The 137,358-nt window shown below is 58.6% G+C and overlaps 5 protein-coding genes across 9 annotated transcripts; 3 read left to right on the plus strand and 2 right to left on the minus strand.

Moving 5' to 3' along the window:
• The first annotated feature begins 14,102 nt into the window (after positions 1–14,102).
• Positions 14,103–27,586, plus strand: NGFR (nerve growth factor receptor). Of its 2 annotated transcripts, none has more exons than XM_077190889.1 (6): positions 14,103–14,235; positions 18,467–18,611; positions 21,864–22,223; positions 24,237–24,480; positions 25,106–25,266; positions 26,343–27,586. In XM_077190889.1, the coding sequence occupies exons 1-6, from the start codon at positions 14,194–14,196 to the stop codon at positions 26,645–26,647; spliced, it is 1,257 nt and encodes a 418-aa protein (XP_077047004.1). In that variant the 5' UTR covers positions 14,103–14,193; the 3' UTR covers positions 26,648–27,586. The 2 variants fall into 2 exon arrangements, with proteins under 2 accessions (XP_077047004.1, XP_054509172.1); XM_054653197.2 differs by having other exon boundaries at positions 26,346–27,585.
• Positions 27,587–44,669: 17,083 nt separating this feature from the next.
• NXPH3 (neurexophilin 3) lies at positions 44,670–47,920 on the plus strand. Its single transcript, XM_077190883.1, has 2 exons — positions 44,670–45,023; positions 45,991–47,920. Exons 1-2 carry the CDS (start codon positions 44,964–44,966, stop codon positions 46,786–46,788), a joined length of 858 nt encoding a protein of 285 aa, XP_077046998.1. The 5' UTR covers positions 44,670–44,963; the 3' UTR covers positions 46,789–47,920.
• Positions 47,921–51,104: 3,184 nt separating this feature from the next.
• SPOP (speckle type BTB/POZ protein) lies at positions 51,105–74,979 on the minus strand. 4 transcript variants are annotated; one of them, XR_013185268.1, is made up of 11 exons: positions 74,678–74,975; positions 68,618–68,749; positions 67,287–67,408; positions 65,961–66,112; positions 65,727–65,854; positions 62,361–62,538; positions 61,058–61,113; positions 60,297–60,419; positions 57,252–57,394; positions 53,914–53,996; positions 51,105–51,611 (listed from the first exon to the last, which is right to left on the minus strand). XR_013185268.1 is itself a non-coding variant. In XM_077190800.1 (10 exons), exons 2-10 carry the CDS (start codon positions 68,693–68,695, stop codon positions 55,141–55,143), a joined length of 1,125 nt encoding a protein of 374 aa, XP_077046915.1. In that variant the 5' UTR covers positions 68,696–68,749; positions 74,678–74,973; the 3' UTR covers positions 54,181–55,140. The 4 variants fall into 4 exon arrangements, 2 of the variants coding, with proteins under 2 accessions (XP_077046915.1, XP_077046916.1); XR_013185269.1 differs by having other exon boundaries at positions 51,105–51,614; XM_077190800.1 differs by lacking the exons at positions 51,105–51,611; positions 53,914–53,996 and adding an exon at positions 54,181–55,285 and having other exon boundaries at positions 74,678–74,973.
• Positions 74,980–82,181: 7,202 nt separating this feature from the next.
• SLC35B1 (solute carrier family 35 member B1) lies at positions 82,182–87,863 on the minus strand. Its single transcript, XM_054649472.2, has 9 exons — positions 87,525–87,863; positions 87,119–87,222; positions 86,897–87,027; positions 86,006–86,036; positions 84,678–84,835; positions 83,745–83,871; positions 83,191–83,297; positions 82,764–82,917; positions 82,182–82,545 (listed from the first exon to the last, which is right to left on the minus strand). Exons 1-9 carry the CDS (start codon positions 87,701–87,703, stop codon positions 82,493–82,495), a joined length of 1,044 nt encoding a protein of 347 aa, XP_054505447.2. The 5' UTR covers positions 87,704–87,863; the 3' UTR covers positions 82,182–82,492.
• Positions 87,864–88,614: 751 nt separating this feature from the next.
• Positions 88,615–104,825, plus strand: KAT7 (lysine acetyltransferase 7). The gene is made up of 15 exons (XM_054649471.2): positions 88,615–88,863; positions 90,174–90,321; positions 91,976–92,152; positions 93,172–93,411; positions 94,080–94,162; positions 94,373–94,462; positions 94,986–95,084; positions 95,201–95,311; positions 96,912–97,103; positions 98,334–98,423; positions 99,066–99,206; positions 100,113–100,206; positions 100,349–100,495; positions 100,974–101,080; positions 102,805–104,825. The coding sequence occupies exons 1-15, from the start codon at positions 88,849–88,851 to the stop codon at positions 102,904–102,906; spliced, it is 1,836 nt and encodes a 611-aa protein (XP_054505446.2). The 5' UTR covers positions 88,615–88,848; the 3' UTR covers positions 102,907–104,825.
• The last annotated feature ends 32,533 nt before the right edge of the window (positions 104,826–137,358 follow it).

Genomic DNA, 137,358 nt, shown 5'->3' on the forward strand with positions numbered 1-137,358 from the left:
CGCCTCCCGGGGCTCTCTGGGATATGTAGTTCCCAACGCCCGTGCCCTCTGCCTGCCCGCCTATAGGTTCCGGTGTGCCCCGCGGCGCCCCGCTGGCTGAGCAAGGCCGCGCGCTATTGGCTGGGGCGGCGGCCTGCGCGCACGGGCTCTTGGGAGATGTAGTCCTGTTGGGGGAAGGCCCCGAGGGTGGGCGTGCGGGGACAAGGGACATGCGGGGGACACGGGCACCATTCTGGGGCCAGCGCTGCCCGCTCCCAGAATTCCAGGATAGGCTGGGACCTCTGAAGGCCACACAGTCCAACCCCCTGGCCAGGCAGCGTCACCTGGAGCAGGTGACACGGGTGGGGTTGGAATGTCCGAGGGACACCTCAGACCCGTCCCGGCCACCCTCCATGGACGGATCTTTCTCCTGCCGAAGTGGGAGTCGTGGTTAATTTCTGGCCATTGCTCCTCGTCCTGAGGAGCAGAGTCTGGCACCACCTGGAGCTATTTCCGTGCATTGGTGGGATCCCTTCTCCAAAATGAGAGATTTCCATGGATATCTGAGCTATTTCCGTGCATTGGTGGGATCCCTTCTCCGAAATGAGAGATTCCCATGGATATCTGAGCTATTTCCGTGCATTGGTGGGATCCCTTCCCCAAAATGAGAGATTCCCATGGATATCTGAGCTATTTCCGTGCATTGGTGGGATCCCTTCTCCGAAATGAGAGATTCCCATGGATATCTGAGCTATTTCCACGCATTGGTGGGAATCTCTCCAGTGACAGATTTCCATGGATATCCGAGACATTTCCATGGATATTTGAGATTATTTCCATGCATTGACGGGATCCCCTCTCCAGTGACAGATTCCCATGGATATTTCAGATATTTCCACAGGAATGTGGGATATTTCCACTCTCAGCCTTCCCTCCTCCAGTCTCACCAGGCCCAGCTCCCTCTCTCTCCTCACCCGAGCCTCTCCAGAGCCCAAATCATGTTCGTGGCCTCCCTCGAGCCCTCTCCAGCAGCTCCTGGTCCTTCCTGAGCCGTGGACACCGGGATTTGATGTTCCCCCTGTCCCTGGAGCGCGGGGACATTCCCGGCCCCGTCCCCTCCTGTCCCCTCCCGTCCCCGGAGCCGCTAGAGGGAAGCAGCGCTCTCCCTTTGGCTCCGGGAATGCCGAAAAACGGGGAAAAAAAGGGGAAAAAAACCCACCCCAGCCCCGCGCCCGCGGCCGGTTCCGCTGCCAGGTGACCCCGTTGGACGCGGGATCCAGCAGGGAAAATCCCATTAAACCTGGGATTCATGGATCGGGGTTTGCACCCCCTGAGCTCTGCTCCTCACTCACTCGTGCTGGGTTCATGTAGCCCATTCCCATTCCTATTCCATTTCCATTCCCAATCCCGCTCCTGTTCCCATGTGGGGTGAGCTCTCCCCATGCCAATCCCATCCCCATCCCCATTCCCATCCCCATTCCCATCCCCATTCCCATTCCCATTCCCATTCCTGCTCCCGTTCCCATGCAGGATGAGCTCTCCCCATTCCCGCTCCCGTTCCCATTTCCAGTCCCCATTCCCATCCCTTTTCCCATTCTCATTCCCATTCCCATTCCCATTCCCCATTCCCATTCCCATTCTCGTTCCCTTTCCCATCCCCATTCCCTTCCCATTCCCGTTCCCGTTCCCAATCCCAATCCCATCCCCAATTCCCATCCCCATTCCTCATTCCCTGTTCCCATTCCCATCCCCTTTCCCTTTCCCATTCTCATCCCCTTTCCCATCCCCATTCCCATTCCCGTCCCCATTCCCATTCCCACTCGGGACGAGCTCTCCCCATTCCCATTCGGGACCGATTCGAGGCCGCGGCTGCTCCCGGGCCAGAGTTTGGGGTGGGGGCTGTGGGAGCAGGGAGGGCCCTTGGTGGGGGACCCCGCACTCGGGGGGTGGTGACACGGGGGACCCCAAAACTGAGCCCGTTCTTGGGGGTGACTGTGGGATTGCACCCCAAAATTGGGCTGGGAGCTCTTTCTTGGGGGTGACTGTGGGATTGCACCCCAAAATTGAGGTAGGAGCTCGTTCTTGGGGTGTGGCTGTGGGGTCGCATCCTAAAATTGAGCTGGGAGCTTGTTCTTGGGGGGTGGCTGTGGGATTGCACCCCAAAATTGATCTGGGACCCCGTTATTTGGGAATGCCAGCAGAACTGCACCCCAAACCAGCACAGGAACCCCGTTATTTGGGGGTGCCAGCAGAACCGCACCCCAAACCAGCACAGGAACCCCGTTATTTGGGGGTGCCAGCAGAACTGCACCCCAAACCAGCACAGGAACCCCGTTATTTGGGGATGCCAACAGAACCAGACCCCAAAGCAGCACAGGAACCCCGTTATTTGGGGATGCCAACAGAACCAGACCCCAAACCAGCACAGGAACCCCGTTATTGGGGGTGCCAGCAGAACCGCACCCCCCGGGCCCCTCCCCGAGCCCCCCGAGCCCGCGGTCCCGTTTTTGGGGGACATTTCCTGGCGGGCAGCGCGGGCGGCTCAGGAAGGGCTCATTGTGCCCCCCGGGCTGGGAACGAACGGGAACAAAGCGCGTCCTCTTCTCCTCCCCCCGCCGCTCCCGAGCTCCGCGGAACGAACGCGCCGAGCCCGGGGGGACCCGCGGGGCTTCCGGGGGGTGCCAGGACTGGGGGGGTTCCACCCCAAAGCCGGTGTGGGACTGGTCCCACTCCCATCCACCCCATTCTTCGGGGGTCCTGGCATTCTCGGGGGTCCCAGCCCAGCCCTTCCTGGGGGTCCCAGCCCAGTCCAGGGGGTCCCAGCCCTTCCAAGGGGTCCTAACCCGGCTCTTCCCAGGGATCCCAGCCCTTCCTGGGGGTCTCCAACCCAACCTGGGGGTCCCACCCCATCCTTCGGGAGGTCCCAGCCCTGCCCAGGGATCCCAACCCAGCCTTTCCTGGGGGTCTCAGCCCGGCTTTCCCGTGGGTCCCAGTCCATCCCCAGGGTCCCAGCCCTTCCCGGGGGTCCCAGTCCATCCCGGGGGTCCCAACCCAGCCTTTCCCGGGGGTCCCAGCCCAGCCCGGGGGGTCCCAGCCCAGCCCCGCCCCCGGCACAAACCCGAATTAGGCTCAATAAGCGTTTAAATTCAATTAGTGAAACTGCATTAAAAGCCCTGCGAGGACACGGCTCGGAGTGGAAACGGCCTTAATGTGATTTCGGCCGAGTTCCCTGCCGCGATTTGCAAGTCAGAGAAATCGAATTAGGGCTGTTTGCATTCTGAACTCTGTCCGCACGGCCCCGCAGTGCAGCTTAATTCATTAATGGCTTCAAAGCCAGCCTGCCTTCCGCTCAGACAGCCCCGTCCGCCAAAAACCCCCCCGGGGGCACCGGGACCCCCGGGCAGCCCCGGTTTGGGGACCGCGGAGGGTTTGGGGAGCGGCGGGATTGTCCCGGATCCCGGTGCGGCCCCGGTTTGGGGATCGTGGAGGGTTTGGGGATTGTCCCGGATCCCACAGGGAATGACCCTGACCCGGTTCAGCCCGAGCTGAGCCCCCCGGGCCGGGCTGGGCCGTGCCCGCAGAGCCGCGGGGGGAGCGGGACCGTCCCGTCCCGTCCGATCCCATCCCGTCCCGTCCCGTCCCGTCCCGTCCCGTCCGATCCCGTCCCGTCCTGTCCCGTCCCGTCCCGTCCCGTCCCGTCCCGTCCGTCCCGTCCCGTCCCGTCCCGTCCCATCCCGTCCCGTCCCCCAGCCCGGGGGCCCCGCCGCTCCCCGGGGCTTCTCGCCTCTCCCCGGTGCCGTAACCGGGTTCACTCCTCCAGCTGGAACCGGCCGCGTTATCCGGGAGAGCTCCCGGAGCTGGGAATTGTCAGCTCCAAGGAAATTGGGGCCGGGTCAGGGAAAAGCGCAGCCCCAAACGCCACAACCCCCCCCAAACCCCGCATTGCCCCCAAACCCCGCATCCCCCCCAAACTCCGCATTTCCCGCCCCCCGCATCCCCCCAAACCCCACATCCCCCCCAAATCCCACAACCCCCCCAAACCCCGCATCCTCCCCGGTTCCCACCTTTCCCCACCCTCCTCTTCCTCGGGCTCAGGGAATTTGCGGGGTGAAGGGCTCTGGGCACCCAGAGGCGCTCCCGGCCGCTTGGGGACATTCCCGGGGCGCGGGGACGGCGCGGGAGCCGCCGGTGCCACCCCCGCGCCACCCCCGTGCTACCCCCGCGCAGGTAACGCAGCGTGCCCAGCAAGGGCTGCAATTAAAAGGGAGTTAATGAACTTAATGAATCCTGACCCGACCCCCGCATGAGCGCCCGCACCTCTGACCCGGCCCCGGCCGCGGCTCTGGGCTTGCGCAACTTTGAATTTCCTCCCGAGTTGGGCTCGGGTTTAATGTCCTGGAGGGGAGACAAAGTGGGGACAGGGGCTGGAAAACCCGGCCCGGACGGGGGCGAGCCCCAAAATCCCTCAAAATCGCTCAAAATCCTTCAAAATCGCTCAAAATCCCCCCATTCCTTCCCGTTCTGGGGCCAATCCTGCACCCCCCCGAGGGTCCAATCCTGCACCCCCCCCGAGGGTCCCATCCTGCACTCCCCGAGGGTCCCATCCTGCACCCCCCCGAGGGTCCAATCCTGCACCCCCCCCCGAGGGTCCAATCCTGCCCAATGGGGAGGGTCCAATCCTGCCCAATGGGGAGGGTCCAATCATGACCAGGGTGGGTCCAATCCTGCACCCCCGAGGGTCCAATCCTGCCCAATGGGGAGGGTCCAATCCTGCCCAATGGGGAGGGTCCAATCCTGCACCCCCCGAGGGTCCAATCCTGACCAAAGAGGGTCCAATCCTGCCCAATGGGGTGGGTCCAATCCTGACCAGGGTGGGTCCAATCCTGCCCAATGGGGAGGGTCCAATCCTGACCGGGGTGGGTCCAATCCTGCCCAATGGGGAGGGTCCAATCCTGCCCAATGGGGAGGGTCCAATCCTGCCCACCCCGGGTGGGTCCAATCCCGACCCGACCCCCCCCCCCCCCCCCGGGTCCAATCCTGACCCTCCTGGGTCCAATTTTGACCGGCCCCGGGGTCCAATCCTGCCCTCCCCGCCGGACAAAGCCCCCTCAGTGCGGCCTCTCCCGCTGCCCGTGGGGCCGGAGCCGCTTCCGCCGCCGCCGGCGCCGCCGGTGCCGTCCCGGTGCTGCCGTTTCCAGGGACACTGCCCGGGGTCAGCGAGGCCTCCGGGCTGTCCCAGCGCTCCCGCAGCGCCCTCTGGGCCGCAGGACCCGCCCGGAGCGTCCCGGGGCCCGCGGGAATCCCTGGAATCGCCTCCCGCCCGTTTTCCTGTGTCTCGCAGGGGGGAACAATCCGGAGCTTTGTGGAGCCGGAGCCGGGCCGGGGTCAGGGAGCCCCCGCTGCCTCCTGGGCCTCGGGCAGGGCCCCGGGGGCACGGGGGGGACAGCGCGGGGCTCTCGGCTGGGAATGAGGGCAGGGGCGGGCAGGGGGGGACTGGGGTGTCACAGATAATGGGGTCACAGATAACGGGGGGTCACAGATAATGGGGGTCACAGATAACGGGGTCACAGATAATGGGGGGTCACAGATAATGGGGGTTACAGATAATGGGGGTCACAGATAATGGGGGGTCACAGATAATGGGGATTACAGATAACGGGGGTTACAGATAATGGGGGTCACAGATAACGGGATCACAGATAACGGGGTCACAGATAACGGGGTCACAGATAACGGGGGGTCACAGATAACGGGGGGTCACAGATAATGGGGGTCACAGATAACGGGGGGGGTCACAGATATGGGGGTCACAGATATGGGGGTCACAAATATCGGGGTCACAGATATGGGGGTCACAGATAACGGGGGATCACAGATGTGGGGGTCACAGATAACGGGGGGGTCACAGATAAGGGGGGTCACAGATATGGGGGTCACAGATAACGGGGGTCAGAGATATGGGGGTCACAGACACGGGGGACATTCCTGGGGCTCTCGCACCCCCTGTTTCCCCCCCAGCACAGCCTCCTCCTTCAGCAGCGGGGCCGGGCGGCCCGCGGGGGGGTTCTGGGGCCCAGGGGGCTTTGCCAGCCCCAGCCCTGTCTGAGCCCCCCCGGCGCTTCCATTTCTCGGCTGCCAGGCCGGGCCCTTTCCGTGCCAAATGCGCCCGCAGCGCTCCCCAGGCGTCACTTCCCGCATGGCTCCGTCCCAGCGCTGCCATTCCCCGGCACCGGGAGGCTCCCGGGCGGGCCCGCTCCGGTTCCGGGGCGCGTTAATTGTGCGCCATTGATCCCCCAAATTCCCCGCTGACTCCCATTAGGGCTGGGAGGGGGCGGGATGGATCCAGCCGCGCTCGGGGAATCGAGGGGGGAAAAGGTGAAAAAGGCACTTTTGGGGTGCAGGAAGGGCTCCCCCCTTTTGGTTTGTGTTGCCCTGGGCTGCGGGAAAACCCTCGGGAAAGCCGCCGGTCACCTGGAGGGGATCGAGCCCTGCACACCTGAACTGTCCCTGGGGAAAAGCAGCCCCCGACACTTTTTTAATGATTTTTGGAAGGAGCTGCGGGGGCGCGGGGCATTCCCAGCCCTTGGAGCGGCTCCCGGGGCCAGCACCGGGCGCGGGTTTTGCCCGGGAGGCCAAAAATCCTTTTTGAGCCCCATTGGGAAATCCTGGCTCAGGGATGTGGGGGAGCCCCCGCGCTGCCCCCAGAGCCCCGGCGGGGATGGAGCCGCCGCTGCTGCACCAGGAATTGTCCCTGGCAGCTCCCGCTCTGACTGGAAGGGGCCCGGAGCAGCTGGGTCGGTAATGACGATTGATAAACGATTGATAATGATTGATAAAATCAGCTCCGGCTCCTGCCCAGCACATAGAACCTCCCCAGGGAGGGTGGGCGCCCCAAATCCGGGCTGATCTCCCTGGACGAGCCCACCCAGCTCCTTCCCGGCTCCCTCCCCTCATCCCCGGCTGCTGAGGGGGATCCGAGCCCCCGGAGCTGCCCCGAGGAGCTGGAACCGGGGAAATTCCAGCCCAGATTTCCAGGAAGGCTCCGGGTTCCTCCCGAGCAGCAGAGCAGCGGTGGATGGATGAGCAGGGAGGGTGAATGGGGCCGGTGAAGGAGCCGCTCCGATCTGGGTCAGCCGGGCAGGGCTGGCCCGGAGCATCCCCGGAGCATCCCCGGCCCCGGGAGAGCAGGCGCGGTCCCGGCACGGCTGCGGAGCAGTTTGCAGATGGGCAGGGAAGGGAGACAGCCAGCGCTGCCGCTGCTCGCTCGGGGCCATAAATTACCCTGCAGGTTTCCTAATGGGACCCTGATTTATCTCCTGCCTCTGTCTGGACTAATTGAGTTCATTCCGCTCGGTGATTCATGCCGTGGAAATGGGTTCCAGGGAAAATGGGACCTCGAGCGGCTTCAGCAAATCCCCGGCGCTGCCGGCCTGGGAGCTGAGATGCTTTCAGGAGCGGTTTCAGGAGCGGCTTTGGGAGCTGAGGATCCGCCAGGGCAGCGGCCCCGGCCCATCCGTCACTGCCAGGGCGCGGCTCAGGTTTCACCGGGAGGGAGAGACCCCCGGACACCCCTGGGCTGGAGGGGTCTGGGGGTCACAGCCCCCGGAAGGGACCCCGGGTCTGTCCCTGAATATCCCAGGGACAGGGGGAGGGAAAAGCTGGGAAAGAACAGGTGGGAAACGGGGATGGAATGGATGGAGGGATGGATGGGGGATGGATGGATGGACATGGATGGATGGATGGATGGATGATGGATAGATGATGGATGGATGGATGGATGGATGGACATGGATGGATGGATGGATGGATGGATGGATGGATGGATGACGGAGGGATGGATGGACATGGATGGATGGATGATGGATGGATGATGGACGGATGGACATGGATGGACATGGATGGACATGGATGGATGGACATGGATGGATGGATGGATGGATGGATGGATGGATGGATGGATGGATGGATGATGGATGGATGGACATGGATGGATGGATGGAGGGATGGACATGGATGGATGGATGGATGGATGGATGGATGGATGGATGATGGATGGATGGATGGATGATGGATGGATGACGGATGGATGATGGATGGATGGACATGGATGGACATGGATGGATGGATGGACATGGCTGGATGGATGGATGGATGATGGATGATGGATCCATCCATGGAGGTATGGATGGGAGAGCAGTCCACGGGACTGGGAGAGGATCCCATGGGGCTGACAGAGAATTCCATGGGGCTGGCAGAGCCCTCCCAGACCAGCACGGGACCTCTCCAGGTCCCCAAACCCCTGTGCACACCTTGAGGGCTGTCAGGGACCCATCTCCCCACAAATCCAGCGCTGGGATCCCTCTTTGCATCCCCCGGGCAGTCCCGAGTGCTCCCAGGAGCCTCTCCCCGCTTCCCTGGGCACGTTCCCTGTCACTGTCACGTCCTGGCCCTCATTAAATCCCTCCTACACGCCAGGATAAAATTGCTTTTACCCAATTTCCTCCTGGCTGTTTGCTGGCTCGGAGAATTCCAGCGGGGCCGCGCCAGCGCTGCCCGCCCCAATCCGATTATCCCGCCCCGATCGATCCCGGCTCCTGACCTTTGGCAAACTCTCACCTGCCTCCAGCGCGCCCGCCGCCCCTCCCGCGGCTCCTCCCCGCACCACGAACTCCCTCAACGCTGCCCCGTCCCATTGGGAAAGCGTTAATTAAAATAAACCCGAGAATGGAAGCGGCGGGGCCGGGGCGGAGCTGCGGGAGCGGCCCCGCGGGTCCCTCGGGGTGTGCGGGGACACGGGGCCGGCTCCGGGCCCGCTCCCGGCTCCGGGCTCCGCTCCCGGCTCCGGGCCCGCTCCCGGCTCCGGGCTCCGCTCCCAACCCCGCTCCCGGCTCCGCTCCCGGCTCCCGGTCCCCGCTCCCGGCTCCGGGCCCGCTCCCAACCCCGCTCCCAACCCCGCTCCCGGCTCTGGGCCCGCTCCCGGCTCCGGGCCCGCTCCCAACCCCGCTCCCGGCTCCCAACCCCGCTCCCGGCTCCGGGTCCCGCTCCCGACTCCCCTCCCAACCCCGCTCCCGGCTCTGCTCCCGGCTCTGGGCCCGCTCCCGGCTCCGCTCCCGGCTCCCAACCCCGTTCCCGGTCCCGCTCCCGGTCCCCGCTCCCGGCTCCGGGCCCCGCTCCCGGTCCCGCTCCCGGCTCCGGGTCCCGGCCCCGCTCCCGCCGCCTCCCGCAGATGCTCGCGGCTCATTTGCATAAGCAATGAAGGCAGTAATTAAGTTCCCTCATCATCCCGGCGGGCTGGGGAAAGAGTTCCCTCCTCCTGCGTCAGGCACTGCTGGGAAGAGGCTCTGGAGGGGTGAAATTCCTACCCCGAGGCGAAATTCCCATCCCGAGGCAAAATTCCCACCCGGAGGTGAAATTCCCATCCCGAGGTGAAATTCCCATCCCCACCGGCACTGGGGAAACTGAGTCACGGCTGAGCTGGAGCTGCCGGCACAGCCATGGAGAGAACCCCGGCCTGGAGTGGGCTGGGAGGAGCCCAAAATTCCACTGGATCTCCTCTGGGCTGCACAGGGGGATTGGGAGATTGTTTTAGGGCCCTTCCAGTGGGAATATTCTATTCTATTCTATTCTATTCTATTCTATTCTATTCTATTCTATTCTATTTATCTCTATTCTATTTACCTCTATTTTATTTCTAATTTATTTCTATTTTATTTATATTTTTCCTATTTTATTTCTATTTTTCCTATTTTATTTCTAATTTTTTTCCTATTTTATTTCCATTTTTTTTTCCTATTTAATTTCTATTTCGTCTCTATTTAATTTCTATTCCATTCTATTCGTCCCTCTTCCATCCCTCCTTTATCTCCTTCTCCTCCAGCCGAGCTCTGAGTCAATTAAAATCAATCCCCACCCCCAAACGAGAAACAAACGCAGCGAAAAGCGCAGCCCTGAGCCAAGGAAAATAAAAAAATCTCCTCTCGGCCGGCTCATCCCCACTGACACTCGTTTCCTCCGGGCAGCGAAATTCCTGATCCAGCAGCAGCCCCGGGATCAATCGGTTCCCAAAGAAGGAGCCGGCCCCACCCGGGGGATCGATCAATCGCCGATAACGATCGATAACGATCGATAATGATCGATAACGCTGCCGGGTGTGGCCCCGTGCTCCCTCCCTGCCCGTTCCCCATTCCCGGCATTTTCTCCCCGCGGTTTTTGGAGCTGCCCGGCCCTGGTTTCTCTCCGGGGTTTGTTTTTTCCAGCCCCGCTCGGCTCTCCCGGAGGTTCCTCCAGGCCGGCCTTATAAGGGCCCGAGGATCCATCCCGAACCCCCCCTGCTGCCGGCAGGGTGATGGATGGCGCTGGAAAACACGGGAAGAACGGGAAAAAGGGAAGGGGGAGGCCGGGAGCTGCCGGAGAGGGGGAGGGAGGGAGGAATTGCAGGCCTGGAAATCAGGGAGAGAAATGGGGGGCAGAGGGGGACACCCCGAGGGGATGGGAGCGGGACTGGGGGGTTTGGGGTGAGCTGGGTCCCTCCTGCCCTGGGGCCTTTGGGGTGCTCTGAGCCTCGGGGTCACACCCCAGCCCCAGCGGGACAATCCTGCGTCCTCCATGTCCCTCATGTCCTCCCTGTGTCCCCCCATGTCCCCCCTGTGTCCCCCCATGTCCTCCCTGTGTCCCCCCATGTCCTCCCTGTGTCCCCCCTGTGTCCCCCCATGTCCTCCCTGTGTCCCCCCATGTCCCCCCTGTGTCCCCCCATGTCCTCCCTGCATCCCCCCATGTCCCCCCTGTGTCCCCCCATGTCCCCCCTGTGTCCCCCCATGTCCTCCATGTCCCTCATGTCCTCCCTGTGTCCCCTCATGTCCCCCCTGTGTCCCCCCATGTCCCCCCTGTGTCCCCCCATGTCCTCCTTGTGTCCCCCCATGTCCCCCCTGCGTCCCCCCATGTCCTCCCTGTGTCCCCAGGCCCTGCAGTCCATCCCAATGGGAATTCACCTTCCCTGTTCCAGCCACACCCCAGAATCGCCCCATCCCTGTAGGAACAGAACAACTGGGCCCCATTTCCATGGAATAACTGACCCCATCCCTATGGGAATAACTGACCCCAGCCCTATGGGAATCACAGCCCCCTTTCCATGGAATAACTGACCCCATTCCTACAGGAATCACGGCCCTATTGCCATGGAATCACAGCCCCATTTCCATGGAATCACGGCCCCATTTCCATGGAGTAACTGCACCCCATCCTGTAGGAATCACAGCCCCATCCCAACGGGAAAATCTCCCCATGGAGACGATTTTCTAGAGCACTCCCCACTTTCCCCAGGCTGCATCCAGGGCATGGGATGGGATGGGATGGGATGGGATGGGATAACGGGATGGGATGGGATGGGATGGGATGGGATGGGATAACGGGATGGGATAATGGGATGGGATGGGATGGGATAACGGGATGGGATGGGATAACGGGATGGGATGGGATAACGGGATGGGATGGGATGGGATAACGGGATGGGATGGGATAACGGGATGGGATGGGATAACGGGATGGGATGGGATGGGATAACGGGATGGGATGGGATGGGATGGGATGGGATGGGATGGGATGGGATGGGCAAGGCTGGATTCAGGGAGAGGTGGGAGGTGTCCTAGGCAGTCCCTTCCCAGCTGCCCCAATTCAGGGAAGGGTTTTTTCTCCCGAATGCAAAACGGCTCCGAGGGCTGCTCCCGGTGCTCCTCAGGGCTCCCGGGGCTCCCTTAGAGCTGCAGCTCCAGGGCTGCTGCCGGTCCCGCCTGCCGGGAGCGCCGGGAGCCCGGAGCAGACCGGGTCGGGCTCTTCCAGGGCAGGGGAATTTCCCGGGATGGTTCCAGAGTGGCACCGGGACACGGGGGTGGCCGGGACGGGGCTCGGGGACCGCGGGCCACGACCTCGGTGTCCCCAGCATGGAGGGAGGAGGAGGAGGAGGAGGAGGAGGAGGGCGAGGAGGGGGAGGAGGGATTTATCCGAGGGCCTGAGGAGAACATCTGGATTTGCCACTTGCTGCGGGGAATTAATTGTGGGATCCCGCGGCTGCTCCCCGCTGTGCCAGCCCTGCCTCCCGTCTGCTCCGGGAATGCCCCCAGGGACTTGGTGGCCCTGCAAGTCCTGTCACCCCCTCCCGTCCTGCTGGGGCTGGGGTGCCATCGGTGACCCCATAAAAACCCCTTAAAATGCTGGGATTATGGCCGGCATCCCAACCAAAGCCCGGGTGGGCATCCCAAAAAACCCTGGGTGGGCATCCCAAAAAAACCCTGGGTGGGCACCCCAATCCCGGGTGAGCACCCCAATCCCGGGTGGGCACCCCAATCCCGGGTGGGCACCCCAATCCTGGGTGGGCACCCCAATCCTGGGTGGGCATTCAAGCCCCAGGTGAGCACCCCAATCCCGGGTGGGCATCCCAAAAAAACCCTGGGTGGGCACCCCAGCCCCGGGTGGGCTCCCCAATGCCGGGTGGGCACCCCAATCCCGGGTGGGCATCCCAAAAAACCCCTGGGTGGGCACCCCAGCCCCGGGTGGACTCCCCAATGCTGGGTGGGCACCCCAATCCCGGGTAGGCACCCTAATGCTGGGTGGGCTCCCCAATCCCGGGTGGGCTCCCCAATCCCGGGTGGGCACCCCAGTCCTGTGTGGGCACCCCAATCCCGGGTGGGCATCCCAATCCCGGGTGGGCACCCCAGTCCTGTGTGGGCACCCCAATCCCGGGTGGGCACCCCAATCCCGGGTGGGCACCCCAATCCCGGGTGGGCACCCCAGCCCCGGGCAGCTCCCAGCCCGTTCCCACCTGGCCCCAGCGCGGCGTTCTTGGCTGTGAACTCCGCTCCATGTGGCTCGCAGATGTTCCGCCCGTGCCGGAGAACAAACGGCGGCTTTGGCTCGGCTTGAATCCCGCGGAGGAGCCGCGAGAGAGGGAATTCCGTGCAGCCCTGCCCGGGCTGAGCCGGGCGGGAGCAGCCGGCCCCGAGCACCTCGGAGGCTCCAGAATTGGCTTTTGCAGAGGAAATCCAGCGGGATCCCGGGGCTGCAGGGGTGGGAACTGCTGGATTTTGGGAGCCCCAGAAGCACCTGCAGAGCCCGGAGCGGGCAGGAAACACCTGGAGCTGGAGACGCACACGAGGCCAAATCCGCTGGGCCGTGGCCACGGGAGCCGCCCCGGGGCAGTGACAGCGAGACAGGGGCGCTCCTGTGGCACCAGCGACCCCGTGGCACTGCTGGGTGACCCCGCAGAGCCGTGCCAGAGGTGACACAGCGCTGTGGGACAGGGGAATTTCATTTCAGAGCCGTGCCAGGGGTGACACAGAGCTGTGGGACAGGGGAATGAGCCCTGGCATTTCAGAGCCGTGCCAGGGGTGACAGCGCTGCGGGATGGGGAACCAGCCCTGGCATTTCCAGGAGCCAGCCCTGGCATTTCAGAGCCGTGCCAGGGGTGACACAGAGCTGTGGGACACGGAACCAGCCCTGGCATTTCCAGCTGCCGGCGCTGTGGGATCAGGCAGGGCCCATGGCCGGGCAGAGCCGCCCTGGAGCGCCAGGACAAAGGAGGTGGCACGCGGGGACCTTTCAGGGACCGCAGGACGCCCAGATGGGATTTTGTTTGCTGTGGAGGGCAGAAATACAAAGATTTGATTCAGCCCCCGCCGCATGTCCCCCTGTGGGGCCTCTCGGTGTCACCCGCAGAGCGGGGACAGGCCCGGGGTGTCCCCAGGGTGGGGATGCTGTCCCTTGTCCCCTGCGGCCGGAGCAGCGCTGGTCACCCCATCCCGGTGCCGTCGGTGACCCCACCCCGCTGGGGACACAAGGACAAGGACAGACAGACGGACGGGGAGAGGAGGGGGCGCAGAGGGGCAGAAGGACGGACGGACAGCGCGGGAGGAAAAGGGATGGATGGGCTGGGGAGCTCGGGGCGAGCGCACCCCAAAAGCGCTCGGGGGGCACCGGAGGGACCGGGGGGGAGGCTCGGGGGGGCTCGGGCTTTGTGTGGCGGCGGCGGCGGCGGCGAAGGGTGCGGGCTTGGCCGCTCCGTGATGCTCCGAGGGCGGGGAGGAGGAGGAGGAGGAGGAGGAGGAGGAGGGGGAGGGACTTGCAGCCCTTTTCTGGCCGCCGCCGCGGCGGAGAGCGGCAGAGCTCGGGCAGCCCGGCCGCGCTCCGGCTCCCGGGGGTGTCACCGGCGCCGCTGCCCCCGCCATGGCCGGGCTCCTGCCGCTGCTGCTGCTGCTGCTGCCGGCGGTGAGTGCGGGGAGCAGCGCCCGGGGAGCCCCGCGAGCCGCGCGGGGAGGGGATGCGGCGTCCCGGGGGCACCGGGAGCGGCCCCGGAGGCACCGGGGCACGGGGAGTCCCCCCGCGGGATGGAGGGGCCCGGGGGCTTCGCACGGGGCGCGTTCGGAGGGGCCCGGGCTCACCGGGATGGGAGCCCCGCGGGTGAGGAGCGGGGGCAGCGCCGTGCGGGGCTGGAGGGTCCCGGGGACACCGGAGAGCCCCGGGGGGGCGGGCGGAGCTCTTGGGGTGCGGGGGGAGCTGGGCGGGGATGGGGGTCCCGCAGCCCCTCCGGTGCCGCTGTCCCCGGCTCTGCCACTGCAAAGGGCGACGGAGCCGCAGCCCGAGGGGAGCGGGGACAGAACGAACCCCCCCGGTGCCTTCATCAGTGCCCCCCACGCACCCCCCGAAACCTCTCCCGGACTTTCCCGGCTCTGAAGTGCCCCAGAGCTGGGGCTGAGACCCTTTCGAGACCCTTTTCCCCCTGGCAGAGCCCTCGCCGTGCGCCCCAGACAAAAAAAAAACTTCAGGGCAAGGGCAGGGGGGGCCAGCAGAGAGGGGACAGGGGCGGGGAGGGGGGTCCAGGCCCGCAGCTGGGGCAGGATCGGGGCCGTTTTGGGGCCAGGATTTGCCGGGGGTCCCAGGGGGGCCGTCAGGCACCGGACACCCCTCGGGCAGGATATTAAAGGCGGAGTTCAGGCGGGCAGGGCCGGGGAGCGGAGCGGGGCTGGCACCGCCGGCCCGGGGGGGCCCTTTCCCCCTTTCCCCCTTTCCTCCTTTCCCCATCGCCCCCTCGGGATCGGGGTGGCCAAACCCCCCCTCCCCACCCGGGGCCGCTGGGACAGGGGCGGGGACAGCAGCGCCCGGAGCTGTCCCGGCCGGATGGATCCCAACCATTCCCCCCGGGCATCGCCCCCTCGCCCCCCCGGCTGCTGCGGATGTCCCCAAATCGCCGCTGCCCCGCTCGGGGGCACCTCCGGGGCCGGCTCCGCCCTCCGGGACTGCACCTGCGGGGCTGGGAGTGTCCCGGGAGGGACAACGGGGACCCGGCTGTGCTCCCCCAGCTGTGCCCGCACCCCGGGACCCTCCCGAGACCCTCCGGGATCCCCGGGACCCCGCAGCCGCTGCTCGGAACCTGCCAGGGCCGGCCGGGGCTCGGACGTGGCTCCCGGAGCTGCCCAAAGTTCGGGAATCGCTGGGAGCCGGGATTTGGCCTCTCCCCGACGCGGGGCTCGGCCAGGAGAGGCAGAACGCGCCCGTCAGGCTCGGATCTCGGCCGGGCTCGGCTCCAGCTGGAGCATCCCCTGCCCTGTGCGGCCGCTCCGCGCTCCGGGGCTCCCAAATCCCGCTCGGAGCGGCTCCGTCCTCACCCGGCAGCGGCTCCAACCCTCCCCGAGCCGGCTCCAAAAACAATTCCGAGCTTCCAGAGGTGTCGCCGGCGCCCTCCGCCCGCGGCCGGGCCGGGCCAGCTGTCAGGGATGCTTTATGGCGTTAATTCCGCGCCTTTGTCACCGGGAGCCGCGCTAAGGACGCGCGCGTTTCCGCGGCCTAACGCGGACCAGGTGCCGCTGCCCAGGCTCGGGGGGGCTCGGAGCCCCCAGCCCCGAAGGGAAAGCCCCGGAACGAGGGGGGCCCGCGGCACCTGGAGCAGGGAATCCGCAGCGTTCCGGGAGCGTGGGCGGGGGAGCCGGCGGGGACAGGGGGAGGCCCCGCGGGGAGGGGACAGGTGGCACCGGGTGGCCCGGGAGAGGAACCGGGTGGCCCCGGAGAGGAACCGGGTGGCCCGGCCAGGCCCGTCCCACACGGGCAGCTCGCAGCTGTGGGGGAGATGGGAGATCTGGGATAGGGGGAAAATTTGGGATCGGGGGAAATTCTGGGATTGGAGGTAGATCCGGGATCAGGGGAAGATCTGGGATCCCTGGAAACTCGGGGATTGCGGGATGCTCTGGGATCTTTGGGTGCTTTGGGATCAGGGGAAGATCTGGGATCGTGGGATGCTCTGGGATTGGAGAAAGCTCTGGGATCATTGGATGCTCTGGGATTAAGGGAAGATCTGGGGTTTCTGGGATCAGGGGAAGCTCTGGGATTGGGGAAAGCTCTGGGATCATGGGATGCTCTGGGGTTTCTGGATGCTCTGGGATTGTGGGAAGCTCTGGGATTGAGGGAATCGTGGGATGCTCTGGGATTGAGGGAATCGTGGGATGCTCTGGGGTCTCTGGGATCTCTGGGGTCTCTGGAAGCTCTGGGATGCTCTGGGGTCTCTGGGATCATGGGATGCTCTGGGATCTCTGGGGTCTCTGGAAGCTCTGGGATCTCTGGGATCATGGGATCATGGGATGCTCTGGATGCCCCGTGTTCAGCCCCATCACCAGTCACATCCAGCCCCATTCCCGGCCTCTGGAAGCGCATCCCGGGGATCTGGGAGCTGCCAGACCCTGCCCCAGAGGAGCTCGGCATGGGCTGTGCCCAGCTGGGCTCCAAAACCCCCAAATGTGCCCCCAAATGTGCCCCCAAAGCCCTTCCCAGGGGACATTTGAGGTGCTGGGAGGGTTCCCGATATTCCAATCCCTCCTGCCTGCCTGGAGTGGGAAAAGGGGCTGGGAAAAGGGGCCTGGGAAAAGGGGTTGGGAAAAGGGACCTGGGAAAAGGGACCTGGGAAAAAGATCTGGGAAAAGGGACCTGGGAAAAGGGACCAGGGAAAAGGGGTTGGAAAAAAGATCTGGGAAAAGGGGTTGGAAAAAGGATCTGGAAAAATGTTCTGGGAAAAGGGACTGGGAAAATGTTCTGGGAAAAGGGGGTGAGAAAAGGGGCTGGAAAAAGGTTCTAGGGAAAGGATCTGGGAAAGGGGCTGGGAAAAGGATCTGGAAAAGAGGATCTGGGAAAATGTTCTGGAAGGGGGTCTGGAAAAAGGGTTTGGAAAAGGGTCTGGGAAAAGGGCTTGGGAAAAAGGGCTGAGAAAAGGGTCTGGAAAAAGGAGCTGGGAAAAGATTCAGGAAAAGGATCTGGAAAAAAGGGTCTGGGAAAATGTTCTGGGAAAGGGCCTGGAAAAAGGGTTTGGAAAAAAGGGCTGAGAAAAGGGTCTGGAAAAAAGAGCTGGGAAAAGGTTCAGGAAAAGGGTCTGGAAAAAAGGGTCTGGGAAAAGGGTCTGGGAAAATGTTCTGGGAAAGGGCCTGGAAAAAAGGGCCTGGGAAAAGGGTCTGGAGAAAGGTTCTGGAGAAAGGGTCTGGAAGAAGGGGCTGCCAGGGCGGGCGGGCTGGCGGGGGCGCGGCGGGGAGGGGGAGCGGCCGCCTCGCAGCGCAGGGTAATTGGAGCACTTTGTCATTCAGCTGCCTGGAATTGGCGCTCCATTGTCTCGGCCCCGCCGGATGCGGAGCTCCGAGCGCCGCACCGAGCGCGGGGACGCGGCCAAGGCGCTGACGAGGCCGCCAGATGCTCCCCCGGGCCTCTCCCCCCTTCCCCAAAATCAACCGTGGGTGGGTGGCGGAGGGAGGGAGCGGGGCTGCGAGCGGGAGGGGCCTGGCAGGGCCGGCACCTGCTGCGGGACGGGGCTCCCGCACCCCGCGGGGCTTTGGGGGCAGCTCGGCCCTGCCCGGGCTGCAGAGCCCCGTGGGGGTGGCCCCGGGGTGTTGGTGGCGCTCAGGGGCGATGTCAGCAGCCAGGGAGGGCACCGAGGCTCCTGCTGCTCCCTCAGTTCCCCGTTCCTGGTGCCCAGAGGGTTTTGGGGGGCAGAGGTGCCACCCAGGCTCTCCAGAGCCTCCACGGGGGCAGGAATTCCTCTCCTCTCTCCTCTCCTCTCCTCTCCTCTCCTCTCCTCTCCTCTCCTCTCCTCTCCTCTCCTCTCCTCTCCTCTCCTCTCCTCTCCTCTCCTCTCCTCTCCTCTCCTCTCCTCTCCTCTCCTCTCCTCTCCTCTCCTCTCCTCCAGGTGGCTCAGGGCCCTTAGGGGACGTGGCTGAGGAAGGGACAAGGACAAACAGAGGCCACATCACCCCAAACCCCCCTGAGGACCCTCCCAGCTCCCTCCAGCACAGAACTCAGCAGGGCCTTTCCCGAGCAGTGAATTCTGCCTGGAAAAGCGCTTTTGTTTCCCCCCAAATCCGCATTCAGCACGAGTGGGGTGTCCCCAGAGCGGGCCCTTCCCGGGCTGTCCCATCCCGGGGGTGACAGGGGTGACAGGGGTGACCTCTGGGCTCTGCTCTCCCGCCAGGGTCCCGGGGCCGGCGCCTCCAAGGACGATTGCGTGTCCAAGCTGTTCACGGCGGGCGGGGAGTGCTGCCGGCTCTGCAACGTGGGCGAGGGCGTGGTGCAGCCCTGCGGGGTCAACCAGACGGTCTGCGAGCCCTGCCTGGACAGTGAGTGCCCCAAACACCCCCTGTCCCCCCTGCAAGTGTCACAGCGTTCCCGGGCCACCCCTCTGCTGAGTCAGGAGGGGCTCGGGCCGGGCTCTGGGCAAAGGATGGGTTAAAATGGGAGATTCTTCCCCCAAAATGGGAGTTTGGGGTGTGGAGAAGGGCACAGACACATTGTGGGGTCAGGGCAGCGCTGTCAGGTACGGGGGGGGGGGGTTTGGGATGGGCACAGGGAGGGGTTTGGGATGGTCCCAGGCACAGGGAGGGGTTTGGGATGTGCACAGAAGGGTTTGGGATGTGCACAGAAGGGTTTGGGATGTGCACAGGGGGGTTTGGGATGGGCACAGGCACAGGGAGGGGTTTGGGATGGGCACAGGGGGGTTTGGGATGTGCACAGGGGGGTTTGGGATGTGCACAGAAGGGTTTGGGATGTGCACAGGGAGGGTTTGGGATGGGCACAGGCACAGGGGGGTTTGGAATGGGCACAGGGGGGTTTGGGGCAGGGAGGGAGCAGACAGGAGGCAGAGGAGGCTGGAGGAGCAGAGCCAGGGCAGGGCTAAAAATACCTCAGCGTCCTGAGAAATCGATGGACGGCTCTGCCTGCCTGAGCCCGGCCGGGAAACGGGGCTGGATCCCTCCTGGATCAGGGGATGGATCCCAGTGAGGGACAGATCCCAGTGAGGGATGGATCCCAGTGAGGGACGGATCCCAATGGGGGACGGATCCCAGTGAGGGATGGACCCCAGTGAGGGATGGATCCCAGTGAGGGATGGATCCCAATGAGGGACTGATCCCACCAAGGGAAAATCTCCTCCCACCCTCAGCTCTTCCCTGAGAGGGATTTTGGGGTGTGGAGGGAAGGAAACCTGCAGACCCCGCAGGTGTCCCTTGCTGGGATGGGGAGAGGACTCCTGTGGGCCTGGAACCCCCTGGATCCCCCTGGACACACTCAGATGCCCCTGAATCCCCCTGGACATGTCTGGATCCCCCTGGACATGTCTGGATCCCCCTGGAAACCCCCAGATCCCCCCAGATCCCTCCGGATCCTGCTCCCACGGGCCGGGCAGGTGGAGGCAGCCCCGCGGCTGGCACGGCCTCCAGACTGCGCCCCAGGAATGTGGGCACGGCCCAGGGCCGAGGGTCCCCACCTGCACCCGGGGCTGCCTCCTCCGAGCACTCCCTTGGACGCGTTCCCGACCCTCCGGGGGAATCGTTCCGGAAAAAATCCTCTGCAACCGAAGCCCGGCCCCTGCCAACGCCCGGGGGGCTGCCAGAAACCACCCCAGAGAGGGGGGGATTGCTCTCATTCCCCCTTTTCCCCCATCGCAGCCTCCCCAGGGCCCGGGGGCTGCCTCATGATTTATTTATGCCCCGCAGCCTCCGGGGGAGGGAGGAAGGGAGGGAGCGCTGGGGGCTCGGGCCCCGTTCGGAGCGGGGCTGTAATTGCTCAGCTCAGATCCCTTCGGCTGCCACTGCAAATGTGCCCACTCAGCCGAAAGCCTTTCCTGGCCACTTCCCCGCTCTAATGGCGCCCATCAATAATTCAGGATAATGCAAGGCATGAGCCCAGGTTAATGGGAGCCGCGTGTGCCGCCCCGGGGCTGCTCCGGCGCTGCTCGGGCACGGGGCAGGGGCTGCGCGGGGCTGGCGGCGACAGCGACAGCGGCACCAGGGGAGCCGCGGCTGCCCCGACCCCGCGAGTGGCCGAGGATGGGTTTGGGAGCAGCCTGGGATAGCGGGAAGGGTCCCTGTCCAGGACGCGGTGGGGTTTGCGGTCCCTCCTGACCCCAAACCTGTCCGGGGTTTTGTGGCTCCGCGTCCTCTGCAGGTCCAGGGAAAGCCTCAGGGCAGGGCCAGGACACCCGGGCACAGGCACAGGGTGAGGGAAGGTGTTGGGAAGGGGAAAAATCCACTGCTGAGGCTGGGATGGAACCCCCATCCCTCCCATCCCGCCCATTCCCGGGGGTTCGGGGCAATCCCCCCAAAACAGCCCCAAATTCCTGTCCTTCCCTCGGTGTCCCCAGGGAAGCTGCTGGGAGCAGGAACCCATTCCCAGCACCATCCCTGGGGCTGAGCAGGGCTCGCAGGGGTCCCCGGGGCTGGAATTTCTCCGGATGGGATGGGGCGGGCAGCGCGGGGGCAGCAGCAGCAGCAGCTGCGCCCTCCAGGACGGGCTCCGCTCCTTCTTCCGGGGCTAAAAATATCGCCGAGCTCCTCCGGGAGCGGGCACAGCGCGGAGCGGGCATTGATTTCCCCCGCAGCGCGTCCTGCGGGCTGAAACCCGAGCGCAGGAGCCGCGGGGTCAGGCAGAGTCAGCGCTGCCCGGAGCGGGGACACGCGGGGAGCCCGGCAGGATGTGCAGGGGAAAGCGATGGGGTGTGAGGGGAGGGGATGGCCCCGGGAGGTCAGAAAGGGGAATAAAATCGGGAATTAGCGCGGGGATGGGCAATGGGGGCAGCGCAGCCAGGCCGGACCCCGGGGGGAAATGGGAATGGGGAAGGTGTTAATGGGAAGGATGCTGCAAACTGGGAATTGCGGAGGAATGGGAGGAGGAGGAGGGAATGGGGATGAAGAGACGTGAATGGGGATGAGGTGGGAATGGGGATGAGGTGGCAGGAATGGTGCAGATGTCAATAGGAAGCTGAGCCTGGAAGGATGCTCCAAACTGGAATTGCAGAGGAATGGGATGAGGAGGCGGGAATGGGATGAGGAGGCGGGAATGGGGAGGATGTTACTGGGAAGCTGAGCCTGGAAGGAAGCTCCAAACTGGGAATTGCTGGGGGAATGGTGCAGGTGTCAATGGGAATGGGAGCCTGGAGTGTGCTGGAGCTGGGAATTGTGGTGGGAATGGAGAAGGTGTTAACGGGAATTTGGGTCTGGAAGGATTCCAGACTGGGAATTGCAGAGGAATGGGATGAGGAGGCGGGAATGGGGAATTGCAGAGGAATGGGATGAGGAGGCGGGAATGGGATGAGGAGGCAGGAATGGGATGAGGAGGCGGGAATGGGGAAGATGTTACTGGGAAGCTGAGCCGGGAAGGAGGCTCCAAACTGTGAATCGCTGGAGAACGGAGAAGGTGCGAATGGGCTGAAGAGCCCAGGGGATGAGGAGCTGGAATTTCTGCGGGAACGGGGAGAGTTCATTAACAGGAAGCCGAGCCTGGGGGGGCCGCAGAGGGGACACCCCCGTCCCTCTGACCCCAGAGGGGACGGCTGGACCCCGAGGCCGAGCTTTGGTCCCCTCCATGCCCGCCAGGCGTCACCTTCTCGGACACGGCGAGCGCCACGGAGCCGTGCAAGCCGTGCACGCAGTGCGAGGGGCTGCAGAGCATGTCGGCGCCCTGCGTGGAGACCGACGACGCCGTGTGCCGCTGCGCCTACGGCTACTTCCAGGACGAGGCCAGCGGGAGCTGCCGCGAGTGCCGCGTCTGCGAGGTCGGCTTCGGCCTCATGTTCCCCTGCAAGGACTCGCAGGACACCGTGTGCGAGGAGTGCCCCGAGGGCACCTTCTCCAGCGAGGCCAACTTCGTGGACCCCTGCCTGCCCTGCACCACCTGCGAGGACAACGAGGTGCTGGTGCGGGAGTGCACGGCCGTGGCGGACGCCGAGTGCCGGGGTAAGAGCGTGTGCGGCGTGGCTGTGCCATTGTCACTGCTCTGCTGTCATTGCTGGGATGTTCCCAGTGTGTGTCATTGTCACCGCTCTGCTGTGGGGTAAGAGCGTGCGCGGTGTGGCTGTGTCGTTGTCACAGCTCTGCTGTGGGGTAAGAGTGTGCACGGTGTGCCTGTGTCATTGTCACCACTCTGCTGTCACTGCTGGGACATTCCCGGTGTGGCTGTGTCATTGTCACAGCTCTGCTGTGGGGTAAGAGCGTGCGCGGCGTGGCTGGGTCATTGTCACCATTCTGCTGTCACTGCTGGGACATTCCCGGTGTGCCTGTGCCATTGTCACCGCTCTGCTGTGGGGTAAGAGTGTGCACGGTGTGCCTGTGTCATTGTCACAGCTCTGCTGTCACTGCTGGGACATTCCCGGTGTGCCTGTGTCATTGTCACCGCTCTGCTGTGGGGTAAGAGCTGTGCATGGTGTGGCTGTGTCATTGTCACAGCTCTGCTGTCATTGCTGGGATGTTCCCAGTGTGGCTGTGCCATTGTCACCGCTCTGCTGCCACCGCTGGGACATTCCCGGTGTGGCTGTGTCATTGTCACGGCTCTGCTGCCACTCCAGGGACATTCCCGGTGTGTGTCATTGTCACCGCTCTGCTGCCACCGCTGGGACATTCCCGGTGCAGCTGCCGAGGCGTGGCTGGGTCTGCGTTTAGGGAGTAGTGCCGGGATCTGGCAGGGCTGGGATCTGGCACTGCTGGGCCAGCGAAAGGAGCTGGGGCTGTGTTCCTGTCCCCATCAGCATCCCAAACACAGCTCCGGCCCTGCAGAGAGGGGGAAAATGGGGAAAAAGGGGAGAAAAAAGGGGCAGAGCAAAGTCAGAGCTGTGCTGAGCTCCTGGAGGATGCAGGGCTGCTCCAGAGGGGCTGAGGGGCTGCTCCAGAGGGGCTGCTCCAGAGGGGCTGAGGGGCTGCTCCCACCGGGGCTGCTCCCACCAGGGCTGCTCCCACCGGGGCTGCTCCCACCAGGGGCTGCTCCCACCAGGGCTGCTCCCACCAGGGGCTGCTCCCACCGGGGCTCCTCACCAGCCCCAGCAGCGCTCCCGGGCGGGAGCAGCGTCACTCCTGCCCCGAGCATGGCAGCAGAAAAGCTCTTTCTTTGTCCCGGCCGCCGCCGGGCCGGGCAGAGCGGCAGCTCCGCCGAAGGGTCGAGTAAATGGAGCCACAAGTCAAGGACACAGGGATGGCTTTGTCTGCAGTGGGCTCGGGAGCGGCTCCCAAAGGGCAGCGGGGGCTGGGACACAACGGGGCAGGATGGGGCTGGGACATGGCAGGGCTGGATGGCACCAACCCCCCTGTGACAGCGACAGCGACACCAATGAAGCCCCGGGGCTGGCGGGGCAGAATTCCAGCCTGGCACGATCCCAGCCCAGCACAATCCTGGCTCAATCCTGACTCCAGCCCAGCACAATCCCAGCCTGGCACAACAATCCCAGCCTGGCACAATCCCAGCCCGGGGACAGGGGGGTGGCAGGGTGAGGTCCCAGCTCCTGCTGCAATTCCCAGCTCAGCCTCACTCTAGGATGGGCTGGGGGATGTGGCCCGGCCCTGGCACCAGGCAAAGGCCCGGAGAGGGCACAGGGAGGGTGGGATGGGATGGATGGGGTGGGGTGGGATAGGATCAGATGGGGCACCCATGTGTTTCCCCGTGACAAGCCCAGACGGCTCCGCTCTCCCGGGACACGCCCGGGTGTGGCAGGAGCGGGGTCACTCCCGGACGGAGCCGCAGGGGCCGGGAAAGGAGCAAAGCCAGGCCCTGGAGCTGCGGGAGCGGCTCCATGCGGGCTGTGGGCACCTGGGCTGCCTCAGGGTGGGTTTGGGGTCAGCTGGGGCAGCTCCCCTGGGTTTGGGGGCCGCAGCAGGAGCTGTGCCCCAAGGGACAGCGCTGGCACCGCCGCGGCCACCCTCAAGGCAGGGCACAGCTGTGCCTCATCCCAACCCCGATTTCCCTTCCCCTCCACCCCCCAGGGCTCCACCCTCGCTGGACAACGCCCGCCCCGTCCCTGGGGGGCTCTGAGAGCCCCGAGGCCGCCTCCAGGGAGCCGCTGAGCACCGAGGGGGGGCCCAGCACCGCGGCCGACACGGCCACCACCGTCATGGGCAGCTCGCAGCCCGTGGTCACCCACGGCACCAGCGACAACCTCATCCCCGTCTACTGCTCCATCCTGGCCGCCGTGGTGGTGGGGCTGGTGGCCTACATCGCCTTCAAGAGGTACCGGGACAGGGATTTGGGGAGCGGGGAACAGGGGGATCCCACAGCCACAGCTGCCACCACCAGGGGCACCAGGATGGGCAGATTTCCAAAATTGTGTGGGGGGTGAGGTGGCTGAGGGGTGAGGAGGGAGGTGGCAGCAGGGTAGGGGACACACTGCAGCCTTGTCCCTGTCCCATTCCCTGTCCCTGTATCCCTGTCCCTGTGTCCCTGTCCCATTCCCTGTCCCTGTCTGTGTCCCCCTCCCTGTCGCTGTGTCCCTGTCCTTGTCTCCTTGTCCCTGTCCCATTCCCTGTCCCTGTGTCCCTGTCCCTGTGTCCCTGTCCCATTCCCTGTCCCATTCCCTGTTGCTGTGTCCCTGTCCTTGTCTCCTTGTCCCTGTCCCATTCCCTGTCCATGTCCCCCTCCCTGTCCCTGTGTCCCTGTCCATGTCCCCCTCCCTGTCCCTGTCCTTGCCTTGTCCCTGTCCCATCCCCTGTCCCTGTCCTGGCACCAGGGCAGAAAACAGAAACTGGAACAAGTCCCAGCGAAGGGGACAAGTCCCAGGGAAGGGGACAAACCCCAGGGAAGGGGACAAAGCCCTGGCAGCCCTGGGGATGTCACCTGTGTGTCGCTGTCCCCGCAGGTGGAACAGCTGCAAGCAGAACAAGCAAGGGGCCAACAACCGCCCGGTGAACCAGACGCCGTCCCCCGAGGGGGAGAAGCTGCACAGCGACAGCGGCATCTCCGTGGACAGCCAGAGCCTGCACGAGCAGCAGCCCCCCGGGCAGGGCACCCAGGGGCCAGGTGGGGCTGCTGGGGTGGGCAGGGACACTCAGGGATGGGCAGGGACAGCCTGGGATGGACAGGGACACCCCAGGGATGGCTGGGGACACCGGGGTGGGCAGGGACAGCCTGGGATAGGCAGGGAGGATGGGCAGGGACACCCTGGAATAGACAGGGACAAACAGGGATGGGCCAGGAGGATGGGAACAGACACCCAGAGATGGACAGGGACACCCAGGGATGGACAGGGGATGGACAGGAAGGACGGGCAGGGACAATTTGGGATGGGCAGAAACACTCAGGGATGGACAGGGACACCCTGGGGATGGGCAGGGACACCCAGGAATGGAGAAGGACACCCAGGTAAGGGCAGGCAGGACGGGCACAGACACCCAGGGTTGGGCAGGGACACCCAGGTAAGGGCAGAGAGGATGGACAGGGACACCCAGGTAAGGGCAGAGAGGACAGGCACAGACACCCAGGTAAGGGCAGGGACACCAGAGATGGACAGGGACACCCAGGTAAGAGCAGGGACACCCAGGTAAGGGCAGAGAGGACAGGCACAGACACCCAGGGTTGGGCAGGGATGATGGGCACAGACACCCAAGGATGGACAGGGACACCAGGGATGGGCAGGGACACCCAGGTAAGAGCAGGGACACCCAGGCAAGGGCAGGGAGGATGGGCAGGGACACCCAGGAATGGACAGGGACACCAGGGATGGGCAGGGACACCCAGGGATGGGCAGGGACACCCAGGTAAGGACAGGCAGGACAGGCACAGACACCCAGGGATGGACAGGGACACCAGGGATGGACAGGGACACCCAGGGATGGGCAGGGACACCCAGGGATGGGCAGGGACACCCAGGTAAGGGCAGGGACACCCGGGTAAGGACAGGCAGGACGGGCACAGACACCCAGGGATGGACAGGGACACCAGGGATGGGCAGGGACACCCAGGGATGGGCAGGCAGGACGGGCACAGACACCCAGGGATGGACAGGGACACCAGGGATGGCCAGGGACACCCGGGTAAGGGCAGGCAGGACGGGCACAGCCCCGGGCACGCTCTCAGACCATTCCCCCTCTCTCCAGCAGCTCCCAAGGCGGACGGGAGCCCGTACTCGGCGCTGCCGGCCAGCAAGCAGGAGGAGGTGGAGAAGCTGCTGGGCAGCTCGGCGGAGGACACGTGGCGGCAGCTGGCGGGGGAGCTGGGCTACAAGGAGGAGCTGATCGAGTCCTTCACCCGCGAGGAGGCCCCGGCGCGGGCGCTGCTGGCGCACTGGGCCGGCCGCGAGTCGGCCACGCTGGACGCGCTCCTGGCCGCCCTGCGCCGCCTGCAGCGCGGCGACATCGCCGACAGCCTGGCCAGCGACTCCACCGCCACCTCCCCCGTCTGAGGGCCGGCCCCGGGGGCTGACCCTGCCCGGCCACGGGGGGAGATGGTGGGGTCAGCCCCAAGCAGGTCCCGGTACCGGTACCGGCCCCTGGTGGTGTTGGAGGGGCTCGGCCCCACCCTGATCGCAAATCCCGGCTGCGGGATGGACGGACAGATGGACAGATGGACACGGGAGAGAGCGCCGTGCTCTCAGCCCTCTCCTCTCCTCCCTTCCAGCTCCTTCTCTCCCTGGGGCTCCTCTTCCTCCTGCCCCTCCCCGTTCCCCTCCAACACCCCCAAATCCGGCTGCTTTTACCCCAAAAGCGGGGAAGGGTGGGGTTGGGGCACCCTGGAGCCGCTGCCCCGGGATTTGGGGGCTCAGGGGGCTGGGGGAGGGGACCCGGCTCCCTACACTGTGAAATTTGGGGTGCAGCTCCCCACAGCTCCGCAGGGATTTGGGGGAGCAGCCAGGACCAGCCCGGACACTGAGGAGCAGATTTTGGGGTGCCAGGACCCCTCTGTGGGGGCTGCAGGGGCCACCGAGGGGACACTGAAGGTGGAAAGCGCTGACCAAGTGCCTGCCCCGCGGGGACACCCCCAGGGCCCTGCTCCTCCCTCCTGCCCTGTCCCTGAGCTGCAGGGACCTCTGAGGCCACCCTGCCACCCCTGCACTGTCCCCGAGCGGGGCCAGGCCACCCTGCCACCCCTGCACTGTCCCCGAGCGGGGCCAGGCCACCCTGCCACCCCTGCACTGTCCCCGAGCGGGGCCAGGCCACCCTGCCACCCCTGCACTGTCCCCGCTGTCCCCACCCTGCTGAAAGGGCTCCTGCTGTGCCAGCACCGTCAAGGGCAGCTCTGCCCCCGGGGTGACACTGGCAGCGTCTCGGGGAGGTGACATCGGGCAAGGGAATGTCCCTCTGCCCCCAGGGTGACATTGGCACCGTCTCGGGGAGGTGACATCGGTGACATCGGGCAAGGGAATGGCCCAGGGTGACATTGGCACCTTCTCGGGGAGGTGACATCAGTGACATCCCGGGCAAGGGAATGGCCCGGGGTGACATTGGCACCTTCTCGGGGAGGTGACGTTGCTCAAAGGGCGTTTTGGGGGCGGTTTGGCCCCAGCTGGGCAAGCTGGGGATGTCCCCTGAGTGGCCTGGAGATGTCCCCTGGGCTGTCACCAGCCTCGGGATGTCCCCTGAGTGGCCACCAGTCCAGGGAGTGTCCCCTGAGCTGCCCCCAAGCTCCCGGCGATGTCCCCAACCTGAATTCCCAGGTGTGGGCACAGCCCTGAGCCAGGTGTGGCCGCCCCTCCCCTCTGGATTCATCCCAAAATTCCTGGCCGAAGGCAGAACCGGGGTTTTTGGGCCCTCCTGGAGGAGAGACTTGTACATAGGAATTTGGTGTTTGACCCAGTGCTCGATGTGACCCCTGGGGACAGCCCTGTCCCCTCCCCACTTCCAGCTGGGAATTCCCAGCCCAACCCTTTGGTCCCCCCTCGTTTCTGGCCTTAAAGGCTCCACGGGGAGGCAGAGGAACCAAAATCCCACAGTTCACCCACAAAATCCCACAGTTCACCCCCAAAATCCCACAGCAGCGTTGGGATGTTCCCAGCATCCAGCTCCAGGGGCTGGAGCGGCTTCCATGGGAATCCAGCGCCCAGATCCTCCGGAATCTTCTGGAAATTTCCCTCCCGTTGTGCTCTGGATGATGGAGAAGCCAGGCTGGGATTTGGGGGATTCCAGCACCCAGATCCTCCGGAATCTTCTGGAAATTTCCCTCCCATTGTGCTCTGGATGATGGAGAAGCCAGGCTGGGATTTGGGGGATTCCAGCACCCAGATCCTTTGGGAAGAGCCACCCCTGGCTGGAAGGGCTGAAAACCCCAAATCCGAGTCCCAAACTCCTCCCGCCACCCAAATCCAAGGAAATTTGCCCCAAATTTCCAACCCCACTCGCAGTGGACTGGAAACCCCCAGCTCCTGCCAGACCGAGCCACACAATGGGATGGATTTGGGATGGATTTGGGATGGATTTGGTGTTGATTTGGGATGGATTTGGCGTTGATTTGGGATGGATCTGGGACAGATTTGGGGTGAATTTGGGATGGATCTGGGGATGGATTTGGGGTGAATTTGGGATGGATCTGGGGGATGGATTTGGGATGAATTTGGCATGAATTTTGGATTAATTTGGAATGGATTTGGCATGAATTTTGGATTAATTTGGGATAGATTTGGGAGATGGATTTGGGATGGATTTGGGTTGGATTTTGGATTAATTTAGGATGAATTTGGGATGGATTCCATCACTGGCCACCATGGGTAGCTCCCACTGGTCTGGGATTTTGGAAAGCGACTCCAGGGCAAGCCGAGGGTGCCTGGATCGAGGTGCCCGAACCCAAACCGAATTTCCTGGCAGAGCCAGCCCAGCCCAGCCTCTCCCGCTGGGAATTCTGTTCCTCAGGACATCCCCGCCTCACCCTCAGGATTCCATTGCCATGGGAAGGGATTTCAGCGCCCCCAATCCCAAAAAAATCAGATTTTCAGGGCCGAGGGAACGGGGACAAACTCAGCATCCAAAGAGGAGCCGGGAGCTGCCTCAAACCCCCCCTGGCTGCGGGGGGAAATAAATGGAAATAAAACTCAAAAAAACACCAAAAATACCCCCCAAAGCCAGGAGGGAAACCCAAGCCAAAGCCAGAGCTCGTTTTGTGTTGTACCAAGCCCGTGTGTTGCTCCACTCCCCACTCTGTAATTCCAGGGCCGATTTTGTAGGAATAGAAGGATTTGGGGGGGTCTGGGGGCAGCATGAGCCGGGGGGGATGCACGGGGGAGGCCCAGGGGGGTGGAATTTGTCCGTGTGTATCCTTGGGATGCCAATAAAGAGCATCCGTTGTCGTTGTCCCGCTCGCTTCTTCCTGATCTCCCAAAAAAAAAACCCCAAAAAACCCTGGGAATCCAGGATGGGAAAAAGCCCTCAGCGCCTTCCCGATGGGATTTTCACCGGGAACATTCCCATTCTGATCCCAAATCCCTGAACTCCCAGAGCAGGAAAAGCAGGAAGCAAGCTGGGCTTCGTGTGTGGGATCAGGGACAGCAGATTTATGGGGAGAGAGGGGGGAAAAAAAAAAGGGAAAATTTGGAATAAATCTGGAAAGGGGCCTGATGTTCTCACGGGCTGGGGGAAATCCTTGGAAAAGCTCCTTCCCCTTTTTAATGGGACTCAGGGGAGGGCCAGAGCTGCTGAATCCCACATCTGCTGCCAGGGGGGGCGACAGGGCCAGATCCCTGCTGGATCCACCGGGAAAAATCCCAAACCCAGCCCCGGGGCCTGGGAAAACGCAGCAACCGCTGGGAAAACAAAAACGGGGAAAAAATTCCAAATTAAACTCCATGGAGGCGCTTTTCATTCAAACTCCTGCAGGGGAGCCGGGAGCTTCCCTTGGAGCGGGAATGAGATGGGAAAGGAAAAGCGGGAAGGGAAAGGGGGAAGGGAAAAGTGGGAAAAAAAGTGGGAAGGGAAAAGCGGGAAAGGGAAAAGCGGGAAAGGGAAAAGCGGGAAAGGGAAAAGCGGGAAAGGGAAAAGGGAAAGGAAAAGCAGGAAGGGAAAAGTGGGAAAGGAAAGAGGGAAGGGAAAAACCGGGAAGGGAAAAACCGGGAAGGGAAAAAAGGGGAAAAAAATGTGGGAAGGGAAAAGCGGGAAGGGAAAGCGGGAAAGGAAAGAGGGAAGGGAAAACTGGGAAGGGAAAACTGGGAGGGAAAAATCGGGAAGGGAAAACCGGGAAAAAAAAAGTGGGAAGGGAAAATCGGGAAGGGAAAAACGGGAAGGCAAAAGCGGGAAAGGAAAATGGGAAGGGAAAAGTGGGAAAGGAAAAGCGGGAAGGGAAAACTGGGAGGGAAAAATCGGGGAGGGAAAACTGGGAGGGAAAAAAGGGAAAGGAAAGCGGGAAGGGAAAAGTGAGGAGGGAAAACTGTGAGGGAAAAATCGGGAAGGGAAAACCGGGAAAAAATAATGGGAAAGGAAAAGCAGGAAGGGAAAAGCGGGAAGGGAAATCCGGGAAGGGAAAGTTGGATTTCCCAGGGAGCAGCAGCGGCCGCAGCCGACGATCCCGAATCTCCCGGGAATTTCCTCCCCACCCCGGCTGCCTCCCCCGGCTCCATCCCGGCTTTGGGGGCGCAGCTCCCGCGGGGAATGGGGGGGTTTGGAGCCGTTCCCGGTCCCCGGGTGGGATCAGCCCCCCCGACCCCCCCAGGCTGGATCTGCCGCCCAGATGGAGCCGCATTCCCCGGTAATGGGAAGCAGTTGGAGCAAAGGGCGCTGCTCCATCCCCCGGGCCCCGCTGCGGCCCTGGGTTTTCCAAAACATCCCGCGGGACCCCCTTTAACCCTTCCAGGACCTCGGGAGAGCCGGGAATGCCCCCCCGGCCCCGCCTGGATGGGGATTTAATTCCAATTTCCTCTCTGGGGCCGGCGCTGAGCCTTTAATCCCCCCCGGCGCGGGGGTCGCGACCCTGGCACCGCCTCCCGCTCCCAATTCCCGATCCCGGCCCCTTCCCAGCGCGGGCTGGGAGCGACGGGGCCGGGCCGGGGTCCTGGGGGGTCCCTGGGTGAGGGGACCCAGCCCGGATTCCCTGGAATCCCCCCGGGATTGGGGGAAAACCCAGAGGGCCCCAAACCGCACCTGGGAGGGGCACAGAGGGATTTGGGATCCAGAGGGATTTGGGATCTGGAGGGATTTGGGGTTTTTAGGTTCCTAAACCTCCCAGGATCCAGAGGGGGTTGGGGTCTGGAGGGATTCGGGATCCAGAAGGATTCGGGATCCAGAGGGATTTGGGATTTTTAGGTTCCTAAACCTCCCAGGATGCCGAGGGATTTGGGATCTGGGAGCATTTGGGATCCGGAGGGATTTGGGATTTTTAGGTCCCTAAACCTCCCAGGATGCTAAGGGATTTGGGATCCAGAAGGATTTGGGATCTGGAAGGATTTGGGATTTTTAAGTTCTTAAACCTCCCAGGATCCAGAGGGATTTGGGATCTGGGAGCATTTGGGATCCGGAGGGATTTGGGATCCGGAGGGATTTGGGATTTTTAGGTTCCTAAACCTCCCAAGAACCAGAGGGATTTGGGATCTGGAGAGATTTGGGATCCGGAGGGGTTTGGGATCCGGGAGCATTTGGCATCCGGAGGGATTTGTCCTGCTTTGCTTCCCCAGGCTGCCCTTTGGGGTGTGAGGGGTGAAACTCCAGGGAATTCCCTTGGAACGCCCCCCCAGGGCTCCCAAACCCCAATCCCAGTTTAGGAACCCCCAGAGGATCCCAGGGCTGGAAAATCCGGGTGGGGATGGACCCAGCGCTCCCGGAGCCACCTGAAAAAAGGAGAATTTTCCCAGGAAAAATTCCCTGCTCCAGCTTCCCCCACACCTCCCACGCTCCGTGAGAGCCGAGGGAGCTCCGGCTGCACCTGGCAGGGAGGGATGGAGGGGGGAATGATGTGGGAATTTGGGGGAAATGCGGGAATTTGGGAGGGTGTGGGAATGGGGAAATTTGGGGGGATGTGAGAATTGCAGGAGGATGTGGAAATTTGGGGGAAATGTGGGAATTTGGGAGGGTGTGGGAATGGGGGGGAAATGTGGGAATTTGGGGGGATGTGGGAATTTGGGGGGATGTGGGAATTCTGGGGGGATGTGGGAATTCTGGGGGGATGTGGGAATTGCAGGAGGATGTGGAAATTTGGGGGGATGTGGGAATTTGGGGAAATGTGGGAATCTGGGGGGATGTGAGAATTTGGGGGAATGTGGGAATTTGGGAGGGTGTGGGAATTGCAGGAGGATGTGGAAATTGGGGGAATGTGAGAATTTGGGGGAATGTGGGAATTTGGGGGAAATGTGGGAATTCTGGGGGAGAAATGTGGGAATTTGGGAGGGTGTGGGAATTTGGGAGGGTGTAGGAATTGCAGGAGGATGTGGGAATTGGGGGGAAATGTGGGAATTTGGGAGGATGAGAGGCCAGGACTGGGATCCGTTATCCTTTGGGAAGGGGCCTAACCCCCCCCCCCCCCCCAATTCCCTGGAATGTGATCCCAGGGATCTGCAGATGAATTGCGAGCCCCCGGCTGGATTTACACGGGAATCAGAGCTCAGGGTGGGATTTTGTGGGAATTCCGAGGCTGGAAGGAGCTGGGAGGGCTTTCCCTGGATTTGTGGCGGAAGGAAGGAAAAATCCCGGAGTTTTTCGGCAGGAAAAACATCCCAGCTGAGGCTGAGGGAAAAGCTGCTGGGTTTTAGTGCTCCATAAATCCCCCGCAGCCCGGGATCATCCCGGGAAATCATCACCTCCTCCAAAAACAAAGCCCAGCACCGGCACCAGGGGAAACCTTATCCCGATTTCCCTCCCCGCGGGAGTTTTGGGGGGAATATTCCCAGAATCGGAGTTCCCAGCAGCTGACACTTCCCTGCTCTCTGTCAGCTGCGGGGGCTCGGGTTCCCAGGGAAAGGAAGAGACAAAGGAATTGCGGCTCCCTGAAAAGCGGCCCTGCTCCGAGGAGAGCGGCGCTGAAATGGAAACCCGGCATCCGGGAGAGGGGGAAAGGCGGGAGGAGAGCGGCTCCAGAGGCGCCCTGGGCTCGGATCCCGGCTTTGGGGGAGAGCAGAGGAAAAACTGGGAGCAGGGAGGGGATGAACGGGGCTGGGAATGCCACGGGGTCCTGGAGCTTTGGGGCGCTCCCCTTTCCCCATTCCCTGGGATCCTTCCTGGCCCATTCCCGGGAATGTCCTCAGAGCCCGGCCCGGCTTCCCTGGGGCTCTGCTGAGAATTCCCAGAGAGGGAATTCTCCCTTTCCTGGAGAGGGAATTCTCCCTTTCCCGGAGAGGGAATTCTCCCTTTCCCGGACAGGGAATTCTCCCTTTTCCAGCGAGGGAATTCTCCCTTTCCCGGCCAGGGAATTCTCCCTTTTCCAGCGAGGGAATTCTCCCTTTCCTGGCCAGGGAATTCTCCCTTTCCCAGCGAGGGAATTCTCCCTTTCCCAACGAGGGAATTCTCCCTTTCCTGGCCAGGGAATTCTCCCTTTCCTGGTGAGGGAATTCTCCCTTTTCCAGCGAGGGAATTCTCCCTTTCCTGGCGAGGAAATTCTCCCTTTCCCCGCTCCCGGGGCCACGATTGGCTCTGGATTGATGGGAGCCATTTCCTGGCAATGCCTCGGGGATAAATCCTGCGGGGATCGATGGATGCCCCGAGGCTGCCCGGGAATTCTGCTGCCCTCAGCAGGACCTGAGCAGCCTCTCATCAATCCCGAATTCCTGCTAATTAACCCTGCCCAATCCCGAGTTTCTGCTAATTAACCCTGCCCAATCCCAATTCCTGCTAATTAACCCTCCCCAATCCCCAATTCCTGCTAATTAACCCTGCCCGCCTCCTGGGCCTGGATCCCGGGGCGTCCCCGGGGATGGATCCCGGATTTGGGGTGGCAGCGGGATTTGGGATTCACCTTCCCACCCCAAACCATCCCACCAGGAGCCGGAGGAGGCTCCGGCGGCTCCTGGAGAAGCTTCCAGAGGCTCTGCTCCGTCCATCTGTCCTTCCCTGCTGCGGTATCGCCTTCCCTGCAGGCAGAGCTCCCAGCCCGGGGGCGGCAGCGCGGGATGGATGGGAAAGGCAGCTGGACACAGCCCCGGAGGTCCTGGAAGGAGCCCGAGGAGGAGGAGGAGCAGATCCCTGTGCCAGGACATGGATATCCCAGCCGGGCCTGGAATCTGGGAAAGCGCTCGGCTCCGTCCCAGCTCATCCCAGTTTCATCCCAGTTCCATCCCAGCTCAATCCAGCTCATCCCAGTTTCATCCCAGTTTCATCCCAGTTCCATCCCAGTTCATCCCAGTTTCATCCCAGTTCCATCCCAGCTCTGTCCCAGTTCATCCCAGCTCATCCCAGTTCATCCCAGTTTCATCCCAGCTCCGTCCCTGGGACGTTCCCACTCCTCATTCCTGCCCAAATCCGTCCCCTTTTCCCTCCTGCCCCTATAGGATGGGCATGGAGAGGCTCTGGCAGCACCTGGCCAAAACCCTGGGTGAATCCCACCAAAAAACCCCATTCCCACTGAAAATCCTGAGTGAATCCCGATAAAATCCCATTCCCACTGAGAATCCTGGGTGAATCCCAGTAAAATTCCATTGTGACTGAGATTCCTGGGTGAATCCTGATAAATTCCCATTCCCACTGAAAATCCCAGGTGAATCCCAATAAAATTCCATTGTGACTGAGATTCCTGTATGAATCCTGATAAAATCCCATTCCCACTGAAAATCCAGAGTGAATCCCAATAAAAATCCCATTCTCCCTGAGAATCCTGGGTGAATCCTGAAAAAATCCCATTCCCACTGAAAATCCCAGGTGAATCCTGATAAAATTCCATTGTGACTGAGATTCCTGAGTGAATCCCAATAAAATCCCATTCCCCCTGAGAATCCTGGATGAATCCCAATAAAATCCCATTGTGACTGAAAATCCTGTGTGAATCCTGATAAAATCCCATTCCCACTGAAAATCCCAGGTGAATCCTGATAAAATTCCATTGTGACTGAGATTCCTGAGTGAATCCCAATAAAATCCCATTCCCCCTGAGAATCCTGGGTGAATCCCAGTAAAATTCCATTGTGACTGAGATTCCTGGGTGAATCCCGATAAAATCCCATTCCCATTGAAAATCCCGGGTGAATCCCAATAAAATCCCACTCCCGCAGCATTCCCGGCTCTGGGGGTGCCACGGGAGCTCCATGCATTCCAAAGGGGAGCAAATTCCGGGATCAGCGGCGCTCCCAGGATGCCGAGCCCGTGGAAATTCGGATTATTGGGGCCTGGGGTGGCGCTGGCGGCGCTCCCAGCTCGGGACCACCCAGAGCTCCAGGAAAGGATTCCCAAACCCCTGGGGCTGTGGGAGCTCCTGGAGACCCCCAGGGAACGGGGCAAGGTCAGCACGGAGCCGGCCCCGAGCCCGGAGTGTCCCGGCTCTGCCCCGGGTGTGGAGGGAACATCCCAAAAACATCCTAAAACATCCCAAAACATCCCCAAAAACATCCCCAAAAACATCCCCAAAAACATCCCCAAAACATCCTAAACATCCCAAAAACATCCTCAAATATCTCAGAGCAGCCCAAAAACATCCCCAAAACATCCCTAAAAACATCCCCAAAAACATCCCCAAAACATCCCCCAAAACATCCCCAAAAACATCCCCAAAAACATCCCAAAAACATCCCCAAACCATCCCCAAAACATCCCAAAAACATCCCAAAAACATCCCCAAAACATCCCCAAAACATCCCAAAAACATCCCCAAAACATCCCCAAAACATTCCCAAAACATCCAAAAAAACATCCCCAAAACATCCAAAAAATATCCTCAAACATCTCAGAGCAGCCCAAAGACATCCCAGAACCTCCAAAAAATGTCCTAAAACATCCCAAAAAACATCCCAGAACATCCCAAAAATGTCTCAAAAACAACTTAAACACCCCAAAAATATCCTGAAGCATCTCAGAACATCCCAAAAACATCCCAGAACCATCCAAAAAACATCCCAGAACCACACAAAAAAAATGGTCTTAAGACCATCCCAAAAACATCCCAGAACATCCCAAAAACATCCCAGAACCACACAAAAAAAATGGTCTTAAAACCATCCCAAAAACATCCCAAAACCATCCCCAAAACCATCCCAGAACATAAAAAAATATCTCAAAACATCCCAGAAACGTCCCAAAACATGCTGAAAACATCCCAGAACATCCCAAAAACTTCCTGAGACATCCAAAGACACCCCAGAAACATCACAAAACATCCCAAAAACATCCCCAAAATATCCTGAAATATCCCCAAAAACATCCCCAAAACCATCCCAGAACGTCCCAAATCATCCCAGCCCAGTGCCAGGCTGAGCCAGGCCTCCCAAATGTGTCCCATCCTTAATTAACCCGGCGTTAATTACGGAGCGCGGCCTCTCCCGCCCTGCCCGGGGAGCGCAGCCAAGGCCGGGCTTGGGATGAGCTCTCGGCTCCCGGGGGATTTTTCCCCGTTTGTTTTTGTGGGATTTTTCTGCTGCCCCGGCCCCGCAGATTCCGCCTTGGACGCCGATTCCGTTCCCTCCCAATCCAGCCCCGGGCTGGGCCAGGGAGGGCTGGGATCCTAAAAATATCCCTGATTATCCCCGAATGGTTTCCTGCTCGTTTCCCAGCCCTGGGGTTGTTTTTCCTTCCCAGTCCCGGCCTCCCAGATCCTGCCCCTGGATCCAAAGGGGTTCAGAGCAGCCATGGGCATTTGGCCACCCTGAGTGCTGTCCCTGGGGACCCGAATCCCAAATATTCCCTGGTGAGACCCAAATCCCTCCTGGAAGAACCCAAAAATCCCCCTGGAAACCCAAATCCTCCCTGGAAGGACACAAATCCTCCCTGGAAGGACACAAATCCTCCCTGGAAGAACCCAAATCTGCCTTGGAGGGACTCAAATCCCCCTGGAAGGACCCAGATCCCCCTGGAAACCCAAATGCCCCCTGGAAGGACCCAAATCCCCCTGGAAGGACCCAAATCCCCCTGGAAGAACCCAAATCTGCCTTGGAGGGACTCAAATTCCCTTGGAGGGACCCAAATTCCCCCTTGAAGGACCCAAATTCCCCCTGGAGGGACCCAAATCCCCCTGGAAACCCAAATCTACCTTGGAGGGACCCAAATTCCCCCCTGAAGGACCCAAATCCTCCCTGGAAACCCAAATCTACCTTGGAGGGACCCAAATTCCCCCTGGAAGGACCCAAATCCCGCCTGGAAGGACCCAAATCCCCCTGGATCCCCTTCCCATGGCTGGAGCAGGCTGGAAACCCCAGATCCAGCTGGGAATCTCTGGGATGAGCTCCAGAACCCTCCTGGCCGAGCCGAGGCGCCCGTCCAGCCCCACCTGGGGACACTTGGGGACACTTGGGGACACTTTTGGGGGACACTTTTGTGTGAGGCAGGAGGGGATCCCGGCCGGCAGCTCCTGCTGGTGAAAGCATTGGGAATTCCTTGGTGAAAACATTGGGAATTCCTCGGTGAAAGCATTGGGAATTCCTTGGTGAAAGCATTGGGAATTCTCTGGGGGAAACATCGGGAATTCCCTGGTGAAAACATTGGGAATCCACGGGTGAGAACATCAGGAACTGGCTGGTAAAACATCGGGAATTCCTTGGTGAAAACATCGGGAATTCCTTGGTGAAAACACTGGGAATTCACTGGTGGAAAAATCAGGAATTCTCTGGTGAAACTTTAGGAACTGGCTGGTGAAAACATTGGGAATTGGCTGGGGGAAAAATCAGGAATTCACTGGCGAAACATTGGGAATTGGCTGGTGAAACATTGGGAATTCCTTGGTGAAAAAATCAGGAATTCTCTGGGGGAAACATCGGGAATTCCCTGGTGAAAACATCAGGAATTCTCTGGGGGAAACATCAGGAATTCTCTGGTGGAAACATTGGGATTCTCTGGTGAAAACATCAGGAATTCTCTGGTAAAACATTGGGAATTCACTGGTGAAACACTGGGAATTCTCTGGTGGAAACATTGGGAATTCTCTGGTGGAAACATTGGGATTCTCTGGGGGAAACATGGGAAATTCACTGGGGAAACATCAGGAATTCTCTGGTGAAAAAATCAGGAATTCTCTGGTGGAAACATTGGGAATTCTCTTGTGAAACACCGGGAATTCTCTGGTGGAAACATTGGGATTCTCTGGGGGAAACATTGGGAATTCTCTTGTAAAACACCGGGAATTCTGTGGTGAGCACATCAGGAACCGGCCCTGCCTCCCGGCGGGAAGCTCCGGCCAGAGCAGGACAAAGGACAAAGATCAACCCCAGAGCGTGGGGACGGCGCCCTGAGTCACATCCCGACCCTGAAAGGTCCCTTTGTCCCCATCCCGGCCTCGGGAATGCCGAGGGCGCCGGGAAGGAGCCCTGGAGCGGCCCCAAATCCCCCGGGAGCCGCCCCGGGGCCGCCAGAACGGAGCTGATCCCCCGGGTTTGGGGTTCCGGGCCCGACTTTGGGATTCTAACCCAGATTTTGGGGTGTCCGCCCTGATTTTGGGGTACCCGTCCTGATTTTGGGGTGTCCGCCCTGATTTTGGGGTACCCGTCCTGATTTTGGGGTACCCGTCCTGATTTTGGGGTGTCCGCCCTGATTTTGGGGTACCCGTCCTGATTTTGGGATTCCAGCTCAGATTCTGGGGCACCCACCCTGATTTGGGGATTCTAACCCAGATTTTGGGATTCTAGCCCAGGTTTTGGGGTGCCAACCCTGATTTTGGGATTCTAACCCAGATTTTGGGATTCTAGCCCAGGTTTTGGGATTCTAGCCCAGGTTTTGGGATTCTAGCCCAGATTTTGGGGTGCCAGCCCTGATTTTGGGATTCTAACCCAGATTTTGGTATTCTAGCCCAGATTTTGGGATTCTAGCCCAGGTTTTGGGGTGCCAGCCCTGATTTTGGGATTCTAACCCAGATTTTGGGATTCTAGCCCAGGTTTTGGGGTGCCAGCCCTGATTTTGGGATTCTAACCCAGATTTTGGGATTCTAGCCCAGGTTTTGGGGTGCCAGCCCTGATTTTGGTATTCTAGCCCAGATTTTGGGATTCTAACCCAGATTTTGGGATTCTAGCCCAGGTTTTGAGGTGCCAGCCCCCCATTCCCACCCCGAATTTGGGATCCGGTCCCTCCAAAGGAACGTGCCCCTGTCGCAGCCCCAGCCTGGGACCCAGCCAGGCCGTTCTGGGATGGATTCCTGCAGATATTCCCACTTTCCCGGGGAGGTCTGGGATGTTTTTCTCTCCTTTTCCTCTCCCGGCCAGGCTCTGGCATCAGCTGGGCTCGGCTCGGGTTTCACCCTCCGCACATTTCCAGCTCTGGAGCCGCCGTTCCCAGCGGGGGGAGCTCGGGAAACTCACACGGAGCCAACCCGGGAATGTGAGAGTGAAATTCCCACTGAAATAGGGGGGAAAATCCAGTGTAATTCCCACTGAAATAGGGGGGGAAAATCCAGTGAAATTCCCACTGAAATAGGAGGGGAAAATCCAGCGAAATTCCCACAGAAATGGGGGGGGGGGAAATACAGTGAAATTCCCACTGAAATGGGGGGGAAAATCCAGTGAAATTCCCACTGAAATGGGGGGAAAATCCAGTGTAATTCCCACTGAAATAGGGGGGGGAAATCCAGTGAAATTCCCACTGAAATGGGGGTAATATCCAGTGAAATTCCCACTGAAATAGGGGGGGAAAATCCAGTGAAATTCCCACTGAAATAGGGGGGAAATCCAATGAAATTCCCACTGAAATGGGGGGGGAAATCTAATGAAATTCCCACTGAAATGGGGGGAAAATCCAGTGAAATCCCCACTGAAATGGGGATGAAATCCAGTGAAATTCCCACTGAAATGGGGGGGAAAATCCAGTGAAATTCCCACTGAAATGGGGGGAGGAAATCCAGTGAAATTCCCACAGAAATGGGGGGGAAATTCACTGAAATTCCCACTGGAACGGCCACAAATCCCGGGAATTCCAGGGCTCCTGGCTCCCGGCCCTTTCCCACCCCGCAAATCCCGGGATTTGGGGCCGGCGGCTGCGCCCAGCTGGGGCTGGACCCCGGGAGTGGGGAAAGTCCCGCTGGAATTGGGAAATTCCTGCTGGAATTGGGAAATTCCCACTGGAATTGGGAGATTCCCACTGGAATGGGAAGATTTCCATTGGAATTGGGAGATTCCTGCTGGATTTGGGAGATTCCCGCTGGATTTGGGAAATTCCTGCTGGAATTGGGAAATTCCCATTGGAATTGGGAGATTCCCGCTGGAATTGGGCTCCAGTGGCATCAATTCCCTCAGCCCCAGCCCCCTGGGAGTGGGAAAATGAGGAAAACTTCCCAAAATCCATAAAACCCCTGGGGAAGGGTGGAAATCTCCAGGAAGATCGGCCTGGAACAGCTCGGCCTCTGCCGCGTCTCCCACCCCGGGATTAATTGGATTAATTGCATTAATTACCCGCGTTAATCACGGCTTGAGTCAGCTCTGGGACGCCAATCCCGATTTTTACCTGGAAAATCCATCCCTGGCTTCATCCCAGCACAACTGGGGGGAGGAAGCTCGATTTTCCAGCCAGGAAAATTCCATTTTTTCCCATGGAATTGGGGCTTTTCCCTGCCCTGCTGGGGGGTCCTGGCAGCCCCCGCTGTCCCCCCAGAGGGTCCCCAATATTTTGATGTTTTTCCCCAAGAAAATCCCCAAGATTTTCCCCTGAATTCCCAGCTCAGGGAGCTGCCAGGCCTCGGACAGATGTTTTCCATAAATAACCAAACAAGGAGTGCACGGGAACGGGGGAAGCAAATCCAATTAGGCTGGAGAAATTCTCTGGAAAAGGGCTGTGCTTTAATCAGCTCCGTATCAAAATAACAGATTTCAGCCCCAAATTCCTCCCTTTTTCCAGACAAAGCCTGGCTGGGAGCGCGTCCCCATCCCTCTCTCCCTAAATCTCAGTTCAGGCTCCTCATCCCAACCCTTTAGAAAAGAGAACAGGAACGTCTGAGCCAAAAAATAAAATTAAAAAGGCGGGGAAAGAAAAAGAAAAGGGTTTTGCTGACAGAAGGGAGAAAGCTTCAGAGTTCGCTCGATTTTCTCAGATAAAAATTGATTTTTCTCCTGCTGCTGGCTGGGATTTTGGCTCGGGATCGGGATCCCCTGGGACTGGGATTCGCAGTGTGGGTTTCACTCAAATGGACAATTTGTTCCTTTAATTGGTTAAAACCTCAAAAGCCACAACAAGAGCGGCTGGGGGAGACACAGGAGACAATCCTGCCTTGTTCCTTCCTTCCTTCCTTCCTTCCTTCCTTCCTTCCTTCCTTCCTTCCTTCCTTCCTTCCTTCCTTCCTTCCTTCCTTCCTTCCTTCCTTCCTTCCTTCCTTCCTTCCTTCCTTCCTTCCTTCCTTCCTTCCTTCCTTCCTTCCTTCCTTCCTTCCTTCCTTCCTTCCTTCCTTCCTTCCTTCCTTCCTTCCTTCCTTCCTTCCTTCCTTCCTTCCTTCCTTCCTTCCTTCCTTCCTTCCTTCCTTCCTTCCTTCCTTCCTTCCTTCCTTCCTTCCTTCCTTCCTTCCTTCCTTCCTTCCTTCCTTCCTTCCTTCCTTCCTTCCTTCCTTCCTTCCTTCCTTCCTTCCTTCCTTCCTTCCTTCCTTCCTTCCTTCCTTCCTTCCTTCCTTCCTTCCTTCCTTCCTTCCTTCCTTCCTTCCTTCCTTCCTTCCTTCCTTCCTTCCTTCCTTCCTTCCTTCCTTCCTTCCTTCCTTCCTTCCTTCCTTCCTTCCTTCCTTCCTTCCTTCCTTCCTTCCTTCCTTCCTTCCTTCCTTCCTTCCTTCCTTCCTTCCTTCCTTCCTTCCTTCCTTCCTTCCTTCCTTCCTTCCTTCCTTCCTTCCTTCCTTCCTTCCTTCCTTCCTTCCTTCCTTCCTTCCTTCCTTCCTTCCTTCCTTCCTTCCTTCCTTCCTTCCTTCCTTCCTTCCTTCCTTCCTTCCTTCCTTCCTTCCTTCCTTCCTTCCTTCCTTCCTTCCTTCCTTCCTTCCTTCCTTCCTTCCTTCCTTCCTTCCTTCCTTCCTTCCTTCCTTCCTTCCTTCCTTCCTTCCTTCCTTCCTTCCTTCCTTCCTTCCTTCCTTCCTTCCTTCCTTCCTTCCTTCCTTCCTTCCTTCCTTCCTTCCTTCCTTCCTTCCTTCCTTCCTTCCTTCCTTCCTTCCTTCCTTCCTTCCTTCCTTCCTTCCTTCCTTCCTTCCTTCCTTCCTTCCTTCCTTCCTTTCCTTCCTTCCTTCCTTCCTTCCTTCCTTCCTTTCCTTCCTTCCTTCCTTCCCTTCCCTTCCTTCCCTTCCCTTCCTTCCCTTCCTTCCCTTTCCTTCCTTTCCTTCCCATCCCTATCCCAGGATAATGATGGAGCCGCTTCCCAGAAGAATCCCCACCAATATCTCGGGAAAAATCCCCATCCTTATCCCGGGAAGAATCCCCACCATTATCCCGGGATTAATCCCCATCCCTACCCCGGGATTATCCCCATCCTTATCCCGGTATTAATCCCCATCCCTATCCCGGGATTAATCCCAAACCTTATCCCGGGATTAATCCCCATCCCTATCCCGGGATTATTCCCCATCCCTATCCCGAGATTAACCCCCATCCTTATACAGGGATTATTCCCCATCCCTATCCCGGGATTAATCCCCATCCCTATCCCGGGATTAATCCCCATCCTTTTACCCCAGGATTAATCCCCATCCCTTTACCCCGGGATTAATCTCCATCCCTATCCCGGGATTAATCCCCATCCCTATCCCGGTATTATTCCCCATCCCTATCCCGGGATTAATCCCCATCCTCATCCCGCTCACGCCTTTCCCAGCCCGGCTCCATCTGCGCGGCTCCCGGGGGATTCCGAGCCCGTCCGCGCCAGCCCGGGCCGGCTCCGCCTCCTGCTCCGCCGGGATCCCCGGGAATGGGCCTGGGATGAGCCCCCCGAACCCCCCGTGCCCCAGGAAATTCCCGTTCCCGGCCGGTTCCGTCCCTCCCATCTCCTCCCACCCCCGGTTCTGGAGCCCCTCGGGCGGAAAACGCTTCCCAAAAGCGGAGCCGGGAGCGGGGAGCGGCTCTGGGGCTCTGCAGAGCCTCTCCCGGGCCCGTTTCTCCCCTTTCCCGGTTCTCTGACCCCCCCGGTCCCGGCCGCTCTTCCCAGCGCCGGGTCCCGCTAGAGGGCAACAGAAAACCGGGAAAGCAGCGCCGGGAAAGGGCCTGGCAGCACCGCCTGGGCTCGGCTTCCACCTCAGCGGCACCAGAACCCCCGCAGGCGCTCCTGGAGCCCGAACCGCTGCTGGGATTCACCGGCCCGGGGGGCCAGGGAGGGTTTCTAGGGGGATCCGCCACTTTTTTTGCTCCCTTTGGCGCAGGAGCCGGGATCTCCTCTGGGATTCAAGAGGAGCCTGAGAATGGCAGGATCAGAAAGGTCGGGAGAGGCTCCGAGGCCATCAAATCCCAGCTTTCCCTAAGGAATCCGTTCCCAGGAGGTGCCTCTGTCCTGCCGTGTCCCCAGGGAAGCGAAACCCGACCCAGCTCCCAGGAAATTCCTGCCCAAGGTCGGATTTGCAGCAGGATTCGGCTTTCCAAGAATCCCGGGAGGAGCCGAGCAGCGCTGCAGGAGCCCAGCCTGGCTCCCCTTCCCAAAAATCCCGCTCCAAACCCGGTCCCGGGAATCCGGGGGGGAGATGGGGGCAGGCAGGGATCCTGCAGCTCATCCTGCTCCAAGCCGGGATCGTTCCCGGGAATTCGCTCCGGTTTTGCTTCCCAAAGCGGCTCAGGGAAAGGGGGGATGAGGGAGGGATGCGGAGAAGAACACAAAGGGATGTAAAGAAACGGGATTTTCTCCTCAAGGCGGGAGAATCCCGGGTTTGACCCCAGTCCTGCCCATGGGAAGTTGATTCCCGCTATTCCAACTTCTCCTGCAAGGTGGGAAAAGGAGAACTGCTGCCCTCCACGGGCCAAAAGCCATCACAGACCCCAAACCCGCGGCCTCTGGCTCCTTCCTGGGGGATCCCTGCCGTTCCTTCATGGATGAACTGGAAACCGAGGCGACAGAGGGCTTTTCCCTTTCCCTGGCGGGGGGGACGGAGCCGATCCCAGAGGGCGACAACGACGGAGCTGGGAACCCCCGCGGGTCCCCCCGTGCCCCCATCCCAGTCCGGCCCCGTTCTCCCGGTCCTGCCCCTCCCCAGGGAGCGATGGGGACTTTGCCAGAGCCCCCCAGGGCCCCCCCATCCCCCAGGGACCCCCTCGGGGGGGCTCTGCTGGGCCGCGGGCACCAAAGGGTTACTCCGGAGGTGCCGCTCGGCCCCGGCACCTGGCGGGGGAGGCGGGAGCGGAGCCGGAGCGCGGCTGGAGCGAGCAGGGATGGAGCGAGCCGGGGATGGAGCGGAGTTTCCCTGAGACTCGGGCGAGCGGCGGGCGGGGGAGCGCAGGGGCGGCCGAGGGGGCCGGGAGGCGGCGGGGCGGGCAGGGGGACAGGGGAGGCGACAGCCAAGGGGACGCGGGGACGGCAGCGGCCGCAGGTGAAGCCGCCGCGCCTCGCCCGGACCCGGAGCGGCCCCGCGGGGCGGGAGCTGCCGGGGCCACCATGGGCCGGGGGGGGCCGTAGGGAGCCCCTCCGCTGGGGGACCCCCCCTTCCCCTCGCTGACGCCGGAGGAGAAGGGAGGGAAAGACGGAAAAAGGAGGAAAATCCCGGCGAAACCCTCCCCAAAGCGGAGCCGCGGAGAAGGCGGCGGCGCTGGCTGGAAAATGCATCTTCTTCCTCGGAGCTGCGTCCTCCTCCTCCTCCAGGGCAGCATCGCGCTGCTGGTGAGCGCCGGGCGGGCAGGGCAGGGGGGACGGGGGCTGCGGGGAACCGGGGGTCGCGCAGCCGCGGGGATGGGGCGTGCGGGGAGCGGCAGCGATCCCCGAAGCCGAGCCCGCATCCCCGCCCGCCCCCGGGAAAAAAACGCGTCCCAAAACTTCTGTTCTTCGGCCGCGGGGAGCGGGCAGGGCTGCCGGGGAGAAGGCTCCGGATCGCCCCAGAAATCCGCACGCCCCCAGCCCCGCTCGGCGGCCCGGGGAGGGCTGGGGCAGAGCCGGGGCCGGGCCGGCTCCGGGCTCCGCTTCCCGGAGCTTCCTCCGCTCCCCGCTGCCGCCTGGGCCGGGTCAGCCCCGGGCACCCCGCGGCTTCTCCGGGTCCCCCAGCCCCGGGCGATGCGGCTGCGGCCCCCCCGGCTGCCCCTGGATGTGGCGCTTTGGGGGCTCAGGGAGCGGAGCTGGCGGAGGAGCCGGGGGCAGCTCCCCGGGTGACAGCTCCGCGCTGTTGTCCCTTGTCCTGTGCTGTCCCCCGGGTGTCCCCAGGCCCTGGCGGGGTTGCAGGGGCGCAGGGGGTGCGGGAGCTGTGCCCTGAGCCGGCAGAGAGCGAACCCCGGCTGCTCGCACCCATTCCCGGGGCAGCCGGGAGAGAGGAGAGCTGGAGGTGCCGCTGCCGGAGGGGAAATACAGAGCAGAATGAAGGGGAAATCGGGGCAGCGAGGCTGGGGAAGGAGCTGGGGAAGGGGCTGGCAGGGGTGGGTGACACTGGGGAAGGGGCTGGCAGGGGTGGGTGACACTGGGGAAGGGGCTGGCAGGGGCGGGTGACACTAAGGAAGGGACTGGCAGGGCTCGGTGACCATGGGGAAGGGGCTGACAGGGGTGGGTGACACTAAGGAAGGGGCTGGCAGGCGTGGGTGACCATGGGGAAGGGGCTGGCAGGGCTCGGTGCCACCCGCAGCTCCTCCATCCCCGTGTCCAGGTGTTCTGCGCTCCAGAGGAAGCCGGGAAAGGAGCGGATCCAGGCGAGCCCCGGGCCCGCGGCAGAGCCCCGAAGCTGCGGGAGCTGCTCTCCCCAAAGCCCCTCCCGGGCCTGAGCCCGGCCCCGCCGCAGAACCGGACCCTGCTGGGGCCGGGCAGCGGCTCCCGGGAGCTCGGGGCGGCCCCGGTGAACCGGCCCGGGCTGGAGCTCGGGGCAGCCCCGGTGAACCGGCCCGGGCGGGATCTCGGGGCGGCCCCGGTGAACCGGCCCGGGCGGGATCTCGGCCCCCGGGCACAGCGGGACCCGCGGCCGGCCCCGGGCAGGCTGCAGAAGCTTTTCGGCTGGGGAGACTTTTACTCCAACATCAAGACGGTGAAGCTGAACCTGCTGATCACGGGCAAGGTCGTGGATCACGGCAACGGCAGCGTCAACGTCTTCTTCCAGCACAACTCCACGGGCCACGGCAACATCTCCGTGAGCCTCGTGCCCCCCACCAAGGCCGTGCAGTTCGACCTGGAGCAGCAAATCTTCATCGAGGCCAAGGAGTCCAAGGTGTTCAACTGCCGCGTGGAGTCGGAGCAGGTGGCCCGGGCCAGGAAGACCTCGCTGTGCACCTTCGACCCGGCCAAGACGTGCTCGCAGGAGCACACGCAGAGCCGCGCAGCCTGGCTGTGCTCGCAGCCCTTCCGCGCCGTGTGCGTGTACATCACCTTCTACAGCAGCGACTACCGCCTGGTGCAGAAGGTGTGTCCCGACTACAACAGCCACAGCCAGCGGCCCTACTTCCCCTCGGGCTGAGCCCCGGGACAGCGATTCCCGGGATTCCGGGGCCACCATTCCCGGGCCGAGATTCCAGGGTGGCGATTCCCGGGCTGGGATTCTGGGATAGCGATTCCCAGGGTGGCGATTCCCGGACCACGATTCTGGGGTCACAATTCCGGGGCTGCGATTCCCGGCCCGCGATTCCCGGCCCGCGATTCCCGAGATCCCGGCGGGTTCCCAAGGGCGGGAGGGGAGGGATGGGGGTGCCTTTGGAGCGGGGAATGCTCCCTGGAAACCACAGGCGTGGAAGGAAGAGGAGAATTTCCCGTTTTGCGCGGTGGAAGAGCGGCAGCGGCGGCCCCGGGATGGGGAGCGAGGGCTGGGTTTGGGATGTGGGAACCGGACAGAGCCACGGTCGGGACTCGGGTTCCTCAGTGCAATAATGGCTCGGCCTGGACTGGGGTTGGGGATTCCAGGTTCAAAGGGCTCCGAGGGAAGGGTCGCAGCCCCTGGAGACCGGGAAGAGCTCGGGAAAGGGGGGAAAAGCCGCCCGATGGTGCCGCTGCCCCGGGCACCCCCGGCTGCCCCAGGTCCCGGCTCGGCAGGAGCTGGGGGAGTTCTCCCATCCCAAAGGCTCCCGGGATGGGCAGGGGCCTCTCCCCACGCCGGGCCGGTGCCGCGGGGGGCTCGGGGCTGCATTCCCGGTGGAGCAATCCCGGCGGAGCGGGCCCGGTGTGCGGGAACGGCGAGGGATCCCCGCGGGGGCTGATTCAGGCCCGGCTTCCCCTCCATCCCCTCCCTGCCCTGATCCTGCCCGGATCCTGCCCCAATCCCAGCCCCGATCCCTGCCCCAATCCCTGCCCCAATCCCAGCCCCAATCCCTGCCCCAATCCTGCCCCAATCCCAGCCCCGATCCCTGCCCCGATCCCAGCCCCGATCCCAGCCCCGATCCCTGCCCCGATCCCAGCCCCGATCCCTGCCCCGATCCCAGCCCCAATCCCAGCCCCGATCCCAGCCCCGATCCCTGCCCCGATCCCAGCCCCGATCCCGGGCAAAGGGGTGGGAACGGGAGCTCAGGGCCGGGATTTCATTGCCAGGGAAGGAACAAGGGACGGGAACTCCCCCGCGCCGCCCCGGGGAGGGAATAAAGCGCTCACGGTGGCACCGAGGCAGGGCCGGAGTTTTTTGTGGGAGTTTTTTTGTGGAAGTGGCGGCAGGAGAGGGAAAACGAACGTGTGGGGTTGGGAATGATGGCCACGATCCAGGCCCGAGTCCAGCTCCTTCCTGGGAATGGGCTCCGGCTTTGGGCTGCCAGGACCTGGGCTCCCAGACTCCCTTTGTGTGGGTATTCCCAATTTCTTCCCCTTCCCGAGGAATCCAAAGCTCAGGCTCCCATTTTTGCGGTGTTCCCAATTTCCTCCCCTTCCCCAGACATCCGATTTCAGTCTCTCACCTTTCTGGGTATTCCCAGTTCCCAGGTGTTCCCATCTCCTCCCCTTCCCAGACATCCAAATTTCAGGCTCCTATTTTTGGGGCATTCCCAACCTCCTCCCCTTCGCAGACATCCAAACTTCCGTCTCCCACCTTCCACTGGCACCTTCCCTCCTCCAGAAAAGACCAAAAAAAGCCACTTCCCTTCCCTTTCCCCCCTTAAATTCCCTGAATCCAGAGCACCAGGCCAACTCCAAAAATTCCTTCCCCCCCTCACAGGACAGGTCCTGCCCCTGGAGCAGGGTTTGTACTTCCCAAAATTGATTTATTCCCGAAATAAATCCCTTCCCCAGAGCTCTTTGCCGGCTGCTGGCGGAATTTCAGGATGAGCTCCCACATCCAGGCAGGAGCTGCTCCCCAAAATCCACGGAGCCTCCAGAATCCACGCGGAGACTTTTCCTCACAGAGCCCCAAAAGTTGGGAAAAGCTCTGGGAAATTTCGCTTTTCCAGGAAATAACGGGAGCGGGGATTGAGGAGGGGAGGGAGGGGAAACGTGGGGAACTAAAAACATTCCCGAAGGACTTGGATTTGCGGGAGGAAGGAGACACAAAACCCGTTAAAATTCTCTCGTTAGAAAACAAACCAAAAAAAAAAAAAAGAAAAAAAAAGAAAAAAATCTCGGCACAAAAGTTGGAGGAATCTGGAGGAATTGCCGAGAATCGGCGGCGGGAGCAGCGCCGGGAGCGGGCGGGAGCAGGAGGAGGCTCCAAGGATGCGCGGCTGCCGGGGGGATGCGGAGCCGCGGTTTCTAAGGAGACCAGGACGGGCCATTCTTCCAGCCTGGAGAGGAGAATTCCTGCTCCAGGAGCCGCGGCCCGCGCGGGAGCCGGGGAGGAGCTGCGGGAGCAGCAGCGCCCGAGGAAAAACCCCCGCACCCCAAAGCCACGGCGGGAGCCGGGCGGGACCGAGCATCCCCGGAATTCCCGGTGCCGGCGGCTGTTGCTGCCTTGGATCCAGGAGTTATCCCGGTTTTCCCCAGACCCCAAAGGCCGGCCCTGCCCCACAGACAGCGATGTCAAACATTCCCGGTTTTCCAGCAGGTTCTGGGGTTGTTTTCCCTCCCATCCATGGCCCAGGACAGAGCTCTCCCCATCCCTGGATTGTCCTGTGCCGAGGGGGAGGGAAAACCTTGGGAATCCCATCCCAAACCCTCTCCCAGCATCCAGGGGGGATTTCAGGGAGGGAGGGAAGGAGGGGAGGATCCCAGCTGCTCCCGCACGGCCGCATTCCCAAAGGATCGGGATGCAATCCCAAAGAAGAGGCTGGATGGCTCCGGTGCCAGACTGGCTCCTGCCCGGTTCTCCGTGGGCCTTTTCCAGCTCCAGGGGCTCCTCCCGAGGGCTGCAGGAGGTGCCCGGAGCCCCTGGGATCAGGGAGCAGCTCCTGGGGACGCTGGAACCCAGCACTGCTGGATCTGCGGGCAGGAGGAGCAGGGGGATAACGGGAGAGGGAACCACAGCTCAGACCTGGAATGAAACAGCAGGGAAAGCTGTCAAGGACAGGAATGGAAAACTCCTCCAGCCCCAGCCCAAATCCCTGCGGGCTCCAAGGCCTCAGCAGAGAATTCCCAGCTCGGATGCCAGCCCTGCCTGCAGTGGAAACGCCGTCAATAATTCAGGACGGGCTCCGGAGCCCGGGAACGCTCCCGGCTCCCTCGGGGGCGGCTCAGGAAGGCGGGGATGGAGCAGCCCCCACCCCATTCCAGGGGGGCTCCCGGCTTTGGGAGCTGCTGCTCCCACTTTCCATGGAATTGTGGCGGCTCTGGAAACCCGGGAATGCCTCAGAGGATGAGGCAGGGAGGAGGGAGGGCTCCCACATTCCCAGGCTTTTCCAGTGTCTCTGTTCCAAACTGCATCCAACGTGGCCAATTCCATCCAGGGCATTCCCCACGGGAGAGGAAAAATCCCAGTGACAGCCCAGAGCCAGGGGGAATCCTGAGCTCCAGGCTCTGGAATGTCGTGTCCTGTTCGGGAAAACACAATTCCAATGGCAAATCCAGGGAAGAGATGGCGCTGAGGGAGATTCCTGATGGATTCTGTGCAGGGAATGCTGGATAACAAGGGGTGGGGCAGTGCTGGAGCACCCCGGGGTCCTGCTGTGCCTGGGCAGCACTTTGGCATCTCCTGGTGTTTTTCCAAACCTTTGGAATTGCAGCCTGGATTTAACTCTGCTCCCTCTCCTCGCCACAGGATCCGACACATCCCCCTGGATGCTGAAATCCAGCCTGGAATATTCCCATTCCCATTCCATTCCCATTCCCATTCCCACTCCATTCCTATTCCAATTCCCCTCTTATTCCCATTCCCATTCCATTCCATTCCCATTCCAATTCCATTCCCATTCTATTCCCATTCCATTCCCATTATATTCCTATTCCTTTCCCCTTCTCATTCCTTTCTCATTCCATTCCCATTCCCATTCTATTCCCATTCCTTTCCCCTTCCTGTTCCTTTCCCATTCCATTCCCATTCCCCTTTTATTCCCATTCCCTTCCCATTCCCATTCCCCTTCCCCTTTTATTCCCATTCCATTCCCATTCCCATTCCCATTCCCATTCCCATTCCTTTCCCATTCCCATTCCCCTTTTATTCCCATTCCATTCCCTTCCCATTCCCATTCCCATTCCCATTCCCATTCCCATTCCCATTCCCACCTGCTCCCATCTCCAGTTGTTTTTTTTTTCCCTGGGAGGAACCAGAGCCATTCCTGGATTTTCCCTCCCCTTGGATTTTCCTGGGTTTTGGGATGCTCCAGCACTTTCCACGGACAGGGATTTGCTCATCCCAGCCCTGGGTCACAGCAAACCTTGGGATCTTTAATTAACGCCCTCCTTGGCTCGCCGGGCTCAGCCAGATGGAGCTTAATTTAATTAGGAGATTTTAATTACCCACAATAGCAGGATTTCCAAAGCACGGACAGGAGCGAGAGGTTTCGGGATCAGCCCCAATCCCTCCCCTTGGAGCTGCCCATGGGATGCAGGGAATGCTGGGCACAGCTTTCCCAAAAATGGCTGGATTTGATCAACATTCCAAGGAATTCTGGTCATACTCAAACAGATCCCTTGGGAAACTCCATCCATGCCCAAACTCCTCAGCAGGGGGAACGGCTGGGCCCCAGGGAGCTCTGGGAACAGCATCCAGTGATTTTTGTGCTTCAGGGATCAGAATTTGCCAAGGAATGCAAGCAACAATTCCAGAGGGGCCCCCAGGAGCTCATCCCTGCTCCCAGGGCTGGGGCTGCCCCAGTTCTCCCAGTTTGGGCAGGTGATCCCCCACCAGCTGCATGAAATCCATGAAATCCATGAAATCCATGAAATCCATGAAATCCTTTCCTGCTGCTCCTGGGGAATCAGGGATCCGGGGAGCTGCTGCTGGGAGCAGGAGGATAATAATAAATAAATCAAATTAAAATAATGAAATCAATAAAAATAAAATACATCAAGATGGCATAACAATTAATAAAAATTAATTAAATTATAATAATTATAGTGATATCGTTATTATTATTATTATTATTATTATTATTATTATTATTATTATTATTATTATTATTATTATTATTATTATTTCCAAGAGGAGCCCTCAGTGCCATCCTCCCCTTCCCAGGATCCCTCCTCATTCCATGCCACAATTCCCCTCTTCTCCCCAGCCCTTCCCAATTCACTCCCTCAATTAACAAAGCTCCTCCAGGGATTTGAATAATTCAGTCCCAGGGATGGAATCCGATGGAAGGAGCAGCAAAAATCCCAATTCCACTGGAGCCAAACCCGGGCTGGATTTCCCTGCCCACGCTTTGCCCAGGAAACTTCAAAAAGCCAAATCCTACGGAGCTGCTCCTGCTTTATTTATCCAGTTTATTTTCCAAAAGCCTCCCAGGCCATTTATTTCCCCAATTATTTCATGTGCTGCTCTTTTATTTTTCCCTGTTTTTTTCCCCAGTTTCTTTTTCCTGCCCCACTCAAGGGAGTCTCTCCCCCTTTTTGTGCATCCACAGCACCCCAAGCTTTAAATGAAATTAAATTTAAATTAGATTTATATTTATATTTCAATTAAATTTAAATCAAACACACCCAAGAATCTGGGATTGCCAAATTTCCTGCAGCCTGAGCCTGGAACTGCAGCCAAAGAGCAAAGTGGGCAGCAGGTCAGGAAAGAACAAATAAACCCAACCAAACCCTCTCTAATTAAATGTCTTCATATTAAATTAACTCCAAAAAAAAATCATTGGGAACAAGGGAGGGGGATTTGGGACACCAGGATGGAGATGAAGGAAAGCGGAGGGAGAATTTCAGAGCATAAATCCCAGGAAGTGGGGAAAGCTTCAGAAATGGATTCCAAAAAATAATGAAATGAAATCAAAATTTGCTCAATTCCCTTTCCTGGGAGAGCTCGAACAGCCAGGAAAATCCTGCAGAAAACACCTGGGACAAAGAGGGACAAATCCAGGGACAAATCCAGGGACAAATCCGGGGACAAATCCAGGGACAAATCCAGGGACAGGGAAAAGTGTCCAGGTTTGGATGCTCCAAGGGGCTGGGAGCAGGGACAGGGCAGGGATCCAGGGATCCATTCCAGGGGGATTCAGGGATTCAGGGATCCATTCCAGGGATCCAGGGATCCATTCCAGGGGTTCAGGGATCCAGGGATCCATTCCAGGGATCCAGGGATTCAGGGATGCATTCCTGAGGGATCCAGGGATCCATTCCAGGAGTTCAGGGATTCAGGGATGCATTTCTGAGGTTCAGGGATTCAGGGAGCCATTCCTGAGGGATTCAGGGATCCAGGGATCCATTCCAGGGATCCTGGGAGCTGTTCCTGGGGGATTCAGGGATTCAGAGATCCATTCCAGGAGTTCAGGGATTCAGGGATCCATTCCAGAGGTTCAGGGATTCAGGGATGCATTCCTGAGGGATCCAGGGATCCATTCCAGGAGTTCAGGGATTCAGGGATGCATTCCTGAGGTTCAGGGATCCTGGGAGCTGTTCCTGGGGGATTCAGGGATCCAGAGATCCATTCCAGGGGTTCAGGGATTCAGGGATGCATTCCTGAGGGATTCAGGGATCCAGGGATCCATTCCAGGGGTATTCAGGATCCAGGGATGCATTCCAGGGATCCCTGGAGCTGTTCCTGGGATCTCCAGAGCTGCTCCAGGGATCCAGGGGAGAACAGGGGAAGGATTCACATCAAAGACGGCCCAGGGGGATGCGAGGTCCCCGTGTGATCCCTGAGCAAAGGGAAGAGCAGGAATTCAAAGCAGGAATTCAAAGCAGCAGCACGAGCTGCAGGCTCAGCGTGGCTCCTCTGGAAAGCTGGTGGGTAAAAATTCCCTGTGGAATTTGGAATTCCCAGCTCTGGAAACTGATTGTTAAATATTCCATATGGAATTCCCAGCTCTGGAATGCTGATTGTTAAATATTCCATATGGAATTCCCAGCTCTGGAATGCTGATTGTTAAATATTCCCTGGAGCCCCTGTGTTTGTGGAAAAAGGAGGGACAGGAACTCCTCTTCCTCCAGGGATGGGAAATCCGGGACAGGAGATCCCTGATCCATCATTCCCTGGGATCCATCATCCCCTGCTCAGATCCCTCTGGAACTGCTCCCAGGGGATTTGGGGCTCATCCCAACATTTCCTGAATCCCACCAGGATTGTCCTGCTCTCCCTCCTCACCTCCCAACAGGCGCAGGTGAAGGGAAGGAGCCAGGGCTGGAGTCCTGCAGGAATCATTAAAAACTCTGGAATTTTGGTCTCACCTGCAGGGAGAAAGAACAGATTTGTATTGAAATTCCCTGTGCAACATTCCTAAAAACCCTCCCTGGCTTCCAGGCAGCTCAGGGGCGCCAGCAGGACACGGCAGAGCGAGGAGAAGGAAGCTCCAAACCAGAACAGAATTCAAAAAAATAACAACGAAAAGAAAAGGCCAGAGATACCACAGGGTACAAAATAGGAATTATTTATATTTTCCAAAAGAAAAACAAAAAGAGTTCCCAGCTATTGAAACATCTCTGCTGTAAGAAGTGACTAAATAGAAAGGGACAGGGCTGGCCCCAGACAGCCAGACCAGGTACAAACAGTGTAAGAATCACGGAGCAACTCAGGGACGTCGCACGCAGCCGTCAGCAAGAGTGAAATTCATCCTGGGGGCGGTTTGGGGTTTGGTTTTTTTTTTTTTTTTTGTTAAAAAAAGAGGGAGGAAAAGGGGAAATAAAGCAGGGGAAACGCCCCAGAGCGTTTCCCGCAATGTTTAAAACAGAAACCGTCGGTGCCGCTCTCGGCTCGAGGGGTCTGCAGTCCTCTCCCAGCACAGCCTTCACCGCCCCTCGTGCTCCGAGCTGACATTTCATAGAAAAAGGGGCTTTTGAACCATTTTTTTTTTTTTCTGTTTGCAGTGGACACACAAGTGCTAAAACAGCAAATTCATCTCCTGGCCGAGGGCAGCGGGGCACGTCCAGCTCAGCTCGGCCGCCGGGACTTTGGGAACGTTTGCCATGAATCCTCCTGGAGGTTTCCTCCCCAAAAAACCTCGGTGCAACTTGTGCCTTCACTCTCCCGAGCGAGCAGAGTCCTCTGGCCCGGGCATCCCACACACACACAGAGCCCCGGGCCGGGGGTCCCGGGGGCACAGCCGCATCCTGGAGGGCCTCAGGCGGGTGCAAGGGAACACACAGACACAGGGAATCGCAGGAACAGCCCCAGAGCCCACCCTCCCCCCTTTTCCCAAAGTTTCTCGGTGCTGTTGGACAAAGTCTGGATGTCGCACGGAGCAGCCTCTTCCCCCCAGCAACAGAGTCCAAGCTCCGCGGGCCTCGCCGGCTCCCCGGTGGTCAAGGGCTGGGCAGCAGCGGCAGCAGCAGCTGGGGCCGCTTCCAGAAAAGCTCGGGATGAGGGCGCGCGGGTTTAGGATTGCTTCAGCCGCTTGCGGGGCGGGCCCAGGAACGGGCACTGCGCCGAGGCCAGCGAGCGATAGGCCTCGGCCACCAGGTGGGGGTGGGACACCACCATGGACTTCCAGCCCGACGTCTCCATCACGTCCGAGGCGTGGCTGCGAACAACGACACACACGGGGCGGGCTGAGCCACCGGGGCAACTGGGAATGGGAGTGGGGTAACAGGGAATGGGAGTGGGGCAGCTGGGAATGGGAGTGGGGCAACTGGGAATGGGACTGGGGTAACAGGGAATGGGGCAACTGGGAATGGGGCAACTGGGAATGGGACTGGGGTAACTGGGAATGGGGACTGGGGTAACTGGGAATGGGACTGGGGCAACTGGGAATGGGGTAACTGGGAATGGGGTAACTGGGAATGGGGCTGGGGTAACTGGGAATGGGGTAACTGGGAATGGGGTAACTGGGAATGGGGCAACTGGGAATGGGGTAACTGGGAATGGGGACTGGGGTAACTGGGAATGGGGTAACTGGGAATGGGACTGGGGCAACTGGGAATGGGGTAACTGGGAATGGGAGTGGGGCAACTGGGAATGGGGTAACTGGGAATGGGAATGGGGTAACAGGGAATGGGGACTGGGGCAACTGGGAATGGGGTAACTGGGAATGGGAATGGGGTAACTGGGAATGGGAGTGGGGCAACTGGGAATGGGGCTGGGGCAACTGGGAATGGGACTGGGGTAACTGGGAATGGGGACTGGGGTAACTGGGAGCAAACTGGGAATGGGACTGGGAATGGGGACTGGGGTAACTGGGAGTGGGGACTGGGGTAACTGGGAATGGGATAACCAGAAGCAGACCAGGATCAGGGACTGGAATAACAGGGAACAAACTGGAATTAGGGACCAGAATAATGGGGAACAAACTGGGATTAGAGACCAGGATAATGGGGAACAAACTGGAATTAGAGACCAGGATAACGGGAGCAAACTGGGATTAGGGACCAGGATAACTGGGAGCAAACTGGGATTAGAGACCAGGATAACAGGAGCAAACTGGGATTAGGGACCAGGATAACGGGAGCCGCCCTCCAGGCTCTTCCCAGAGCCCAGGGAACCCGGGCGTTTCCTCCTCCTGGGCTCTCTCAGGTGTCTGAGGGGTTTGGCCCCATTTCAGGCTGGGAGCTCAGGAGGAAAAGCTGCAGCAGGTTCCAGGTGGGATGGCAGAACACAGAGCTCACCCCAAGGCCAGCTCTGGGCACAGGAATGGTTTAAATCGATATAAAAAGCACTGGAAGAAGTGCACCGAGTGACAGAAATGTTCCATTTATTAAAGCTTGGCAGGGATTTTCCATCTGCTGCTGGATTGAGAGCTGGAATCAATCCCTCAGCATCAAATCATGGAATGCTTTGGGGTGGAAGGACCTTAAAGCTCTTCCAGCTCCATGGGCAGGGGTGGCTCCTGCTGTCCCAGGCTGCTCCCAGCCAGGACAATTCCAGGATCAGAACTCCCTGATCCTGCCCTGCCTGCACCTTCTGGTGACCCCAGCAAGCTCCAGAGCAGCTCCCAGGCTGTTCCCACTCTGGACAACCCCAGGGGACAGGACTGGCCTGGGTTTGGGGCAATTCCATGAGTGGAATGCTGGATAAACCATGGATCACAGGGAGGGAGCTCAAAAATGACAGAGCAGAACCTGCCCTGCATGGGCCAGGAACAGCTAAAAACAAACCCTGGAATCTTGGGGGTGGGAGGGAGCCCAGCCTTGGTTTGGAGTGAGCAGTGGGAGAAGAAAGGGAAGGGGGAAAGGGGAAGGGGGAAAGGGGAAGGGGGAAAGGGAAGGGGGAAAGGGAAGGGGGAAAGGGAAGGGGGAAAAGGGAAGGGGGAAAAGGGAAGGGGAAAGGGGAAGGGGGAAAAAGAAAGGGGCAAAAGGGAAGGGGGAAAAGGGAAGGGGGAAAAGGGGAGGGGAAAAGGGGAGGGGGAAAGGGGAAGGGGGGAAGGGGAAGGGGGAAAAGGGAAGGGAGAAAAGGGAAAGGGGAAAGGGGAAAAGGGAAGGGGGAAAAAGGGAAGGGGGAAAAAGGGAAGGGGGAAAAGGGAAGGGTTTGTCCATCCTGGAGCAATTACTCACTAATTAATGAAGTCCACGGCCTGGGTTTTGAGCTGGTCTGCGCTGTGCAGGTCAGCCAGGATCAGGATCTCAGCTGCATTCTCCACGGACAGGTTACTGCAGAGAGCATCCTCACACATCACCTTCAGCCTCTCCAGGGCATACTGGGGACAAAACCATGAAATTACACCCAAAATTACGCTCAGGTACTGCCCAGGAGCCCTCACACATCACCTTCAGCCTCTCCAGGGCATACTGGGATAAAACCATGGGATTACACCCAAAATTACCCTTGGGTACTGCCCAGGGACCCTCACAAATCACCTTCAGCCTCTCCAGGGCATACTGGGACAAAACCATGGAATTACACCCAAAATTACCCTCAGGTACTGCCCAGGAACCCTCACACATCACCTTCAGCCTCTCCAGGGCATACTGGGGACAAAACCATGGAAATACACCCAAAATTACCCTTGGGTACTGCCCAGGAACACTCACACATCACCTTCAGCCTCTCCAGGGCATACTGGGATAAAACCATGGAATTACACCCAAAATTACACTCAGGTATTGCCCAGGAACCATCACCTTCAGCCTCTCCAGGGCATATTGGGATAAAACCATGGAATTACACCCAAAATTACCCTTGGGTACTGCCCAGGGACCCTCACACATCACCTTCAGCCTCTCCAGGGCATACTGGGGACAAAACCATGGAATTACACCCAAAATTACACTCAGGTATTGCCCAGGAACCATCACACATCACCTTCAGCCTCTCCAGGGCATACTGGGGACAAAACCATGGAAATACACCCAAAATTACCCTTGGGTATTGCCCAGGAACCATCACCTTCAGCCTCTCCAGGGCATATTGGGGATAAAACCATGGAATTACAGCAGGGAACACCTCAGGGGGTGGGAACCCTCCAGCTGTGCTCCTCCACCTCAGGTTTCCACCCAGGAATGTTCTGTGCCCTGAGCTGGGATCCATTTGTGGGATCTTTGCCATGGGATCAGCCTCATCACTATAAAGTGATTTATTGATTAATTGATTTTAGGTTCTGGCTGAGATTTCCCCCCTGTCAAGATTGGATTTAAATGCAGAATTCCAGCTCTTGAACCCCATTTTCCCTCAAGCCTGGCTGATAACAGAGGCAGAGCACTCGGAGTTTTCTCTGGCAAATTGAGAGGGCAAATCAAATTTCTTTGCTAATCTGTCTCAATAAATAAAGCAGTTTATGGGGCCAGCCATGAGTTTGGATAATTGCCTGTCAGAGCCTCCAAATGTAACAAATAAAGCTGGGCACTCTCCTGCTGCAGATGGAACATTCTCCTCCATGTATCCACTTTTTAGTTTAATTTTTGCTACAAATAACTCATTTTTAATTACATTGTTGGCCCCGAGTGGCCACTGTGGGCTCTCAGCAGCAACATTTCCCCTTCCTCCTTTTTTTTAATTCCACCTCAACTCCCCCCAGCCTCCTGCACTGGGAGCTCCTGGAGTTGAATTTTGGTTGGTTTTGGGCTAATTACAGCTTTTTCCTAAGAGACAGCAGAGCTCTGAGGGAGCTGCTTCAGTCCCCGGGGTAAATATTGGATGCTTTATGTGTTTTCATGGAGGAGTTTTTTATTCCTGCTTTTAAGGCACACAATGAGCTGGAAAAGGGGAAAGCAAAGCTGTGTTAAAAGGCAGGAAAGTCAGAATTAAAGCTCTCCCTGCCCTAAGTGCTGCTCCTCCAGTCAATAGCTTGGAATATTGGATAAAAGTGGGGATGGTTGTGTGGAATCTCCTGGCTCTGATTCCCACCTCAATCCCAGCTGGAATGGGGCTTTTCCCCCTGATCCAGCCTGGGATGGAGCTCAGGGACACAAAAGGGGCACAAAGCACCCCCAGCCCAAAGCCCCCAGCCCAGGAGAATCCCAGGATTCCAGGAGCAGGGAAAATCCCAGGATTCAGGCTCCAGATTGGATCTTTCCCCAGCACTGAGTCACTTCTAAAGGAAAAAAAAAAAAAAAGAAGAAAAAGGGAATAGTTTGGGTTGTAAATGATGGATTTTTAGGGGTTAACAGAGCTCTCACTCCCATCTCTGGGGCTGCAAAGGGGAGGGGAAGAGCCCCAGGAATTCCAGCAGAACCCCAGGGAATTCCAGCAGAACCCCAGGGAAATCCAGCAGAACCCCAGGAATTCCAGAATTCCAGCAGAACCCCAGGAATTCCAGCAGAGCCCCAGGGAATTCCAGCAGAGCCCCAGGGAATTCCAGCAGAGCCCCAGGAATTCCAGCAGAACCCCAGGGAATTCCAGCAGAGTCCCAGGAATTCCAGCAGAGCCCCAGGGAATTCCAGCAGAGCCCCAGGAATTGCAGCAGAGCCCCAGGGAATTCCAGCAGAACCCCAGGAATTCCAGCAGAACCCCAGAAATTCCAGTAGAGCCCCAGGGAATTCCAGCAGAACCCCAGGAATTCCAGCAGAGCCCCAGGGAATTCCAGCAGAGCCCCAGGAATTGCAGCAGAGCCCCAGGGAATTCCAGCAGCTCCCAGGAGCAGCAGGGACTGGCAGTGCAGCAGGAAAACCAACAGCATTTCCCACTCCTGGATTTCCAGAGCCTCAGAGCTGACAGGAGGCAGGGCAGGAGGAGAACTGTTTGTCCAGACTCTGCTCTGCTCCGGGGATTTGGGAATAACCACATGGAAAAACATCCCTGGGTCTGCTCTGTAATTGTCTCCTCAGCCCAGCTCGGATCATGCTGAACAGGCTCTTCTGGGAGCTCCAAAAAAAATCCTTAAAAATGAGCAGTAGAGCAAAAATTCCTGATTGTTTAATGGGAAGATCTGCAGCAGAGTCCTCTGGAAGCTTCAAAAATGCTTAAAAATGAGCAGTGGGGACAGAAATCCCTGAAGGGGCTGTGCAGCTCCAGGTGTGCTCTCTGTCAATCTGCTGGTCCAGGGGTGGTTCCAGGTTTCCCTGGAAGCCTCAATTCCATGGGATTTGCCCATGCCAGGGCTCTGTGGAAAGGCAATCCCATGGCATTCCAGCCCCCCCAGCACCCAGAAATGCCCAGTTCACCTTGTCAGCAGCTGCCAGGAGATCATCAGCCATCTTGTCCAGGTTTGGGGCCTTCCCGGTGTAAATGAAACACATCATTTCCTTGAACACCTCGGGCTCCACGTCGTTGATCTCAACCCGGTTCTGCAAAGGGAAAAAGGAGATTTTTGGGGTCTGCCAAGGGGCTCCAGGGCTGCTCCTGCCCCAAAACCCTCCAGTGCCAGAGGGAAATCGCTTACAAGGAGTTGAACTTGAGAGAGAAGGGGAGAAAAGGGGGGAAAGGATGGGGGGAAAGGAGGGGGGGAAAAGGAGGGGGAAAAAAGGAGGGGGGAAAAAGGAAGGAGGGAAAAGGAGGGGGAAAAAGGAGGGGGGAAAAGGAGGGGGGGAAACAGGAGGGGGGGAAACAGGAGGGGGGGAAACAGGAGGGGGGGAAACAGGAGGGGGGGAAACAGGAGGGGGGGAAACAGGAGGGGGGGAAACAGGAGGGGGGAAAAAGGAAATATGTGGATGGAGTAAGAACAACTCCAAGCTGTATCCCACATTCTCCACTTCTCCCTGTCCCCCCCAGCCTCCTTCCCAAGGGAACAAAGGGACAGCTGATCCCAGACCCCTCTTTCCCTGCTCCCTTCAGGAGCAGAGGTGTTCCTGTGTGAGAGGAGCAGCTGCAGGTGCCAGAGGGGGATCCCAGCAGGGAACATCTGAGCAGGACCTTTCCCTGCTGGGTGTCCCATCCTCCCCTGAGCAGGACCTTTCCCTGCTGGGTGCTCCTGCCCTGCTCTCACCTTTTTGCTCTCCTCCATCTCGTGCTCGAACATGGCGCTGAACACCGGGGATCGCGCTGTGGGGGCAATGGGGCACTCTGGGAATGCTGCATCCCCTGGGAAGGGCTGGCTGCCCCTGCAGCACCTCCCCAGCCCTTCCCACCAGGCACTGCCTGGGGCAATGGCATTCCCAGAGCAGCTGTGCCTGCCCCTGCATCCCTGCAAGTGGCCCAGGCCAGGCTGGACGGGGCTGGGAGCACCCTGGGATTGTGGAAGGTGTCCCTGCCATGGATGAGCTCTGAGCTCCCTCCATCCCAAACCATTCCCTCCCATTCCCTCCATTCCCTCACATTCCCTCCATCCCAAACCACTACCTCCATCCCAAATCAATCCCTCCATCCCAAATCAATCCCTCCATCCCAAAGCATTCCCTCCCATTCCCTCCATACCCCCAATCCCTCCATCCTAAACCATACCCTCCCACTCTCCCCCGTTCCCTCCATCTCAAACCATTTCTTCACATTGCCTCCATCCCAAACCATTCCCTCCATCCCAAACCATTCCCCCTATTCCCTCCATCTCAAACCATTTCTTCACATTCCCTCTATCCCAAACCATTCCCTCTATCCCAAACCATTCCCTCCCTCCCAAACCACTCCCTCCCTCCCAAACCACTCCTCCCATTCCCTCCATCCCAAACCATCCCCTCCATCCCAAACCACTCCCTGCATTCCCTCCATCCCAAACCATTCCCCCCATTCCCTTCATCCCAAACCGCTCCTCCCATTCCCTCCATCCCAAACCACTCCCCCCCATCCCAAACCACTCCTCCCATTCCCTCCATCCCAAACTATTCCCCCCATTCCCTCCATCTCAAACCATTTCTTCACATTCCCTCTATCCCAAACCATTCCCCCCATCCCAAACCACTCCCCCATCCCAAACCATTCCCTCCATCCCAAACCATTCCCTCCATCCCAAACCATCCCCTCCATCCCAAACCACTCCCCCCCATCCCAAACCACTCCCTGCATTCCCTCCATCCCAAACCACTCCTCCCATTCCCTCCATCCCAAACCATTCCCTCCATCCCAAACCATTCCCTCCATCCCAAACCATCCCCTCCATCCCAAACCACTCCCCCCCATCCCAAACCACTCCCTGCATTCCCTCCATCCCAAACCACTCCTCCCATTCCCTCCATCCCAAACCATTCCCCCCATTCCCTTCATCCCAAACCGCTCCTCCCATTCCCCCCATCCCAAACCACTCCCTCCATCCCAAACCACTCCCCCATCCCCTCCATTCCCCCGGGCAGTCCCACCTGCCAGGATGGCTTTGTGGCCCTTGAACTCCTGGCCGGCCACGCAGAGGCAGCAGTCGGTGAAGCGCGAGTTCTCCCAGAGCCCGCCCAGCTCGTCGGCCAGGCGGCACTCGGGCACCTTGACCATGTTCATGGTGTTCTGGCCCGAGATGTTCACCGAGTCCTGCACCACGCTCACCTGGGGACAGGGACACTGCACTGCCCCGGCCCTGCGGAGCCTCTGCTCCCGGGGCACACCCACAGCCCTCACTTTGCACCGGGGATTGAAAACTGCCCACTCCTAAAGGATCCTGTGCAGAGATCCCTGCACCGGGGTGTCCACCCCAAATCCCAAACCCCACAAGCAGCTCTCCCTCCCAGCCCCACACTGAAGCACCTCCATGCAATCCATGAGAAGGTTTCTGAAGGAAGTGGAACCGGATTTTTGCTCTTTCCTGATTTTTTCCAGACACCACACCTGACCCAGTTTCTCCTTCCATCCTCGTGAAACTCCCCAATCAATAATGCAAGAGCCACCACTCCAGGGGAGATGAGGGACACACAGAGCTCCCAGAGCCCAGCACGGACCCCACAGGGCAGGGACTGACCCCTCAGTGCCCTCCTGCTTCTCCTCCCAGGAGAGTTTAAATATTCCACAGCACAGCTAAACCCCACTCCAGACTGAGCCAAACAAGCCCCAGGTTCTGTCAGACAGTGAGGGAGATGTGGAGGAGGCAATTCCCAATCCCTGCTCCAAGGTGAGGAATCTCCTCCAGAAGGGCCCCATTGGGAGCCTGTGCAGCACCAGCCCCGTGGTTAAAGCCAGGTAAATCACAGCTGCAGCAGAGGCCAATTAACAAAGCTCTGATTAATTGTGCCCTGCTGCAATCAGGAGTGATGGAGGGGAAGCAGAGGGGAGGCCATTCCCTGGATTTGCTGTCCAGCCCAAGGTAAATTCCAGTTCTGTTCAGGACCAGTGGCAAAGGGAGAGCAAGGACAGCCAGGGAAGCTGGAAGTGAAGGAAAAAGGAAAGGGAAAAGGAAAAAGGAAAGGGAAAAAGGAAAGGGACAAGGAAAGGGACAAGGAAAGGGACAAGGAAAGGGACAAGGAAAGGAAAAAGGAAAGGAAAAAGGAAAGGAAAAAGGAAAGGAAAAAGGAAAGGAAAAAGGAAAGGAAAAAGGATCCTAGCCTTGGATGCCAAACTAGATGAGGATTTGTTTCTGCCATGCCAGGCTCTCCTTTCTCCTCCCATTTTGTGCTCAAGGAAGGGCTCCCTCCATCCCTAGGAATTTCTGCTGCTGATCAAACATCCTTGAGGTGTTTGTTCATTTAAACATGTGCATGATTATGATGGCCAAAAGCTGAAAAAAAAAACCACCCCAAAAACAACCCAAAACCCTCCCAAAAATCCCAGCTGTCAAAGGACTTTGAAGCCCTTCTTTTATTCCTGAAAACACAGCAAAAGAAAAGACTCCTAGAAAAAAAAAAGTGCAGGAGATGCAAGGAGAGAACAACTTGTTCTGCTCTCTTCTGGTGAAAAAAAAACCAGCTCCAGGAGGGGGTTTGCAGTTAAAAAGACAATGGGAGTGAGGCAGAAGAAGCTCTGAAGACACTAAATTAGAGTTTCTATTTGCTCATTAAGGTTTTTCAACTTAAATCTCTGGGTTTGGAAATAACTGGCTGCATCTTCGCCTGGAATAGCACAAGTGAAATAATAATGATGTTGTAGAAAAACACAAACACAATGACCAGAAAATGGTGATTACTGCAAAATCCCCTTTTTCTCACATTTTTCTCCTTGCTGGCTGTGCAGACACATTGAAGGAAATAAAGAGAAGCTCTCTTTTATTGAGCAGGGCAGTTCCCAGTGCAGATCCAGGCTGTGATTATCCCAAGCAAGCCCCAAATCAAGGAGCACAAACAGAGGGATGGGAACACCAAAGCACCAGGAAATGATCCTCAAACCTGCCCAATTCCCACCATCATTCCAGGGAAAAGCCAAAAGGCAGAGGGATGAACCAGGAGGGGAAAAAGGCACAGCCAGAGCAGAGAATGCCAGGGACAGAACAGGCAGCAGTGATCCTGACCTGGGAGAGGAGATGAGGCCAGCCCTGCCTGGGCTGGGGAGCTCTGTGGGGCTGGGGGAGCTGTGTGGGGCTGGGGGAGCTGTGTGGGGCTGGAGCAGAGCTGGGGGAGCTGTGTGGGGCTCAGGAGCTGTGTGGGGCTGGAGCAGGGCTGAGGAGCTGTGTGGGGCTGGAGCAGGGCTGGGGGAGCTGTGTGGGGCTGGAGGAGCTGTGTGGGGCTGGAGCAGGGCTCAGGAGCTGTGTGGGGCTGGAGCAGGGCTGGGGGAGCTGTGTGGGGCTGGAGCAGGGCTCAGGAGCTGTGTGGGGCTGGGGGAGCTGTGTGGGGCTGGAGCAGAGCTGGGGGAGCTGTGTGGGGCTGAGGAGCTGTGTGGGGCTGGAGCAGGGCTGAGGAGCTGTGTGGGGCTGGAGCAGGGCTGAGGGAGCTGTGTGGGGCTGAGGAGCTGTGTGGGGCTGGAGCAGGGCTGAGGAGCTGTGTGGGGCCCAGGAGCTGTGTGGGGCTGGAGCAGGGCTCAGGAGCTGTGTGGGGCTGAGGGAGATGTGTGGGGCTGGGGCAGGGCTCAGGAGCTGTGTGGGGCTGGAGCAGGGCTCAGGAGCTCTGGGGGAGCTGTGTGGGGCTGGGGCAGGGCTGAGGGAGCTGTGTGGGGCTCAGGAGCTGTGTGGGGCTCAGGAGCTGTGTGGGGCTGGAGCAGGGCTCAGGAGCTGTGTGGGGCTCAGGAGCTGTGTGGGGCTGGAGCAGGGCTCAGGAGCTGTGTGGGGCTGGGGCAGGGCTGAGGGAGCTGTGTGGGGCTGGAGCAGGGCTCAGGAGCTGTGTGGGGCTCAGGAGCTGTGTGGGGCTGGAGCAGGGCTGGGGGAGCTGTGTGGGGCTGGAGCAGGGCTCAGGAGCTCTGGGGGAGCTGTGTGGGGCTGGAGCAGGGCTGAGGGAGCTGTGTGGGGCTGGAGCAGGGCTGAGGGAGCTGTGTGGGGCTCAGGAGCTGTGTGGGGCTGGAGCAGGGCCCAGGAGCTGTGTGGGGCTCAGGAGCTGTGTGGGGCTGGAGCAGGGCTCAGGAGCTCTGGGGGAGCTGTGTGGGGCTGGAGCAGGGCTCAGGAGCTGTGTGGGGCTGGAGCAGGGCTCAGGAGCTGTGTGGGGCTGGGGGAGCTGTGTGGGGCTGGAGCAGGGCTCAGGAGCTGTGTGGGGCTGGGGGAGCTGTGTGGGGCTCAGGAGCTGTGTGGGGCTGGAGCAGGGCTCAGGAGCTGTGTGGGGCTGGAGCAGGGCTCAGGAGCTGTGTGGGGCTCAGGAGCTGTGTGGGGCTGGAGCAGGGCTCACCTCACAGAACAGGGTCAGTTTGTCATCTGGCAGGAGCCCGTTGGCCTCGTCCAGCAGGAAATCTCTCCTGATGAACTTCTTGAAGCCCCAGTCCTTGCCTTGCACGAAGCGATAGGCGCGCTGGCTCTCTGTGGATAGGCCTGGCTTAACCTGGGCCAGGGGCACAGCAAAGCCCAAAGCCTGGCCCAGCTCAGCCCAGGAGGGGTCTCACTCACCCAGAGGGGTCCCACTCACCCATGGCCTTGGTCTCCTCTCCCTTGGCATTGAGGATGGAGAATTTGAACTTGGCCCTGACCTCGCTCTTGGGGCAGCTCACCAGCAGCAGGTACAGGGACAGGTAATCCTTGCTCTCCTCATCCAGACCCTTGGGGTTCACACGTAAACACCTGCAAAAGGGGGGTTGGGAATGGCAGCAGGTCAGGGATGCCTCCAAAGGAAGGGCACTGTGGGATTTGCACATTTGCACAGCAAACAAGGGGAACACGGGGGCTGAAAGGAGCAGAGCTGGGGTACAGCTGAGAAAAACACCCAGGAATTATGGGCAGCCCACCAAATCCCTAAGGAAAAGAGCAGGGAGAAGGGCTGGAATCACTGAGAAGCCCCCTGGGTACCAATCCTCACAAAAGGAAAGTGAAATAAATAAAATGGAGGCAACGGGCTTGAGGAAGTGCAACAAATACAGAGAAATGGTTGATAAAATGCCACAGGAGGCAACTGCAAGGAACAAGGGATTTCTGGAAGGCTGGTGGTTCTTCAACAAAAAAACTACCAGGGTTAAAAGGAAAAACTCCTCCTGTGTGAAGAAAAGGCAGGAAGAGGCTCTTCCATGACCTGAAACATGACACAGAATCCACCAAGAACAAAAAGCAGAGAGATAATGAACAGCTCCCACACACAGGGACCAAATCCACAGATCCAGATGTTCCAGGGAGGGCTGAGAGCAGAGGGGACAAAGGTGACAGGAACAAAGGCAGGCCAAGGCAAGCACAGCTCTGCCACCCGAAGGAGGGAACTCACACTGTATCCCATGGATACAATTCATCCAGTGGGACTGAAAAGGGAAATTGTGAACCACTCCACAGCAGGATAAAACCAGGAATCAGAGCCCATGGATGCACCAGGACACGGCTCAGAGCAGACACAGGCTCTGAGCAAAGTCCACTCTGAGTTACTGGAAATGATTGAGGCCTCAGGGAAGATAAGGAAGGTTTAGAGGAAAGGGAAAGGCTCCAAATGAGGTCACCCTGAAGAGGCAGCAGCAATGAGAGGACATTGGCCTCATCCCTGTCTCCTCCATGGCCACAAAAAGCTGCCACTCACAGAAAGGGAATTCACAGCAGGAGAAATTCACTTTGGAACCCCATGGAGTATGAGGGGCTGGAACTGGGAGGGTGATTTGGGCTGTGCAGCCTTACCACAGAAATCTGTCTTGAGGGTAAATATTGGTTTGTGTGCAAACACTGCTGAGCCATCGGGGCTCTCATGCTCAGGATTATGATGCTCCCATGGACTCCCCAAAGCCCAGCCCAGCTGGGATGAACCCCTCTCCCTGGGCCTCACCACTTGAGTTTGTCGTTGGCTCCAGAGGAAAAGGTCGAGCTCTTGATGACCTCCCCCATCTCCTCCCGGCAGAAGCTGAAGTTGTTGATGGTCCACATGTAGGAGAACTTCACCACCTTGATCTGGATGGAGACAACAGGAGCTTTGGGTCAGCCCTGCCCACCCCACAGGGACCAGGTGCAGCCCCCCAGCTCTGGGTGGGGGACCTGGAATTGCAGGAATGGCTCCAGGGGCTCCTGCAGGGCACGGGGAGCATCGGCTGCTCCTGTGTGACAGCTGCAGTGTGGGGCTGGTGGAACAGCTGTGTAACTGCTGTGTAACTGCTGTGGAGCTGCTGTGGAGCTGCTGTGGAGCTGCTGTGCAACTGCTGGGACTGCTCTGTGTGGAACTGCAGTGTGTGATTGCTGAGTATAACTGCTGTGTGTGGTTGTTGTGTGTAACTAGTGTGCAACTCCCTTGTGTAAATGCCCTGTGTGTAACTGCAGTGTGTAACTCCCTGTGTGTAAATGCAGTGTGTAACTCTGTGTATAACTCCCTGTGTGTAACTGCAGTGTGTATAACTCCCTGTGTGTAAATGCAGTGTGTAACTCTGTGTGTAACTCCCTGTGTGTAACTGCAGTGTGTGTAACTCCCTGTGTATACCTGCAGTGTGCAACTCTGTGTATAACTCCCTGTGTGTAAATGCAGTGTGTGTAACTCCCTGTGTGTAAATGCAGTGTGTAACTCTGTGTGTAACTCCCTGTGTGTAAATGCAGTGTGTAACTCTGTGTGTAACTCCCTGTGTGTAACTGCAGTGTGTAACTCCGTGTGTGTAACTGCAGTGTGTGTAACTGCAGTGTGGAAATACCCTGTGTGTAACTCCCTGTGTGTAACTCCCTGTGTGTACCTGCACACCCAGCAGGCCCCACAGCCCCCCAGAGCCCAGGAACACAGGCATGCTGTGCCATGCTGTGCCGTGCCATGCTGTGCCATGCCATGCCGTGCCATGCCATGCCATGCCATGCCATGCCATGCCATGCCATGCCATGCCATGCCATGCCATGCCATGCCATGCCATGCCATGCCATGCCAGCTGACCTGTGTGTAACTGCAGTGTGTAACTCCCTGTGTGTAACTGCAGTGTGTAAATGCAGTGTGTGTAACTCCCTGTGTGTAACTCCCTGTGTTACCCAGCACACCCAGCAGGCCCCACAGCCCCCCAGAGCCCAGGAACACAGCCATGCTGTGCCATGCCGTGCTATGCCGTGCCGTGCCATGCCATGCCATGCCGTGCCATATCATGCCATGCCATGCCATGCCGTGCCATGCCATGCCCTTCCATGCCAGCTGACCTGTGTGTAGCACCAGCTCTCGGCCACGGGCCCGCTGGACATCTCTGCCGGAGGGGGGGGACTCGGCACCCTGGACATCGCCAGCTTGGAATCGGGCAGGGCACAGGCACGGGGAACGGAGCTCAGGGGCACCTGGGAGAGAGAGGAACACCAAAATCAGCGTGGGAATGGGGCTGGACTTCACCTGGGAGAGAGAGGAACACCAAAATCAGCGTGGGAATGGGGCTGGACTTCACCTGGGAGAGAGAGGAACACCAAAATCAGCGTGGGAATGGGGCTGGACTTCACCTGGGAGAGAGAGGAACACCAAAATCAGTGTGGGAATGGGGCTGGACTTCACCTGGAAGGGAAAGGAATCATAGAAATCAGCAGCCAGCATGGAAACGGAGCTCAGCTGCACCTGGGAGAGAGAGGATCCATAGGAATCTACATGGGAATGGGGCTGGACTTCACCTGGAGGGGAAAGGAACCACAGAAATCAGGAACAAGCATGGAAACAGAGCTCAGCTGCACTTGGGGGAGAGGAACCATAGAAATCAGCATGGGAATGGGGCTGGACTTCACCTGGGGGGGAAAGGAACCACAGAAATCAGGAACAAGCATGGAAATGGAGCTCAGCTGCACCTGGGGAAAGAGAGGAACACCAAAATCCGCATTGGAATGGGGCTGGACTTCACCTAGGGGGGAAAGGAACCACAGAAATCAGCAAGACTTCACCTGGGGGGGAAAGGAATCATAGAAATCAGGAACAAGCATGGAAACAGAGCTCAGCTGCACTTGGGGGAGAGGAACCATAGAAATCAGCATGGGAATGGGGCTGGACTTCACCTGGGGGGGAAAGGAACCATAGAAATCAGCAGCCAGCATGGAAATAGGGCTGAAATTCACCTGGTGGGGAGAGGAACCCCAGAAATCAGCGTGGGAATTGGAGCTCAGCTGCACTTGGGGGAGAGGAACCCCAGAAATCAGTGTGAGAATGGGAGCTGAACTGGGAGGGTCTCCCTGGGGGGAGAGAGGAACTAACAAAATCAGCAACCAGAATGGGAATGGGAGCTGAACTTCACCTGGGGGAAACAGAGAGAGGAGAGAGAGACAGAGATGAGCCACCAAAATCAGCAACCAGAATGGGAATGGGAGCTGAACTTCACCTGGGAGAAACAGAGAGGAGAGAGAGACAGAGATGAGCCACCAAAATCAGCAACCAGCACAGAAATGGGGGCTCAGCTGCACCTGGGGGCACAGAGAGGCTGCCCCCATCAGAACTGAGGACAAATCAAAGCAGCCCCAGGGGTTCAACCTCCCAGGACACAAATTCCTGTCTCCTCTCTAAACACCTTCACAAGGTGATGTTACACTGGAAGGCTCCATTGAAAGGTTTCCAGCAAACACAAAGCAGCCCAAAGGGCAGCCTGGAGGCCAGGATGGAGGGGTTTGGCACAGGGAAGAGCCTGGCTGAGCCTTCTGCTCATGGCTTTGTGTCCTGCAGCACCTCACACACAACAGGGCCAAGGATCCCTCCAGTAGGAGCAGCAGCCAGGGAAGGCAGGCAGGGATTTTGGGATTTTTGGGATTGGCCACCTGTCTGCACGCTGAGCTACAAGATGGTCAGGGATGGAAAGGCTTCAGCAGGAGGAAATGCAGGGAATGAATAAATCAACCATGAGAGCAGGCTGTGAAACTGGATTTTGTGGTTAAAATTGCAGTAAATTTCGGTGATTTAGTTTGTAACTAAACCTTTAGGCTCGTTGCCACACGAGGTATTCTGATCTCTGAAAATAAAAATTCTATTTAAGAAGAGTTAAAAGGATAGATAAAAAAAAAAAAAAGACATAAAATAACTTTGGAACCCCCTGAAACAGTGATTCCATGGCCCTCCACACACCCCTGGCCAGAAGGTGGGAATGAAACCTGCAGCCACAATGGAATTCTCCATTGGCTGGGTGTGCCTGCTCAGGACACCTCAGGTGTCACCAGGTGCCACCTCCCCAGAGGTGCTGGCACCTCTGCACTGGAGCTGGATGGAAAAGCAAGGCAGGCACAGAGCTCTGAGGGAAACATTTGGGAAATAATTCAGATCCCAGGGCTCAGGAGAGGCAGGGACACACGTCAGGCACAGGCAGAAATATCAAAACACAGGAAAGAAAACAGAAAACATTATTTTATGGCCCCCTGTGTACAGGGAGAGTTTGCTACTCCTTGGCTATAAATAACAAACTCCTGGCTCGGGACAGAGCTGGAATCACAGCTCAGAGCAGAGCAATTCTCAGCCCACTCCCAAGCACTTCCAGATGGAGACATTGGATCCCAGGGCAGAGCCAGAGCACCTGGGGAAGCACAGGAAATGTTCCCTTGTCACCCTGGCCTGCCAAAACCCCCTCCGGGCTCACAGCTCAGCTCTGCCTTCAGCAGGGAAATCCTGGGACCCCACCTGCCACAGGTGGGCACAGAAACCCAACCAACAATCCCAGAACCGACTCCAGAATCACCAGATTTTTGGCCCAAAATTCAGTCATTTTCTGCCTCTCAGGATAAACCAACTCCCTCCTGAGAAACACAGCAGAAATTCCTGGGAATTTCCACTTCCAGGCAGGTTTATCCACAGAAAGGGAACTCGGGGGAGGCTGGGAAGGAAGGAGATTTTTAATTGAGGGGTTCAAAAGCTGAGTGGCTGCTCCTGGGGCCAGCAAAGCATCAAAGAGTGCCTGGGAACAGCGCAGGGAGAGGGAGCAGGACGGGATCATGGAGCAGGAAAACAGGGACGAGGCAGGAAAAGCTCCTTTACTCCCTGCTCCCTTCAAAGGCTCGGGAAGGACAGCAGAAGGTTGGCTTTGGACCAGGAAAAAGGGGAAAAGGGCAGGGAATGGAAGGGCAGGGCTCTGCTGGGACACAGGGGGCTGTCACACCTGAAATCCCAGACAGGGATTTCACCTGGGGAAAAGTCTCTGCCTGACACCTCCCAAAATGTCCCTGAATGGCATCAAACTCAATGCTGATACCCTGAGCACTCCAGAGTACTTTCACCAGTGTTACTGACCTTACAAGAGCCCTGATCTCTAAAATGAGCCCATTTTCAGATTAACCTCTGCACTTGTGCTGTGTCTAATTCTGTCCCAGGTGTGCACAAGGCCGCTCTCTGCTGCTGGGAAATGATTTCTGTTATCACAGGTTGGATCAATTTTCAAAGCCCCAGCGTTGCTGTGCTCGATTCACAGCCCGAGTGTGACACCAGACCCAACCTTCAAATGCACAACTTTAACCTTGTGTTTGTGCCCAAAGCCATTTCCAAACCCTAAACCAGAACCTCCCATGAGCATCTGTAAGACAGGTGGAGAAAAGCTGAGCTGAGGTCTTAATGTGAAAATTTCAGCCCTATTTTCTCTAAAATCAGCAGATCCTCCTGGGTTTGGCATCCATGGCCAAACCAGCACCTTCCAGATGGGAATGTTTAATCCCTGCCATGATCCCGACTTTATGAACTCTACAGATGCCTAAAAATAAACTTTATAAATTCCACAGATGTCTAAAATTCCCTGGAGCTGCGAGGCCAGCGACACCTCGGATCACAGCAGTGCAAGCCCTGCCTGCAGCCAGAGAATTCCCTCCCAGGAATTCCCCAGAGTTCCCCCAGGCACTGGTCACAGCCGGTGCTTTGGTGCCTTTCCAGCCCTAAAAACGCGGAGGGAAAACCCCAAAACAACGCCAGTGCCCCCAGTTCCAGCTCATCCCTGCTCCTCCTCCTCCTCCTCAGCCATGCACAGCAGCACAGAGACTTCCAGAACCTCTTGTGGAACAGCACAAAAGCCACAGGGATCACCCACAGCTCCTGGCCCTGCACAGGACATCCCAAAATCCCATCCCAGGGCAGCCTTGGGAATGTGTCCATTCCTTGGGGAGCTGTTCCAGTGCCTCACCACCCTCTGGGGGAAGAGCTTTCCCCTAAAATCCACCCTAAATCCCTACAATCCACCCCAAATCCCTCCTGCCACAGCCCTCGGGTGCTGTCCCTGCTCAGCAGAGAGAAGAGCTCAACACTCAATTACCACTCAGATCCTTCCTCCCACAGCAAGCACTGCAGGGACATTCGAAAACACAAAAACAACAACAGAAAGAATCCAGTCTGTTTCCAGCTGAGCCTCTGAACTGCCAGCAGCTCCTCTGCCTCCTCGGGGGCACAAACACCTCCTGCCCCATCAGGTGTTTCTGGGCCTGGCCACACCTTTCCATCCCAGGGCTCACAGCTCCAAGCACAGACTCCCAGCAGCAGCTGCTGGGCTGAGGATGAAAGAGCAGCTCCCTCACTAAAAGGGTTTTGGCCGTCCCTGTTTGTTTATGTTGGGTTTTCTCCATTTCCCGACAGGTTTGTGCCGGGAGCAGCAAAGCCCAGCAGAGCGAGGCTGAGGAACCAGAGGGATCTGAGGGATCTTACATAACCCTGGAGCCGTGCAGCAGGGCTGGCTGGGGAGCAGGGATCCCACAGAATCCCCTGCGATTCCCAGCCTGGAGCTCCCCCAGCACAGCAGCAGCTCGGGGAGCAGCAGCACTCGCAGCTCCCTGCAGGGTCACCCTGGCATGGGATGGTCCCAGGTGGGCAGAGTGGGCAGCAAACCCCGCTGGGCACTGCCAGGAGCCAGGCTGGGACGTGCCAGGCACAACAATCCCAGCCAGGAGAGGCTCAGGGCACTCCCAGATTAACCCTGGTGCAAACTGGGCCAGGAGCTGCTCAGGTAACTGGTTTAACATTGAGCAGGGACATGGGCAGCACTGGTGCCTCCTCCACAGGAAACCAGCAGGAAACTGGAGAAATGATGGCACAAAAATCATGGGTTTTTTAAGCACTTCGGTGTGGGCTGGGCTGGCAGTGATGCCCTCACTTTAACCCCACTCCCTGACCTGTGTTTGTGCCCAAACCCCCGGGATTTTGGGGAGAAAAGGGGTGGTTTTATAACAGGAACTCCACTCCAGCGAATCAGGCTGTCACAAATGTGGCAGCAGTTTCCATTTGACGGGCACAGTTCTGTGCCACTGTCCCCTGCTGCTGGAGGGACAGGATCACAGCCTCCGGGCATTCTGCTGCTGGGCTGTCCTGAGCTCAACCCTACCCATAACAAAGTAACAAAAAAAGGAAAAAAAAACCAATCTGTTTTTTCTTCAGGTTGCAACAAAACGAGGGAGAAAATGACACCGAGTCGTTGTGGGCAGCTGGTTGGAAAATGTCACTGAAAGAGAAATCAGGCGGATGTTTTACTGAAATAATTCAGGGTTTAGAGTTCTGCTTTATAAAGCATAAATAAGTGTCATTCCTCAAACTCTCACAGGGCTTCACAACAAGCCACCACTTAGAACTCCAAAGGCAAAGTGGATAAAAGAGGTAATGAGGGAAAAGTGTTTCTTTTCCTTATGTCAGGACGATGCTGTAGAACCACAACACGAACACATTCAGCCATGCTGAGTTGGAGAGAGCTGACAGCCGATCTCATCACACCTGAGATCTTCCTGCCCCTCGAAGAACTCCTGTCAGACCCAGACAATCCCATCTCCCACTCCAGGCGCTCTGTTTTCCCTTTGCAGCACCAGGAATGCGGACGATGCTCGGCAGCAGCAGCGGCAGCGCTCCAGGATGGCCCCAGCTCCCCGGGAAGGGGAATTATTTCCCTTTCCACACTGCAGGATGATGCACCATTTCCTCCAAACAGCACCACAGGCCCGACACTCGCCCGGGGAGCAGAGCCGCGATCCCGGCTCGCATTCCCAGCGATCCCAGCTTGGCTCCTGCCTCGGGGACGGGCTCACACCGTGGCCAGGCCACAACCTGTCACCCCTGAGCGCTGATGCTGCTGCTCCTCATCGCAGCGCTCCCACTCCGGCCCGCTCCTCTCTTTCCCACTCGTGCTCCCTCAGCCGGCTCCAGGCTCCCCATGGCCCCTGTCCCCCAGCCTGGCGATCTCCAGGAATCCCCGCTCCAGGTTTTTCCCCAACTTTTCCCCGCCGCCCGCCCCCCTCGGTCCCTCAGGCCCTGCGCTCCCCCCCCCCCCCTTACAACTCCTTCCCCTCCGCTCTCACCTCGCGGCCCGAGGAGCGGCCCCGCCGGCGGTGCGGCGCTGCTGGGAGGCCGGAGGGAGGCGGGGAGCGGTGGCCGGGCAGGTGCGGTGTGTGGGGACGGCCCCGGACCCCGCAGCCCCCTCAGGAGACCACCAGCAGCTAGGGATCACTATTTGGCAGCATGTCCTCCCGGGCCGGTCTCCGCCGAGCGCGACCGGGGGATCACTATTGCGCAGGTGCCCGCAGCAGCTCAGCGCGCATGCGCGCGGTGCCGGGGCGGCGGGGGGGGCCGGGATATGGCGGTGCCCTGCGCTCCCCTCACGGCTGCGCACGCGCACTGCGGGACTGACGCCGCCGGCCACGCCCACCACCTTTTATAGCCGTGCACCCGTCGCGCGAGACCGCTCCCCCCGCCGCGAGCACGCGCGGCCGGGTCGGTTCTTGCGCATGCGCTGTGTCTGAGACCCCTCTTTGTGGCAGGTCCCGTCCCTCCTGCGCTTTCACGCTGAGATCACTTTGTGGCAGGCGTGTCCTGGCGGCTCTGCCCCTCTGGTCCCCTCTGATGAACGCTCGTCTGGCAGCGCCGCGCAGCGTGCGCCCTGTGCCTCGCTGGCCCCGCTGTTCCCGTTCGGCACCGGCTGCTGCTGTCGCAGTGCCGTTCCACCGCGGGGTCGGCGCGGGCGGCGCTCTCGCTGCCCACATGTCCGCCACACACGGCCCCCGCAGGCGGCACCGCCTTTCCGCTGTTCCTGGGGAGGTTTCTGGGCGTGCCATCGCCCTTTTCCTCACGGCTCCGTGAGGAGACACCTGCCTGAGGGAATGGCGGGAGCCATCTCCCCTCACGGCTCCGTGAGGAGACACCTGCCTGAGGGAATGGCGGGAGCCATCTCTCCTTCCCTCACGGCTTCGTGAGGAGACACCTGTCTGAGGGAATGGCGGATGCCATCTCCCCTCACGGCTCTGTGAGGGAACACCTGCCTCAGGGAATGGCGGCTGCCATCTCTCCTTCCCTCACGGCTCCATGAGGGGACACCTGTCTGAGGGGATGGCGGGTGCCATCTCCCCTCACGGCTCTGTGAGGGAACACCTGCCTCAGGGAATGGCGGCTGCCATCTCCCCTCACATCTCCATGAGGGGACACCTGCCTGAGGAAATGGTGGGAGCCGTTTCCCCTCATGGCTCTATTACAGTACACCTGCCTGAGGGAATGGCAGGAGCCATTCTCTCCTTCCCTCACGGCTCCATGAGGGGACACCTGGCCGAGGGAATGGCAGGAACCATCTCTCTCCTCACGGCTCCGTGAGGGTCTGTCTGCCCAAGGAAATGGCGGTTGCTGTTTCCCTTCACAGCTCTGTGAGGAAGTGTTACCAAAATCCTCCAAAAATATCATGAAAAATAAGACTCCACCCATTTTTCAGTGTTATCGAGTCAGGCCTTGCTTTCTTCTTGGCCCAGGCTGTGCGTGGCTGACAAAGTTGCTCCACACCCATGCTGATACAAAACTTTTTAACTTATTTATACATTTTAAGCAAAGGAAGCAATTAATTAGTTGGTATGGCTCTTCTCTGCTACTTTGTGGTGGTTTGTAACCAGTGAAGCAAAGATGTCATTGTTACCAGTCCTTAATTACCTGAACGTTTGTGAGAAGTTTATCCAGAGCAGCCTTCCCCTCCTCACTTCCAGCCTCAGGGTGAATTAATTCCACTACACACAAAGCACCCCAAGAACCGAATTACTCAGGTTCCACAGCACAGCCACGCTTATTGAAATGGGAAATGCAAAATATTTTTGTCTTCTCTCTCCTTCTGCCAGGTGAGAAATGCTGGTCTGGGCCAGGGGCTGCCACGTCCACCCACGGCTGGCTCCTGGATTATTGGGAACGTTTGTTCTCTGCAGTGTCCCAGGTTTTCCTGGCAAGCGAATCCTCCTCTGAGCAATCCTCGGGTCCTGCTGCATTCCTTCGTGTCCCCAAGTGCTGCCCGTGGTGACAGAGCAGCAGGTGATGCTGCGCTGATGAAGGAATGGCTCTGTGAGGTGCAGGGCTGGTGTTTGCATTCCCGTGCTGGCCACACGCTTCTCCTGGAAACCGCCTTTCATCCCTCTTCCATTCCCGTTTATATTCCCACCTAAGCTGCGGATTTTTAGCGGTGCGTTTCTCCTCTCAGAGCTGGAGTGGCAGAGGAAATTACAGCACCAGTTTCACAGACAACAAAGAGATTCCCCCCTCCTCCCTGGCAGCCTCTCTGTAACCAGAACAAACAGAAATTCTACTTTAATCCGGCACTGGCCAAGTGTCACTCTGCAGTGGGGAATTCAAGTTCCTTTTCAGGTTCTCCTGATCAAAATTCTCTTGTTCCCAGGAAGTGAAAAATTAAATTGGGCACCTGTGGAAACGGAGGTGGAATTTCACCTCTCCTCCCTTTGCTAAAGTTATTTAGGCTCAGCTCTGTCCCCCTTGGTGGCTGGGAGAAGAGAATTATTGTCACTTCTTCGTGCCTGGGACGTGATTCTGTGATAAATAAACAATTCCAGGCGCTTAAACCTTGGCTGTTGGGATGGGGATTTTGGTGTGTGTGAAGCGAGAGCTCTGAATTCCCGGCTCTAGGGACACTTCCCACCTGGATGGCAGCAGGCAGGTGGCATTTCCCTGTGACAAGGGACACCAAATGCTGCAGTACCCCCGGGTCTGGAGGTGTCACCCTCTCCCTTTGATTTCCACGGGAAGCTGATTAAACCGACGGCTCTGACAGGAGCTGAGTGCAAGAATTTTAACTAGCTGCTGCTTTTTAATATTCACTTCCTCTTCGGGTTTAATTATTTTGTTCCTGCGTTTTCCCTTTCAATTTACTAAAACTCCAGAAATGTAATTAGGGAGAGGCTGAGCTGCAGAGAGCTGCCAGTGATGAAACGGAGCAGCCCAGCCTCCAGCGCGGGCTGCAGGACAGGATTCCAATCATTATCCCCTTATCCAGGAAGGATCTGCGGCACGGCGGGATCAGAGCTGTTGAGAATGCAGCACTAATTAAACTCCCCTATCAGGAGAGGATGAAAACGCAGTTATTTCATTATTTCCTGGATTTGCCAGCTCTCTTACGAACCCAAACAAACCCGCTGCAAACAAAGCCCGGCTCAATCACGGGGGAGACTTAATGAGGCTTTAATTTGTGCAGCACTCACGGAGCCAGTGCGAGGTGCTGCTCCCCTCTGCCCGTGCCAGGGGCACCTGTGGCGCCCATTTCCCATCTGGAGAGCACCAGGAACGCCGTGCCACAGATTGCCGCGGAACCTCGGCCAGCTCTGGGGACGTGCTTGCTTTGTGCGCGGTTTAAATCATTAAACAACGTGCGTGCCGCAGGCTGCGATGGTTTCCTTGTGAAATGGTCATTTTTTTTTCGGTAACAGCCAATTAGGAATCCGTTCTCTCCCGCTGGTGCCGGGTGTTTCCATCCCTCGCAGATCTCCTGCTCGCCCCAGCCCCTCTGGAGGTTTCTCCTGTCACAGCAGCCCCGGCTCTGTCACCTCGGTGCGCCCCAGGGGACGCTCGGGGGCCGGGGACGGGCGGAGTTGATGGATCCCGCAATCCCTGAACCGTGGAGGGCTGAGCATCCTCCCGGGAAGGGGAATGGAGAGCCTGGGTTTTTTTGTATTTTTTTAAATTTGTATTTGCTGCAGTCATTCTCCTCCGGGTGGGATCCACAGTGGAACAGCAAAACCTGAGCCCAGCAGTGCCAGGTTCCCTTCCCTGTGGATCAACGGGGCAGGAGGGGAAGGGAAATATCCCCACCTTGCACAGCTCCTCGGGTGGAGAGAGGCTAAGCAGTTCTTTTCGTGTGTAAATAAAATATCGGTGTCTCTTACAGAAATACATCAAATATTGATGGCTTTTATCTATGTGTAGAATTGGCTCCTTCCAGGTTCAATCCAGAGGGGTGCAGGATTTTCCTTCAGGTGGATTTTCCTTCCCTGGGAGGGGCTGGGATGGAATTCCCAGAGCAGCTGTGGCTGCCCCTGGATCCCCGGGAGCGTCCCAGGCCAGGCTGGACACTGGGACAGTGGGAGGTGGCCCTGGATGGAACTGGATGAGCTTTGAGCTCCTCCCATCCCAAACCCACTCTGGAAGCACACAAACCCCAAACCAGGACAGTCCAGCGCAGCCCTAAATTCATGGCAAACCCACAGGGACCAGCCCTTCCACGAGGGAATTCCTGCTGCTCTGCAGGGCCAGTTCCCTCTCCAACCATCCCCAGTTCCCTGCTCTGAACGTTTCCCACCCAGATTTCCTTCCCAAACGCCACCAGAAACCTTCCCTCAGTCCTCGCTGCCATGATTAAAAGCCACTTTTGTTTGGGAGAAAACAAACACCACTTAAAACAAACCCTGCCCTGGAGGTTTCACTCGCAGGGAAGCTGCTGGCTTGCTATTTTTACCTGGATTCGAGAGGCATCAAAGCTGATTTTGGAGGAGAGGAGGAACTCAGCCCTCAAATTGACAACGGTGAGCGAGCAGCTCCCCCAGCCCCGCGCGGGCTTTGGTGCTCGTTAGCAGCGGCTCCTGATGAGGCTGCTCTTGTTTTCCAGGCTGCTTTTGATCCCACACTCATTAAAACCTGATCCTGCTGTGGGATTGCTTCCCCCTCCCCAAACCTCGGCACCTGCAGGGAGGGGGGGCCTGAGCATTGTCCCCAAATCCCCCAAATTCATCCCCAGGCAGTTTTCCCCCTCAAACAGGAGCTCGTCCTCGGGGAGCACAGCCTCCAGCCCAGCTCCCTCCCAGCCCAAACCATTCCAGGATTTTGTTTTCCCAGCCACGCTCACCACAAAACAAAATTAACCAACGAGGGGTTTATATTGCCTTGGAATATTCAGCGTTTGGGATATTCCGAGCAGAGTTTTCTGCTGCCCACGGGGAGAGGCCTCTGCTCCTGCCCCAGGGCTGCCTCCAGGTCCCTCCTGGGGGCTCCAGACTGGGAGTTCATGAAGGGAAAATCCCAATATTTCATTCAATGTGGGGACAATTAAACCAAACCTGCAGGGAAGCAAATCATTAAATCATCAAATCATTCACCAGCCTGGAAACCATTCCTTGCTGTCCCCAAAGCATCCTCGAGGTGTTTCAAAGGAACACCAACATCCAGAGGGAATAACAACAATTCCTTGTCCACCTTTACTCTCCTGTGACCAGAAAATCATCCCTTACAGGATTATCTCCATCCCTATTAAACATCCAAAATTTCAGTCCCCTCTCCAAACATTTGGCTTTTTTTTTTGGTTTTTTTTTTTTGTTTTTTTTTTTTTTTTTTGTTTGTTTTTTTTTCCTGAGCCATCTGCTGCTGGAGCTGCTGGAGCTGCAGGAGGAGCAGCGGGGATGAAAGGAGAGGGAGCGGAACTGCCAAATTCCCCCTGTGGGAGCCGGGCTCAGCTCCTCAATCCCACCCTCCCCTTCCCAGCCCGGCTCCGATCGCTCTCCAGGGAGAGAGATCCCCATGAGAATCCCAGCAGGAATGGGGCCCAGGCAGAATTCCAGTGGGAATGGTCCCAAAGCAGAATTCCAGCAGGAATGGGCCCCAAGCAGAATCCCTGTTCCCAAAGCAGAATCCCTGTGGGAATGATCCCAAAGCAGAATCCCAGAGGGAATGGGCCCCAGGCAGAATTCCAGGGGCAGAATCCCAGCGGGAATGATCCCAAAGCAGAATCCCAGCAGGAATGATCCCAAAGCAGAATCCCAATGGGAATGATCCCAAAGCAGAATCCCAGTGGGAATGATCCCAAAGCAGAATCCCAGCAGGAATGGGCCCCAAGCAGAATCCCAGCAGGAATGATCCCAAAGCAGAATCCCAATGGGAATGATCCCAAAGCAGAATCCCTGTGGGAATGGTCCCTGGGAGAATCCCAGTGGGAATGATCCCAAAGCAGAATCCCAGCGGGAATGATCCCAAAGCAGAATCCCAATGGGAATGATCCCAAAGCAGAATCCCTGTGGGAATGGTCCCAAAGCAGAATTCCAATGGGAATGGTCCCAAAGCAGAATCCTAGCAGGAATGATCCCCAAGCAGAATCCCACAGAATCCAAGCGGGAATGCTCCCCAGGCCAGGAGGAGCAGGGCAGGATTTCAGCTCCCAGCCCGGCTCCAGGGGGCTCTGCTGGATTAAACACAATAAAAACGGGGATAAACCTGGAGAAAAGCAGGATTTGCAGCTGGGTTTGGCTCCAGCAGCACGGCTCGAGCAGGGGTGGCACAGGAGCCGCTTTTTGCTGGGTTTTTTGTTGGCTTTCTCCCGGTGTTGGTTGGGAATGGTTAAAGCAGAGTTCCCCCTGCCGGTAACTGCGGCCGGAGTGGCTGAAATTGGGATCTGAAGCCAACAAAAGCCGGGAAGGAGGAAAACTGGGATGGGTTCAGAGCTGCTCATCCCGGCCTGAGCCATCTGTACCCACCCGAGGCACCCAGAAAATTCCACTCCTGCCCTTGGGGAGCAACCCCCGGAATTCCCTGCGGGAATTCCCTGCCCAGCCAGGCCTGCCCGGAACATTCCAGAGCCTCTCTCCTGCCCCAGAATTCCTGCTGGGAAAGAGCTCCTGATCCCAGAGCTGCACAGGCGGAGGGAGCTCCCAGGGCTGAAAAACCCCCAAATCTTTCATTTCCCTGGATTTGCATCCCACGAGCTGGAGAAGGTCTGCTCCAAGGTGGGGTTGAGCCAGGGCAGGTGAAGCCCAGTGAGCTGTGGGGAGCCTGGGCACTGGGATTTGTCCCTTGGGTGCACTTACACTGGGAACCACAGAATGGTTGGGGCTGGAAGGGACCTTAAATCCCACCCAGTCCCACCCTGGGACAGCTCCCGGGATCCCAGGGCTGGATGGGGCTCCCTTGGTCACTTCCTGCAGGGAATAAACCCAACAGGCCTTGGCAGCAGGAATTAAAATCCCTTTTGCCCTTCCCTGGATGCTCTGGCAGCGCTTGGTGCATCCCTGGCCCTTCCCTGGGAACAGGAGGAGGTTCCTGATGTTTCCCCCCAATCCAAGCCCTGCCTTGGGATAGGAAAAAGGAGCAAAAGGAGCAGAGCCCAAATCCCACAGAACAGACTCGTCCCTCTCCCAAAGTTCCTTGGAGAAGAAGAAGAAGAAGCAGAGGATGGAAATTCCTTGAATCCCACCCTGTTCCTTTGGGATTTATTCCAAGGGACAGCTGGATCCAGGCAGGAACATCCCAAAGGCTCTCCAGGAGCTGCTCTGGGAATTCCTGCTTGGGCATCCCAGGGGATGGGAGAGGAGCTGCCCCGAATTTGGGGAATTCTCATTTCCTGAGGCACATTCAGGATTTCCCTGCTGGCTCATCCCAGTAGAAGAAAATCCAAGGGGCTGCTCTGACCCTCTGGAAAACCCCACAGCAGGAAGGGGCTGCGTCCAATTGAAATTCTTTAATCCCAGAATCACCCCAAAGGACTGGGATCGTTCCTCTCCCACCCTGGAGAGCAAAGCTGGGTCCCCCCCAAATCAGCCAAATCCCCAACAAAAGTCCTGGAGGAGCAGCCATAGTCTGGTTTTCTTTAATAAAGATAGGAAGGATTTGTGTTTTCCTGTTAAGGCAAGGATCTGCTGCTGCTGCTCGGCTCAGGGGGCAGCTCTGATTACACAAAAAAAAAAGCAAAATTACACCTCAAACTAAAGGATTACATTTTAGAGACCATTTGAAATTAAAAAACCAAACCAAACTCAACCCAAAAATAAATTCCACACGGTTTTCTTCTGATTCCCTGTCCTGAGTCCAGTTCCACACCAGATTCTGAGGTACAAGACAATAAATTAAAAGTTCATTCCAACTGCGGGATCGCCCGATCGACCTCAATGCGACGTTTTCTTCACCCCCTTCCCGAATTTGGCATCGAGCCCAAGGCCTGGCAGGAAACAAAACACCAGGTTTGAGTTCTTCAAACCAGCAGGGAGATGAGAATTTGGGAGAAAAATCAGCTGAAGATCCCCAAATTTACCCACGGAATGAGCTGGGGAGAAGGGACCGAACCGCACCGCAGGTCCCACACTCCCTGCAGAGGCTCCCGTGGGTTTGGGGAGCTCCCAGGGCAGGAATCCCATGGATTTTGGCCCCCATACTCACCCAGGAACACCAGGACGGTGCCCACCCACTGCATGGGGCTGATGGGGTTGGCAAAGAGCACCACGGAGGCCAGGATGGTGAAGAACTTGCGGGTGGTGGTGATGATGGAGCAGGTCAGGGGCCCGAAGTACACCACGGTCATGAAGATGAAACTCTGCCCCGCCAGAACAGAGCCCCCGTCACTGGCACTGCCAGGACAGGCAGCCAGGGGCAAATCCCAAAGGATCTCCCTCCAAATCCTGGGTTGAAGGGGGTTTGTGGCATCCTGGGATGGGCTGGAGGGGCCTTGGAGCTCATCCAGAGATGCCTTCCCCTAACCCAGGGTGCTGCAGCATGGCCTGGGATGAGGCAGCCACAGCTTCCCTGGGAATTCCATCCCAGCCCCTGCCAGGGAAGCAAACCCCACCCAAAATCCCTGATCCCTGACCTGGCCCAGGGCGCTGGTGAGGCCGAAGAGGAGGATGTTGGAGATGATGCTGGGATAACGCTCCATGAAACTCAGGAACTCCCAGAGCTCCCCCGTGAACAGGATCCCTGGAAAACAGCCAGGAGGAGCAGCCTGGATGGGGATCCCACCCTCGTGGGGTCAGGCAGGGCTCAGAACCCCCAAAGCAGGCAGTGAACCCCACAAACTCCAGCAGGAAACACCAGCAGCAGAAGCAATCGCCCTCCTGGTTAATTAGTGAAAGGAAGATCATTAACTGGGATCAAATTCCAACAGAACAATCCCCAGCAATTAATCAGGAGTGCTAATCCTGGAATGGCTTGGGCTGGAAGGGACCTTAAAGCTGCTCCAGTGCCAGGGGCAGCTCCCAGCCCTCCTGGGCTCCACTTTGTGCTCCCAAGCTGGAGCAGGAGCTGCAGGAGAGCTCAGCGAGGGACAGGGCTGGGCCACGAGCAAAAACCCAAAAATCCCCAACAAAACCAAGCCCCAGAGGGCTCCAGGCCAGGCAGGGCCCGGGTCCAGCCCTGGTTCCTCACCTGCCCCCAGGAACAGCGTGGACCAGAGGTTGACATTCAGCATCATGTGGTTGGAGCCCGTCTGGTAATGAGCCCTCATGTGGTCCTGGGACACCCCCGTGAGCCCGTCCAGGGTCAGCGACAGCAGCTGGGCACCCACAGACAGACAGGGCACAGAGAGGGGATGGACAGACAGACAGGGGACACCATCAGGCCCTGGTCCTTGTCCCCAGGGCAAATGGCAATTCCCCTTGCACAGCAGTTACCAACAGGGATTGGCAGAGGGGCTGGAGGGTGCAGGGCACAGGAGGCTCCTCTCTGCACACCTGGGCTGCTGCAGCCCCAAGGCACACCTGGGAGGCCAGGGTGTATCCTGGGGTAAATCCTGGGGAAAATCCCACATGGGAGCCTGGGGTAAATCCTGGGGAAAATCCCACATGGGAGTTTGGGTTTATCCTGGGGTAAATCCTGGGGAAAATCCCACACGGGAGTTTGGGTTTATCCTGGGGTAAATCCCACCTGAAACCCTGGAATTTATCCTAGGTGGGGGTAAATCCCACCTATGAGCCCAGGCTTTATCCCAGGGTAAATCCCACCTGGGAGCTTGGGTTTATCCCAGGGTAAATCCCACCTGAGAGGCCAGGGTTTATCCCAGGTGCAAATCCCACCTGAACCCCTGGAATTTATCCCAGGTGAGGGGCAAATCCCACCCGAGAGCCCAGGCTTTATCCCAGGTGAGGGTAAATCCCACCTGAGGGGTTATCCCAGGAGTAAATCCCACCTGAGAGCCTGGGGTGTATCCCAGGTGGTAAATCCCCCCTGAAACCCTGCAATTTATCCCAGATGAGGAGTAAATCCCAGGATTTCTTGCAGGAATAAACCCCACCTGAGGCCCCAGGGCTCCTCCCAGGTGCCACCCCACAAGTCCCAGCCCTGTGGGGTCCCTGCACTCACCAGGAGCAGCTCCCCGTAGCCAAAGACGTGCTCGGTGTCCCCCGTCCCTTTTTTGGGCTTGTAGAGGAACAGGGCCACCCCTGCCACGATGAGCAGCACGCACAGGTACTTGGCTGGGGGGTACCTCTTCCGCAGCACCGTCACCCCCAGCAGCATCACTGGGAAAACAGAGGTCAGAAACTGCCTCAAGATCTACTCAGAGAAATTAAATCCTCATTAAGTCACCCCCAGCAGCATCACTGGGAAAACAGAGGTCAGAAACTGCCCTAAATCCACTCAGAGGAATTAAATCCTTAAAAAATCATCCCCAGCAGCATCACTGGGAAAAGAGAGGTCAGAAACTGCCCCAAAATCCACTCAGAAGAATTAAACCCTTAATAAGTCACCCCCAGCAGCATCACTAGGAAAAGGGACATCAAGAACTGCCCTAAATCCACCCAAAGGAGTTAAGACCTTAATAAGTCACCCCCAACAGCATCACTGGCAAAAGAGAGGTCAGAAACTGCCTCAAGATCTACTCAGAGGAATTAAATCCTTAAAAAAATCACCCCCAGCAGCATCACTGGGAAAACAGAGGTCAGAAACTGCCCTAAATCCACTCAGAGGAATTAAATCCTTAAAAAATCACCCCCAGGAGCAACACGAAGAAAACAGATATCAGAAACTGCCTCAAGATCTACTCAGAGGAATTAAATCCTTAAAAAATCACCCCCAGCAGCATCACTGGCAAAAGAGAGGTCAGAAACTGCCCTAAATTCACTCAGAGGAATTAAACCCCTAAAAATCACCCCCAGCAGCATCACTGGGAAAAGAGAAATCAGAAACTGCCCTAAAATCCACTCAGAGGAATTAAATCCTTAAAAAATCACCCCCAGCAGCATCACTGGCAAAAGAGAGGTCAGAAACTGCCCCAAAATCCACTCAGAGTAATTAAACCCCTAAAAATTCACCCCCAGCAGCATCACTGGTAAAAGAGAGGTCAAAAACTGCCCTAAATCCACTCAGAGGAATTAAGCCCTTAAAAAATCACCCCCAAGAGCACCACTAGGAAAAGGGACATCAAAAACTGGCCTAAATCCACCCACAGGAATTAAACCCCCTAAAAATCACCCCCAGGAGCATCACTAGGAAAAGGGGGGTCAGAAACTGCCCCAAAATCCACTCAGAGGAATTAAAGCCCTACAAAGTCATTCCCAAATCATGGCTGGGGAGACAGAATGTCACCAACTGATCCCAAAGCCCTCCCTGGAATCCCAGCCCAGCCCCAGCTGGCTCTGCCAGGGAGGCCCAGAAATCACAAACCCCCCCAAAATGGGCAATTCTCTTACCTGGGATGGGTTTGCAGGATTTGCCCAGGACCTGGGAAAGGAAAAGGGGCATTAATGATCCACACCCCAAAGTGAGACCCCAAAGTGAGACCCCTGGGGCAGCTGAGCCTCAGCAAGGAGAGCTCAGCCCTTGCCCCAGAGGGAGTGACCCCAGTTCCCTGGCAGGTGACACTGCCACCATTTCTGGGCAGTTCTGTCCCTTCTCAGAGCCCTCCCTGCACCCCCAGCAGGGACCGGGACACAAAAGTGACACCAGGAAAATGGCGGGGTCAGGGTCACAGCCAGGGTCCCCTTGGTGTGGGGTAGCTGTGTCCCCATGTCCCCTCTGTCCCCGTGCCCACCTGGGTGGGGTAGCTGTGTCCCTGTGTCCCCATGCCCCATACCTGTGTGGGGTACCTGTATCCCAGCCCTGTCCCCATGTCCCCCTGTCCCCATACCTGTGTGGGGTAGCTGTGTCACAGCTGTGTCCCCCTGTCCCCATGCTAACCTGAGTGGGGTAGCTGTGTCCCAGCCCTGTCCCCATGTCCCCCTGTCCCGTACCTGTGTGGGGTTCCTGTGTCCCAGCCCTGTCCCCATGTCCCTGTGTCCCGTACCTGTGTAGGGAACCTGTGTCCCAGCCCTGTCCCCATGTCCCTGTGTCCCCCTGTCCCATACCTGTGTGGGGTTCCTGTATCCCAGCCCAGTCCCCATGTCCCTGTGTCCCGTACCTGTGTGGGGCACCTGTGTCCCAGCCCTGTCCCCATGTCCCCTGTCCCGTACCTGTGTGGGGTAGCTGTGTCCCAGCCCTGTCCCCATGTCCCTGTGTCCCGTACCTGTGTGGGGTACCTGTATCCCCCTGTCCCATACCTGTGTGGGGCAGCTGTGTCCTAGCCCTGTCCCCGTGTCCCATACCTGTGTGGGGTAGCTGACGAACTGCAGGGCGGAGTTGCTGGACACCATGGCACCCAGGTAGGACAGCGAGCAGGCCCCGTACAGCCAGCCCCGCGTGCGGTCCGGCCGTGCTGCATCCACGAAACGGATCACTGCGGGGACAGGGACGGGGACAGGGACAGCTCAGGAGCGGCCCCGGCCCCGCCACAACCGGCCCGGGGCTCCCGGGGGTGCCGCACTTACGGAGCTTGGCGAAGGCGGCGTTGATCACGCACTGGATGAACACCAGGGTCAGCGCGTACTTGAACTTCTCCTGCTTCGCGCCCTCCCCGTAGCGGCCCCGGGTGCTGCGGGACGGACAGCGGGACACCGGTGACACCGGGACCGAGCAGGACACCAGTGACATCGGGGCACAGCGGGACACCGGTGACAGAGTGGGACCGGTACCGGTGACACAGGGGAGAGAACCCACGGCACGGGAAGGAGCGGCGCGCCCTCGCCGGTGTCCCCGTCCCGTGTCCCCGCAGCCCCGTTACTCCGCAGCCCCTCCCGCCCCGTGTCCCCGCAGCCCCAAACCCCCGTCCCGTGCCTCCCTCCCCGCCCCGTGTCCCCCGGCCCCGCTCCGCCCCGGTGTCCCGGTGCGGCTCACATGCTCTCCTGCAGGATGCCGTAGTAGAAGTAGCAGGCGAACACGCCGAGGAAGCAGACGGGCAGGCGGAGGCGCTCGGGCAGCCCCGCGGCCGCGCTCGCTCCCATGGTGGCGGCGGGGCCGCTCAGCGCGGGCGGCACCTCCAGCACCACATCCCGCGGCGCCCCGGGCGGCCTCATCGGCCCCGCCGCGCCCGCTCCGCCCCGGGCCGCCCCGCGCGCTGCCGGACCCGCCGCGGGGGGAAAGGCGGGCGGGGCGCGCTGGGAACAGCGCAGAACCGGGCGGGAGCTGCACACCGAGATCTCCGAACCCTCTCCGGGACTGCGCCCGCCGCGGTTCGGCCGCGATGGGACCGGCGGTGTGCGGGGCGGCTCAGGCAGTACCGAGGGCAGCCCAGCCTTAGGGGTCTTCGCGGTGCATGGCGCGCGCAGGCGCGCCACCCGATGTGGAGAGCGGCGATTGGCTGTGCTGAGGGGGCGGGGTACAGGAACAGGCTCTGATTGGTGATCTCGGAGAGAGGCTCCGCCTACTTTGTGCGACACCGAGCGGGGCCTTCTGGGGTCCTTCCGCCGGCCCCGACCCGGTTCGAACTCGGCGGGGCGGAGGTGCCGGCTTGCGGCCGGGATCGGTTCTACCCTTCCCAAGGCCCCGCTGCTCCGAGCCGCGCCTCTGAGAGGTTCCCGGGCTCGGCGGGGCCAGGGAGCAGCGAGTCACGAAAGCACTTTGGCGAGGGAGGGACGAACCCCCGCCATGGCACTTTGTCCTTCACAGTTCCTCTCATCCTTACGGGAATTCCAACACAATTCACAATCCCCGGGCCACACATCCCACCTCCAGGGCACCACTTCCGGCAGAATCCACGGAGGAGCTGCCAGTGCTGCAATTCTCGAGGCTTCACGCCACGAGGGAGCTCTGGGAGCTCCTCCGCCTCAGTTCGGCGCTGCCCACACTCAACACGGCGGCCTCGGTAACGGACGCGCCGCGCCCCGCCGGCCTCGTGCCCTCATCAAAGATGGCGCCCGCTAACCCAATCAAAGATGGCGGCGCGCGGCTTCAGTGTCGGCGGCGCCTGCCCGGCTCCAAGATGGCGCGCGGTCACGTGACGGGGGTGTGGGCCGCGTCCCGGCGGAAGCGTGAGGGACCGAGCAGGGATCAGCGGCTGGCGGCGGCGGGAGCGGGGCTGGCGCCGCAGGAGCAGACGTGCCGCAAGGCGGGAGACACGGCTGTCACCACGGAGTCCGCCAGCAGCAACACCGCGGCGGCCACCGCCGCTTCGCGGGCCGCGGGCGCCGGGGACCAGGCAACCTCGCTGCCCCCGCCTAGGATGCAGCGCAGGAAGGTGAGCACGGCAGGGAAACGGGGGAGGCGGCCGGCGGGGAGACTGGCGGGCTCGGGCCACTGCTTTCTACCCTTCCCCACCCACTCCGCGCCTTCTCCCGGCTCCAAAACTGGGGGAAAAATAGCGGCCTTGAGCCCCCAGCGCTCGCCTCCCGCGCCCTCTGATTGGCTGGAGCACTAGCAGGCCGCGCGCTGATTGGCCGCTGTGCCTGTCACTCATCACCCCCAACGGCTACCGTTTCCCCTCCCCCGCGCGGGCAGCCGGGCCCGCCCCTTGCCGTTTCCGATTGGACACGCGCTCGGAGAGCTGGCCGTCTATTGGGTGGATCTCCATGCCGGTCTGACCGCTGATTGGCTATTGCTGCTGTCCATCTCCGCCCCCAACGGTCACCTCCCCGCGCTAGCCTTGTTTCTCCCTTCCCCCACCGCGCCGCGGCCCCCCCCCGTTTGGCGTTGCCGTGGGAGCAAGCCTCGCGCTGATTGGCTGCCGCTTGCTGTCAATTACGCTCGGTGGGGCCCGCCTTTTTGCGCCTCGAGCTGCCATTGGTAGGCCTCCCTTTCGGTCCCGCCCACACGCGCTGTGATTGGCTGGGGCCCGCGCGGCTCCGCTGGGTGCAAAACAAAGCGGCGCGGGGGCCGCGCTCCCGCCACCGGCGCGAGGCACAGCCCCCGCCCCCGTCCCCTCATGGCGGCCGCGCCCCCGCTCCCTTCACGGCCGCCGCCATCGCCGCCCCCCCACGGGCCTGCCCGCTCCGCGCTCCCGCAGCCGCCCCCCAGCACCTGCCGCTACCCCCGGTGTCCCCTTACGGTGTTAGCCTTCAACCGCACCTGGAAATCAGGCACCAGCCTGGAAACGGGAGGGGGGGAACAAAATTAAAGGTTTTAGATTGGAGTATGAATTGTTTAATAATGAGAAATTATGTAAAATGCTGTAATAGTGTTAAATAAAGGTGATAAAGAAAGAGAAAGGAGAATATATTGCAATTGCTGACTGATGCCAGACCCCCTTCTGACATCCAGATTGCTGCCCCTGCTTTGGGATAATTCTGATAATTCCTGCAGTTTGTATCCTGGGAATGGCACCCTGTGCTGGGAATGTCCCTTTGGCTGTGAGGGATCATCTGTCCCATGTTGCTTTGGAAACTCCTCACTGACAGAGCAGGAGACGCAAAAAGAAAGGGAAAAAAGAGTCCTTGACTTGGCATAAACCACACAGATCACTCTTGCAGCTGGGAGAATGCGAAATACTCACTCGTTTTTTGTGGTTTTAGCAGTAAGTACGGTACTTGAGTGCAGTGTGTGCCGTTGCAGAGGAACGCGGGCAGCAGCTCGGATGGGACGGAGGACTCGGATTTCTCCACGGACCCCGAGCACACGGACAGCTCCGAGAGCGACGGCACCTCCCGGAGATCCGCCCGCGTCACCCGCTCCTCGGCCCGCCTCAGCCAGAGCTCCCAGGGTACAGGGGGCTCCTCTGAAACTGGGCAAAGGCTCCTCTGAAACTGGGGAAAGGCTCCTCATTAACTGGGGAAAGGCTCTTCTTTAAACTCGGGAAAGGCTCCTCATTAACTGGGGAAAGGTTCTTCTTTAAACCGGGGAAAGGCTCCTCATTAACTGGGGAAAGGTTCTTCTTTAAACCAGGGAAAGGCTCAGCCAGAGCTCACAGGGTACGGCAGGGCTCCCATGAAGATGGGGAAAGGCTTCTCCTTAAACCAGGGCAAGGCTCTTCCTTAAACCGGGGAGAGGCTCTTCCTTAAACTGGGGAAAGGATCTTCCTTAAACCAGGGAAAGGCTTCTCCTTAAACCAAGGCAAGGCTCCCCCTTAAACTGGGGAAGGGATCTTCCTTAAGCCAAGGAAAGGCTCCTCCTTAAACCAGGGCAAGGCTCTTCCTTAAACTGATGAAAGGTTCCCCCTTAAACCAGGGAAAAGCTTCTCTTTAAACCAGGATAAGGCTTTTCCTAAAACTGGGGCTCAACTCCTCATTAAACCAGAAAGGCTCTTGCAGCCCCACACACAGAATCCCAGGTGCAGCTCCACTCCACAGGCAATCCTGCTGTTCCCAAGGGTTATGAGTTCTTATCTAAACACTGATGGTTCTTATCTAAACTGAGGGATCTTTGCTTCTCCAAATGGGAGCTGGGCGGTAATTACGGGTTAATTAAGTTGTTAAACCCGGAGAAAGCTGGTGGCACTCCAGATTGCTCCAAGTGTCCTGAGATTTTATCAGGCAAGGCCAGAGCATGGTGACATGGGCAGGACAGAAGCCTGGGGCGTTAGTCAGTGTGGGGCAGGGGGGACCTGTGGGTGCCACAGTGTGACTGTGGTGTGACTGTGGTGTCCCCATGGCTTCTCCACGGTGTGACTGTGGTGTCCTCATGGTGTAACTGTAGTGTCTCCACGGTGTGAGTGTGGTGTCCCCCTAGAGAAACTGTACTGTCCCCATGGTTCCTGTGGTGTCTCTGTGATTCTTGTGGTGTCCCCATGGTGTGACCATGGTGTCCCTGTGATGTCCCCATGGTGTGTCCTTGTGTCTCCGTGGTGTGACAGTGGTGTCCCCATGGTGTGACCGTGGTGTCCCCACGGTGTCCCTGTGGTGTGACCGAAGTGTCCCCGTGGTGTGACTGTGGTGTCCCCATGGTTCCTGTAGTGTCTCTGTGGTTCTTGTGGTGTCTCATGGTGTGACCGTGGTGTCCCCGCAGTGTCCCCATGGTGTGACCAGGGTGTCCCCACGGTGTCCCCGTGGTGTGACTGTGGTGTCCCCATGGTGTGACTGTGGTGTCCCCACGGTGTTGCCGTGGTTCCTCATGGTTCCTGTGGTGTGACTGTGGTGTCCCCACGGTGTCCCCATGGTGTGACAGTGCTGTCCCCATGGTGTCCCCATGGTGTGACAGTGGTGTCCCCATGGTGTCCCCGTGGTGTGACAGTGGTGTCCCTGCAGTGTCCCCATGGTGTGACAGTGGTGTCCCTGCAGTGTCCCCATGGTGTGACAGTGGTGTCCCCGCAGTGTCTCCATGGTGTGACAGTGGTGTCCCTGCAGTGTCCCCATGGTGTGACTGTGGTGTCCCCCCGCAGTGTCCCCCTGTGTAACTCTGCGTTTCCCCCATGTGTGCAGACTCCAGCCCGGTGCGGAGCGCGGCGCCGTTCGGGCCGGACGAGCCGGTGTACTCCACGCGGAGGGTGACGCGCAGCCAGCAGCAGCCAGCTCCCGTCACCCCCAAGAAATACCCGCTGCGCCAGACCCGCTCCTCGGGCTCCGAGACCGAGCAGGCCGTGGACTTCTCAGACAGAGGTACCCACAGGGGCAGGGAATGCTCTGTTAGTGCCCACAGGGGCAGGGAATGCTGCATTGGTGCCCACAGGGGCAGGGCATGCTCTGTTAGTGCCCACAGGGGCAGGGAATGCTCTGTTAGTACCCACAGGGGCAGGCAATGCTGCATTGGTGCCCACAGGGGCAGGGAATGCTGCATTGGTGCCCACTGGGGCCCACAGGGGCAGGGAATGCTGCACTGGGGCCCACAGGGGCAGGGAATGCTCTCTTGGCACTCACAGGGGCAGGGAATGCTGCATTGGTGCCCACAGGGGCAGGGAATGCTGCATTGGTGCCCACAGGGGCAGGGAATGCTCTGTTAGGGCACACAGGGGCAGGGAATGCTGCATTGGTGCCCACAGGGGCAGGGAATGCTGCATTGGTGCCCACAGGGGTAGGGAATGCTCTGTTGGCACCCACAGGGGCAGGGAATGCTCTCTTGGCACTCACAGGGGCAGGGAATGCTGCATTGGTGCCCACAGGGGTAGGGAATGCTGCATTGGTGCCCACAGGGGTAGCGAATGCTCTGTTGGCACCCACAGGGGCAGGGAATGCTGCATTGGCACCTGGATGGGCAGGGAATGCTCTGTTGGCACTCACAGGGGCAGGGAATGCTCTCTTGGCGCTCACAGGGGCAGGGAATGCTGCATTGGTGCCCACAGGGGTAGGGAATGCTCTGTTGGCACCCACAGGGGCAGGGAATGCTCTCTTGGCACTCACAGGGGCAGGGAATGCTGCATTGGTGCCCACAGGGACAGGGAATGCTCTGTTAGTACCCACAGGGGCAGGGAATGCTGCATTGGTGCCCACAGGGGTAGGGAATGCTCTGTTGGCACCCACAGGGGCAGGGAATGCTGCATTGGTGCCCACAGGGGTAGGGAATGCTCTGTTGGCACCCACAGGGGCAGGGAATGCTGCTCCCAGGGTGGGAGAGGCTCCGTGCAGCCCCTGAGGCGCTTTTGGGAGCGATTTTGGGATCTGTCCCCTGTGCCCCTGCCCAGACACCAAGAACGCGGCAGAGCACGACGAGTCCCCGCCCCGCACGCCCACGGGCAACGCGCCCTCCTCGGAGTCCGACATCGACATCTCCAGCCCCAACGTGTCCCACGACGAGAGCCTGGCCAAGGACATGTCCATGAAGGACTCGGGCAGCGACCTCTCGCACCGGCCCAAGCGCCGCCGCTTCCACGAGAGCTACAACTTCAACATGAAGTGTCCCACGCCCGGCTGCAACTCCCTGGGTGAGGCCCTGGCCTCGGCAGCCCTGCTCTGGGGCCGCTGCTTTGGGTGCTGTGGGTCCCGAGAACAAACAGGGAATTGGGGGCAGGAATGCCAAGGAGCAGGTCTGGAGATGGGATGTGAGGCATAAGTACAGGGATGGTGCTCCTGGAGGGGTTTTGTGGTTTGGGATGAGGAACCAGATAGGAGGGTGACCATAGGTGTGGGAGGAAAAGTCCCAGGTTTCTGGGCAGGGAATTGGTTTTTGCCAGAAACAGGATTTCAGTGCCAAATTATTGCACTCCCATCCCTGGCTGCTTTGGCTTAGTGTGAGGGGCGGGGAATGCCCCCTTCCTTTTTAAACCAGGAAGTTTCCTCTTCCTATCCCCCTGCCAGTGATCCTGAGGGAGCAGACAGGAGGGTGAGCATAGTTGTGGGAGGAAACGTCCTAGATTTGTGGGGAAGGAATTGGTTTTTGCCAGAGACAGGATTTCAGTGCCAAACTATTGCACTCCCATCCCTGGCTGCTTTGGCTTACAGTGAGAAAGATTTCCCTTCCTTTTTAAACCAGGAATTTTCCTTCTCCTGTCCCTGTCAGTGGTCCTGGGGCAGATCTGCCCATGTGGGAGATGTCCTCCACCTCTTTGGGACCATTCCTCACAGGTTTTGTTGTTTTCCTGACGCTTTGCAGGACACCTGACCGGGAAGCACGAGCGCCACTTCTCCATCTCGGGGTGCCCTCTCTACCACAACCTCTCAGCAGATGAGTGCAAGGTAAACCTGAATGGTTCTGCCTTCTGATTTCTCCTCCTTTGGGATTTTTAGGGTAAAATGCTGAGCCTTGTGATGTGTGAGCAGCAAACTGCTCCCCCCTGCGTGCTGCTGTGCTTGGCTGCGAGGCAGCAGCGTTTGTGTGCCACACCTGGAGGGGCAGGGGGTGACAGGAGGTGGCTGCAGCCCTGACAGGTGAATTTTGGCCTCCAGGTGCGAGCACAGAGCCGGGACAAGCAGATTGAGGAGCGGATGCTGGCCCACAGGCAGGATGACAACAACAGGCACGCCACCAGGCACCAGGTGAGGCCACAGCCCCAGCTCCCAGCTCCCAGCACAGGGATTGGGGCCTGGGCTCCCTTCTCCACATCCTGGGAGCTGCTGGGGCAGTCCTGAGCCTGCCCAGCTGCCATTCCAGAGGGGGAGTTCCCTGGATCCCCTCAGAGATGTGGGAGCAGAGCTGTGTTCTGGGGATGATCCTTCCCCTGAGTTTGGATGTGCAGGACCAGGGAATTCCTGCAGAACTGTAAACTGCAATTTCCCTCTGAGTAAGCAGCAGAGAGCCAAACCAGGGCAATGACATTTCCCAGTCCCTGAGTCAGCTGGGAGCTGTTCCCCAGCACAGAGCTCACCCTGTCCTGTGGTGGGAAGGAAAATTTCCTGCTTTGCATTCCTGGGCTGCAGCTGCAGTGCCCTGTGATTAGCAGAGGATCTGCCTCACACCCCAAGGAATGGCAGCCAGCATGGAATTCTTTGGGGTGGGCAGGGAAGGGGGAGCTTTGGAGGGGCTGGAGCCTCTCAAGGCCCCACCTGGGGTCTCTTTCAGGCCCCCACAGAGAGGCAGCTGAGGTACAAGGAGAAGGTGGCTGAGCTCAGGAAGAAGAGGAACTCGGGGCTCAGCAAGGAGCAGAAGGAGAAATACATGGTAAAGGCAGGAATTCCATCCTGTCATTCCCCCTGGGATGGAGTCTGGCTCTCCCAGTCATCCTGCAGCATTCCCAGCTGGAATCAGGATCCAGCAGCTGTGCTGTGTTTTTCCAGGAGCACAGGCAGACCTATGGCAACACCAGGGAGCCTCTCCTGGAGAACCTGACCAGCGAGTACGACCTGGAGCTGTTCCGCAGGGCCCAGGCCCGCGCCTCCGAGGACCTGGTGAGAGCCTGACCCAGGGGCAGCCCCAGGGGCAGCCCAGGGGCTCTGGGACCTGGTGAGAGCCTGACCCAGGGGCTCTGTGAGAGCCTGCCCCAGGCACAGCCCCAGGCACAGCCCCAGGCACAGCCCTGGGCTCTGTGGGACCTGGTGAGAGCCTGACCCAGGCACAGACCTGGGCACAGCCCCAGGGGCTCTGGGACCTGGTGAGAGCCTGACCCAGGCACAGCCCCAGGCACAGCCCCAGGCACAGCCCCAGGGGCTCTCTGGGACCTGGTGAGAGCCTGACCCAGGCACAGACCTGGGCACAGCCCTGGGCTCTGGGGCCTGGTGAGACCCTGCCCCAGACACGGCCCCAAGCACAGCCCTGGGCTCTGGGGGACCTGGTGAGAGCCTCCCCCAGGGGCAGCCCCAGGGGCTCTGTGGGACCCTGCCCCAGGCACAGCCCCAAGAGCAGCCCTGGGCTCTGTGGGACCTGGTGAGACCCTGCCCCAGGAGCTCTGGGACCTGGTGAGACCCTGCCCCAAGGGCTCTGTGAGACCCTGCCCCAGCACAGCCCCAGGGGCTCTGGGACCTGGTGAGACCCTCTCCCAGCATAGCCCCAAGCACAGCCCTGGGGCTCTGTGGGACCTGGTGAGACCCTGCCCCAGGGGCTCTGTGGGGCCTGGTGAGACCCTGCCCCAGCTATGTCCCCAGGCTCCGTGGGACCTGTCAGGCAGCACAGGGAGCTGGGCAGCAGCTCCAGGCCAACACAGCCAGCCCAGGCTGGGGGTGAGTGCCAGCTGTCCCCAGGGAGTGCTGGAGCTGAGCTCTGCACTCAGGAATGTGTGGTGACATTCCAGGGGTGCTCCCAGGGGACAGTGGCAGCTTCAGTGTCCCTGCTGAGGGCTGGTGACAGCAAAAGCCACCTCAGCCTTAGCCTGTGACTGAGTTCAGGGCTGGTGGTGTTGCTGAAGCTCCTGAGGAGCCTCCCAAAGCCACATCCCATTCCAGAGAGGTATCAAAGGATCCTTTGATGCTTTCCTGGGACAGCTGGGGCACCTGGGGCAGAGCCCTGGGCTGTGTCACAGAGCCACAGGATGGACTGGGCTGGAAAAGCCCTCTGAGCTCATCCAGTGCCACCCGTGACCTGACACCACCCTGTCACCAAGTGCCACATCCAGGCTCCTCTAAACACCTCCAGGGATGGGGACACTTCCCTGGGCAGCCCCTTCCAATTCCCAATCCCTCTTTTTTGGGAGGAAATTCCTCCTCCTGTGCAGCCTGGCACAGCTGGGAGCTGTGTCCTCCTGTCCTGTTGTTCCCTGGGAGCAGAGCCTGGCTGCATTCTCCTATTGGGGTTATGGAGAGCCAGGAGGCCTCTCCTGATCCTTTTCTCCAGGATAAACACCCCCAGCTCCCTCAGCTGCTCCTCACAGCACTCATGTCCTGTCCCTGGGCATCAGGAAAGGACCAGGAGTGGCGAGGAGCTGTAGGAATTGAATGAAAAAAACAAATTAAAAAAAAACCCGAACCGGATTTCCTCCAGGAAAACCAATCCCAATTCCCCCCTTGCTGCTCGGAATTCACTTTTTTGGCTCACCCTACTTTCCTCCTGGGGCAGGAGAAGCTGAGGCTGCAGGGGCAGATCACTGAGGGCAGCAACATGATCAAGACCATCGCGTTCGGGCGCTACGAGCTGGACACGTGGTACCACTCGCCCTACCCCGAGGAGTACGCGCGCCTCGGCCGCCTCTACATGTGCGAGTTCTGCCTCAAGTACATGAAGAGCCAGACCATCCTGCGCAGGCACATGGTGAGGGCTGGGGCCAGGCCTGCTGGGGAGGCTGCTCTGGGGTCAGGGAATGGCACAGTGCTGCTGGGGAGGGTGCTGAGGGACCCTGGAATGGCACAGGCCTGCTGGGGAGGGTGCTATGGGGTCAGGGAATGGCACAGTGCTGCTGGGGAGGGTGCTGAGGGACCATGGAATGGCTCAGTGCTGCTGGGGAGGGTGCTGTGGGACCATGGAATGGCTCAGTGCTGCTGGGGAGGGTGCTCTGGGATCAGGGAACAGCACAGTGCTGCTCTGGGATCAGGGAATGGCACAGTGCTGCTGGGGAGGGTGCTGAGGGACCATGGAATGGCACAGGCCTGCTGGGGAGGGTGCTGAGGGACCATGGAATGGCACAGGCCTGCTGGGGAGGGTGCTGAGGGACCATGGAATGGCACAGGCCTGCTGGGGAGGGTGCTGAGGGACCATGGAATGGCACAGTGCTGCTGGGGAGGCTGCTGAGGGACCATGGAATGGCACAGGCCTGCTGGGGAGGGTGCTATGGGGTCAGGGAATGGCACAGTGCTGCTGGGGAGGGTGCTGAGGGACCCTGGAATGGCACAGTGCTGCTGGGGAGGCTGCTGAGGGACCATGGAATGGCACAGGCCTGCTGGGGAGGGTGCTATGGGGTCAGGGAGGGCTCAGTGCTGCTGGGGAGGGTGCTGAGGGACCCTGGAATGGCACAGGCCTGCTGGGGAGGGTGCTATGGGGTCAGGGAGGGCTCAGTGCTGCTGGGGAGGCTGCTCTGGGGTCAGGGAATGGCACAGTGCTGCTGGGGAGGGTGCTGAGGGACCATGGAATGGCACAGTGCTGCTGGGGAGGCTGCTCTGGGGTCAGAGAGGGCTCAGTCCTGCTGGGAGTCCTGCTATGGGGTCAGGGAGAGCTCCTTCCTGTTGGAAATGCTGCTGTGGGGTCAGGGAACAGCTCAGTCCCACTGGGGAGGCTGCTCTGGGGTTAGGGAATGGCTCAGTCCCACTGGGAATGCTGCTGTGGGGTCAGGGAGGGCTCAGTCCTGCTGTGGGGTCAGGGAACAGCTCAGTCCTGCTGGGGAGGCTGCTCTGGGATTAGGTGGGGCTCAGTCCCGCCAGGAATGCTGCTGTGGGACCAGAGAGGGCCCAGGCAGGCTCAGCCTGTGCACGTGGCAGTGTGTGACAGCAGGCTGCAGTTCCCTGTCCCCAGGCCAGCAGTGACAGCCCCGTTCTGTCCCTGTCCCAGGCCAAGTGTGTCTGGAAGCACCCCCCGGGGGACGAGATCTACCGCAAGGGCTCCATCTCCGTCTTCGAGGTGGATGGCAAGAAAAACAAGGTGAGTGGGGCCAGGGTGGCCTTGGGGACAGCCAGGGTGGGCCTGGGGACAGCCAGGGTGGCCCTGCTCACAGAGGGGCTGCTGCAGTTGGGCCGTTCCTGCAGGAGTTTTGCTGCTGCTCCTGTGGTGCTCCAGCAGCTCCCTGTGTGTCTCAGCCAGCAGAGGTGAGGGGCAGGATCCAGGCTCCATCCCCACTGGAATTGTTTCCTGGCCCAGCTGCTCTGTTTCCCCATCATTTCTCAGATGGTTCTGAGGGGCTTTTGTCCTTTCCCAGGTGGTTTTGCCCACATTTGGGGTATCCCAGTGGAATAAACAAACACCTGCATCTTGGGGTATCCCAGTGGAATAAACACCTGCATCTTGGGGTATCCCAATGGAATAAACACCTTGGATCTTGGGGTATCCCAGTGGAGTAAACACCTGCATCTTGTGGTGTCCCAGTGGAATAAACACCTGCATCTTGGGGTGTCCCAGTGGAATAAACACCTGCATCTTGGGGTATCCCAATAGAATAAACACCTGCATCTTGGGGTATCCCAATAGAATAAACACCTGCATCTTGGGGTATCCCAGTGCAATAAACACCTTGGATCTTGGGGTATCCCAGTGGAGTAAACACCTGCATCTCTTTTCTGTGCCCAGATCTACTGTCAGAACCTGTGTCTGCTGGCAAAGCTTTTCCTGGACCACAAAACCCTCTATTATGATGTGGAACCCTTCCTCTTCTACGTCATGACAGAGGCTGACAACACTGGCTGCCACCTGATTGGGTATTTCTCCAAGGTCAGTGGAGAACATCCATCCCCCACCTCACTAAAATGGAATTTAGGGCCCCCTCATCAGCACTGAATCCCTTGGGCAGCCTCAGGATTTGCTGCTTTTAGGAGCAGGTGAGAGTCCAAGGCTGAGCTGCAGGGGTTGTTGTGTTTGCTGAGGGATTGCTGGTGCTGTGCTGCTCTGTCTTTTCTCATTCCCAGCAAAAACCAAACCAGCTCCAAGGAATTGGAGTTGCCAGGGAGCAGAGTGGTGTCTTCATTGGGGAGAAAGAAACTGGGGAGGAATGTGGAGAAAAATACATGAAAATAAATACTAGATAATATTATAATAAGTATTAAAATAAAAATAAATACTAAATAAATTTTAAAAGAAATCACTGTGATTTCTTCTGCCAGGAAGCAGAGTGGTGTCTTCATTAGGGAGAAAGAAACTGGGAAGGAATGTGGAGAAAAATACATGAAAATAAGTAATATTAATAATAAATATTAAAATAAAAATAAATATGAAATAAATTTTAAAAGAAATCACCGTGATTTCTTCTGCCAGGAAGCAGAGTGGTGTCTTCATTAGGGAGAAAGAAACTGGGAAGGAATGTGGAGAAAAATGCATTAAAATAAATATTAAATAATAATAAATATTAAAATAAAAATAAATATGAAATAAATTTTAAAAGAAATCACCGTGATTTCTTCTGCCAGGAAGCAGAGTGGTGTCTTCGTTAGGGAGAAAGAAACTGGGGAGGAATGTGGAGAAAAATGCATGAAAATAAATATTAAATAATATTAATAACAAATATTGAAATAAAAATAAATATTAAATAAATTTTAAAAGAAATCACAGTGATTTCTTTTTAAATAAAACAGCTAAAGGAATAAAAATTCTGAGTTCCTTCCTGTCTGCCCTTGTTTCCAGGAGAAGAATTCCTTCCTCAACTACAACGTGTCCTGCATCCTGACCATGCCCCAGTACATGAGACAAGGCTATGGCAAAATGCTCATTGACTTCAGTGAGTGTGGGGGGAAATTCTGGCCAAAAATTCCTCCAGCTCCACCAGGAAATCTCACCTGGCTGCTGCTGCTGCTGGAGCAGCTTCCATCCTGGCTCGTTCCTGAGTCGTTTAAATGTGGTTATTTCTATAATTTTTTTAGGTTATTTGCTGTCTAAAGTAGAGGAAAAAGTTGGTTCCCCAGAGCGTCCCCTGTCCGACCTGGGCCTGATCAGCTACAGGAGCTACTGGAAGGAGGTTCTGCTGCGCTACCTGCACAACTTCCAGGGCAAGGAGATCTCCATCAAAGGTCAGGGGGGGTTTGGGATCATCCCTGAGCCTCTCAGGTCTGCCTCACCCACCCAGGTGTTGGTGGAGAGCCCTGAGTTCCATGGGGTGTTGGGAATGGCTGAAATTTGAAGCATTTTGAAGGATGAATTGGCTGCTTGATGGAAAAAAACTGCAGTTTTCAAAAGATTCAGCAAAAAGCTTCACCCTGCTGCGTATTAGAATATTAATTTTAACCAAAAACGGCTCCAGCAGCCAATATTGAGAATATTTGGCCTTTTTTTGATGGCATTTCTCTGTTGGTGGCACCTGGGAGGACGTGGCGTTTTCCTGTGGGGATGTGGAAAAGCAGGATTGCATCTTCCCTCAGGGGATTTGTTTCCAGACCCCAAACCCCTGCAGCCCTGGCCAGTCCCACATTCCTGAGGGGATGGCACCGAGCTGGCGCTGGCCCAGGGCTCTGGGGCTGTGTCAGAGGCTCTGGGGGGCTCTGATTGCAGAGATCAGCCAGGAGACCGCTGTGAACCCCGTGGACATCGTCAGCACCCTGCAGGCCCTGCAGATGCTCAAGTACTGGAAGGGCAAACACCTGGTCCTCAAGAGACAGGTGAGCCTGGGGCACCTCCCTTCACCTCCTCCTTTTCCTTGTTGGAATCAGGGATTCCTTGGGTTCTCCATTCCTCCTTTTCCTTGTTGGAATCAGGGATTCCTTGGGTTCTCCTTTTCCTTGCTGCAAACAGGAATTCCTTGGGTTCTCCTCCTTTTCCATGTTGGAATCAGGGATTCCTTGGGTTCTCCATTCCTCCTTTTTCTTGCTGCAATCAGGGCTTCTTTGGGTTCTCCTTTTCCTTGCTGCAGTCAGGAATTCCTTTGGTTCTCCTCCTTTTCCTTGCTGGAATCAGGAATTTCTTGGGTTCTCCATTCCTCCTTTTCCTTGTTGAAATCAGGGATTCCTTGGGTTCTCCTTTTTGTTGTTGGAATCAGGGCTTCCATGGGTTCTCCTTTTCCTTGTTGGAGTCAGGGCTTCCATGGGTTCTCCTCCTTTTCCTTGCTGGAATCAGGAATTTCTTGGGTTCTCCATTCCTCCTTTTCCTTGTTGGAGTCAGGGCTTCCTTGGGTTCTCCTCCTTTTCCTTGCTGCAGTCAGGAATTCCTTGGGTTCTCCTCCTTTTCCTTGTTTGAATTAGGAATTCCTTGGCTTCTCCTCCTTTTCGTTGCTGCAGTCAGGGTTTCCATGGGTTCTCTTCCTTTTCCTTACTGCAATCAGGGCTTCCATGGGTTCTCCTCCTTTTCCTTGCTGCAGTCAGGAATTCCTTGGGTTCTCCTCCTTTTCCTTACTGCAGTCAGGAATTCCTTGGGTTCTCCTCCTTTTCCTTGCTGCAGTCAGGAATTCCTTGGGTTCTCCAGCCCTGCTCATTCTCCTCTCCAAGTAAAGCAGGAGGTGGGAATCCAACCTTGTTCTTCAGCAGGGCAGGAACGAGCCCTGCAGGACACCCCAAAATCCCACCCTGAGCATCCCTGGTGGGGGCATCCAAACACTCCTGGAGGTCTGGCAGCCTCAGGGCCGTGCCCATTCCCTGCTCCAGTGCCCAGCACCCTCTGGATGAGGAACTTTCCCTAAAATCCGACCCAAACCTCCCTGGCCTGCAGTGAATGGGACCCTGCATGGCTCCTGCTTGTTCCCCCCCTGATAAATCCCTGGGTGAGGGCTTTAAACCCCAAACCTTTTCCCTTCCCTGGGGCCCCTTTGGAGCTCCACTGAAGGGCTTCTAGAAAGCTCCATGGAGGAGAAATTGTTCTTTTGGGGCAACTTTGGTGTCACTTTGCTGTTATTGTGCTGATATTTTGGTGTTGTTTTGCTGTTCTTCTGCTGATATTTTGGTGTTGTTTTGCTGTATCTCTGCTGTTATTTTGGTGGTGTTTTGGTGTTCCTCTGCTGATATTTTGGTGTTGCTTTGGTGTTCCTCTGCTGATATTTTGGTGTTGCTTTGCTGTTCCTCTGCTGATATTTTGGTGCTGTTTTGCTGTTCCTCTGCTGATATTTTGGTGTTGCTTTGGTGTTCCTCTGCTGATGTTTTGGTGTTCTTTTGGTGTATCTCTGCTGATATTTTGGTGTTGTTTTGCTGTTCCTCTGCTGATATTTTGGTGCTGCTTTGCTGTTCCTCTGCTGATATTTTGGTGTTGCTTTGGTGTATCTCTGCTGTTATTTTGCTGCTCCTTTCCCATTCCTTTGAGGCATTAATGAGTGAGCCCCCTCCCCTTTGGGGCGCTGTCCCAGGGGTGGTTCCCCACCAGGATCACCCCTAACCTGCCTCCCCCCTGCTCTCCCCAGGACCTGATTGATGAGTGGATCGCCAAGGAGGCCAAGAGGTCCAACAGCAACAAGACCATGGATCCCAGCTGCCTGAAGTGGACCCCTCCCAAGGGCACCTAGGTGTCCCCAGCAGCGTCCCCAGCAGAGGAGGATCCGCGTGCTTGGCTCTGCAGTGTCCCCAGGGCGGGTCACCCCGGGCTGGCCTGGCCTGGCCCTGTGTCCCCACAGTTCTGAGGAACTCGGAAGTTTCGGCCTCAGTGAGGCCGCGAGGACTGGAAGTGTCTGGGAGCCCCAGGAAGCTGAGGAGCTCTGGCTGCTGGGCCTGTCCCTGTCCCTGCTGTCCTGCTCCGTCCCTCTGTCCCTCCTGCAGCTCCCCTGGGGGCTGGGGTCACCCCTGGCTCTTGGACAGGGCTGGAAATGCTTCTCTGGGGCAGCACCATCAGTGCTTGGAGCTGCTCCCGTCCCATCCTGTCTGGAATAGCTTTAGTGGGATCATTGCCCCTCTCCCAGCAGTTTTCCCTAGGAGTTCCACTTAGTTCCTGTTTGTACAGCCAGAATTGCACCTCCTGCACCTGAGGCAGTCACTGGGTGTCCCTGTCACCCCTTCCTGCAGCCACCACAGCCCTGCTGGAAGCACCTCTGGAGTAGAATTCCCATTTTTTTCCCTGGTGTGTATCTCGTGGAATTGCTGAGTTCTGTACATAAACCACCTGCTGAGTGTATTCCCCTGGAGATGTTTTTCCCAGAGCAGCCTTCCTGGAATTGCAGGTCCCTTTTTATTGGAGTTTTTTTTGTTTTTGTTTTTTTTCCCCTCCAGGCTTGAAGGAATCCAAACTTTGGCCTTTTCCAAAGAGCCACAGGAACTCCCAGCCCCAATTCCAGGAGCTGTTGGGCTGCTGTGCTCCAGGCAGGGATGGATTCCCTGGCAGAGCAAAACAAAAAAATTTAAAAAAAGCTTTGATTCCTCCCTCCCATCAGCAGAAACATCCCAGAATGGCCTCCCAGTAAAGCCACTGTCCTCGTGCCACCCATCCCTGGGTGGCTCCAGTGTCACTGACAGAGGGACAGCCCTGGCAAGGGGCTCAGTTCCCTGATCCCAGTGCTGATTTCAGTGATCCCAGTGCTGGATTCAGTGATCCCAGTGCTGAATTCAGTGATCCCAGTGCTGATTTCAGTGATCCCAGTGCTGATTTCAGTGATCCCAGTGCTGATTTCATTGATCCCAGTGCTGAATTCAGTGATCCCAGTGCTGATTTCAGTGATCCCAGTGCTGATTTCAGTGATCCCAGTGCTGGATTCCCCAATCCCAGTGCTGGATTCCCTGATCCCAGTGCTGATTTCATTGATCCCAGTGCTGATTTCATTGATCCCAGTGCTGGATTCAGTGATCCCAGTGCTGATTTCAGTGATCCCAGTGCTGATTTCATTGATCCCAGTGCTGATTCCCCAATCCCAGTGCTGAATTCAGTGATCCCAGTGCTGGATTCCCTGATCCCAGGGCTGATTTCAGTGATCCCAGTGCTGATTCCTCAATCCCAGTGCTGAATTCAGTGATCCCAGTGCTGATTTCAGTGATCCCAGTGCTGAATTCAGTGATCCCAGTGCTGATTTCAGTGATCCCAGCGCTGATTTCAGTGATCCCAGCACTGATTTCAGTGATCCCAGTGCTGGATTCCCCAATCCCAGTGCTGATTTCCTCCACCCCAGTGCTGATTTCCTCCACCCCAGTGATTCCTCACGGAACAGGGTGTGAAATGAAGCACTCCTGGGCAGGTGGGAGCCGTTCCCATTGACCACTGCCCCATCCTGACTGGAAGAGCTCCCTCCTGTCCCCCTGCCTTTCCCCTGCAGCCCCCGAGCACCCCCAGCCCCTGGTGCTCGGCGAGGGCCTCGTGGGCATTACTGACCCTGCTGTCCCTGCTGTCCCCAGCTCAGATCCCCAGGAATGGCCCAGGAGGGCAGGGGAGGCTCCTGCTGCCCTCCCTGCTGGGCTGTGCTGCTCCTGTACCCGCTCCTCAATAAAAGCATGTTCCTGCTCATGTTCCTGCTCCAGCCCTGCTTCTGCTTTCCCCCTGGCCCAGGGTCCTCTGAACCCAGGCCTGGGGGTTTTGGGATTGGGACTGCAGCAGCCTCGGCCTTGGGTATTTCCCAAAAATCCTGCTCGGGACAGTTGAAGTGCTTTGAACTCTTTCCATGAAGGAATTTTCCCTGATACCCATCCTAAACCTCCCCTGGAACTCCAGGCTGTTCTTGGGACCAGAGGAGTTTTCCCCACATAGAATTTTCCCCTTTTCCATGAAGGAATTTTCCCTGATACTCATCCTAAACCTCTCCTGGCACCACCTGAGGCTGTTCTTGGGACAAGCAGAGTTTTCCCCACATGGAATTTTCCCCTTTCCATGAAGGAATTTTCCCTGATACCCATCCTAAACCTCCCCTGGCACCACCTGAGGCTGTTCTTGGGACCAGAGGAGTTTTCCCCACATGGAGTTTTCCCCTTTTCCATGAAGGAATTTCCCCTGATACCCATCCTAAACCTCTCCTGGCACAACCTGAGGCTGTTCTTGGGACCAGAGGAGTTTTCCCCACACTGAGGGAAAGCTGCTGGAGGAGAATTCCCCGAGATCTCCCTGAATTTCCAGGAGCTGCTCTGTGGTTCCTGATTGGAATTCCTGCTGGCTTCTCCCTTTCTGCTGGGCTGGTTTGGGGCAGGATGTGGTGGGGAACAGGGACTGATGTTCCCAAAAGGAACCGGGGGAAGCAGAGGAAGAGACGGGAGCTAAATCCATGCGGTGACTTCAGCTGTTCCTATTGTCATCCTCCATCCATGGGGACCATCCCTGTGCCCCAGCCCCTCCCTCGCTGTCCCAAACCCATGGAAAGAGCTGGAACAGCCTCTCCTGGCCAGGGCAGGGCAGCTCTATTCCTGGGACCATCCCCTGTCATTATCTCAGCCTTTCCTGCCCTCCCCAGCCCGGCCCACGCGGCCCCAAAACCGCCCGAGGTGCAGGAGAAAAACGGGAGCCAGGAGAGGGAAAAGAAAACATCCCCAGGAAACCACGGATCCCAAAGGCTCCTGTGGCTTTTCCTGCAGGAGAGCTCAGCCCCCGGAGCTGCCAGGCAGGGCTGGCACCTCCCTGCAGAGCCCAGGCAGGGCTGGCACCTCCCTGCAGAGCCCAGGGGGCCAGAACCTTCCTGAGCCCGGGCCTGCTTTGGGACCACAGCTCTGGAATGGTTTGGGATGGAGGGATCCTAAATCCTGGCTATTCCCACCCCTGGGATGCAAGGATCCTAAATCCCAGCCATTCTCACCCTTGGCATGGAGGGATCCTAAATCCTGGCTATTCCCACCCCTGGGATGCAAGGATCCTAAATCCTGGCTATTCCCACCCCTGGCATGGAGGGATCCTAAATCTCAGCCAATCCCACCCCTGGGATGCAAGGATCCTAAATCCCAATCATTCCCAATTGCAAGGATCCTAAATCCCGGCCATTGGCACTTCCAGGAATGGAGGGATCCTAAATCCCAGCCATTCCCACCCCTGGGATGCAAGGATCCTAAATCCCGGCCATTCCCACCCCTGGGATGGAGGGATCCTAAATCCTGGCTATTCCCACCCCTGGGATGGAGGGATCCTAAATCCCGGCCATTCCCACCCTTGGCATGGAGGGATCCTAAATCCCAGCCATTCCCACCCCTGGGATGCAAGGAGGATCCTAAATCCCAGCCATTCCCACCCCTGGTATACAAGGATCCTAAATCCCAATCATTCCCAATTGCAAGGATCCTAAATCCCGGCCATTGGCACTTCCAGGAATGGAGGGATCCTAAATCCCAGCCATTCCCACCCCTGGCATGGAGGGATCCTAAATCCAGGCTATTCCCACCCCTGGCATGGAGGGATCCTAAATCCTGGCCATTCCCACCCATGGGATGGAGGGATCCTAAATCCTGGCTATTCCCACCCTTGGGATGGAGGGATCCTAAATCCCGGCCATTCCCACCCTTGGGATGGAGGGATCCTAAATCCCGGCCATTTTCACCCTGGTATACAAGGATCCTAAATCCCAATCATTCCCAATTGCAAGGATCCTAAATCCCGGCCATTGGCACTTCCAGGAATGGAGGGATCCTAAATCCCAGCCATTCCCACCCCTGGCATGGAGGGATCCTAAATCCCCTGCCCTGGCCAGCCACCTTCCACCATCCCAAGCTGCCCCAAGCCCCATCCTTGGACCCTTCCAGGGATGGAGCATCCACGTTTTCCCAGGAAAACCCATTCCAGCCCCTCATCACCGCCCGCTGTTCCCAGTCCTCCCAGTTTGGGCACGTCCTGTCCTGAGCTGGGAGCTGGGATCAGGCGGCTTCTCCCACCTCTGGAGGCCCAGCCTCAGCCCTGGGCAGCTGGGAAGGAGCAGGATCCCAGGAAAATTTGGGATTTTGGGCAATTCCGGCGAGTTCCTGGTGCGCTGAAGTGCCTGGGAAGTGTCAGTGAGGGAAAACCTCCCCGAGTTTTCCAGCGGGACTGGGATTGCAGGAAGGGCAGCAGAGGGTGCTGCTTCCCCGGGCAAGGCAGGAAACTCCCGCCGGGAGCTCGGGGTGGCTCTGGCCGGAATTTATCCCTGAATTCGGGACAAAAAGAGAGGGATTTTGGGGACGTGGGAAGGGCACGGGCAGAGGGACAATTCCTGAGCTGTGCCGGGGCGTTTGAGCCATTCCCAGCTGGGCAGGGCCTTGGTGGGGAATCAGGGAATCATCAGGGAATCATCAGGGAATCATCAGGGAATCATCGGGGGATCACCAGGAATCATCACCCAGCGATCCCGAGTGGGATCCCGAAATCCCAATGACCATCCCGAGGTCCTGGGATCATCAGGAAAGGTTTCTCTGCACGGGGCCCTGGTGTTGTTTGGGCAGAGCAGGGCCTGGCTGGGACACTGGGATCACCCAGGGGAGCTCTGCCTGCAGATCCGGCTGGATCAGGAAGTTCTGGTGATTCACCGGGAGCTGCTGCTGCTCCCTGTGAGTCACTGCAGGGGTGAGGGAGGGAGGGAGGGATCCATGGAATCCATGGATGCATGGATGATGGATGGATGGAGAAAGGGATGGATGGATGGATGGATGGATGGATGGATGGATGGATGGATGGATGGATGGATGGATAGATGATGGATGGATCCATGGATGGATGGATGGATGATGGATGGATGGATGGATGGATGATGGATGGATCCATGGAGAAAGGGATGAATCCATGGATAGATCCATGGATGGATCCACATCCTGAACAGAAAACGGGAATTGCTGCTGTGGCTCCTGGGCTCCATCCCAGTGGGAGAAGAAAGAAATAGGAATTTGCAGAAAAATGGCCTCAGGATCAGATTTTTCCACCAAAAAAGCACATCCCAGGACATCCCAGGACACCCCAGGCCAGGCCAGGACACCCCAGGACACCCCAGGACACCCCAGGCCAGCCCAGAGCTGTTTGGCTGCCCAGAGCTCTCGCAGGGCTCTCTCCTTTTCCCGACACCCTCAGGAATTCCCGCAGCCACTCCAGGGATTCTGGGGCTCAGGACATGGAGGATCTTTCCCGAAATGTTCCTCCCTGCTGCTCCCGAGGAGCAGAGCCTGGCGCTGCCTCTTCCCGGCCGGGCTCCAGCCCTGTCCCTCTGTAATTACGGGATATTTTTGGCGTCCCTTCCTCTCGCTGTTCCGGGCCCGCTGCCCCCGCAGGATGAGCGGGGAAGGTGCCGGGCTCGGGAAGCAGCAAATCCCGGCCTGCAAAGGGCCGGGAGGAGCAGGAGCCGCTGGCCAGGGCTGGCAGCGAGCCCCGGGCCAGCTCCAGCTCAGCGATCCCAGTGTGGGAGGGATGGGGGAGCTGGGCTGGGCCAGGCAGGGAAAACCGGGGGGTTTGGGGGAGCAGGGGGTGCTTTGTCCCTCTGGGGGCCAATTCCCAGCTGGTTGTCCCCAAAAAAATGGGTTTGATGCTGGAAGTGCTGCTGGGGGCTGTTCCCAGAGCTGCCCTGGGATTGGGATTTCTCCTGGTTTGAAGTTTCTCTTTCCTGAAATCCTATTTTCAAGCCGCTTTAAATTTTATTTTTGTACTCACCAAACTGAAGTTTTTTCCACTGAGCAAAATTTGGGATTTGCTGTCACCTGCAACGGGGAGCTGGCTGAGGGACCACAGCCATGCCCTCAGGAGCAGGTTTGGAACCTTGGATCCAGGGCTGGAAAAGCAGCACGGACGCTCCTGGTTTGGGATGTGGAGCTGCCTTTGCATTCCTGCTGGGAATGCCCGGGCTGAGCCAGCCCTGGGCTGGATCCAGAGAGCCCCGGGAGCTGCCCTGGAGCAGCCCCAAGCCTTGGCCCCATCCCTGGGCTGATCCCATCCCATCCCATCCCATCCCATCCCATCCCACCCCATCCCATCCCATCCCATCCCACCCCATGGATGCCATCCCATCCCATCCCATCCCACCCCATGGATCCCATCCCATCCCATCCCATTGATCCCATCCCATCCCACCCCACTGATCCCATGGATCCCATCCCTTCCCATTGATCCCATCCCATCCCATTAATTCCATCCCATCCCATCCCATCCCATGGATCCCATCCCATCCCATCCCATTAATTCCATCCCATCCATCCCATGGATCCCATCCCCTCCCATCCCATCCCAGGAGCCCTGGAGCCGCCTCTGGAGCAGAATTCCCAGCTCAGCTGCTTCCAGTTACGTCCCCAGCGCATGAAAGGGGCTCGGGTTTAAATTTAGCTGGGCAGGAAAAAGGAAAAGCCTTTTATCCTCCTGCTGCTCGTCCCGGCTCCAAACCCATCCCGGGGAGCCACAATTCCCACTGGGATTGGGGCTGGGGAGCCACAGCCGGAATGGGATGGGCTGGGCATGGACAGAGGGACACAGGGACACAGGGACACAGGGACACAGGGACAGAGGAACACAGGGACAGAGGGACAGAGGGACAGAGGGACAGAGGGACAGAGGGACAGAGGAACACAGGGACAGAGGGACAGAGGGACAGAGGGACAGAGGGACACAGGGACAGAGGGACACAGGGACACAGGGACAGAGGGACAGAGGGACACAGGGACACAGGGACACAGGGACACAGGGACAGAGGGACACAGGGACACAGGGACAGAGGGACAGAGGGACAGAGTAACACAGGGACAGAGGGACAGAGGAACACAGGGACACAGGGACAGAGTGACACAAGGACACAGGGACACAGGGACAGAGGGACACAGGGACAGAGGGACACAGGGACACAGGGACACAGGGACAGAGGGACACAGGGACACAGGGACACAGGGACAGAGGAACACAGGGACAGAGGGACACAGGGACACAGGGACACAGGGACACAGGGTTTTGTTGCACTCTGGGGGCTCAGGCAGCCCCAATTCCCTCGGTTTTCACCCCAACCCCACCGCATTCCCCCTGGGAGGGCTCACCCCGCTCCTCTCCCGGCCCGGGGCCGTTCCAGCGGGGCCGGGAGCGGCTGCCAGGGCCGGGGAGCGCTCCTGGCCGGGAGCTCCTGGCTGCGAGCGCCTCTTCCTCCCGCCAGGGGGAATTTGGGGTGGATTCGCTCCAGGTTTGGGTTGGCTGCCGAGGGACTCGTCCCCCGCTCCTGCTGCTCAGCCCCGGGGCCAGCGCTGGAGCATCCCCGTTCCCGCTTTTCCAAGGAATTCATCCCGGGGCTGCCGGAACGGCCGCGTTCGGATCCCAGTTCCCCCAGTGAGGGCCGCGGCCCCGTCCCAGCCCGGAGCTGCCGCGGGAATTTCCAGGCTCCTGGGTGTCCAAAGCCAGGGCGTGAATTCCATCTCCCACCGCTGATTCCAGAGGTTCCTTCCCCTGGGAAACCCCTGGGATGGGCTCTGTGTGTGCTGGAGCAAAGCCAGTTTGGGACTGGGACCAGCCTGGGACCAAACCGTTTCCTTCACTCTCTTTCCAAGAATTAATTTTATTTTTCCAGTGGATCTGGAACGGGGAATGTTGAGGTTTGGATTGTTTGGGTTTTTTTTGTTTTTTTTTTTTCCTTTCCTTGTGTCTGGATGCGTTCCCAGCCAAACACCAAAAATGAAATTTTTCTTCTTCCCAGTGAGAAAATTCCTTCTTTTCTGGGAAGAGGTGCCGGGGTCGGGGTGGAACTGCCCTGATCCCCGATTTGGGAGGGGCAACCGCAGCCAGGGAATGCAGAGCCCGGAGAAAGGCACAGGAACGGCTGGGACCACTGCAGGGAACCTGCCCCGGTGGCTGCAGCTCCCAGACCCTCGGATTCCGAACGCTCGGGGGGGAAAGGGAAGGGAGGAATTCCCGGCTGGAGGAAATGGGAGATGCTCAGGTTGGATTAATTCCCACTGGATCCGCGGCTGGATCCGGCTTTGCAGGCGGGGACGGGGAGCCAGAAAGAACCGGGAGCCCTCGGGGAACCGGGAGCCCGAACGGAACCGGGAGCCAGAAGGGACCGGGAGCCCTCGGGGAGCCAGAAGGGACCGGGAGCTCGAACGGAACCGGGAGCCAGAAAGGACCGGAGCCCTCGGGGACCGGGAGCCCTCGGAGCGGAGCCCTCGGGGCGCGGCACGGAGCCGCCCCGGTGTTTTTTGTTTGGATCCCGCGGTTTCCCAGCGGTGCCCGCAGGTCTGCGGGAGCAGCAGCCGCGGCAGGAGCCTCGCCCCGGGCCCGGGACGGTGGGAACGGAGCTGGGAGCGGCTGTGGGGTCGCTGCCACCTCCTTGGAGCTCTGCAGGAGCTTCCCAAAACCCCGGTCTAACCCCGGTCTAACCCCGGTCTAACCCCGGTTTAACCCCGGTCTAACCCCGGTCTAACCCCGGTCTAACCCCGTGCCCAGCCGGGCCCGCTCAGGAGCAGGGGACGCTCTGGACTTTCCCAAGAATTGTGAAATCCCCCAGGGAAGGCTGGAAGAGCGGGAATGTCTCGGGCTCCAGCACCGCGGAAGGTCAGGCCGTGCCGAGCTGGACTCGACGATCCCAAATCCCGGGATTTGGGGCGGGGGGGTGGAGCAGCGGCCCCCCCTGACCCACCCTGGCCCTTGGGGCGCTCGGGGGCTCCGCCACCCACGGTGCGAGCGGCGTCACCCAGGATCCCGCGCAGCATTCCAAGGAATCCGGGGCTGGCTGCGCTCCCCGGGCCCGTTCCCGTGTGCAGGTAGGAGCAGGCTCGGGGGAGCGGGGCTTGGAACGAGCCCAGGGCCCCTCCGCGCTCCCCGAGCCCGGCACGGTTCATCCCCCCCCGGCCACGGAAGCTCAGGGAAGCCGCAGCTCAGCCCCCGAGGGCTTGGAGGTGGAATCTCCGCCTCGCCGGCTGCGAGATCGGGAATTGTTGTGGAAATCTGAGTCCAGGAATGAGAGCGGGACGCTGCAGAGGGAGGGATGATGCCAGAGGAACCAGGATGGGCCCCGGGATGCGGGAACTGCGCCGACAAAGCACAAAACACAAAAAAAAAAAAAAGCAGCACAAAAAGGGCGAATGGGTTTGCCCAGGGTGGTGCAGAAAGCCCAGGGAGGAGACAGGAAATCCCATCCAGTCCCATCCAGCCCATCCCAGGCCCATCTCAGCCCCATCCCAGCCCCATCCAACTCCATCCCAACCCATTCCAGCCCCATTCAACCCCATCTCAGCCCCATCCAACCCCATCCAACCCCATCTCAGCCCCATCCCAGCCCATCCCAGTCCCATCCCAGTCCCATCCCAGTCCCATCCCAGCCCATCCCATCCCATCCCAGCCCATCCCAGCCCCACCCAGCCCATCCCACCCGGCCCATCTCATCCCAGTCCCATCCCATCCCATCCCAGCCCATCCCTGTCCCATCCCAGTCCCATCCCAGTGCTCCAGCTGCTCGCGCCCTCTGGAGCCTCCCAGTTTAGGGAACAGCCCCGGGGGCACAGCCCTGACCCGGATTTGCCCCTTTTGGCCCGGGAACGCCCCTGTGAGGAGGCTCCAGCCCGGAGCCGTCCCTGGCTCCCCTCGAGGCTCCCGGGAGCCCAATTCCCTCTCCGGGCCCATCCCAGCCCATTCCCAGGCCACGGCCGCGCTGTTTCCCAGCCCTCCTGGCCGCCCTTCAAAGCCGGGCAGCGCAGAAACCTCTCCGGGCTCATTCCCATTCCCTTCTCCCAGCCGGGCCGGGCTCCTGGAGCCTTCCCTGGCCGAGAGGAGCCCGGGCCCGGCTCCTTGTGGGATCTGCCCCGGTGCCAGGCTCCGGCTCCGCTTTCATCCCGCCCCTCCTCGCCTTTGATTCCCGGCGCTGCGAGGAGGCTGGAGCAGGGAATTGTCAGCTCGGGCCCCTCCCGCCGGCTCCGTGCGGTGCAGACGGAGCGGGAGATCAAAGCCCGGCGCCTTTTTTTGAGCTGGAATGCGGCGGGCCGGGAGCTGCGGCCAATTCCAGCGGCGGTTCCTCTCCCGTAACTCGATCCCACAGCCCTGGAGGCGTCCCCGGCCCTGACAGGTGACACTGGAGCCGCTCCTCGGGAACAAGTTCTGACTTTGCAGCGCACGGAGCTTTTCCGGCAGCGTTTGGAGGCTGCGGTCGGGCTGGGATGAGCTCGGCTTGGAAAGGACTCACCTGGATGGGATTAACCCTTTCCGGAGCTCCGGGGTTCTTCGCTGCTGCAGTTCCGAGGGATGTCAGCCTCTCCTGTGGGATTTGGGAGCAGCTTTGGCGTCTTTTCCCACCGTCCCGACCTCCCTGTTCCCCACGCTCCTCAGGAGGCACCATCGGGAGGAGGCTCCAGTCGGGATTTCCCTCCCTGGAAGCAGGAAAATCGCTCCAGCCTTTCCCACAGCAGCAGGAGGCTCCAGGAACCACCTCTTGGAAAAGTTCCTGACTCAGTTTGATCTCGGGGAGGGGGCGATAAATCCCAATAAATCCCAATAAATCCAAATAAATCCAAATAAATCCCGCTGGGCTGGCAGGAGTGCCCGGGACACACCCGGGATCCTCTCTGGGATCACATCCAGGCTCGGGGGGGTTTCCCAGCCCCAGGAGATGCTCTGGGGATTGAGGATGGGATTCCCCAAACCCCGGAGCAGGTTCAGGGTCTCCGTGAACCCTGGGAGCTGCCAGGAAAGCTCCGATCAGGACTTTGCTCCCGGGGATCCCATGGAATGGCTGAGCAGGGAACAGCCGGGAATTCTCTCCCCAAATCCCACCTGGAGCAGAGGCCTCGGCCAGGGCAGGGGGCACGGGGGCACTCCTGGACTTTGGGGTGCTCAGAGCATTTTCAGTTTTCAATTTTCTCGGATTTTCCTTCAGGAAATCTGGGAAGCTCCCCCTCCTCGCTGGGTGTGTCTGGGGACAAATGGCTCTGGTGGGATCGTTCCAGGCTTTCCCCTCAGGACAGGAGCTCCAGGCACACCCCGAGCCCATAAAACCACGGAATGCCCGTGCTGGAAGCAGGGAATGAGCCCTGGAATGGGCCCAGGTCCCAAGGAAACCTCGGGGATGCTCCAGCCCCACACGGCAGAGGGGAAACTGAGGCTCGGGGCGGCATTCCAGGGCCAGGGAATGCTCCCAGGGACGCTTTTCCCTGCGGGGGCCGGGCGTTCAAAGGGCTCCACAAACAAAGGAGGGCTTTGAACTCCTCCTCATGGCGGGGAGGGCAGGAAAACCTTCCCAGCCAGGGAATATCCTGGGATCCCCTTTGATCGGGCCTGGGGAGCAGGAGCTCGGGATGAGGTTTGGAAAAGGTCCTTTCCTCCCCTGGGTGAGGAGCAGGACGGGGATTAATCCTGACTGCTCCAAAACTGGGCCTGGATCCGAAATTCCAACATTTCCCTCCTCACCCTCCAGAGCTTCCCGGGCCTCCATCCCTGGGATTTCCCCGTGGGATGCACAGCAAGGCCAGGACAGGGGGAAATGGGGAATTTTGGGAGCTGTTGCTGTCCCAGAGCAGGAAGGGGAGGACGGAGCCCACCAGGAATTCCAGCCCTGGCGGGGCTCTCCCAGCCTGGCACCCACAGGGGCAGCCCAGAGGTGCCCCCAGGGTGAGGTGACAGCCGGGGACAGCCCAGGTGGCAGCGGCAGGGCCGGGCAATGCTCTCCCGGTGCTCATTCCCTGCTTTTCCCGGCCAGGGAAGGGGATCCGGGGGGAGCAGGGCCTGGCCCAGCTCGGGGACGTTTTGTTTTCCACCCTCCCGCGGTGCCACTCCCCGAGCCAGGAGCGCCAGGGCTTGGAGGGAGATCCCTGGGGAAGAGGCGCTCCCAGACTCCGGGATGAGATGAGATAAGGTCTCGGGAATGAGATAAGGGCTCCGGGGATGAGATAAGGGCTCCGGGAGGTGCCGGCGCAGTCTGGAGCGGTGTTTTCCTTCCTCCATAGGTGGCCTGGCTGGCAGCTCCGTGGTGCCTGAGCAAACAGTTCCAAGGGGAGAGGAGCCGGGGCCAATTCCCTGCCGGCTGCGGGTTGAACCCTCATTAGCAGGCGGCGCTAATTGCGCTCCCTGCACGGGCCGGGCCGAGGCGGAGCTGGCAGGAAGAGCTGCGGGCTCGGATCCCTGCGCAGATGCGGATGCCGATAAGGAGCTGATTTATCCCCTGCGCTTCCTTCCTCGTGGGCACGGACACATCCCCGAGCGGCTCCCGGCTGAGCTCCGCCGGCCCCGGCAGCACCGGGAGCCGCTCGGGGGATCCCGGCTGGAGCCGGGCGGGGCTCGGGGGCCGGGCCGTGCCGGGATCCCGGGATCGCGGGGCTGGAGCCGCGGGAAGCTCCTGGAAAAATCCCTCTGGAATGGGATCCGGCTCTGGATTGGCTGCCCGGACAGAGGGGAATCCGGGAATATGGGAATATGGGAATATGGGAATATGGGAATCTGGGAATATGGGAATCTGGGAATCTGGGAATCCGGGGATCTGGGAATATGGGAATATGAGAATATGGGAATAATGGGAATATGAGAATATGGGAATCTGGGAATCCGGGAATATGGGAATATGAGAATATGGGAACCTGGGAGTATGGGAATATGAGAATCTGGGAATATCGGAATCCTGGAATCTGGGAATTCAGGAATCTGGGAATCCGTGAATATGGGAATCCTGGAATCTGTTAATCCTGGAATCTGGGAATATGGGAATCCTGGAATATGGAAATATGGAAATCCTGGAATCTGGGAATATGGGAATATGGGAATCCTGGAATATGGGAATATGGGAATCCTGCTGTTCCCTGGCTCTTCCCACGCCGTGGGGCTGGGACAGAGCAGCTCCTGGAGCTCGACTCGGGGCCAGGAGGTCATGGCAGGTTCAGGTCTTTGGGAATTCAGCTCCACTGGGAAAACCTCCCGTGACCTTCCTGGGGTCCCTCTGGGCCGGGGGTGCCGGGAATGAAACCATTCCCTGTGTGGGGAATAAAACCATTCCCTGTGTGGGGAGTAAAAACATTCCCTGTGTAGGGAGTAAAAACATTCCCCGTGTGGGGAACGTTCCCGAATCCCTGTGGCTGTGCCAGCCCCACCTGCCGGGAGCGGAGGTGACGCTCGGGAGCGGAGGTGACACTCGGGCATGGAGGTGACAGCCCAGGCAGGTCCCCTCTGCTCCCTCCCGTCTTTCCCAAGCCCGCCCGGGCAGCCCCGACCTGTTCTTCCGAACTTCTCCCAGCCCACAGCTCCGGGATTGAGGAGCGCCTGGCCCGGGGCATTCCCAGCTCAGCGGGCATCTCTGGAATGCGGCGGCTCCGGAACGCTCCGAGCTGGGCCGGGAACCCCAGGAGCTGCAGCTCTGAGCCCCATTCCAGGCGCGGGGCTCCCGGGATGTTCCCGGCCGGGCGTTCCCGGGGTCCGGCCCCGGTGCTGAGCGGCGTTACCCCTGTAGATGGCATCCCAGGATCTCCGCTGGGATGCTCCCGCATCCCTGCCCTGCCGCCGCCGCGATCCGGCTGATCCCCACACCCCGAGGCTCCCTGGGATCCCGGATCCCGGCCAGGATCCACCCTGGAGAGGGAATCAAACCCGGGCTGGCTCCCAGCCCCGGCTCCCGGCGGGGTTTGCTGGGGGATTTAATTCCCTTCCCAGGCAGGGTTTGAGTCCCTGGGGACATCGGGGAAGTTGATCCCGTTCCCTTTGAAAGGGGGAGTTCAACCACATTAAAGGGGTTTGTCGGGAGCTCTGCCTGCTGTGATGTGGCCGGGCTTGATTCCCTTGGAGCGCTGAACTGCACGGAATTAAACCCAATTCCACAGAATTAAACTCAATTCCGCAGAATTAAACCCAGTTCCACAGAATTAAACCCAGTTCCACAGAATTAAACCCAGTTCCGCAGAATTAAACCCAATTCCACAGAATTAAACCCAGTTCCACGGAATTAAACCCAATTCCACAGAATTAAACCCAGTTCCACGGAATTAAACCCAATTCCACAGAATTAAACCCAATTCCAGGCCCGGGTGTGAACAGGGAGCAGGATGGGCTCGGACTGCTCAGCTCCGAAGTCACACTTTTAATTAATCTTTTAATTAATCTGAAGGGATTTTCCGCACTGGGTCCGGGTGGATCGGCCTGGCAGGGAGAGAAACTGCTGGGACAGGGGTGGGATCTGTGGGATCTGGGGGATCTCTGGGGTCTGGGGGATCTGGGGGATCTGCAGAATCTGTGGGGTCTGGGGGATCTGTGGGGTCTGTGGGGTCTGGGGGATCTGTGGGGTCTGGGAGGTCTGCAGGACCTGTGGGATCACATTCCCTGTCCCAGGGCCAGGCTCTGGAGGGAGTTTGGGGGTTTGGAGGGTCTGGGTTGGCACCAGGAGCAGCCAGGCCAGGCTCTGTGATGGGACAGGGATGAAGTTTGGGGCTTTGGGGGCTCTGGGTTGGCACCAGGAGCAGCTCTGCCCGCTGGAGCCCAGGGCTGGCTCTGGGGAAGCAAACCCCAAAGCCCTGGAGCGTCTCCAGGCCGTGGCTTTGGGGTTTGGATCTCCCCCAGGAATTATTTTGGGCAGCGCCGCCCTCTGCTCCTGGCGTGGGCAGCAGAGCGGCCGGAGCCGCCGGCAGCGCCTTGGGGAGCCTCTGCGGCCCTTCTGGAGGCTTTTTTTAGCTTTTTGTCCCTAAATCCAGCGCCTTCGTCCCACTCTGGGGCCTCTGGATGTGGCTGAGCCCGGCTCGAGGCTCGGCCACCACCACGTGTCCCCTGTGCCACATCCCAGAGGGTGGCACCGCCAGGCTGCCGGCAAACCGAGAGTCCTGTCCTGGATTGTGACACTGCAGGGACAAAATAGGGACAGGGACAGGGCTGGGACAGGGACAGGGCTGGGACAGGGATGGGACAGGGACAGGGACAGGACTGGGACAGGGATGGGACAGGGACGAGGATGAGGACAGGGACAGGGACAGGGACAGGGACAGGGACAGGGATGGGACAGGGATGAAGATGGGGACGGGGACAGGACAAGGACAGGGACAGGGCACAAATCCTCAGGACCCAGCACTGTCCCAGCTCCCTCGGGCACTGTTGGGCTCCTGTCTTCAGAGGGAAGATAAGGCCTGGATGGCCATGACAGGAATTAATTAACAGATGTTTGATTAATGTCTGATTAGTGCTGGGGGGTTACACAGCCCCAGATAAACCACAAGGGTTCCTCACATCCCAGATTCCCTGAGTGCCTCAACACCAGAGATGGATCCTGCCAGGATTTGATCTGGGCTTTTTCTTGGGCTTGTTCCAGATTTGATCTGGAATTTTCCTGGATTTGTACCAGATTTTATCTTGATTTTTTTTTTCTGGATTTACCCCTGTGTTTGCTCTGAGTTTGTTCTGGATGTGCCCTGTGTTCGATCCAGATATTATCTGGAAATCTTTTTCTAGATCCGTTCTGAATATGTTCTGGATTTGTTCTGCATTTGCTCTGGGTTTGCTCTGAATTTGTTCTGGGTTTGTTCTGGATTTGATCTGGATTTGATCTGTGTTTGATCTGGATTTTTTCTGGGTTTGTTCTGGATTTGTTCTAGGTTTCTTCTGGGTTTCTTCTGGTTTTCTTCTGGGTTTGCTCTGGATTTGCTCTGTGTTTGATCCAGATTTGCTCTGGATTTGCTCTGGGTTTGTTCTGGGTTTGTTCTGGGTTTGTTCTGGGTTAGTTCTGGGTCTGTTCTGGGTTTGTTCTGCATTTCCCTGCAGGGAGCTCTGGGCAGACCCTGCTCCTCCGGGTGTTCCCCACATTCCCAATGTTCCCATCCCGTGTCCAAACCTCTCCCTGATCTCCCCTGCCCCATCCCGGTGTCCCCTTCTCCCCGGAGCTGTTTCCCACAGAACCTCCCCGCGTTCTCTATTTATTCACTGCCTCGGTCCCTCCCTCCCCTCTGCCTCCCCGCGATGACAAAACCCTCCCGGACAGGAAATCTTCCTTAATCTCTCCCAAACCCCAAACACTGCCAGATCAGCGTTTAATGACAATAATTGAACAATGCTCAGCCGCACTCGCGTTTTCTCAGCCCTTTCAGACACGGGCTAATTAATGAATTAATTGCGAATTTACCCGCGGGGTGATGAAAGGATGCCCCGGCTGAGAGGGAAAAGGCGCTGGGAGCAGAGCGGGGATTGCGGAGGATCTCCATAAATCACGGCGGGGAAAGCGGCAGCCCCGGGCACCGGGAGCTCCCAGGACATTCCCGACCTTTGGGGAATCCGAGCTGGATCCGGTTGGAGCTCCCGGGATGAGCGGGGCCGGGCGGGAGCTGATCCCAGCCCAGCCACCCCCGGGGCGGCTGCCCCGAGCCCAGGGTGATTATTATTCCTTAATTGTTTGTTATTTATTGTTTGTGCCGCGGGTGTCCCGGAGGATTCCCGAGCCCGCGGGAGGGCGGCCGCGGCCCCGGGACGTGGCAGCAGCTCCGGGCTCCGCTCCAGCTCCCGCTGGCACCGCCCGCGGCTCCCGGGGACTTTGGTGACCCCATCAAAGGCCACCAGCGCTGTCCCTGTCCCTGTCCCTGTCCCTGTCCCTGTCCCTGTCCCTGCGGGCGGGGCCGAGCCGTGGATTTTGGGGACACAGAGCCAGGAGAGCAGAGGTCAAGTGGCCAAAAGTGGCTGAATTCCCAGAGGGATGAGGAGCTCGGGAGAGGCACAGGGAGAGGGGAAGTGGCTGTGCCAGAGCTGGGGGAGCTTTGGGAGCTGCTCTGGCACAGGCGGGATTGCCAGAGCCGAGAGAGCCAGGCAGACATCCAGGGATCCATGGATCCATCCATCCATCCATCCATCCATCCATCCATCCATCCATCCGTCCATCATCCATCATCCATCCATCCATCCATCCATCCATCCATCCATCCATCCCTCATCCATCCATCCATCCATCCATCCATCCATCCATCCATCCATCCATCATCCATCCATCCCTCCATCCATCCATCCATCATCCATCCATCCATCCCTCATCCATCCATCCATCCATCCATCCATCCATCCATCCATCCATCATCCATCCATCCATCCATCCATCCATCCATCCATCCCTCATCCATCCATCCATCCATCCATCCATCCATCCATCCATCCATCCATCCATCCATCATCCATCCATCCATCCATCATCCATCCATCCATCCATCATCCATCATCCATCCATCCATCCATCATCCATCCATCATCCATCCATCCATCCATCATCCATCCATCCATCCATCATCCATCCATCATCCATCCATCCATCCATCCATCCATCATCCATCCATCCATCCATCCATCCATCCATCCATCATCCATCCATCCATCATCCATCCATCCATTATCCATCCATTATCCATCCATCCATCCAGCAGTGGGAACTGTTCCCCCTTTCCCTGCAGGTTTCCCTTTATTCCTGCCACATCTCCCTGTGAACGTTTCCCCCTGGAATTTCAATTTCCAGCACCGACGTTCCCATTTCCTTCTCCTGGTTAAAACCCTGGGGGACCCACGGGGGAGCCAGAGGCCTCTGAGCCTGGCAGGGTTGGGTAAGCTCTGGAAAAACACGTTCCCAAAGAAGTTCCCAAAGTTCCTGGAGTTCCCGGAGCGACTCCTCCCTCCTCCTGTGCTGCTCTGGCACCTGCAGATCTGAGCTGCTCCTGGGCAGGCCCTGGGTGGGAGAGGGACAGGGACAGGGACAGGGAATGGGAAAGGGAATGGGAACGGGAATGGGAAAGGGAAAGGGAAAGGGAAAGGGAAAGGAAAAGGAAATGGGAATGGGAAAGGGAAAGGGAAGGATTTTACTGAGATGTGGCCATGGGCAGCTGCCTTGGTGCCCCTGCTTTGGTGCCACCACCTTTGTTCCAACACCTTGGTGCCACCTCCTTGATTCCCTCACCTTGGTGCCACTGCTTTGGTGTCACTGCCTTGGTGTCACTGCCTTGGTGCCACCTCCTTGGTGCCACCTCCTTGGTGCCGTCACCTTGGTGCCGTCACCTTGGTGTCCCAGCCTTGGTGTCACCACCTCGGTGCCCCCTGCCCATGCCTGGAAGATCCAGAGCCCCCAGCAGTGCCCGGTGCTGGCTCCTGTCCCGGGAATGCATCCAGAACGTTCCATCTCCCAGCAGCCCCTGGATGTGCCCGGGATCCTCTCCAGGTCAGGAATTCCCAGCTCCTGTGGCTGCAGCCGGCCCAGGGCCAGCAGGGCCAGCCCCAGGTGACTCCTGTGTCACATCCCGGAATGGGGACAGGCCTGGAGCCTTCCTGGGCTCTGAGGCAGCCGGGATGAGACATCCCGAGCTCTGCAGAACTCATGGAAAATCCAGGCCAGCCCAGGGACGGGGCTGGGGCCAAGCCAGAGGTTCTGGGGCCAGGCTTGGGCTTTTCCAGCTTTTCCAGGGCTTTGAGGAGGGAGTTTTGTGTCAGCTCCACTTCCTGCCTGATTTCCTTGGATTTCCCTGGACATGGACACCTGGACCTGCTCAGACCTGGGGGACACATGGGGGCACTCCCAGAATCCCAAAGGGAGCAGAATCCCAAATGAACAGAATCCCAAAAGAACAGAATCCCAAAGGGAACAGAATCCCAAATGACCAAAATCCCAGTGGGAACAAGATCCCAAAGGGAGCTGATTCCCAGTGGGAACAGGATCCCAAAGGGAGCAGAATCCCAAAAAAGCAGAATCCCAAAAAAATCAGAATCCCAAAAGAACGGGATCCCAGTGAGATCAGAATCCCACAAGAACAGAATCCCAAAGGGATCAGCATCTGCTGCTTCCCATTGCCCAGTCCCCGTTTCAGTGCCCAGCACGGGACATTTTTCCTTGGAAAAGGGAATCCCAGGAATGTTGGGATGCTCTGAGCAGCCTCCAGGTCTCGGTGGCTCCCTGAGGATGCTGAGGATTCCAGAGGGGCTGGGGAGCAGGGACTGAGGGAAGTCTGAGTCAGCCCAAGGGCACGAGCGGGGAGGGTTTGCCTGGATCCCGACACGTGAAGCTCCATCCCCGTGGGACTCAGGCCAGGGCCTTTTCCTGCCTGGATCCATGGCCTGGGCTGCAGGAATCTGCTCTGGTTCGCAGCCGGGAGCTCAGTTCCAGCGGGTCCCTCCCTGCTGGGATGTTCCGACCCTGTGGAAAGGCAAAAGACCCCAAGGATCCCTGCCTGGTGCATCCCCAGCTCCCTGGCCCAACCAGAAATTCCCCTTTTTGTGTTTCTCCGTGCCAGGGCCTGGATCCAGGGCTCTCCCGGCTGTTTGTGCTCCTCGTGGTGGAGCTGAGGCTCCATCCTGGAAATCTGGGTGGCGACCGCACTTCCCGGGACGTGCAGGTTCCTGCTGCCTCCCGGGAGGGGGCAGGGAGGCAGAATTTACCTGCAGGAACCTCTCAGCCTCTGCCTGGATGGAGGATCCGGCTGGAGCCAAGGATTCTGCAAGCTGGGCAAAGCTCCCGGCCCGGGAAAGCTTCCTTGAAACTCCTGGAGCAGGCGGTGCCTCCCTTGGCTGCTGCCGTGGCCAGAATGTCCGGAGGCTGTTCCAGGGCAGGACTGGAGCCTCCCGTGTTTTCTGATGAAATCCTCCCACCCCAAACCTGCCAAGAAATCAAAGGCATCGCGCCTGTCCCAGGGCTACACACTCAGCGCTGGAGCCCCGCGCCGCCGCCGCTGCTGCTGCAGGATTAAAGGCGGCTCTGCCTCCCCCCGGCCCGGTTCTGCCTCCCCCCAGTTCGGTTCTGCCTCTCCTGGCCCGGTTCTGCCTCCTCCACCCGGTTCTGCCTCCTCCAGCCCGGTTCTGCCTCTCCTGGCCCGGTTCTGCCTCTCCCAGCCCGGTTCTGCCTCCCCCAGTTCGGTTCTGCCTCCCCCAGCCCGGTTCTGCCTCTCCCATCCCGGTTCTGCCTCCCCCAGCCCGGTTCTGCCTCCCCCAGCCCGGTTCTGCCTCTCCCATCCCAGTTCTGCCTCCCCCGGCCCGGTTCTGCCTCCCCCAGCCCGGTTCTGCCTCCCCCAGCCCGGTTCTGCCTCCTCCAGCCCGGTTCTGCCTCCCCCAGCCCGGTTCTGCCTCCTCCACCCGGTTCTGCCTCCCCCCAGTTCGGTTCTGCCTCCCCCAGTTCGGTTCTGCCTCCCCCGGCCCGGTTCTGCCTCCCCCAGTTCGGTTCTGCCTCCCCCTGACCCGGTTCTGCCTCCCCCAGTTCGGTTCTGCCTCCCCCCGACCCGGTTCTGCCTCCCCCAGTTCGGTTCTGCCTCTCCTGGCCCGGTTCTGCCTCCCCCGGCCCGGTTCTGCCTCTCCTGGCCCGGTTCTGCCTCCCCCGGCCCGGTTCTGCCTCTCCTGGCCCGGTTCTGCCTCCCCCCAGTTCGGTTCTGCCTCCCCCCACCCCGTTCTGCCTCCCCCGGCCCGGTTCTGCCTCCCCCAGTTCGGTTCTGCCTCCCCCCAGCCCGGTTCTGCCTCCCCCCAACCTGGTTCTGCCTCCCCCAGCCCGGTTCTGCCTCCCCCGGCCCGGTTCTGCCTCCCCCCAGTTCGGTTCTGCCTCCCCCCAGTTCGGTTCTGCCTCCCCCCAGCCCGGTTCTGCCTCCCCCCAACCTGGTTCTGCCTCCCCCAGCCCGGTTCTGCCTCCCCCAGCCCGGTTCTGCCTCCCCCAGTTCGGTTCTGCCTCCCCCAGTTCGGTTCTGCCTCCCCCGGCCCGGTTCTGCCTCCCCTGGCCCGGTTCTGCCTCCCCCCAGTTCGGTTCTGCCTCCCCCAGCCCGGTTCTGCCTCCCCCCAGCCCGGTTCTGCCTCCCCCCAGTTCGGTTCTGCCTCCTCCACCCAGTTCTGCCTCCTCCCATCCTGGTTCTGCCTCCCCCAGTTCGGTTCTGCCTCCCCCAGCCCGGTTCTGCCTCTCCTGGCCCGGTTCTGCCTCCCCCCAGTTCGGTTCTGCCTCTCCCGGCCCGGTTCTGCCTCAGCCCTGCCCAGGAATGTTGGGATTTGGGGCTTTTCAAGGACCTTTGGTTTCTTGCTGGAAATTTCCGTCATTCCGCACTCGGGCTTGGGGACACGTGGGAATTCCAGCCCCATCCCGCCTGGAAAAGGGGCCTGAGCATTCCCAGAGCATTCCCAGAACATTCCCAGAGCATTCCCTGCTCATTCCCTGAGCATTCCCAGAACATTCCCAGAGCATTCCCTGCTCATTCCCTGAACACTCCCAGAACATTCCCAGAACATTCCCTGCTCATTCCCATCTCATTCCAGCCCATTTCCATCTCATTCCCAGAACATTCCCTGCTCATTCCCAGCCCATTCCCATCTCATTCCAGCCCATTCCCAGAGCATTCCCTGCCCATTCCCAGCCCATTCCCACCCCGTTCCCCGCAGGAGAGCTCCCACCCCGTGCTGGAGCAGGTGGAAATCCGGAGCCAAGGGGTTGGGAAGGAGCAGGGGAAAACCCCTGGATGGGGATTTGGGGATTTCACACCTGGGGCTGCGAGGGCCCCTCCGGGAGCTCCTTGCGGCATTCCCGGCTGGAAAAGGGCGCTCCAGGGTGGCTCTGGGAGCCTGGGGAGCTCCTGTCCCTCTGCTGGGACAAATCCCGGTCCCTTTTGGGGATTTTGGGCTGCCCTGCCCCGTTCCTGCCCCTTCCCGGGGAGCCTTTCCTGCTTTTCCTGACTGTCCCGGCTCCCTTGGACTCACCCGAGCTTTCCTCTCCCGAGCTGGGTTTGCTGATCCTGGGAATTGTTGGGAAATGTTGGGATCCCTCCCTTGGGATCCACGGCAGGGGCTCAGCGAGCGATTCCCACTTTGGGGTCAACCATTCCCTCGGGATCTGCATTCCTTAAATATCCCAAAGCACCCCGAGCTGGGAGCGACCCCCCAGAACCATCCTGGCCCCAAAATCCCACCCCGACCTGGGAGAGACCCCCCAGAACCATCCTGGCCCCACTCAGGACTCCCCAAAACCCCACCCCGAGCTGAGAGGCCTTAAAATTCATGAATCAATGGAAAACTTGGAATTTTGCTGCAAAAGGAGCCAAAAGGGCACAGGGAGGTGGTGACACGGTCCAGGAGGGCGACAGGGATTTCCCGCTCCTGTTCCCAGCAGGGCCTCCGACAATTCGGCAATTAACAAAGAGAGGTAAAAAATAATTAAGGAGAGGAACCTGCCAGGGCCAGGCGGGGGGAGCATCCCGGGAGAGCCGGGCTGGAATCCCGGCATCAAAGGCGGCCCCGAAACCTCACCTGGCCGGGGCCGCCCCCTCCGCCCGCCCAGGTGACCCAGGTGACCCCGGGAGTGTCCCGGGACAATCGGGGCGGCAGCGGGGCCGGGGCCAGGTGGGGCCGCCACAAAGGGACCTTCAGGGGGGTGGAAACCGGGGGGCGGGGGGAGAGCCCGGGTTCAGGGGGTTAAGGAGCTGAACTCCAGGAAATTCCCAGGAAATCCGCGGATTCTCCATCACAACCAAGGACAAAGGGAGCAAAGCCGTGCTCAGACCCCCGGGGCTGCGGGGGGGACACACCTGAGCATTTTGGGGGGGAATTTCCCTTTGTCACCCCGGCCTGGGGTGAGCCCAGGGGCAGCTCCGGGGGTTCGGGGAGGGAACCCCGGGTTGGAGCGGGAGGATCCGGGGCAGCGCCGTCCCCCCCGTGCCCGGGCGTGCCCGGTGCCCCCGCGGGGCGCTGGCGCTGTCGCAATGCGGGGACACGTGGCAGGACCGGCTCCGTGGGCCCGCGCTGATGTCACGGGGACACGGCGCTGTCACCTCACGCCGGGACTCGTCCTGCTGCTGACACAGCCCGCCGGGAGCGCGAAATTCCCGGGATTCGGGGCTCTGGATCCACCCCGCGGAGCTCAGAGCTGTCCCCAGCGCCCAGGGGCCCTCCCCTGATCCCTCCCTTGGGATGCAGGAACAGAATTTATCCCCCTCGGAGCAGAATATCCTGAATTTACCCAATATTTTCTGGAGAAACCCAGGTTTGAGGCTGTTCATAAAGTGGGAATAAAATTTATCCTCCCTGGGGTGGAATTCCCTGATTTTCCCCAATATTTTCCAGAGAAACCCAGGTTTGGAGGCCGTTCATAAAGTGGGAATAAAATTTATCCTCCCTGGGGTGGAATTCCCTGATTTTCCCCAATATTTTCCAGGGAAATCTGGGTTTGTAGAACCTCAAACCCTGAGATGTGTCCGGAGTTCTGCAGAGCAGGGAAGGATTTGGTTTTCCCCAATATTTTCCAGGGAAATCTGGGTTTGGAGGTCCTCAGAACCCGGGATGTGTCCGGAGCTGTGCAGAACAGGGAAGGATTTGGTTTTCCCCAATATTTTCCAGAGAAATCTGGGTTTGTAGAACCTCAAACCCTGAGATGTGTCCGGAGCTGTGCAGAGCAGGAAAGGATTTGGTTTTCCCCAATATTTTCCAGAGAAACCCAGGTTTGGAGGCCGTTCATAAAGTGGGAGTAAAATTTATCCTCCCTGGGGTGGAATTCCCTGATTTCCCCCAATATTTTCCAGGGAAATCTGGGTTTGTAGAACCTCAAACCCTGAGATGTGTCCGGAGCTGTGCAGAGCAGGAAAGGATTTGGTTTTCCCCAATATTTTCCAGGGAAATCTGGGTTTGGAGGTCCTCAGAACCCAGGATGTGAGCGGAGCTGTGCAGAGCAGGGAAGGATTTGGTTTTCCCCAATATTTTCCAGAGAAACCTGGTTTGGAGGCCGTTCATAAAGTGGGAGTAAAATTTATCCTCCCTGGGGTGGAATACCCTGATTTTCCCCAATATTTTCCAGGGAAATCTGGGTTTGGAGGTCCTCAGAACCCAGGATGTGTCTGGAGCTGTGCAGAGCAGGGAAGGATTTGGTTTTCCCCAATATTTTCCAGGGAAATCTGGGTTTGGAGGTCCTCAGAACCCGGGATGTGAGCGGAGCTGTGCAGAACAGGGAAGGATTTGGTTTTCCCCAATATTTTCCAGAGAAACCCAGGTTTGGAGGTCCTCAGAACCCGGGATGTGAGCGGAGCTGTGCAGAGCAGGGAAGGATTTGGTTTTCCCCAATATTTTCCAGGGAAATCTGGGTTTGGAGGTCCTCAGAACCCGGGATGTGAGCGGAGCTGTGCAGAGCAGGGAAGGATTTGGTTTTCCTGGGGCGCTGGCGCCGTCCAGGAAGGATTTTGGATCTGGGATTAGGATTCCTCGTACGACGTTCCGGGCAATTATCTGCCGACAATGGCGGTGTCAGATAATTCCAGAAAGAGTTTATTTAACATCAGCACTGCTGGGGAAGGGAGAGAGGCTGGGATGAGGCAGAGCCCGGGGCCTTGGGAATGCCGGGTTTGTTCTCCTGCAAGGAGCTCTGGTTTAGCCAACACAAACCTGGAAAAGGCTTGGGATTGTTTCGGGGGATTCCTGCTTTTCCCTCTTGGTTCCCTGGTCCTGATCCTGCTGTTTGTGTCTTGGGGGGGTTTTGTTGACTGGGAATTTATTGGGAATTTAGTGGGAATTTACAGGGATTTTACAGGGAATTTACTGGGAATTTACTGTGAGTTTAGTGGGAATTTATTGTGAATTTACAGGGAATTTAGTAGGAATATAGTGGGAGAATTACAGAGAATTTAGTGTGAATTGACAGAGAATTTAGTGGAAATTTAGTGTGAATTTACAGGGAATTTAGTGGGAATAGAGTGGGAATCTACAGAGAATTTAGTGTGAATTGACAGAGAATTTAGTGGAAATTTACAGGGAATGTAGTGGGAATATAGTGGGAGAATTACAGAGAATTTAGTGTGAATTTACAGGGAATTTAGAGTGAATTTAGTGGGAATTTACTGGCAATTTAGTGTGAATTTAGTGGGAATTTAGTGTGAATTTAGTGGGAATTTACAGGGAATTTAGTGGGAATTTACAGGGAATTTAGTGGGAATTCAGTGTGAATTTAGTGGGAATTTAGCGGGAATTTAGCGGGAATTTACCGGGAATCTCGACCCCGTTCCAGGCCCTGCTGGGCCCTGACCCCTTTTCCCAGGATTTCCGGACCTGTCCCGGTCAAAGCCATGCGAGGCTCTCCCGGCATTCCCGAGGGAAATAGGTCAGGGATGGGATCTGTGTCACCGGGGAGGCTCCGGTTGTCCCCAATGTCACCGGGCAGGAGCTGCCCCGGGGCTCAGCCCTGCTCCCCACCGGGGCGGGGGCACAAAAGGGTTAAAAATGCCCGGATCTGCCCCAAAAGCTCCGGGAATTGGGAATTCCCAAGGGGCAGAGAAGCCCCGGGGCTTGGGGGACAAAGGGACCCAAAATTGGGTTTAATTCCCGGGGTTTTGTCTCTCCTGGGGGGTCCCAGCAGGGTTTGGTTTCCTCTCCTTGCGGGAATTGTGGCACAGGGTGGGAATCTCCCTTTTCCTCCTCCTTCCCTAAATGTTAATTTTGGGAGTGAGGTGAGAAAGAATTGGGGTTTTTGGTGCTTTTCCAGGCTCTTCCTCGCGCCCAAAATCTTCTGTTGCCTGTTCAAAACAACCCACAAAAAAATTTCCATTTAAAATCCAGAAACACAACGGAATTCACCTTTTTTTTTTCTTTTTTTTTTTTTTTTTATTGAAGCAAAATATTTTATCCCTGATAAAACCTCTTTGCTGTTCCCGCTCTCACACTCCCGTCCTTTAATAAGAAATCCAAAACGGAAAAAAAAAATAATTCAATTTGACAGATTAAACCTGGGTTAAGCTTGATTAAAGCCGGGATTAAGTGAGGTTTAAGCAGAAATTTCATAATTTCATCCCCCCCCCCCCCCCCAAAAAATAAATCTTGGGTTTTTTTTTTTTCTTTTTCGGATTTTTCCCCGGAATTTTGGGAGCTCTGAACATTCCAGGTGTCCTCCCCAGCCTGCACAGCGGGGCCTGTGCTGCTCCCGCTCTCCACACAGGGTCTCCCTCGCCCTGGACAAGGCAACCTTTAATTAACCCTAATTAAGATCCCATTCCCGGCCCTGCTGCTCCCGCAATCCCTGGATGCTCTGCCCCCAGCCCTGGTGGGAAGGGGGTTGTGAATTCCCTGGTGAAATTCAGGATTCCATCGGGATTTTCCTCCTCGTGGGAGCGGAGCTGTGAACCAGACCCTGCTCCCTTTCCCCGTGGGATTGACGGGAATTCCTCCTCCTTCCCCAAAATTCCACCTTGGCCTGGCAGCCAGAACCTGGAATGGGAAGGATTTGAACAGGGGAAAAACCCCAGGAAACAGGAAAATAACAATAAAATCAGAGATTGCAGGGATTTTCACCGTCTGCATCCAGGGACAGGTGAGGATCCCAACCCGAGGATGCTCTCCCATCCCTCCCAGGGATCCCAGCCTGGAATTATTCCAGACCCTTCTCACTCCAGATTTTCAGAGGTCCCTTCCCACTCAACCATCCCAGGATTTGATTTCTCTCCTGTTTATTTTTCCTGCTCTCCAGGACAATTTCCAGCTTCGTCCTTGTCCCTCCGGCTGCCCCAGCAGAGCAGGGGCAGAGCCACCCCTGGCTGAAGGTGGCCTGGGAGGAGCCTTTGGCTCTGGGCATCCCAGGAGGAACCCTTGGCTCTGGGTATCCCAGGAGGAGCCTTTGGCTCTGGGAATCCCAGGAGAAACCTTTGGCTCTGGGTATCCCAGGAGGAGCCTTTGCCATCCCCTGTCTCAGGAGGAGCCTTTGCCATCTCCTGGCTCCAAGAGGAGCCTTTGGCTCTGGGTATCCCAGGAAGAACCTTTGCCATCCTCTGGCCCAGGAGGAACCTTTGGCTCTGGGTATCCCAGTAGGAACCTTTGCCATCTCCTGTCTCCAAGAGGAGTCTTTGCCATCTCCTGGCCCAGGAGGAGCCTTTGCCATCCCCTGGCTCCAAGAGGAACCTTTGCCACTCCTGGCTCGTGAGGAGCCTTTGCCATCCCTGGCTCCAAGAGGAGCCTTTGCCACTCCTGGCTCGTGAGGAACCTTTGCCATCCCCTGTCTCATGAGGAACCTTGGCTCTGGGTATCCCAGTAGGAACCTTTGCCATCTCCTGTCTCCAAGAGGAACCTTTGCCACTCCTGGCTCATGAGGAACCTTTGCCATCCCCTGTCTCATGAGGAACCTTTGCCATCCCCTGGCTCAGTAGGAACCTTTGGCTCTGGGTATCCCAGGAGGAACCTTTGGCTCTGGGTATCCCAGGAGGAGCCTTTGCCATCCCCTGGCTCCAAGAGGAACCTTTGCCACTCCTGGCTCGTGAGGAACCTTTGGCTCTGGGTATCCCAGTAGGAACCTTTGCCATCTCCTGGCCCAGGAGGAGCCTTTGCCATCCCCTGTATCATGAGGAGCCTTTGCCATCTCCTGGCCCAGGAGGAGCCTTTGCCATCTCCTGGCTCCAAGAGGAGCCTTTGCCATCCCCTGGCTCCAAGAGGAGCCTTTGCCATCTCCTGGCTCAAGAGGAACCTTTGCCATCCCCTGGCTCCAAGAGGAGCCTTTGCCATCCCCTGGCTCAGGAAGAGCCTTTGCCATGCCCTGGCTCAGGAAGAGCCTTTGCATTCTCCGAGCCTTTGCCTTCCCATCTGGGCAGGGCTCCAGGAGCTGACAGGGACAAGGCCCAGGAAAACCTCAGGACTCAGCAGGACTGGCCGGGCTGGAGCTGCAGCTCCGCTGCCCCCGCCGTGTCCCCATGCCCAGAGCTCCCCTGGCGTTCCCACAGCCCTTATCTGCCAGCCCAGAATGGCTTTTGGGGTTTTTTTGGGGTGGACTTTGAAGGAGGAATCCCTGGGGACTCTGCGGGGTCTGGACGGGCGGCAGCTGCTCCGGGGTGGCTTTGTGGGGACCAGATTTTCAGGAGAGGGGAGCAGGTTTTTCCAGGTGGGACCTGGCACCTCCCAGGCTGTTTTGTGTTTTTCCAGCAGCTCCCCGGGAGCTGCAGCAGGAGCTGAGGGCCCTGGGCCGGGCTGGGGGAGGCTCCCCGTGCTCACAGGGCTGGAAAATCCCCGGGGTGAGTCCCCAGCACCCCCAGGCAGGGATTTGGGCGCTGCAGCTGCATTGGGATCCCCGTGCAGGGCGCTGTGATTAACGGCTGATTAATGAGATTAATTTGTACATAATTAAGCCAACATTGATTGGATTTGGTCCTTGGGCAGAGGCTCTCCCAGGGCTGCACTCCTGTGGTTTCTGTGGCATGGATCAGGATCAGATCCAGGTTCTGATGCTCTGGAGTCTGACCCCAGGGAGTCTCTGCCCCTCTTCCAGATCCTCTGGGGTTCTGTTTGATGAACCCAACGTGATTTCCCAATGTCCCCATTCCCCGATTCCCCCATTTCCTCTGCTCCGCTCACAGAGGCCAAATCCGGATCCCTGCCCTGTGCCAGGTGTGGGCAGCAGCAACCTCTGCCTTTTCCCAAGGATTCTGAACCCAGGGCCCTTTTCCCAATCCTGGCTCCCTTTCTCCTGGGAGGAGGAGCAGGAGGAGCAGCAGGAGGAGGAGGAGGAGGGGGAGGAGGGGGAGGATGTTGTGGATCCGGCCCCAGGACCTGCTCCCCGCACTCCTCACCCAGCAGCTCCCATGACTCGGAGCCCAGGAATGCCGCGGATCCATCGGGAATTGCATCAGGAACTCGTTGGGCACAGGATGGGGCGGCGGTGGCAGGGACACCTGGGCAGGGACACCTGGGCAGGGACACTGTGACAGTGACACCCGTGGCAGGGACACCTTTGCAGTGTCACCTGGGCAGTGGCAATGGGGGCAGTGACACCTGGGCAGTGACACCTGTGGCAGGGACACCTGGGCAGTGACAGAAGTGGCGGTGGCACCTGGGCAGTGGCACCTGGGCAGTGACACCTGTGGCAGTGACACCTGGGCAGTGGCAATGGTGGCAGTGACACCTGGGCAGTGACACCCGTGGCAGTGACACCTGGGCAGTGACAGAAGTGGCAGGGACACCTGGGCAGTGGCACCTGGGCAGTGGCAATGGTGGCAGTGGCATCTGGGCCATGACACCTTTGCAGTGACAATGGTGACGGTGACAATGGTGGCAGTGACACCTGGGTAATGACACCCATGGCAGGGACACCTTTGCAGTGACACCTGTGGCAGGGACACCTGGGCAGTGACACCTGTGGCAGGGACACCTGGGCAGTGGCAATGGTGGCAGTGGCACCTGGGCAGTGACACCTGGGCAGTGACACCTGTGGCAGGGACACCTGGACAGGGACAATGGTGGCAGTGGCAATGGTGGCAGTGACATCTGGACCATGACACCTTTGCAGTGACAATGGTGGCAGTGACACCTGGGCAGTGTCACCTGGCCCTGTGCAATGTGGCCCTGCTGGGGGGCATGGAGGGCCCCACAACCTCCTGGCAGCCCCCAGAGGGATTTGGGGTCTGGGATTTGGGATTTGGGATTTGGGGTTTGGTGTTTGGGGCTTGTGTTTTGGATTTAGGATTTGGGATCCATTCCCACTCCTCCCAGCAGGGTTGGGATGAGCCCTGCACACTCTCCTGGGAGTTTGGGATTTTTCCAGCCCTGCTGAGCTCATCCCCACAGCCCTGGGCTCTCTCGGCCTCACAGCTCTCAGCTTGTCCTGGCTTTCCTCAAAAAGCTGCTCCTGCTCTGCGCCCCCGGGCTCTGTCCTGACCCTGAGCTCCAGCCAGGCTGATCCCAGTGCCAGGAATGTCCCAGGGACGTCTCCCAGCTGGACAGGGGGGTTTGTGCTGTTCCCAAACACCCCAGCAGTGCCTGGTGACCCCAAACCTCCCTTTCCCCCCTTCTCCCCATCCCTCCTGCCGTCCCTGTGGGGCTCGGGGACAGACATTCCCCGCTGGAATCCCGGTATGTGATTCCATGTGATTCCATGTGATTCCATGTGATTCCATGTGATTCCATGTGATTCCATGTTTGGGGAGCCGGGGACAGACATTCCCTGCTGGAATCTCTGTATGTAATTCCATGTGATTCCATGTGATTCCATGTGATTCCACGTTTGGGGAGCCAGGGACAGACATTCCCTGCTGGAATTTCAGTATGTGATTCCATGTGATTCCATGTGATTCCATGTGATTCCACGTTTGGGGAGCCAGGCACAGACATTCCCCGCTGGAGCCTCTGTTTGTGGCAATTCCCACACACATCAAAGCCGGTTGGGAGCCTGCTCCATTCCCACCTGAATCCACGCATGTCCCATTTCCCCAAACCTCCTCCTGTGCTGCCTCTCCCGAGGCTGGGCCTCTCCTCACCCCGAGCAGGACAATTCCCTTTGATCTCAGGGATGTTCCAGCCCCTTCCCTGTCCCGCAGGTGCCTCCCAGGGCTCCTCCTCCATCAGGGGGGTTCCAAATCCCCTTTGTGTCCTAAGGGAGGTCCCTGGGAGCCAGACGCAGGGGATTCTCCTCCATTTCTGCTGGAAAATGCTGATCCCAGGATTTCTGGTTCTGCCAGGGTTGGAGAAGGCAATTCCTGGAGTTCTCGGTGTTCATCCTGCCCTCAGCTGCACAATTTATCTCCAGGTGGGAAAAGGGTTCCTCAGGAATTGCCCAAAACCTGTGGAAAACCACCAGGGTTCAGGCAGCTCTGGAGCTGCCTGTGAGAACATCCCCATGCCAAAGAGAAAATAAAAAATAAGGAGAAGGAATGGCTGAGAGGCTGAAAAGAAAATATTTTTCAAACCCATCTGACTTTTGGGAAGAAATCATTCCAGAAAAGAAAATTTATGGAACAGAAGGAACCAGCCCTGAGTTTGGGCCAGGTTTTGCTGGAATAAAGCCAATAAAATCCTGTGCCAGCCCCGGGTCTGTGCTTGGCACAGCACAGGGATTCGCCTTTGCTGTTTATCCAGCTTTGGATTTTTGGGAAACGCCAACATCTTTTTTTTAAAATTATTTTTGGGGGTTGTTGTTGTTGTTTTCTTTCCGAAAGAGTCAGAAATTTCCAAATGCTGAAACTCTTCCCAAAAGGAACCAGCTGGGATTGCTCAACTGCCCGTTCCTGCCGCCGCCCTCCCTCCCGATGAGTTACGGAGGGTGTGACAGCCCGGGCCGGGTGTGACAGCCCGGGATCGCTGATCCCAGCGGCTCCAGAGCCACTGCAGCTCCCCGGGAGGCTCCGGAGCCGGCTCAGCCGGGAATCTGCTCCAGAAACATCCCATTGCCTGCTGGGAATCTGCTCCAGAAACATCCCATTCCCAGCTGGGAATCTGCTCTGGGATCATCCCATTCCCTGCTCCAAGAACATCCCATTCCCTGCTCTGGAAGCATCCCATTGCCTGCTCCAGAAACATCCCATTCCCTGCTCTGGAAGCATCCCATTCCCAGCCGGGAATCTGCTCCGGGATCATCCCATTCCCAGCTCCAGAAACATCCCATTCCCTGCTCCAGGAGCATCCCATTCCCTGCTCCAGAAACATCCCGTTCCCTGCTCTGGGATCATCCCATTCCCAGCCGGGAATCTGCTCCGGGATCATCCCATTCCCAGCTGGGAATCTGCTCCAGAAACATCCCATTGCCTGCTCCAGAAAAATCCCATTCCCAACTGGGAATCTGCTCCGGGAGCATCCCATTCCCAGCTCTGGGATCATCCCATTCCCAGCTCTGGGATCATCCCATTCCCTGCTCCAGAAACATCCCATTCCCTGCTCCAGGATCATCCCATTCCCTGTTCCAAGAACATCCCATTCCATGCTCCAGAAACATCCCATTGCCTGCTCTGGGATCATCCCATTTCCAGCTCTGGGATCATCCCATTTCCAGCCGGGAATCTGCTCTGGGATCATCCCATTTCCAGCTCTGGGATCATCCCATTCCCTGCTCCGGGATCATCCCATTCCCTGCTCCAGGAACATCTCATTCCCTGCTCCAGAAAAATCCCATTCCCAGCTGGGAATCTGCTCTGGGATCATCCCATTCCCTGCTCCAGGAACATCCCATCCCATTTATCCATGTAGGGTTTATCTATATGGGATTTATGTATTTGGGGTTCAGCCATGCAGGATTTATCCATGTGGGGTTTATCCATGTGGGGTTTTTCCATGTGGGGTTTATCCACGCAGGATTTATCCAGGCAGGATTTATCCAGGCAGGATTTTTCCACTCAGGATATATCTATATGGGATTTATTTATTTGGGGTTTATCCACACAGGATTTTTCCACTCAGGATTTATCCATATGGGATTTATTTATTTGGGGGTTATCCATGCAGGATTTTTCCACGAGGGTTTGCTCCTTGTGGGCCCCCATGGTCCCCCGTGGAATGGGATGAGCTTTAAAATTCCCTCCCACCCCAGCAATTCCAGGATTTATCCCAGTGTCAGTAAAGCCACATCCAGCTCCTGCTGCCTCCCAAGGGCCCAGGGGGCTCCCAGGAGGGGACAGGGGAAGGTCAGGGCTGTCCCAGCTTGGGGACAGGGTTGTCCCATCCCTGCTCCCAGCACAGCCTCGTTCCCTGGGGATTCTCTCCCAGAGCCGTGGTGATTATGGAAAATGCAGCAATTAGGGAAGAGCCTGGGAAAGAGGGAAATGGGATGGGGCAGGATGAGCTGTTCCAAACCCTGCAGTCTGATTGATTTCACTTTCTTCTCTGGAGAAGTGTCCAGGGCTATTGGGAAGGAGGAGGAGGAGGAGGAGGAGGAGGAGGAGGGTTCTCCCAGGGGAATTGATCCATGGATTGGGACCAATGGAAGCACCTGGAACAGTCCCAGTTCCCAGGGGGGGATCCATAAAATTTGGGAATCCATTAAACACTTTCCAGATCCATAAAACACTTGGGAATCCATAAAACACTTTCCAGATCCCTAAAACACTTGGGAATCCATGAAACACTTTCCAGATCCATAAAACACTTGGGGATCCATAAAACACTTTCCAGATCCATAAAACACTTTCCAGATCCATGGAAAGCCACGGAGAGCCCCCAGCTCCGGATCCAGCAGCCAGGCACCGCTGCCTGTCCCCTTTCCCTGTTCCCTTGCCTGTGGAACAGCCCAAATCCCAGAGGAAAAGCTTTTCTGGGACCAGTTTAGGACATTTTTGTGACAGGATCTCTGCCGTGGAAGTGTCCTGGGCCAGGCTGGACAGGGCTCGGAGCAGCCTGGGATGGTGGAATTGCCCCTGCCCGTGGCAGAGCTTTAGGATCCCCTCATCCCGGGTTATCCCTGTTTCTGGAGCCGAGGGAAGCCCTTCCCCCGTGGTTTTCCCGCCCTGCTCCTCTCCAGCCGTGCCGTGCCGGGCCGGGCCAGCCCAGGACACCCCGCAATTCCCGCGGCAGCCCCGGCCGGATCCCTTTGATGCCGCGCGTATCCCGGGATGCTGCTCCCATCCCGGGGCCGGGAAAGGCCCTGCCGGGGCTGCGGGGCCGCTGTGGGGCAGCGCAAACAGGAAACCGGGGCCGGAGCCCCGCAGCCGCCCCGCCCTGGCCCGCGGCGCTCGGGCAGAGCCGGAGCCGCCTCTCCCGGCGCTGCTCCCGCTCCCGTGACGCGTTGTTGTTGTGGATGAGGAATTCCAGGAGCGTGGATGTCCCTCGGCCTCGGGGGCGGCGTCACCGCCTGAGGTTTTTGGGGTTAAATCCACGCAGGTGCCGGCCTTGGAGGCCCCAGGGGATTTGGGGGCTGGGTTTGTCCTGCACGGGGCGCCAAAGGATGGGGATGGACAGCGGGGATGAGGGAAGGAGCAGGAATTCCGAAAGGTGGGGAGGAACAATCCCAAACTATGACACAGGAACAATCCCAAACTATGGGAGAGGAACAATCCCAAACTATGGGAGAGGAACAATCCCAAACCATGGGAGAGGAGCAATCCCAAACTATGGGAGAGGAACAATCCCAAACTATGGGAGAGGAACAATCCCAAACCATGAGGAGAGGAGCAATCCCAAGCCAAGGGAGAGGAGCAATCCCAAGCCAAGGGAGAGGAGCAATCCCAAGCCCAGGGAGAGGAGCAGCAATCCCAAAGGCTGAGTCACCTCACGGTGCTCCCAGCCCGTAGAGGGAGCTGCTGGAGCTTGGAATCACCGGCCGTGATAAATCAATGAACCCGGCCCTGCTGTTACATAAGAGTGGGATGCTGGAATTCCTGCTTGGAAGGAGCTTTGGGAGCCTCCCGGGAGCGCTTTGGTTCCTCCCAGTGCCACGGTTCAGCAGCTCCTGGGTGGGCCAGGGTGACCAGAGGGGGGGACAGGTGACACTCGGTGTCCCCAGGGACCATCCCGGGGCTCCCGGCTCTCTCAGCTTCCTCCCCTGCCCAAGAATCCCTTGGGATCCTGATCC

Source organism: Agelaius phoeniceus, chromosome 26, assembly GCF_051311805.1.
Source record: "Agelaius phoeniceus isolate bAgePho1 chromosome 26, bAgePho1.hap1, whole genome shotgun sequence".
NCBI lineage: Eukaryota > Metazoa > Chordata > Aves > Passeriformes > Icteridae > Agelaius > Agelaius phoeniceus.

What these genes read in the sequence shown, in the direction of transcription:
- NGFR (XM_077190889.1), top strand. Translation starts at nt 14,194, where the DNA reads ATGGCCGGGCTCCTGCCGCTGCTGCTGCTGCTGCTGCCGGCG. An exon ending in TGCTGCTGCTGCTGCCGGCG is followed by an intron (nt 14,236 to 18,466) that starts GTGAGTGCGGGG and finishes CTCTCCCGCCAG; the next exon opens with GGTCCCGGGGCCGGCGCCTC. An exon ending in GCCTACATCGCCTTCAAGAG is followed by an intron (nt 24,481 to 25,105) that starts GTACCGGGACAG and finishes CTGTCCCCGCAG; the next exon opens with GTGGAACAGCTGCAAGCAGA.
- NXPH3 (XM_077190883.1), top strand. Translation starts at nt 44,964, where the DNA reads ATGCATCTTCTTCCTCGGAGCTGCGTCCTCCTCCTCCTCCAGGGCAGC. An exon ending in AGGGCAGCATCGCGCTGCTG is followed by an intron (nt 45,024 to 45,990) that starts GTGAGCGCCGGG and finishes CCCCGTGTCCAG; the next exon opens with GTGTTCTGCGCTCCAGAGGA.
- SPOP (XM_077190800.1), bottom strand. Translation starts at nt 68,695, where the DNA reads ATGTCCAGGGTGCCGAGTCCCCCCCCTCCGGCAGAGATGTCCAGCGGG. An exon ending in AGAGCTGGTGCTACACACAG is followed by an intron (nt 67,409 to 68,617) that starts GTCAGCTGGCAT and finishes GTCTCCATCCAG; the next exon opens with ATCAAGGTGGTGAAGTTCTC. An exon ending in GCCAACGACAAACTCAAGTG is followed by an intron (nt 66,113 to 67,286) that starts GTGAGGCCCAGG and finishes CCCCTTTTGCAG; the next exon opens with GTGTTTACGTGTGAACCCCA.
- SLC35B1 (XM_054649472.2), bottom strand. Translation starts at nt 87,703, where the DNA reads ATGAGGCCGCCCGGGGCGCCGCGGGATGTGGTGCTGGAGGTGCCGCCC. An exon ending in GGCATCCTGCAGGAGAGCAT is followed by an intron (nt 87,223 to 87,524) that starts GTGAGCCGCACC and finishes TCCGTCCCGCAG; the next exon opens with CACCCGGGGCCGCTACGGGG. An exon ending in CGCCGCCTTCGCCAAGCTCC is followed by an intron (nt 87,028 to 87,118) that starts GTAAGTGCGGCA and finishes CTGTCCCCGCAG; the next exon opens with TGATCCGTTTCGTGGATGCA.
- KAT7 (XM_054649471.2), top strand. An exon ending in GCCCGGCTGCAACTCCCTGG is followed by an intron (nt 93,412 to 94,079) that starts GTGAGGCCCTGG and finishes GACGCTTTGCAG; the next exon opens with GACACCTGACCGGGAAGCAC. An exon ending in CCCGCGCCTCCGAGGACCTG is followed by an intron (nt 95,312 to 96,911) that starts GTGAGAGCCTGA and finishes CTCCTGGGGCAG; the next exon opens with GAGAAGCTGAGGCTGCAGGG.